The sequence below is a fragment of the Dipteris shenzhenensis genome, chromosome 33 (genome assembly GCF_047967505.1).
Source record: "Dipteris shenzhenensis isolate YYH24624 ecotype China chromosome 33, Dip_SZ_1.0, whole genome shotgun sequence".
Lineage (NCBI taxonomy): Eukaryota > Viridiplantae > Streptophyta > Polypodiopsida > Gleicheniales > Dipteridaceae > Dipteris > Dipteris shenzhenensis.
The window spans coordinates 14,567,234-14,711,412 of NC_141628.1; the positions used below are offsets into that span (position 1 = coordinate 14,567,234).

Here is a 144,179-nt window from a genome sequence, read left to right on the forward strand (position 1 = left end):
AATCCTTAGCTCTGACATGCCCGGCAAGAGATCTTGCTAGAGAGGAGAAAGCCTATGGCATCATTGCTCTTGCTTTAGGAGATGACTATATTCATCACATCTCCGACTTAGAGTCTCCTTCAGAAGCTTGACAGAAGCTTGACATTATTTTTGGTGCTAGCCCTCACATCTCAAAATTGTCACTTAAGATTGCTTTCTTTGAATTGAAGATGGTTAGTGGCACTCCTTTCGCTGCCCATGTCAATCATATGCGGAGTCTCATGACTCAACTTGCTTCTATCAACTCTCCAATCACTATAGATGATGCAATGGCAGTGTTGCTCAAGAGTATGCCTGAAGATTATGATCATGTTGTTACCACTTTGAAAAATCTTCCTAATCCTAATCTTGAAGGTCTTATTTCTGCTCTTCAAGAAGAAGAAAGGCACATGGAACTTCGGAGAGGCAATGACATATCCTATGCCATAAAAATCCAGAAGGGCAAGTTTTCACCTTGCAAACATTGTGTTTCATGGGTCTATTCAAGCCTGCAGTTGCCCGCACACAGAATTGCTACACTTTGGTAGCTACTGATTATTGCACCAAATTGGTGGAAGCTTGGGCCTTGTGGGACAACACCACAAAATCTGTCGCAAGGTGTCTATACGACGATGTGTTCACTCGGTTCGGGTGTCCAATTGAGATTGTGAGTGACAAGGGGATGCATTTTGTCAACAAAGTCATCAAGTGGATGAATGCTTTTAATATGGTGATTCACAAGAAGTCTTCCCCCTATTATCCGCAAGTGAATGGACTGGCCGAGTCTACCAATCATACGTTCAAGAGGATCATGTTACTACTACTAGTGAATGAGCACCGCACAGATTGGGATGAGAAGTTTTGCTAGAAGCACGATGGGCGTACTGCACATCATTCAAGGTGGCCACATGGTTGACTCCCTTTAAATTGGCATTTGGGCTAGAAGCAATCACGCCGATCGAGCATATTGTTCCGAGTCTAAGGATTGCGGTGGAGAATAGGCTTCTTCTGCAGGACTCTATGGTATTCCGGTTGGATGTTCTAGACCAATTGGATGATTTGTGGTTGGAGAGCTATTATCTCACCTTGGAGGTTCAAGCCAAGCACAAGCAGAGGGTGGATTTGGTGTCCAAGAAGAAATCTTTTGAGCACAGGAAACTGGTTCTCCTATTCAACACTCGCCTTGGAAAAATGCTAGGGAAGTTGAAGTTGCAATGGTCAGGTCCATTCTGGGTTTTTCATGATTGCGAATCGACTCGTTTTATCTTGCGAATTTGCAAGGGCACGTACTTCCACATCTAGTTAATGGGTTTCGGCTTCGTCCATACCATCATGACGGTAGTCTTCAATGCCCATTCCCCATCTCTAATGAGGCACATATTTCCTAGGTTGAGGTGGAGGCAGTCGAGCCATCACATGAGGACACGTGGCAAAAGGGTTCGCGGCATGATGACAGCAGTCTTCTGTGAGGTCCTAGCCTAGTTGCCATGCAACTCACTGTCGTCAGGGCGGGATATTGGAAATCTGAATTGCAACTCTTGAGCCATTGTTTGCATGTACTAGTTGCTTTCTACTTGCTCGTCATCGCACTTGCAGTTCTCTTGAGTGCATTTGCCTTCTAGCTCTCATCGGCGTTCATTGTTATCTCATTTCTTCTCCTTCGCCCCCCCATGGGGATGGCTCATGCTCAATTTCTTCCTCTTCTTCCGTTGGTGTATATAGATTCCCAGTCAATTGATGCTCGTCTCCAACGGCCGCGAATTTTTAGTTTCAGTAGTATTGATTGGCAGAGGGTGGCTGTTCCTCCATCAGCATCTACACTTTGCAGCAGTTGGCGGTAGGAACTATTGTGGAGTTTTTGGATGAGCATCAGAAGCTGACAGTGCAATTGATTCATCAACGTCTCTTTTTGCCTATGGATGGAGGAATGATCGTGCTGTTGAGATATCGAGCTCCACTCGTGATATGCCAGGGTGACCGTTGTGCATTTATGTGACTGACTTGTTAGCTGCAGATGCGATTGGTACACAGCCCATGAATAATAGCTAGATGACATCTATCCTTATGGACTCTAGTTAGTGGCTCGGTTAGTATGCCACCTTAGTTAGCTAAGTTTGGTTTGAGACCCACATATAGGGTTCACCTATTCCTTTTGTACTTAGAGAGTTTTTTTGGCTTTCACAACTAAGAAGAGGAAAACTGTTTTCAGCCTCCACCTTTGTCTGTATCCCCATTGTGTATGTGAGAAAGCCACAAGTGAGACTCCTTCCTTCTCTCCCACTCTCTTTACATGGTATCAGAGCTCGGTTCGTGGTAAGGAGCTCAAGAAAGCAAACCAAGTTCACTGTGTCTTGGTAAAAGGATCAGTATTGCTTTATTTTTTGAGTTTGGGAGCAAATCTCTACAGGTAGCATAGCCCAAAAATGCAAGAGTGCACTGTTTCAGATTGGGATGCCCTTTGCGGTGTGTCAAGAGGGTAGTATATGCTTTCGGGGCCCGTTTTGGTGGCAAAAGTTTTCCGCATGCACTCAAAAAAGTGCCCTCTTTTTGCTATGTGACCACTGTTCTGCAGGTCGGTGAAAAGTTGCCGCAAAAATTGCATCGTATGCATGTGCACAAAGGTATTGGGAGTGACAAAATCATTCTTATTGCCTGTTGATGCAAAATCGTCACTAGGAAGTGATTGTGTGGTCAAATACCACTTTCGTTAGTTTTGCAGATTTGCCCTTGTGAGGCCCGAAGTTGTGTTTTTTACAGTGACAAAATATTTTTGCAATGTTCTGTAATGGTGTCTAATGCTCTTTCACAGATTGTCACTGAAAAGCTTGATAAGAACGACTTCCAAGCATGGAAGTCTAGAATGACCAATTTCCTTAAGGAAAAAGGCTATTGGGAGTTCATTTGGAGTTGAACAAGAACCAGTTATTCCTAATGTTCCCAATCAATAGGAGTTGCAGGCATTTAAAGGCCGGCATGAGAGAGCCAGAGAAGTTATGTACTCGCTGTTCAAATTCTATGATTGTGCATATTCAGGATGCAAGCACACCGAAGGAGGCGTGGGATACTTTGACAAAAATGTATAGCACAAATACGCAAGCTAGGAAAATGCAGCTCAAGCAAGAGTTGCATAATGTGCAGAGAGAAAATATGAGCATCAATGACTACCACATGAAGGTGAAGAAGATTGCATATGCACTTGCTTCCATTGGGTTGCCAGTGGAAGATGATGATTTAGTTTCCGTGACCTTGAATGGTCTAGGAAGGGATAATGCACAGTTCCGGACATCCATTGCCGTCCGTGAGAATTTTCCTGATTTTGGGGAGTTGATTGCTCTTCTAATTTTTGAAGAGCAGATAAATGGTGGTGCATCTTCTTCAAGAGGAACTTCAAAAGAAACTGTCTTCTACTCAAATGCTGGAAGAGGTAGAGGCAGAGGTAGAGCAGGCCAATCTGGAGGCCGTGGCAGAAATCAAAATATGTAGCAAATGCAAGAAAACCAGTCCTATGGAGAAGGACATGGTAACCTTAGAGGCAGGGGGAGCCAAAGAGGTCATGGTGGATGGCAGAGAGGCCAAAATGTAAACAGCAATGTTGAATGCTACGACTGTGGTAAAATGGGTCATATGGTTAAAGACTGCTATAAAAAGTAGAATGACATCCTGACTAGAAAATCGCAGCAAGGAAATTATGCATCCTCTAGTAGATAGGGTGATGAAAGAAATGAGCATTTGTTTATGGTGCGACACATGACCAATTCTATGACAAGTGCAAAAGAAAGCAATGATGTGTGGTATGTTGACTCAAGTGCGTCAAACCACATGACAGGTCATGCAGAATGGATGCAAGATGCAAGGAAAATGGAAAGACTAGGATTTGTGGAGACTAGTGATGATACTATACATCCTATTGTGCAGATTGGTAAAATTCCTTTGTCTATGCAGGCTGGGAAAAAGAAATACCTATCTGATGTATTTCATGTCCCGAATATCTCCAAGAACCTAGTTTCTGTTGGTCAAATGGTTGAGCAGGGCTTGCAAGTGATATTTAATCCCCATGGATGCTTTGTTGAGGATATGAAAAATAAAGGTCGCTTGACAGCCAAAGGGAAGAAGAAGGGAAGGATGTTTACGTTGGATGCAAACATGCGTGAATTGAGTGCAACAATGTTTGCACATGGGACCGGTGTAGTTGCACATATTGATATCTAGCATAAACGCATTGGTCATGTTAATATACAGCGACTAAAATTAATGCAGGCCCAAAATATTGTTGCACGATTGCCTAAGTTCAAGGTTGCAGAAATGCATAAGGTATGTGAAGCCTGTCAATTTGGAAAACAGGCAAGGAAACCATTTCCTAGACATGTTCAAGAGAGTAAGAGGCCATTGGAATTAATTCATTCTGATGTGTGGACTACTAAAGCTGAATCTATTTGAGGCTATCATTATTTTGTCACTTTTATTGATGACTACAGCAAAAAAGTTTGGGTGTATTTTATGATAAAGAAAAGTGAAGTGTTTGGGCATTTCAAAGCTTTTAAAGCTATGGTTGAAAAAGAAACAGGCTTGCAAATAAAATGCCTAAGGTCAGATGGAGGGGAAGAGTACCTCTCAAATGAGTTTGTAAGGTTCCTACAGGAGCATGGCATAAAGCATAAATATTCATGCAGTCATACCCCACAACAAAATGGACTTGCAGAAAGGAAAAACAGGCATATTGGAGAGGTATCTTGTGCCATGATCAATGAAAAAGACCTGCCACATTATTATTGGGCTGAAGCAGTTGCTACAACAGTCTACATAATGAATAGGACTCCCATTGTAGCAATACATGGCATGACGCCAGAGGAGAGGTATACTGGTAGGAAACCATATATTTCTCATTTGAAATTTTTTGGTTGCATTGTCTATGTTCATGTGCCAGATGAGTTGAGATCCAAGTTGGATTCAAAAGCTGAGAAGTGCATCTTTATTGGTTATTCTCTACAGCATAAAGGGTATAGATGCTATAACCCTTCTACTCCTAAGTTTACAGTGAGCAGAGATGTTGTTTTTGATGAGATGAGTAGCTGGTATAAACCAGTAAATGTGATTGATGATGTAGATGCACAAAATGGTAATGCTGCACAAAATTCACAACAGCAATCACAAAATATTAGTGGACCTCTAGTGTCCTCTAGCAGTGGTTCACATACTTTGCCATGGACAGGCAGATTGAGATCAAGAGGATCTCCTCAAAGCAATGCAGATAGTTGTATGCAAGTATCACAAAAAGGAAAAGAGAAAGTAGATCAGCCCATGGTTGATGTGAATGCAGGTCACTCTTATGTGGATGGTGAATCCAGTGGCTCAAAACAGAGCCTTGATGATGAGTTGGGTATTCCTTCTATTGTTACACCTGGAGTAAGGAATACAAGGGATGTTTTGAGAGAACCTGGTACTGAGCCTATTTTGCGTAGGTCTACCAAAGCTAGGTATCCTATGGATAGGCTAAAATATGATGGATTCACAGCCATTCACTATGCCTATATGGTCAAAGTGATACATGAACCAGAACCCACTTCTTTTGAGCAATCCATGGGAAAAGAAAAATGGGAGAAAGCCATGGATGAAGAAATGGATGCCTTGGAATCAAATGCTACATGGGAATTGGTGCCTTTGCTTAAAGACAAGAATGGAATTGGCTGCAAGTGGGTTTATAAGGTGAAACACAATGCAGATGGTTCTGTGAACAGATACAAGGCAAGATTAGTTGTCAAGGGGTATGCACAGACATGTGGCATTGATTATGAAGAAACATTCAGTCCGGTTGCAAGGATGGAAACCGTAAGAGTAGTCACTGCTATGGCTACATCAAAGGGATGGTCTTTACATCAGATGGATGTAAAGAATGCTTTCTTGCATGGTGATTTGCAAGAAGAGGTCTATATGGAGCAGCCACCTGGTTATGTTCATGTTCTTCATCCTGAGTTTATTTGCAAGTTTAAGAAAGCCTTGTATGGCTTGAAGCAAGCACCCAGAGCATGGTCTGACAAGATAGGATAGTATCTTGTCACTATTGGCTGTCAGATTTCAAAGGTAGATTTCTCACTTTAGGTGAGAAAAACAGAGAAAGGTATTATGCTGCTTGTCATTTATGTTGATGATTTGATCATCACAGGTGATAGTGATGAAGATATCCTTCATGTGAAAATGCTATTAAAGCAGAAGTTTGAAATGAAGGATTTGGGAGAGCTGTGTTACTTCTTGGGCATTGAGGTGATTAGATCCACAAGTGGGATATGGCTCTTGCAGAGGCAGTATGGATTGGACACGCTGTCCAAATACGGGATGACAGGCTATAAGCCTATTTCAGTTCCTTTGGAGCAGAATGTGAAGTTGAGCGCAGATGCAGGTGAGCTTCTGGAAGACCCTACTATGTACAGAGAAGTTTGATTTATATGACTATTACCAGGCCAGACTTGAGCTATGCTATTGGTTTGGTAAGTCAGTTTATGCAGGCCCCAAGGAAACCACATTTGGATGCGGCTAGGCGCATACTAAGGTATGTGAAGTCCACGTTGCAGTATGGACTATTTTATGAGACTGGGGTTCACATACAGTTGCATGGATACACTGATGTTGATTGGGCTGGTAGTATTTTTGATAGGCAATCTACCAGTGGATATATATTCTCTTTTGGGAGTGCTGCACTCACTTGGAGCAGCAAGAAACAGCCTATAGTTGCCTTGTCAAGCACAGAGGCTGAGTACAAGGGTGCACAATGGCTGCATGTGAGGCTGCATGTGAGGTAGCCTGGTTGCATAAGCTACTTTATGATATGCATCAGTCTACAAATGGGCCAGTTGTCATTTATTGTGACAACATGAGCAGTATACACTTGGCAAATAACCGAGTCTATCATGCTAGAACAAAGCACATTGAGGTGCATTATCACTATGTGCAGGAGAAGGTTCTAGTAGGTTTTATTGATCTAGTTTATGTCAGCACAGAGAATCAGATAGCTGACATATTCACGAAAGCATTGGGCACAGAGAAGCTACGCAAGTTTAGAGACCTTCTTGGTGTGTAGGAATTGGGATTGAGCTCGAGGGGGAGTGTTGAGATATTGAGCTCCACTCGTGATATGCCAGGGTGACCGTTGTGCATTTATGTCACCGACTTGTTAGCTGCAGATGTGGTTGGTACACCGCCCATGAATAATAGCTAGATGACAGCTATCCTTATGTACTCTAGTTAGTGGCTCAGTTAGTATGCCACCTTAGTTAGCTGAGTTTGGTTTGAGACCCACATATAGGGTTCACCTACTACTTTTGTACTTAGAGAGTTTTTTTGGCTTTCACAACTAAGAAGAGGAAAACTATTTTCAGCCTCCACCTTTGTGTGTATTCCCCCATTGTGTATGTGAGAAAGCCGCAAGTGAGACTCCTTCCTTCTCTCCCACTCTCTTTACACGTGCAACCAACGTGTACACCAGCAGTGATGGAGGCAGAGTTTGGAGCTCCTACCAGGGGTGAATACAAAGTTGAGTGGGTGTTTGAATGCCCAAATGAGGGACTGTTGAAAGTTCACGCTCAACATCATGTGATCATGTGTGCATAGCACCACCACGTGATCATACGTGCATAGCACTAACCTTATAGAGTGCTATAAAGGAAAGGGTTAGAACCCCTAACTCTAACCCTAAATGGGTTTGTATATATTCTATTTTTTCAACTAAATCTATTGTACAGTTAGTCATTTGTGGTGTGCTCTCTAGCTGTGCCCTCTCTCCTCGTCTCCACTCTTCTCCTCTCCCCTCTTCATATTTTGTCATGGTATCAGAGCATGGTTCTACCTTCTGCTGAGGCGCCATCCTTCTTGTGAGAGTGATTGAGAGATTGAGAGATCGAGAGAGATTGAGTGTTCCATTCTCTTCCGTTGAGAGAAAATTCCGTCCATTGATTTCTTCCATTGCATTGAGGGAATTTCGTCCTTGAGAGGGTTTGAGAGATTCAGGCTATAGTGATCTTCACTTGAGAGAGTTTGAGAGAAAGTTTCTACCATTGTGAGATTTTCGTCCATTGAGATTCTGTGTGAGAGGTGTAAGAAAATAGTACGCAGCGGAAGATAACAACAAAACCCAAGTACACGATGGAAAGCTGGAGAGAATACAAAAATTCTGATATACCAAACTGCTGATACAACTGATGGTTGGCTGTCCACCCGTGCGCTCTACAGACAGAGCTTCGATGGTGATCTAGACAGATGCTGGACGGAGGACTATGAGCGTGAAGAACTGGTGATCTGATGATAGGGGGTGGCCACTTATATAGTGTAAGTGGTTGACGGTCGGCCCTGTAATAGGTAGTCGGCCTAATAGACAATCGGCCTGGAAGACCACCGACCCTTCAGAAAACATGCCGTCGGGCAGATGAAGGATCGCGCATAGGTCATACCGTCGGGCCTGGGGCTACCGGCAGCCCCCGGACCCTGCCGCTGGGGGCTTTGCCCCCAGACCCCCACCGGGGGCCTGCGCCCCCCGGACCCCCTGCTATCGGGGGGGCTATCGCCCCCCCCGAACCCCCCCTTTGTGCAGACGGGTATCTACTCTTGGCTCCTAAGCCGTCTCATAACCATCTGGTCTACTCTAAGACCCCTTCCAGTGTCTAAACTGGGGATCCCTCCCAATATCTGATACCCATCATGGCTTCTCCTCATATGGGGGCCTTACAACATTGGGTACACAGAATATTGGTGGGTTACATGAGAGGTGGACATTTGAGCTAACTCTAACAAGAGGTTCTCTATGAGAGGAGAGATTGTTCTTCTTCATGGGGAGTGTTTTCAATAGCAGCGGCACAACTACAATGAAGCATCCTACTCTATGCAGCCAGTAGCGCAACCTAAGCTAGGCTGACTCAAACGACAAGCAGCAGCACCTAAACGGCATCCTACAGCAACCAACAGCAAGAAGCACATGCAGCGGTTGAGCAATCAGCTACGACCTCAACCTAGCAACACAGCCATCGTCTCGCTGTCCAAAGCATCATCGATAGAAGGACTACAACAATGCTCGGCTGTTGCTCCAATAGAGAGACGACTGTGAACAAGCTCTGCCTATGACAAGCTTTCTCCCAGACCTGCAGACAAAAGATTCTCTAGCGCCACCATCCAATAGCACGCATCCAAGGTCTCCCATGTCAAGTTTTTAACCGAAGGTAGATGAGGCATGCTTTCCAAAGAAGGGAGTGTCTTGTCGAAGCTAAGTTCAGCTCCAGCCGCCATAACTTCCAGACCTGGGCAATAGTCGACCAAGCAACCAACGACTACTCAAACAATGACCTCTAGCGTCCGGTAGCATCAAGCTCTCAGTAGCAACCTGCAGCGCCCGCTCGTGCTCACCTGCAACAGACGACTTCACCAGAGGCTAGCTCCTCCATCAACGCAACTGGTAGCTTCCAACGCGACCGAAGCTATCCACCATCTCTGCTAGACTATGGATGCCATCCAGCAACAATGACTAACGAATCTCCAAATGACTTCAGCCACCATCATCGAGGAGCGGCTCTTCTGCAATAGGGAACAACGGCTCCCTCAAGCTGGTAGCTCTTGATAGGTCTTGTGCCCACGCCAGCTCTTGCGTGACCCTCTCGTCAAACGGGCAAGGTTCATCAACAAAACCTTTGAGAGATTCTATCAAAACCTCGAAGATTCTGACCTCCAATCTTCCTACACGTAAGGTTGTCTCACCTACTGACACATGGCCTTCTCCTTATCTTCAAGGAGTTCACTCAACCACACCACAGGGCTTAGTCAAGGACCAGCCACGTGGCGCTTGCCACATCAGCAATCTCTCACACTTGCCACATCATCATCTTATCCACAGTGCTACGTCAGTGCAGACATGTCATTTGCCACATCACCACCAACTGCCATGTCACCCTGCCAGCTCAGCAGCCACATCAACAACCACATCATCTAGCCACATCATCAGCCATGTCATCAGTGATGTCATCTACCACATCATCAACCACATCATCAATGCCATGTCATTTGCTGACATCATCATTTGTGCCACCTCAGTTGTCCAGTCAGCACTGACCTCTGCAGGCACACACAGTGCTCCACAGTCACTTCATGTGACCACTCCTACCACCTCAGCACAGGGCTCCACTGGCACACCTCTTGCTACGCACAGTGCCACATCATCATTGCATGTGACCCACAATGACACATCATCATTGAGCACCATTTGCACTCCTTTTGCCCCTCCATCTAGATCAAGTCATATCTCTTGATCCAGAAAGAATTTGAGGGCGCTCCAAAAAGGATTGTGCTCTACGTGCTCATCATATCACACGCACATTTCAGTGCAAGTTACACTCACATTTGAGCCTCACCGACAAAGCCACTTCCTTCATGCACATTTGCCTCTACATCGATGCATCTAACCTAGCACTTAAAAATAACAAAAGAAAAGGAATTATTTGCTGTTCTTTCATCGATCGATGGTTGGTATAGATCTAATCAGAGTAGACTAGATCACCATAGAAGGGACGCTTTGAATTTCCCCAAGTTGCCAATCTAAGCCATGCCCAAAATTCCCGACTAGTACCTACTCGGAGTCATTCCATACGCTCACATATGGTTTCACATCATTACATTACTTGAAACCTTATGTTCATCAGTTCAGTGAGCAGACTTCAGAGTTCAGAGGCATTGCAGATTGTTTCAATGGGCAGATAGCATTTGATTTCACACACATATGCCACCATTGTAAAGCCTATTCGGCTATCTCACGGCATCGTGCACATCATTTTAGCCTTGTAAAGCCTCTTGGCTCTTCCCAACATCATTGCCACAAGCCTTGTAATACAGATCAGATTTTATATATTGTAGTTCTATCTTCACCGACGGTACAGATATTTCACTTGGCATAGTCAGTGTATTTGCAATTGATTCATACAGAGACTTTCACGACACTTTTGAGTACATTTCTTGCACCATGTCTACGACTAGCAACCTCAATCTAGAGGCATCTGCTAAGTTAGACAACTCCAATTATGGTACACGGAAATACCGAATGGAGACCATTCTTGTACTTCAGGACAAATGGGAGTATGTCGATGGGTCTACACCTAGAACATTGGCCAACAGCCACCAGTAGCTCTACTCCATCTATTGTCACAGCACCAGCAACGGGATCTACATCTGGATCTACAGCTACACAAACAGTTTTTGCACCAGTAGCAGATCCTGCCATTGCCCGAGCTCAAGCAGAATGGGATAAGAAAGACAAGTATGCCTATCACCTGATCAAGCAGAATGTGCAAGATGTCATGCTAGGACAGCTCAACACAGTCAAGACATCGAAAGAAGCATGGGATATGTTTGCAGCTCTCTATGAGTCCAAGAACACATCTAGGATTCTCACACTAAGAAACCAGATCAACCAGAGTTTCCGCAACAGTAATGAAACCGGTCATGCTTATGTACTCCGCATAAAAGACCACAACAATCAACTTGCAGCAGTAGGAGAGACTATGAACCCTACAGAAATGGTTCAAGTCATTCTGAATGGACTAGGAGAGGGATACGAGAATCTAGTCTAGAGTATTGCCATCCAACGGCAAACTTTGATACTGGAGACAGTTCTACTTGGTGAAGAACTCAGAACTCAAGCTATTCAAGCACGTAAAGGTCATTCTAATGATCAAGCATTCACAGCTTTAGATAGAAGCAGAGGCAGAGGCAAAGGTAGAGGTAGATCATATCCAAAAAGTGGTCATCATCAGCAACAAAATCAAAGTCAACATCAACATCAGAATCAGCATCAGCATCAGCATCAGCATCATCCTCAGCAACATCAAAATCAGCAAAGAGGAAATCATTCCAATCGAGGAAGATTCCAAGGACGAGGGAATGCATCCACCAACGTGTCAAACATTCAGTGCCACTACTGTCATAAGTTTGGACACTATGAAAGAGATTGCCGCAAGAATCAGTATGACCAAGGTGGTCAATCCAGCAGCGAGGGAATTCCTGAGGCAGAGGAAATCATCGTGGTGGACATTCTAGTCACAGTCATTTTGCAATGGAAATATGTTTCTTGCAAGCAAGGAATTACATCAGACTGATACAGTAGTGTACCTAGACACTGATTTCAATCCCAAAGAGGATTTTATCTATCAAGTCGGCCAAGTGGAACAGGATCCTTGGTACATTGACATCGGTGCATCATCTCACATGATAAATCATTAGGAATGGTTCATAGAGATGAAACCATTAGAAGGTCAGAAAAATGTCATCTACACAGCAGACAATACACCGAATCCAGTTCAAGGGACAGGCATTATCCCTATGAACAATTTCACTGGTACAAAAGGATTAGTGAAAGATGAGCTCTGTGTTCCAAAGCTCAGCAAGAACCTCTTGTCAGTAGGTCAAGTGGCTGAACACAATTACAAAGTCATCTTCGACGGTGATGAATGCACTATCAGAGACAAATCCAAAAGATGTCAGCTAGTAGCAAAAGGTGTCAAGGAAGGACGCTTATACAAAATGCTAGCTACAGTACCAGATAAGCATGCCATGTCATCTCAATCGCAACAGATGCCACTATCTGCAAAATGGCACAAGAGATATGGTCATGTCAACTTCAAGTACTTGTTAGATCTCAAGAATCAGAATATGGCAATTGGGATTCTGAAGCTACAGTTTCTTGGAAAAGTTTGTGAAGCATGCTACTTCGGCAAACAAAAGCGAACCAACTTTGTCAGAAGTACCTCTCGTGCATGAGGTATTCTTAATTTGATACATACAGATGTATGGGGTTATGCCCAGACCCGCAACATCAATGGTTCACTTTACTACTTGACTTTCATGGACGACTACAACAGATATTGTTGGGTCTACTTTCTGAAAGAGAAATCTGAAGTGCTTTCCAGATTTCAAGAATTCAAAGCCATGGTAGAAAACCAGATAGGTAGAAAGATCAAGGTCATGAGATCAGATAGAGGAGGTGAATACATGTCTTCAGCATTCATGAACTTTTGCAAAAATCACGGCATTTGAAGACAATTCACATGTGCTGATACTCCTCAGTAGAATGCAAGAGCTGAAAGGAAGAATGGGACTTTCACAGACAGTGCTAGAGCAATGCTTAGTGAAAAGCATCTTCTGAATCAGTATTGGCTAGAAGCAATAGCTACAGCAAACTATTTGCTCAATCGGCTTCCTACCGAACCGATATGGGGTATGACTCCTTATGAAGCATTCACTGGACACAAGCCACACATTGGGCATCTCCGCATATTTGGTTGCATAGCATATGCCCACATACATGATGATCATCGCAGGAAATTGGATGCAAAGTCACACAAATGCATCATGGTTGGCTACAGTGAAGAAAGCAAAGCATACAAATTGTATGATCCCATCAACCACAAGGTCATTATCTCTAGAGATGCAATCTTTGATGAGGAATTAGAATGGAAAATCTCACCTACACAGGAGATAGAAGCATCGACTTCACAGTCATCTACTGAATAGGTTGATGAAGAAGAGCAAGAATTGCTAGCAACACCCCAAGCAGAGCCACAACAGCTCAGATGGTCTACTAGGGAAAGCAGACCACCAGTCAGATTGACATATGCTCAGAAAGGCAAAGCAATTCAGGTGGAAACCACCAATTATACTCTTATGACTACCATCATGGCTACAGAAGAGCCAGTGTACGAAGACACCGTAGACAAGCCAAAATGGCAAATTGCTATGAATGAAGAAATGGATGCTTTGTATAAGAATAATACTTGGGAATTATGCGACCTTCCACCAGGAAAGAAGGCCATAGCAAACAAATGGGTATACAAAGTGAAGTACAATCCAGATGGAAGTATTCAGAGATACAAAGCCACATTAGTTGCAAAAGGATTTGCACAACAATATGGTCAGGACTATGATGAGACTTATGCTCCAGCAGCGAAGATGGATTCCATACGGGTCTTGATATCACTAGCGACACTCAGCAAATGGAATCTGTATCAGCTTGATGTCAAGAATGCATTTCTCAATGGTTATCTAGACGAGGAACTCTACATGCAACAACCAGTAGGTTATGTTGAACCAGGAAAGGAGAATAAGGTTCGCCATCTCAAGAAAAGTCTCTACGGCTTAAAACAAGCACCCAGAAGTTGGTACAATAGAATCGACAAGTATTTTGCTAATTTGGGATACATGAAGTCTAATGCAGATCATACTCTCTACTACAAAGTTCGACGGGAAGACATTACTATTGCACTTTTGTACGTAGATGATTTGATTCTTATAGGAAGTAAGGATAGCTTCATCAGAAAACTGAAACAAGACTTACCTGTAGAGTTTGACATGAAAGATCTTGGACTTATGCACTATTGTCTTGGAATTGAATTCTGGAGAGATTCAGATAGCACATTCATGAGTCAGCTCAAGTATGTTGACAATCTCTTGAAGAAGTTTCATATGGCAGATTGCAAGATTGCAGCCACTCCCATGGAACAGAGTTTAAAACTTACTAAAGATTCAGAAAAGCCTACAGTCAATGACAGATACTACAGGTAGCTCATCGGATCTCTTATATATCTAACAATCACACGGCCATATATTTGTTATGCAATAAGCTCACTAGCACAGTTTATGGCAAATCCAAAACAGTCTCATTGGAATGCAGCCAAAAGAGTCTTGAGATACATCAGAGGTACAAGACAGTTTGGGATAGAATACAGAGGAAGTCATCCACGGTTGCATGGATACTGTGACAGTGACTATGTCGGAGATCATAAGACCAGGAGATCGACATAGGGATATGCATTTTTCCTTGGTCATGGTGCTATATCATGGTTGTCAAACAAACAACCAACTGTTTCTTTGTCTTCGACTGAAGAAGAATATAGAGCACTCACTACAGGTGCATGTGAGGCTATATGGCTCAGAAGACTATTGTCAGAAACAAATTACTTTGATGAGTCAAAGCCAGCAACAATATACTGTGATAATCAATCGGCTAAAGCATTGGGCAAAAATCTAGTATATCACTCTAGGACAAAGCACATTGATGTCAGAGAGCACTTCATCAGAGAAAGAGTGTTACTTGGTGACATCACACTGCAGCATTGTGATAGCAAAGAGAATGTTGCAAACATATTTACCAAACCACTCGGTAAAGAGCTTTTCGAGAAACACTGATTAGCTCTTGGTTTGATGCAGAGGAAGGACATTCCCATTAAAGGGGTGTGATGGAATGTAGTGCTCAGTCCTTCTTCGATTTCCCAGAATCATAAGGGAAGGCCTACTTTATGATGTTGATCTTGAGGGAAGGTGTTGAGAGTTCACGCTCAACATCATGTGATCATGTGTGCATAGCACCATCACGTGATCATATGTGCATAGCACTAACCTTATAGAGTGCTATAAAGGAAAGGGTTAGAACCCCTAACTCTAACCCTAAATGGGTTTGTATATATTCTATTTTTTCAACTAAATCTAGTGTACAGTTAGTCATTTGTGGTGTGCTCTCTAGCTGTGCCCTCTCTCCTCATCTCCACTCTTCTCCTCTCCCCTCTTCATATTTTGTCAAGACCTGTATCACTGGATTCTGAAGTCGATGTTCTTGCAGGCCAAAATGTATACCATCACTCTTTGGACTCAAGGGGGTGCCATTGGCTCGAATCCTGAAGGAGCGGATTCATGAAGAGGCTTTACGGGTGGCAATTCATGTGGATAAGAAATAGGTAGTGCATTCCAAGATTGGGTAGGTCTTGGAGGTTTTGTTTCCCATTCATCTGGAGTCTACAGCACCTCAATGGTCGACTGCCTTGGTGCTCACTCTCGCACCTGAGGGGCCTGCACAGGATGAGGTTGAGGGATCTTCTGGTGGAGTGGCTATGAAACAACAACGGAAGAAGCCTTTAGCCGGGGGTGGTATCTCCCCTTGCACGTTCAACTCCTGTACATACTGGTGGTGTGGGAGGCATTTCCACTAGTGGGGTGGCGACGATGCAAATTGTTGTGTCTGCACTGATGGCATTACCAGTCATGGCAAAGTAGTTGATGGTGACTTCAGTGTCTACTGCAGTGGTGATCCTAGGATGTACTCTGGTGGTGGGAGGTTCTCTTATGCAACAGTGGATGGAGCAGCTTCAGCAGAGTACAGCAACACTAACTACAGTGACTACTACAACATCAGCTGTGGTCTCTAGTGTGGCGAGGGTGTTGGCGGCCAAAGTGTTAACGGCAATCTCAGAGTCTGTGGGTGTATCTCCAGTGTCTTCTACCAGGTTCAATTTTTGGTCGCAACCTATGCATGTGTAGCTGTAGTTTTGTTTGCATTTGCTCACGCGAATCGCTTCACAAATTGGTGTGGGTGGTGAATCCACTAGAGTGCCCAGTTTGGAGGCGGAAGTCACACAGTTGTGCAAGGAAAATGAGTCTCTACAAGGTCAGCAGGAGCGGGTGCAGCAATTGGAAGACTGGATGACAGTCCTTGAAGCCAAAGTTCAAGTTTCGAAAGCACATTCAGAGGCCATGCAGTAGCTACATGTGGAGTATGTGTCGAGCATTGAGCACGAGTTGCTACATCGATGTACTTACTGATGTGCTAGTGGAGTATTTGCGGGCTTTTTCAAGGAATGTGAGTGTTAACATGGAGCACATGGGCTCGCTCCTAGAAGCTCTTTGGGGTGATGTGAGGGTCGAATGGGATAGGCAGGTGGCAAGATGGAGTGTGACTGTTGTTCCGCAGACCTATCGAGAGCTAGTTCCGCATGAACGATAACCCAAAATGGATGGAGATGCGAGAGCTGGTGTAGGTTTTGGTCAGCAAACAGGGTCCACAGGTGCCAACTAGTTCTGGACCAAAAGGGTCAAGCACTTCTCCTAGTGGCAGTGGTACAGATAAGGGAAAAGGAGTGGTTGCGAAGTCAGTACAGATTGAGGAGGATTGGCAAGCCAAATATGAAGAGCAAGCAGAAGGCATTGTGGAAGCCGTTTGCTGCAACAGCAAAGAATCGATGCGTTGAAGCGACAGAGGCGTTCACTTTGTTTGTGGTTGTTGTGCGCCCATTCTTTCAATCTAACACTACCTCCTCATCCTCCTTGGTGGAAAGAGGCAGATAAGTTTTTGGGGAAGTATTTTAGTAAGCACACACCTTTTCTGAGGTTACCAAATCCCCCTTCCTATGAGCCACTAGTGATTCAAAGACCTGCGATGGCATAGGAACGATGGCAGTAGCAATTACCACTGGGTGCATGGATAGATGAAGTATTACCCACAAAGCAGTGGCCTAAACAGCAGGTAGTGGCAGCAGGTAGTGGATAGATCCAAACCTCATCCGTTGCAATGGCTGATGGAGGATCGAAGATTGAAGATGTTCATGTGGATGCGGCAGTTAAAGATGACTATGGATGCTGGTTCGAGTGGAGCGACGATGCAGTTGCCGACAGAGTTGCCTGAGAGTAGTGATGCAGGACAGAGCAAGAGGGGTGGCATTGTTGCACCAATTCAGTACATTTCTAGTTCAAATGAAGAGTAGAACTACGGCAATGGCTATGGAAGGGCCTTGCAGAATAAAGTGTCATTGTGTAGCCAAGCGCATACGTCACTATAGTGGTTGCTTTTGGATAGGCAACATCGAAAATGTTCGAAATGTAGAGATGCTTTTGGATAGGCAGGAGATAAAAAAAGGATGTTCAGACAGGCATTGCGACTACAGAGAGTGTATGTTTTTTTTTAATGTTTTTTAGAATGAGATGCTTTGTATTCTTGTGTACTAAGTGAAGGGTGAGATTTAACTTACCACACCTGGTTCTCTATCGAGGCTATGCCTAAAATGATTGTTGCACATACACTTTGCACTGTGTAAGGCATCTGACTTTATTCCGGGGATGTGCATGTGTGGTTTGCACAGTCCACCATGAGTGCCATGTGTTATTGCATAATTATGTGGGTTAGCAGTAGTGACCTAGAGGGGTGTGCGAGGGTAAGTTAGCCGCATGGGTTGACGGTTCAGATCTCCAAGCGGTTGTAGTTTTCAATGACTGCTTCTCTAACCATTACACGATTCTGTATGCATATGTTATTACTAGCATTCTGAGATCATTGTGTACATAGATGTTGTGTGAGCTATTGCTTTAGAATACAGTGTTCTTCAGCATCTATCATTCTCTTGCATATATGTATTCTGCTCTCATGGATGTTACACGTATCGTTTGTCTATTGTTTCCTGTAGCGTCTACGCATATTTATGACACGACACCTACCTTCATAGTTTAAATTTTAGATTTCACTTACGTAAGAACATGGACATGTGAGATGAGCTTCATCTCTCTCTCTCTCTCTCTCTCTCTCTCTCTCTCTCTCTCTCTCTCTCTCTCTCTCTCTCTCTCTCTCTCTCTCTCTCTCTCTTACGAACTTACATCAAGGTCTCTGCAACCCCTTGCGCTTGTAGGAAACAAAGATTCCTCATCTAAGGAACTTTGTTGAGTAGCGCGCTCGTGTGCACGCATGTGTGTGTATACGCGTGTGCGTGCGTGCATGCATGCGTGCATGCATGCGTGCATGCGTGCGTGCATGTGTGTGTGTGTGTGTGTGTGTGTGTGTGTGTGTGTGTGTGTGTGTGTGTGTGTGTGTGTGTGTGTGTGTGTTTGTTTATGTATATGTATATGCATGTGCATATGGATATGCATATGTCTATGTATATGTATATGTATCGTGTTGTTATTTGAGACCATCTCTCGTTTCCTTCCTCTCGAATCCTCTCCCTATTCTTTCACTTTCTCCCTCTCTGTAGATATTAGAACAGCCTTGTATTGGCATTAGATTAGGCAAGTGTCATGGCAACATAGACAATGCATCCAATTGAGGTAAAAATATATAACCACTATTTGCATGAAGTCTCGGAGGGGTCACTCATCATATATAACCCTATCATGTGAGTTCAAAAGAAGGATATTTTTTATTCCTAAAATTTATAGAAATAAATATACATAAAGGACTATTTAAAATAGTTTTGGAAAAAATTTACAGATTTGTATAGAAAAGGGGTACATTTTACTAATGAAAAAATTTACAGATAAGGGATTTTAAATATAGGCCTTGAACGCACGTGATATAGAGGGTTTATACATAGTGACCCCCCCGAGCATGAAGTTATTCTTGATATCTTTTCTATTTCCCTTATTAAATACCATCGTATATGTATGCTCACATTCAACAATAGAAGACTGTTTAAGGGATCCATTACAAATGATGAATCCCAACTCAGACGACCCGTATAGTCTTACAATCATTTTAATCAATATGAGAACAAAAAAAAGGAAACAATGGAAGCAGAAGACATGCATGCAGTGTGATACTGCAATGCATTCTCTCAAGGACAAAGAGAGTAGGAAATCCTCTCTGAGGTTGTGAGATTTTTCAAGGAAAAGCTGATAGCATTGTCACAAAAGTGAGGCAACAAATATGGAATATAGTTGATCAATAGTGTGTCTATAAGCAATCCAAGAAGAATCTACATTGGAGGAGGTTGTTATTCAAATTGCTACCATTTCATTTGTCCTACATGTAACACACTAGCTCTTGTCAAGAACCAGGTTGTAAAGAGGCATTGTTCTTCAAAATATAGCATTGTCCATAATGTTGAATTCTAAGGGAAAATATCAAGAGTCCTTCAAGTGTGTTACAACCATTCTAGGCCAAGACAAGGTAGAGAACCTGTGCAAGAAGAAAAAAATTCCAAGTATTCTGGCAAACTCGATCAACCTTCCAGAGAAGAATAAATAGCACATGTATTGTGACTTGACCCCACTGTCCAAACCAGTGAGCATCAATTATCCTGCATCGCATGGCTTGAACAAGCACCCCCAAACTCCCTCTTGGAATCCCCACTTGGATCCCCAAGATAGTTAATGCCTTAACACATGGCATTGACAACTATCCCTTGATTAGAGGCCAAATTCATTCAAGTGTATTACAATAATTTTGGCCCAAGACAAGTGTATTACAATCATTTTGGGCCAAGACAACATAGAGAACCTGTGCAAGAAGAACAATTTCCAAGTATTCATCAAACTCGATCAACCTTAGGTGTGGCTGCATGCAGTCAACATAGCCCTTCTCTGACACTTCTCTCTTTCCATGTGCTCCACAATTATGGCTCCCAAGGGTAAATTCAACTCATTCCCTTACCATATTCAAGTGATGATACACCTACGGGAAATAAGGCAAGTAGTTCTTCCAATGGAGCAAAAGGGGTGTGATACTTGGAGGAGTTCTTGCTCACAAAACGACCCACTTCTTACCACTACGGTGGGCAAGGTGGCATATGCAATGCCACAAATGTGCACCTAATTCTTGCCAAAGACACACCCTCTAAAGATTATGCCACAATTGAAGAATGCATGTTGTTTGGATACTGAGAGTCTATGCAAAATCCACAGATAGAGCTTTATATTTTTCCTCCACCACCACACCTCCTTTTTCCTTGTACACATCACTACCGTTTGTGGCACCCAAACCCACAGTGCAGAGTACAAGAGCACCTAGCAAATCGAAGCCCGCATCTAATCCAAAACTTGATCAAATCCACCACCCGCACTTACATCTAGTTCTCAACGGCCCATGAGTGAACTGTGGCACGTCTCCAAAACGACAGTGCATAAGGTGGTTGTTCCACTCCTGCTGTACCTCCCCTTGTTGATGTGGGGGTTAAAGGTCACTGTGCCTTTACCCCGGTTATGTACAATACTCAAACACATATATAAATGAATGAAAAAGAAGATTAGGGTGGTTCTGCACCCACCAAAACTTGTGTGGCTCTCTGTCTCTCTCTCTCCTTCTTCCATTCTTGCTTCCGTTGAGAGCACTCTCAACTGGTATCAGAGCCCCGGTGATCTAGCTGAGCGTGCGTGAATGCTTGGAAGCTCAGCAGCTCTGTGGGAGGAAGGAGAAGCTTTGTGGGAAGCTTTGTGGGTGACTTTACTTGCATCCGAGTGTGCAGAGACCTTGGAGGAACCTTTGGAAAAGTCACTTTGGTTTTGCGAAGTGGTTTTGAGAGTCTGTTAAGTGTTTTCAAAGAAAAAGTCGTTTTTTGAGCTTTTCCCTATTCCGTTCGATGACAGAGACTCCGTATTGACTTGTAAAGGCAACTATTGCTTGCTTTTGGTATCCACTTCACTTCAAGAGCTTGGAAACACCTTCATTCTTGAATCTGGGATCATTTCATTGGATTTCTGACTCACTGTGTCAGTTTCTGCGTTTTTTGCCCGGGTGTTGGAACTCAAGTTTGGAGCAACCATTTGCAGATCTGTCAGTTCCAGTGGACTCGGGAGGTTCTAAAACTTCTATGTTGCTCATCATTCGCACTCCGGTGGAGTTTACAAACAGCTCTGTTTCCAAAAACGTTTTTCAGTCCGTGTGTTGGACCCAGTGATTGAGACCACGGTTTCCAAAACCGTCTGTCCCATTGTGTTTCGGACGCCCAAAAACCCCTACCTGTCAGTTGTTGTGTGATTCGGTGGAGGATTTTCAGAGTTATAGATCTCTGTGTATTCGATTTCGTCTCTCTCTTATGCATTTTTCATTCCAAGGTTTTGAAACCTTAGATTTATGCCACATGGCAATGGATAAGTGTTGACTCCCATTTCTCACTCATCGGTTGGGATTTTGGAGTTCTGGCAGAAGAGAGATATTTGCAGATTTTCTTGCTGAGTCCGATTATGCAATGGCGCCCATGTTTTGAGGCATCTCAGGTTCTATTTTCAGTAGCGGTCATTACCGTGGGACTATGATTTCTTGAGCATACCTTATGCAGATCACTCTGGTTGTAGTTTGAGCAGTGTGCGCTCATTCGTGGTATGCATTGGGTTATAGTGGATGATTTATACGCCATTTGGATGCATTGCGGTCCTTATTGGATGCGCTGATAGGCCCAAATTGCCTTGTGGGATGCTATTTTTATGGACACTTTGCACATGGATGCTATTTTATGCTGAGGGACAGCTTTGACACATTGCAGGTGATGCACTGATAGTGCTGTGCTCTCTTGGATGAGATATTATTGATGCATATGCCAGTGGATAGTGTTTATGCTTGAGTCATTTGGCACTTATTGGCATTTTCTTTTGGGCCAGATTTGCTCATATGGATGCATAGTATATGCACATGAGTTAAAAAGTTTGATGGGACAAACTTTTCTTTGTGGAAAGAACAAATAAGGGATGTGCTTATTCAAAAGAAGCAGATTAAACCCTTGGCAGGGATTGAAGCTAAGCCTGCAAATATGTCTGAGGATGATTGGAATGAGTTTGATGCATTAGCAAAGTCTACTATTAGACTTCATCTTGCAGAGTCAGTTTATTTCACAGTAGTAAATGAGCAGACTACAGAAGATTTGTGGAAGAAACTGTGTGCCACTTATGAGAAGGAAACTGCCTCTAATAAAGTTTACCTCATGAAGAGGTTGTTTGAGCTACAGATGAAGGAAGGGGTCTCCATTGCTTCTCACTTGAATGAATTCAATATTATTTTCAGCCAGCTTTAGGCTCAGAAGATGAATTTTGATGTGGAGACTAAGGCAATATTTCTCTTATGTTCATTGCCATCCTCATGGGATACCTTCCGTACAGCTGTCAGTAACTCTGCATCCGGTGGAGTACTGAAATTTGATGATGTTGTGGGTAGCTTGTTGGCCGAGGAGATTATACGAAAGTCTATGGATGGCAACAAGCAGGATGCAGCCTTAAATGTGCAAAGGGGCAGATCACAGTTCAGGGGGAAGTCCCAAGAAAGAGGGAAGTCTCATAGCAAATCTAGGGCATGGAACATTGAGTGTTACCACTGTGGCAAGAAGGGCCATATGAAAAAGGATTGCTACAAGCTGAAAAGAGAGCAAAAGGATAAGAAAAAGAATGCAAATTGGGGTGCAAATCAAAAGGAAGAGAGTCCAAGGGAGGACAAAGGAAAAGTGAAGATCGAGGAGATCAATGCAGTCACACATGATAGTGACAATGACGTTCTCTTCATGTCTAGTTTATCTGCAGAGTTGCTTACCACTTCAGATGATGCATATTCCCAGGATTGGATTTTGGATTATGGTGCTTCATTCCATGTTACTCCCCATAGGGAATGGTTCTCCACTTATGATAGTGGAAAGACAGGTTGTGTGCATCTTGGAAATGACTATGCATGTGACATAGTGGGAGCAAGTGACATAAAGTTTTCTTTTGAAAATGGGTCTGCATTTGTTTTGAAACATGTGAGACATGTGCCTAAGCTGACCAAGAGTCTTATTTCAGTGGGTCAGCTAGATGATGCTAGTTTTCACACCACTTTTGGCTTTCAGAGTTGGAAAATTCAGAAGGGCTCTATGCTTTTGGCCAAGGGTGCCAAGTGTGGGACTTTGTATCCCTTACATGTATCAGGGGTATTTGATCATGTTGTTGCAATAACTGAGCAGCCAAGCACTTCTTTGTGGCATTGCAAGTTGGGGCACATGAGCCAGAATGGAATGAAGCACTTATGCCATTTGGGTTATGTACCGCATTTGAGTTTCTCTGATTTTGAATTTTGTGAGCACTGTCTCTATGGGAAGCAGACTAAATCAGCCCATAAAAGAAGGGGAAAGAAAGAGTTTGAAAAGCTTGACTTGGTGCATTCAGACGTATGTGGTCCCATGCCTACACGATCATTAGGCGGGGCTGAATATTATGTGACATTCATTGATGATGCAACTAGGAAAGTGTGGGCTTATGCTATAGCTCGGAAGAGTGATGTGTTCCAGGTATTTCAGAAATGGCTGGCCTTGGTTGAGAATCAGTCAGGTAGAACACTTAAATGCCTATGGACTAACAATGGTGGAGAGTATCTCTCTCATGACTTTCAGCATTTCTATGATACACGTGGGATTAAGAGGGAGCTCACATCCCCTCGTACTCCAGAGCAAAATCCAGTTGCAGAAAAGATGAACCGTACCATTCAAGAAAGGTTACAATGCATGCTTTCCAATGCAAGTCTTTCTGGTGGTTTTTGGGCTGAGGCAATGAAGACTGCAGTGCATGTGATCAATAGATCACCTAGTAAGAGTTTGGATGGTGGTATTCCTGAAGAGGCATGGAGTGGCAAGAAGCCCTCTTACTCTCATTTGCGTATATTTGGATGTGAGGCATATGCACATGTGCCAAAAGAGCTTCGAAAGTGTTGGAACACTGAAAGGAAAGAGTTGAGTGGACACAAAATCAGAATACTTGCATATAGAATGAAGAAGAAAGAGGTCCTTAAGTAGGCACCTCATACAAGGTCACTGACATCACTGATGACCTCAAAGCTCCACAATCATCTCCTCAATCTGCTCCTAGATTCACTCAATCATCCTATGTGGCTTTTCCACCACCTAACTGTGCTTGTGGGCACCTAACTGTGCCTCTAGCACTCACACATAGAAACATAAGGTGTGCCTGAGGCATACACCTTGAGATATCCCAACAAACCCCCCCTCAAGGAAATGCCTCAGGCTATGTCATGGATACATCTAGTCTCATAGTTTCTCATGCCATCTCATGGTGGTCAAGGATAAGTCTATGGCTAGGTTCTCATGCTAGCAAGGGTTCCCTTGGGTGTAAGGTAAACAAAAGGGATAAAAAAGACCTTCCAATGGTTATCTCCCTTGCATGTACATGCACACAATGTCTGCAAGAGGTACCATGGAACAAAACATACACATGGCCTACATCATAAGGTGACCAGAGGTGTTTACAAAACACACAACATGAAGGGTACCAAGGAGATGTGCATCTGCTTTGGTAAAGGAGACATGCGTGTACTTGGGTACACAGATTCAGACTATGCAGGGCATGTGGATAGTAGGAGATCCACTTCTGGTTATGTGTTCATCTTTGCAGGTGGTGCAGTGTCGTGGATGTCTCATGCACAGAAGTGCGTTGCTTTGTCTACCACAGAGGCTGAGTATGTTGCAGCCACAAAGGGTTGCAAGGAGGCTATATGGCTTGATCGGCTAGTGGGAGATTTGGGGATTCATACAGGTGTACCGACATTGCATAGTGATTCCATGAGTGCTATTCAGCTCGCACGGAATCCGGTCTCTCATGCAAAGACCAAACACATTGAGGTCAGGTACCATTTCATCAGGGAGGTACTTGAGGACAAGCGCATAGAGCTTGTCAAGGTTCATACAGATGATAACCCTGCAGATATGCTGACGAAGAGTCTATCTAGTCAGCGGTTTGAGTATTGTCGTGTATTGATGGGCATTGGATAGTATGCTCACTGGTTGTTCTCCCTTAAAGGCACATTGTCCTTTAAGTGGGAGGTTGTGGGGGTTAAAGGTCACTGTGCCTTTACCCTGGTTATGTACAATACTCAAACACATATATAAATGAATGAAAAAGAAGATTAGGGTGGTTCTGCACCCACCAAAACTTGTGTGGCTCTCTGTCTCTCTCTCTCCTTCTTCCATTCTTGCTTCCGTTGAGAGCACTCTCAGTTGAGGACCTAGGAGATCTTCTAATTGATTCATATTACCTAACACGTTTCCCAAAACCACCATCACCATGAACTATGGCACAATATCTAATGTCCTTTGGCACAACAATTTTGCATCTCTGGACATAATCTTCATGGAGCAATTGTTATGCCTTCGTAGATGCCTCTTCTATAAGAAAACAATACAACATCTGTGCTCAACAGATAATAGGATCTCGTATGCAAGAGAGAAAAGCAGATAGTATGGAGAATCAAAAATTTGATTACTGTAAAACTGATACAATAGATGGCGCTGCCTCCCAACCGTGCAAGGTTTGCATCAGACAACAGACATAGCAGCGGGAGAGTGAGGCGCTGCGGCAGCTAGCTCCTGATCGACAGCTGAGCAAGCAAAAAAGATGGAGCATCTCAATTCTACAACTCCAGCGGATATATTGTTGTTGCAGAAATCTGTTGCAGGGTATGCAATGCTTCAAGCATCTTTACAATGCAAAGCCAACGGTTCGTGATAAAATTAAGCAATTACATGCAGCAGAGATGATAAGAAAAACTGAATTTTACTCCAGTGCAGTTGGTTTTGCAAAATTTATTGCAGGGTACAGTGCTTCGCGCATCTCAACTGGATGACATGCAACAATGCCGCGGGAAATACAAATGCAAAACCAACGATATTAAGCAATCGCATGCAGCTCCAAGAGATGAAGAAGATAGGATCCAGCAACGATGAAGGATCGATGAGCTCTGAATGATTTATACGCAAAAGCTGCAGTTGCAAGCTGTTGGGCGGTCAGTCATGGGATGCCTTCCCACACTTGCATGTAGCCTAGTTGGCAGTGTTCCAACTCTATCTGAAGCCGTCCAGCCATCAGGCCACACATGGCCCCCATTTGGTGTCCAAACCAGGACCTACCGGATAACCGAGCTACTCAAATGCATTCTCCTCATATGGGGGGCTTACAAGTAGAGTTAGCTGGTTCTCGCATAGTTACACGAGAGTGGAGCATTGATATCTAACACCCCCCCTCAATGTCCACCTGCAAGTGAACTTACTTTTTCGGCCCAATGCCAAGTCGATGAAGATGCCTCTCCAGCAAGTCTCTTCCAAGAGCCTTCGTGAAGATGTCCGCAGCATTCTCTGGAGTCGAACAGTACACCAAGTCGATCTCTCCATCCATGATGAGCTCGCGTACAAAGTGATATTGAATCTCAATGTGTTTTGTGCGAGAGTGGAACACAGGGTTCTTTGCAATTGCCATGCAACTCTGATTGTCACATGATAACTGCGTAGGCTTGTTCTGCACTCAACCCATGTCCCCTAAAATCCTCCTCAACCACACTACCTCACAAGAGGCAAAACATGCTGATTTGTACTCAGCCTCGGTAGAAGAAAGAGCAACTGTAGGTTGCTTCTTGCTGACCCATGACACAGCTCCAGATCCAAGTGAGAAATAGTAACATGTCACTGATCTCCTGCTATCCACGTCTCCTGCCCAATATGAGTCATAGAATCTAGTCAAGATGTTGCCCTTGGTATAGGTGATGCCATAATCAAGTGTGCCTTTGATGTATTTCAGCAGCTGCATCCCTGCCCTCCAATGGTTCTCTTGGGGCTTATTGGAAAACCTGCTTAGTACACCAGTCGCAAAGCCGATGTCCGGCCGCGTGTTGCACAAGTAAATCAAACTGCCCACAAGCCTTCTGTACTTCGCTTCGTCCACCAGTGGTGATGAATCCTCGTTTGAGAGCTTCACGTCAACCTCCATAGGGGGGCCAACTATCTTGCACTCAACCATGTCAAATGCCTTTAGTATCTCTCAAACATACTTCAGCTGTGAGATGAAGATCTGTTTTGGCTCTTGCCAAACTTCAATCCCCAAACAGAAATGCATCAGCTGTCATTTCAGACTCTCTTCCTAGCAACTGCTTTGTCTGTGATATCTTTTCTTCATGATTCCCTATTATGACAAGGTCGTCCACATAAAGGACCATGATCATACACCTACCTCCTTCTCTGTAGATATACAAATTTGCAATAGATGGGCTCCTCCTAAACCCGTTTTGCAGAAAGTAGGCATCAATCCATTGGTACCATGCTCATGGGGCCTGTTTCAGCCTGTAAAGTGCCTTCTTTAGTTTACAGACTTTACCTTCTGAACCAAGGATTACAAAACCTGGTGGTTGTTCCACGTATACCTTCTCCTTGAGATCTCCATTCAGAAAGGTGGATTTTACATCCATCTGAAACACGGGCCAACTTTCCTCTACTGCTAAAGCCAAAACACTACGAATTGTGGTTAGTCGAGCTATGGGAGCAAAAGTATCCTGATAATCAAAACCATGTACCTATGCGAATCCTTTTGCCATGAGTCGAGCCTTGTACTTATCCAACGTGTCATCGGACTTGTACTTGGTCTTGTACACCCACTTGGTGCTGATTACCTTGCATTTTGGTGGTCGATCCACAAGGTCCCAAGTGTTGTTCTTCGTTATGGATCCATACTCCGACTGCATAGCCTCCATCCACCTATCATCACCTTGTGTCTCTTCAAGACACTTGGGTTCTTCAACACGGATCACCTCTGTCATCAAAGCGTAGTTGACCAAGTGTTTCTGCGCCCTTCTTTGCTCTAATATCTTGGAACGGCGGTGTTCGGATGGTTCCTCCTCAATGGCTGGAGGTTCTCTGCCGTCCAAAAGCTGCTTTACCCACTTCGGGAATGGACGTTGCCTTTGTGGTTCTGCAAGCTCTTCTTCCTCTTCTTTATCTTGAATCCTCCCAAGCACCATTGGGGGAGTTCGGTCTGCTGTTGGTGGTTGCTGAAATGTGCAGCTAAAGGTTTCTTACCAAAAAAGGCCTGCAGTGGAGTCATTCCGTTCAGAGCCTTCATGTAGCTATGATTCAGAATATAAACTACCGTGCTACATGCTTCAGCCCACCAGAAAGTCTTTTGCAAATCTTTCCCTTTCATCATACTCCTGCCCATTTCGCAGATGACGTGCATCTTGTGCTCTCCTACTCCATTTTGTTGTGATGTATGTGGCGGGGGTTTCTGCCTCTTGATCCTGTGACTTTTGCAGTAACTTTCGAATTCACTTGATGTGGACTCACCACCTCTGTCTGATTTTAATTTCTTCACCTTCCTCCCCGTTTCTTTCTCGACCATTCCATGCCATTCTTTAAACTTTCTAAAAGCCTCATCTTTAGTCTTCAGGAAGTATATCCATATCCTTCTACTGTAGTCATCAATTAGTGTCATGAAGTAGTAGGACCCACCCAAAGCTTCTGTCTCCATCTTTCCGTAGAGGTCCATGTGAACGAGCTCTAGAGGAGCCTTTGCCCTGTTGGCCTCTTTAGGAAAGGGCTGCCGATGCTACTTGCCCATCGTGCTTCACATACATTGGGCAAATCTGTAATTTCTGGTAGGTCTGCAATCATTCCACTTTTATGCATCTCCTTTAAAGAACTAAGGTTTAGATGACCAAACCTCTCATGCCATAGCTTAGTGTTGCTCACATCGGCTCGAGCACTGAAAGCTGAGAGTTCATAGATGTTGTTGCGCCGTGTACCTTTACCAACGACCTTCCCTTGAAGATCCAAAATCTGTGTGCCATTCTTATCGAATTGATCTTTGAGGTCCCAATCCGTGATCGCAGGAACAGACAACAAGTTTCTCTTGATATCTGCTGGCACATAAAGAACATCGGAAAACTGTTTTACAACTCCATCTAACTTGAGAGCAATCATACCTTTTCCTTTTGCTGGACGTTTTGCATCATTGCCGACTGCTACCAAGATGTCATTCCCTACCAGATGTAGAGAGGTATACCAATCCTTCCGACTGGTCATGTGGCACGATGCACCACTGTCAATAATCCAAGGTTCATCTGCAAGTACATGAACTGCCTCCATGCAAATCTCCTCAATTGCTACGAACAGCTCTACTGGTACTGCCTGCGCGCTTTGCTGGACTCTTTCTTTACTCCGTTCTTCTCATCTGCAACCTTCTTTCGGCACTCATTTTGCTTGTGCCCTGCCTTGTTGCAATAGAAGCACTTGATCTTCTTCTTTCTCTTTTTATCATCAGAAGAAGATGGGTTACCAGAGTCCTTACCCTTACCTTTCTTTGATCCAGCCGAGAAAGCCGAATCTTCTCTAGTCCTCGTCTTTTGACGCATCTCCTCCTCCAGAAGCATCACGCTGAAATCCTCAAAGTTGAGGGGTGGAATTTTTGTTCTGCATATTCAATGCCATAACAAGACCATCGTACTTTGGTGGGAGAATCCGTATGCACCTTCATGCTAGATTCTCGCTGGTGATGGTGATGCCAATCGCAGTCATCTAATCGCGTAGATTCTTCACCCTGATGATGAACTTCTCTGCTATTTCAGACTCAGACAGTTTCTTGTTCGCGAGTTGAGTCTCTAGATTATGAATCCGCGTCTGATTCGTGGTCTCATACTAATTTTTCAAGACTGTCCTCCGTTGTGGTGACATGTTGAATTAACGCCATGACAGAATCACTTACACTGCAGACAATAGAACACAGCGCATCTGTATTTTCTTCTTGTCCACGCGAGAATCTGATCCACAGTTGGTACTATCTATTGTCTTGCATTGGCTGGGGATCCGGTCTCGCAATCGGCTTCACATCCACCCTAGTAGCAGTATCCCAAAGCTCGTATGCACTTAGGATGGTCTTCATCTTAAACTTCCAGAGTGGATAGTTAGTGTCGTCCAACTTTTCGCTTTCGCCGAACGGTGGGATTCGCAGTCTTGCGGGCTGGGCCATCTCTCACAATCTGCTTGCAAACAGAAACACACTACCAAATCTTCTTGCTAGAGCCCAAGCTCTGATACCATGTAAGAAAACAATACAACATCTGTGCTCAACATATAACAAGATCTCGTATGCAAGAGAGAAAAGAAGATAGTATGGAGAATCAAAAATTTGATTACTGTAAAACTGATACAATAGATGGCGCTGCCTCCTAGCCATGCGCTCCTATGTGAGAAGCTTCAATGGCATGCTAGAAACAGTAGAGGACGGAGGTTGGATGCTAAGGAATCAAGGTTGCTGTAGCCAGTGATGATGATGGGCTTCACGGGCTTGCTCTTATATAGCCACTAGTCATAGTCGGTTAGACCCAATTGGGAGACCGACCCAGTTGGCCCAAAATGGCTGACTGGAGGTCGGTCTTGAAATAGGCCACCAACCACACGTTAGAACTGTGGCATAGAATAGAGCCATCCGGGATCATCTGGGGCTCCAAACGGGCCCCGCAGCCTGAGAGTGGGCCACCTTAGGAAATGCTCCATCTACCCTCAGTGCGGTCAATCATGGGATGCCTTCCCGCACTTGCATGTAGCCTAATTGGTAGTGTGCCAACTCTATCTGAAGCCGTATAGCCATCAGGCCACACATGGCCCCCATCTGGTGTCCAAACCAGGACCTACCGGATAACCGAGCTACTCAAATGCCTTCTCCTCATATGGGGGGCTTACAAGTAGAGTTAGCTGGTTCCCGCGTAGTTACACGAGAGTGGAGCATTGATATCTAACAATAACTCCAACTCTCTCATGGACTTTTGAAGAACTTAGATAGTTTTGCTACTAAAACAAAGGATTTCTCGATCTATTATTGTTTTGTTTTGATTGTTTTTTTGGCTCGCTTGCTTTTTTTGGTTCGCTCGCTTTTTGGTAATCCTCCTCCTATAGTATTTAGTGTGCTGAAATGGCTTCCACATCCATTGTGAATCATGGAACCAAGTCTAGATTAGCCCTTGAAAATTCCTCTTCCCCGTCATTGCATAGGCCATCCGCCATGTTCATCGTTTCTGCCAACACGGTATACTTGAGAAAACCTTGACCCTGTGACTTTGCTATGATGATCAAATCCACATATCCATGAGTACAACTACCCAGCAATCCCACCTAGACTACCTCTACTTCTAGTAAATTTGAGGTCTCCATTGTTAAAGAGTGGACCAACTACTTATGGAATTGTAGCACTAGCTTTAACAATCACCCCAAAGAAAACTGAGTCAGTGCGTCCAAGATGGATTCCACTCTAGGCTTGTCACATTTTCTGGCTTTCATCCGGTCTCCCTTTCACAAATGCCTTACATGATTCAAGAGGCCTTGGACTGTCCTGTGGACATTGAGTCATGTTCCCAATCTAGACGATTTTGATTCATCTGACGTTGGGAGATCTACAAACTACAATTTGTGGAGTGGCTCCATAGTCTACTTTGGCTCCAATGCCACCATAGGTTGGGCTTCCTCTTTTACCCATTCCACCATCTACTAGAGCACTTCTTCTTGAAAATTCTATTAGAACAAAGTGCTCTATTTTGCAAAAGTACCGTGCACCTTCTTGCCCAATCTCATGACTACATTGACTTTCAATTCAATTGCTAGGTCATCATCCACAATTTGTAGCATTGAAATGCTTGGCATTTTCCTGGCACTTTGCCTTTTATCGATATTAGTCCTAAGCTTTTGGCATTAGGGGATAATTGTGTTCTCAAAAGGGCCTCATAAGGAATGGATTAAGAAATGGATTAGTCCTAATGCAAGCCCTATTGTGGGGTCTAATGGAGTCCTAACCCCCTACCTAGGTGGGTTAAGCCCTGTTGTTCAATACTATACCATTCAACATGGGGTCAAAGGCCACAAGGAGGTATTTTCTTTATCAATTTTGTTTAATATGACTTAGGGGGGAGCATAGGTGTGCTCCAAAGTTGGGTGTTATCTTACAAATTTTGTAGTCAACTCCCTTCCAATGCAACATGAGGTCAAGTGATTCAAGTAGTGCCGTGTTCATCAATGGTGTTCAATACTCTAATGACAGCATAGGTGTGCTCTAAAGTTGGGTGCTATCTTATACACTTCTTAGTCAACTCCCTTCCAATGCCACATGGGGCCAAGTTCCACAAGTAGGTGTTGTTTCATCATTCGTGCTCAACAATCAAATGACTAAGAGGGGAGCATAGGTGTGCTCTAGAGTTGGGTGCTATCTTACATATTTCTTAGTCAACTCCCTTATGGTACCACATGTCAAGTGCCATAAGTAGGTGCTGTGCTCATTGGTCGTGTTCAATCCTCCTAACTTAGAGGGGAGCATACATGTGCTCCAAATTGGGTGTTATCTTACAAATTTCTTAGTCAACTCTATTATGGTGCAACATGGGGTCAAAGTGCCACAAGCAAGTGCCATGTTCATCAATGGTGTTCAATACTTCAACGACTTAGTGGGGAGCATAGATGTACTCCAAAGTTGGGTACTATCTTACATATATCTTAGTTAACTCCCTTTTACATATATCTTAGTTAACTCCCTTTTGGTGAGGTGCCATGTTCATCAATTGAGTTCAACACTGTAACAACTTAGTGGGGAGCATAGGTGTGCTCTAGGTGCCCTCTTACATCTATCTATATCTATAACTATACCTATACTTCTATACTATTTCTTAAGGAGGATGGGAGGCACAAGAGTTGACCATGTGTCGGTAGCACAAGAGGTGGAGAGATGGAAGGCTTGGAGTGGAGGGAGGGGACTAGAGACCACGTTGCAGTGCTTGCTAGAGGAGGAGAGAAGCTGTGACGTGCCATGTGGCACTAGGGGAGAGCAAGCAGACAGGGGGCAGATGCCTTGCCCACCATGCTCCCTCTAGAATTTGAATTTGAGTTTGCCGCCCAAGTCTCAGCTTGCTGGGATGTCACTTTGAAGGACCTCCTCCACTCTGCAAGAAGTGTATGTGAAAGCCACAATCTTGGGTTCCATTCTTCCCCAACATAAGTCACTTCTCAACTCCATCGACCTCTGCTTTTCCCCACTCTATCCCACCATCAATTGGTCGACCTATTTTTTTGGTGCTCTCCAACGTGCCAATTCCACCCTCCACATCTGCATTCTAATCGTAATTGTGCAGGTCTTAAAAACTGGTGGAGAGGCTGGAGACAGACGAAGGGTGCAAGTTGCCATTGCTAGAGCTGCTGCTACAGAGGTAGGGCTCGAGATGTGGTATTAGCCTCTATCGAGCATGAGCGAGGTAAGGCAATGGTGGGCGAGAAAGGGTGTCATGCACTATGATGCAATAACGGTCACTTTGCATAGTGAGTTTATTTGCCCATTTCATCGCCTCCCCAATTTACGATCTGTGTTTTTCTAAAGGTTCCTTCAAGTCGATGCGAATCGCCATTTTGTGCTTGATGGTGGTAATTGCAGGCCCTATTACGAGGAATGTTCCAAGAGCCTCAAAAGGCTACAAAGTTATAGATTTTTTGAATGCTATCCTCCAATGCAAGCTCAAGAAGCATGAGGCCCTAGGGGCACAAGTTCACTAAAATCTCGGCTCTTCATCACAAGCCCGTGTTGCTCATTATGCCAGCCCTAAGAGAGAATAATTTTAAAGTAAGGTTCGTTCAACAACAATTAGAAAATTCAGCAGTCCTTAGAGAATAATTCTAAAATAAGGTTCGTTCAACAACAATTAGAAAATTCAGCATTCCTTAGCAATCCTTTATGTCCCCTGCATCGTATTTACTGGCTATTCTCCCAATAATCAAGGAGATAAAGCATTTGCGATTTCAATTATGGTAGTGCGGATCCAAGGCATGTGTGTTTTGCTATGAAGCTTTGGAGAAGGGACTTGAGAGAAAACCATGATGAAGCTTCCTGGGATGGTTTGGAGAGGCGATTGCTAACTCAAAAAAGACTATCAGCTCCACAAGAAAGCCCAATTTGTAGCAATTGCCCTTCTTCCCTTCAATCTTGCCATCTACTTCATCTCTCTATTCCTATCCCCCTTGTAGCTTTACATGAGAATTCTCCATTGCAGAATGATGCCAGGGATTTGCTCTACGCATAAGCCGTACCTTGCATCCTACTATAGGGACAAGGCTTCTCCAGCCCTGTTGAGTCAAAGCGGTAGCAACAAGGCATAAGATGAGGAGCATAGCATCGGAGACCACCAACAGCTTTGAAAGTTCGTATAATACCCATATTTACTTTTCTTTTTTTTCCTCGTTGGCCCATTATGATTTTGGTAAGAAATGTAAACCTATGTCTCGCTACATTGCATACTTCATTAGCACTGTGCTATAGAACAAGCTATTACTTTGCATCTTGCTGGTGATGCACGGTTGCAAGTTGCTATGCTCACACCTCTAGCTGCTACGGCTTAGTGTGTCTTAAAATGTGGCGAGTTGCACATTTTGGGAGATATTGGCATTAGTCCTAAGTGTTGCAATATGTATCATCGTCTCAAAGATGCTCCTAGTGTGATTCAGATCCAAGAAGTCAAGTTGCATGTTGGCGCAAGAAAACATCAGTTTTCAAGAGCTTGATGGCGTAGTGAAGCTAAGAGTACCGCAGCATAGGCAAGGTCTCCGAGGTCGAAAGTGTCATCTCTGATGTTGCACCTTGAGCCAAGTCTCCTTGCAGAGTAGCAGTAAGAAGCAATTGTTGCAGATGCACGCATTCAATCATTACCATCAGAGCAAAGAAAACGAGTTGTGATGTCATGATTGGTGGTAGCATTCGAGGAAACAACATCAGGCCATTCAGGTAAATACCATTTTCGAGTCTTCACAAGCTTAAGCCTGCACTCTAAAGTTCATAGAGTGACAACCCAACACCTTGTATTTTTGTGCCAAAATGTCACCACTATTGCAATGACTTCTGCACTTAGGCAGTCTCTCCTTTTCTTGCATTCTGTTGAAGCCCATAGACTACTCGGATCGAGATGATCAAGCATTACTTCCACTCTTCGTGCATCTCTTGAGAGTTTCTACAAATAACAAGGACATTTGTAGAAAGCAGACAGGATACAAGATGTTTGACGAGCACATCATACACATGCTTGATACAACATAGGTCAGTGGTTGCCTAAACCATCTCGGTGGTTGCTTGTGATTGAGCTTTGGAATAGTTTACTTGTTTCATTTCTTGATACAACGCAGGTCGGTAGTTGCCCAAACTAGCCCGATGGTTGTTTGTGATTGAGCTTTAGGATAGTTTACTAGGATGGCCTAGACTTAATGTGATTGTCCTAAACCAACCCGATGGTTGGAATATCATGCGACCGTGTGGCTAGTTCAGCTCAAACACCAGAACCAGGATGGCTTGGACTTATGTGATTGTCCTAAACCAGCTCGGTGGTTGGAACATCATGCAATCGTGGTTGGGTCATCTCAAACACCAGTTATGTGATTGTCCTAAACTAGCCCGGTGGTTGGAATATCATGCAACCGTGTGGTTGGTTCAGCTCAAACACCATAGCCATACTGGCTTGGATTTAATGTGATTGTCCTAAATCAACTCAGTGGTTGGAACATCATGCAATCGTGGTTGGGTCAGCTCAAACACCAGTTATGTGATTGTCCTAAACTAGCCCGGTGGTTGGAATATCATGCAACCGTGTGGCTGGTTCAGCTCAAACACCAGAGCTAGGTTGGCTTGGACTTAATGTGATTGTCCTAAACCAGCTCAGTGGTTAGAACATCATGCAATCGTGATTGGGTCAGCTCAAACACCAGTTAAGGCTAGAGGAGGTAGGCACCAGCCAGAGGAGGTAGGCACTGGCAATGAAATGCATTTTTGTTGGTTTATGATTACCTGCAACCCCCACAAAATATAACCTTTAGTAAATCCCAAACAACCACCGTGCTTGTTTCAGTAAATCCCAAACAAGGGAAAATGTAAATCCCAAATAGTATACTAATCCCAAACAACCACTGAGCTTGTTTTAGTGACAATGACTGTGCATGAGCGACCATCTAATTCATAGGTTCAGATTAGCATTTAGTCGGAATCTACTGATTGTAATAACAATGATTGTGCATGAGGGACCATCTAATTCACAGGCTCAGATTCGCATTGAGCCGGAATCAGACTGTAATAATAATGACTTTGCATCTAGTTTACAATCTTAGATTAGCATTCAGTCGGTTTGTCAGGGGTTAATAACAATAGTTTAGAATGAGAACTAGCATTAAGCTAAGATAGACTATAAGAACACATCACACAGTTAGAATTACCATCTAATCGCATGTCATGAGTGAAGCAGTCATCATAAGAAAATAGAACCTTCGAATCCAACTAAATGCAACATTTTCAAATTATAAGGTTCAGCTGAGTGAAGCAATCGTATCCAAGGAAGTATAAATGGCGAATTATTGCTTTAAAACTCAAGTTATATAGAAAAGCCAAATGTATAGTTAGTCCCTAAAGTTATATACCCAGGTAGTATACAACCAAGTTTTACTCTTCTACATTTTGAAAAGAGACCACCATCGTATCTAAGTATGAATAAATACAAAAACAATTTACGCTTTTTTTTTCAAAGAAGACAATTAGTACTTAACTCAAGTTCTATTGTAAAGCCGACTGTATTAGAGGGGTAGTCAACCCCTAAAAAAGACTCGGGTAATATATATCCAAGGTTACAAGAGATAAAGTCTAAGATCTTTGAAGGAATTTATATTTACGCAAGGATTCCAAGCAAGGATTCCAAGACGCAGGCTCGACGACACTTCACACAGTGGGAGCCTTCAGTAACATACTTCGCAAACTGTGGGTTCTTATAGTATTGAAGGCCTTCCCATAGTTCCTCATGCAATATGACCATCTTGTAAATGACACTCTTGGGAACTCTATGTTCCTCCTCCAAGTGATCAATCTCATCTATGACAATCTTGGGTTGTCGAGGGACCCCTTGTGAAATGGCTTCATCAAGCTCAGGACAAGAGGCAGGACTGTGGCTTTCCATCTCTGTTCCTCTACTATTCCTTCACTCGAGACCTATTGGGTTTTTAAACTAGTTTGCTCTCCTGCTATCCAAGATGTAAATGTTCACATCTTCTAATCTGTCAAATCAAGCCATCTTGACATGCTCAATGATGTAATCTAGTGAGATCTTTGCCATCTTTGAAGACCCATGTACCGATAGATTCCCCACACATTACATTGATGAATATGACAAGTTAGTTGTATGATAGTTAAGGCTAGAGGAGGTAGGCACTAGCAACAAAATGCATTTTTGTTGGTTTAGGATTAACTGCAACCCCCACAAAATATAATCTTTAGTAAATCCCAAACAACCACTACGCTTGTTTCAATAAATCCCAATCAATAAATCCCAAACAAGGAAAAATATAAATCCCAAACAGTATACTAATCCCAAACAACCACCGAGCTTGTTTTAGTGACAATGATCATGCATGAGGGACCGACTAATTCATAGGTTTAGATTAGGAATCAGACTGTAATAACAATGATTGTGAAAGAGAGACCATCTAATTCATAGGCTCATATTAGCATTGAGCCGGAATCAGACTATAAGAACAATGACTTTGCATGGGGGACCATCAAGTTTACAAGCTTAGATTAGCATTCAGTCGGTGTATCACGCTATGATAACAATAGTTTAGAATGTAATAACCAAGAACTATTGTTGTTATTACAGCCTGATGAACCAACTCAATGCTAATCTAATGTGTTGTTTTGATATTTCCTTTCTTCAGTTGACTGTAATAACAATGACTTTGCATGAGGGGCCATCTAGTTCACAGGCTACCTAGATTAGCATTTTTTGATGATCGAGAAATTCTCCCATGGCAACCATCTAATCACACATCATGGCTAGATGATGGTGTATATGATCACCTACGCTAGGCTGGGCTACCAGCAAAGCTGGGTGTATGTGCCACCGCTCCTCCCCCCTCATCCCATTGAATTATAATGATCTTGGCTCCGATGATCAAGAAATTCTCCCATGCCAACCATCTAATCGCATGTCATGGCTAGTCGATGATGTATATAACCGCCTACGCTAGGCTGGGCTACCAACAAAGCTGGGTCATGGATGTATGTGCCTGTTGAGATATCGAGCTCCACTCGTGATATGCCAAGGTGACCGTTGTGCATTTATGTCAGCGACTTGTTAGCTGTAGATGCGGTTGGTACACCGCCCATGAGTAATAACTGGATGACAGCTATCTTTATGCACTCTAGTTAGTGACTCACTTAGTATGCCACCTTAGCTAGCTGAGTTTGGTTTGAGACCCACATATAGAGTTCTTTTGGCTTTCACAACTAAGAAGAGGAAAACTATTTTCAGCCTCCACCTTTGTGTATATTCCCCCATTTCTATGTGAGAAAGCTGCAAGTGAGACTCCTTCCTTCTCTCCCACTCTCTTCACATGGTATCAAAGCTCGTTCGTGGTAAGGAGCTCAAAAAATCAAACCAAGTTCGCATTGTCCTAGTAAGAGGATCAGTATTGCTTTCCTTTTTTTTCGAGTTTGGGAGCAAATCTCTGTAGGTAGCACAGCCAGAAAGTGCAAGAGTGCACTGTGGGACGCCCTTTGCGGTGTGGCGAGAGGGCAGTATATGCTACGGGAAAAGGCCGAAGCCCTTGGTGAAATTATTTTTTTGATTCGAGGCCATTTTGGGGCCCGTTTTGGTGGCGGAAGTTTTCCGCATCCACTCAAGAAAGTGCCCTGTTTTTGCTATATGCGACCACTGTTCTGCAGGTCGGTGAAAAGTTATCGCATAACATTGTATGCCTGTGCGCAGACATATTGGGAGTGAAAGGATCATTCTTATTGCCTGTTGATGCATACTCGTCACTAGGAAGTGACTATGTGGTCAAATACCACTCTCGTTAGTTTTACAGATTTGCCCTTGTAAGGTAGAAGTTGTGTTTTTTTGCAGTGACAGAATATTTTGCAGTGTTCTGTAATGGCGTCTGATGCCCTTTCACAGATTGTCACTGAAAAGCTTGACAAGAACAACTTCCAAGCATGGAAGTTTGGAATGACGAATTTCCTTAAGGGAAAAGGCTATTGGGAGTTCATTATTGGAGCTGAACAAGAACCAGTTATTCCTAATGTTCCCAATCAACAGGAGTTGCAGGCATTTAAAGGCTGGCTTGAGAGAGACAAAAAAGTTATGTACTGGCTGTCTATCAGTATTTCAAATTCTATGATTGTGCATATTCAGGATGCAAGCACGCCAAAGGAGGCATGGGATACTTTGACAAAAATGTATAGCACAAATACGCAAGCCAGGAAAATGCGGCTCAAGCAGGAGTTGCATAATGTGCAGAGAGAAATATAAGCATCAATGACTACCACATGAAGGTGAAGAAGATGGCAGATGCACTTGCTTCTATTGGGTCGCGAGTGGAAGATGATGATTTAGCTTCTGTGACCTTGAATGGTCTAGGAAGGATTATGCACAATTCTGGACATCCATTGCCGTCCGTGAGAATTTTCCTGATTTTGAGGAGTTGAGTGCTCTTCTAATTTCTAAAGAGTAGAGAAATGGTGGTGCATCTTCTTCACGAGGAACTTCAAAAGAAGCTGTCTCCTACTCAAATGCTAGAAGAGGTAGAGGCAGAGGTAGAGCATGCCGATTTGGAGGCCGTGGCAGAAATCAGAATATGCAGCAAATTCAAGAAAACCACTCCTATGGAGAAGGACGTGGTAACTTTAGAGGCAGGGGGAGCCAAAGAGGTCGTGGTGGATGGCAAAGAGGCCGAAATGCAAACAATAATGTTGAATGCTACTAATGTGATAAAATGATGGGTCATATGGTTAAAGACTACTATAAAAAGCAGAATGACATCATGCTGGAAAATTGCAGCAAGGCAATTATGCATCCTCTAGTAGACAGGGTGATGACAGAAATGAGCATCTGTTTATGGTGCAGCACATGACCAATTCTGTGACAAGTGCAAAAGAAAGCAAGGATGCGTGGTATGTCAACTCAGGTGCATCAAACCACATGACAGGTCATGCGAAATGGATGCAGGATGCAAAGAAAATGGAAAGACAAAGATTTGTGGAGACTGGTGATGATATTGCACATCCTATTGTGCAGATTGGTAAAATTCCTTTGTCTATGCAGGATGGGAAAAAGAAATACCTGTCTGATGTATTTCATGTCCCAAATATCACCAAGAACTTGGTTTTTGTTGGTTAAATGGTTGAGCAGGGCTTGCAGGTTAGATTTAATCCTCATGGATGCTTTGTTGAGGATATGAAAAATACAGGCCGCTTCATAGCAAAAAAGAAGAAGAAGGGCAGGATGTTTACATTAGATGCGGACATGCCTGATTTGAGTGCAGCAATGTTTGCACATGGGACCGGTGTAGTTGCAAATATTGATATCTGGCATAAACGCGTTGGTCATGTTAATGTACAGCGACTTAAATTAATGCAGGCCCAAAAAATTGTTGTAGGATTGCCTAAGTTCAAGGTTGCAGAAATGCATAGGTTATGTGAAGCCTGTCAATTTGGAAAACAGGCAAGGAAACCATTTCCTAGACATGTTCAAGAGAGTAAGATGCCATTGGCATTAATCCACTATGATGTGTGGACTACTAAAGCTGCATCTATTGGAGGGTGTCATTATTTTATTGATGACAACAGCAGAAAAGTTTGGGTGTATTTTATGAAAAAGAAAAGTGAAGTGTTTGGGCATTTCAAAGATTTTAAAGCTATGGTTGAAAAAGAAACAGGCTTGCAAATAAAATGCCTAAGGTCAGATGGAGGGGGAGAGTACCTCTCAAATGAGTTTGCAAGTTTCTTGTAGGAGCATGGCATAAAGCAGCAATATTCATGCAATCATACCCCACAGCAAAATGGACTTGCAGAAAGGAAAAACAGGCATATTGGAGAGGTATCTCGTGCCATGCTCAACGAAAAAGACCTGCCAAATTATTATTGAGCTGATGCAGTTGCTACAGCAGTCTACATAATGAACAGGACTCCCACTACAGCAATACATGGCATCGTTGAGATATCAAGCTCCACTCGTGATATGCCAGAGTGACCGTTGTGCATTTATGTCACCGACTTGTTAGCTACAGATGCGGTTGGTACACCGCCCATGAATAATAGCTGGATGATAGCTATCCTTATGTACTCTAGTTCGTGGCTCAGTTAGTATGCCACCTTAGTTAGCTGAGTTTGGTTTGAGACCCACATATAGGGTTCTTCTATTTCTTTGTACTAGAGTTCTTTTGGCTTTCACAACTAAGAAGAGAAAACTGTTTTCAGCCTCCACCTTTGTGTGTATTCCCCCATTGTGTATGTGAGAAAGCCGCAAGTGAGACTCCTTCCTTCTCTCCCACTATCTTCACATGGTATCAGAGCCTGGTTCGTGGTAAGGAGCTCAAGAAAGAAAACCAAGTTCACGGTGTCTTGGTAAGAGGACCAGTGTTGCTTTCCTTTTTCGAGTTTGGGAGCAAATCTCTGCAGGTAGCACATCTGGAAAGTGCAAGAGTGCATTGTCTCAGATTGAGACACCCTTCGCAGTGTGGCGAGAGGGCAGTATATGCTGCGGGTTAGGGCAAAGCCCTGAGTGACTTTATTTTTCTGATTCGAGGCCATTTTGGGGCCCGTTTTGGAGGCAGAAGTTCTCCGCAAACTGCTCTGCAGGTCAATGAAAAGTTGCCACATAAATTGCATTGTATGCCTATGAACAGAGATATTGGGAGTTACAAAATCATCCTTATATCCTGTTCATGCAAAATCGTCACTAGGAAGTGACTGTGTGGTCAAAAACCACTTTCGTCAGTTTTGCAGATTTGCCCTTGTGAGGCAGAAGCTGTGTTTTTTGCAGTGACAGAATATTTTGTAGTGTTTTGTAATGGCGTTTGATTCTCTTTCATAGATTGTCACTGAAAAGCTTGACAAGAACAACTTCCAAGCATGGAAGTTTAGAATGACGAACTTCCTTATGGGAAAAGACTATTGGGAGTTCATTACAGGAAATGAAGAAGAACCATTTCTTCCTAATGTTCCCAATCAACAGGAAATGCAGGCATTTAAAGGATGGCATGAGAGAGCCAGAAACGTTATGTACTAGCTATCTATCAGTATTTCAGATTCTATCATTGTGCATATTAAGAATGCAAGTACGCCAAAGGAGGCATGGGATACTTTGGCAAAAATGTACAGCACAAATACGCAAGCCAGGAAAATGCAGCTCAAGCAGGAGTTGCACAATGTGCAGAGAGAAAATATGAGCATCAATGACTACCACATGAATGTGAAGAAAATTGCAAATGCACCTGCTTCCATTGGGTCGCCAGTGGAAGATGATGATTTAGCTTCTGTGACCTTGAATGGTCTAGGAAAGGATTATGCACAATTCCGGACATCCATTGCCATCCGTGAAAAATTTCCTGATTTTGAGGAGATGTTTGCTCTTCTAATTTTTGAAGAGTAGAGAAATGGTGGTGCATCTTCTTCAGGAGGAACTTCAAAAAAAACTGTCTTCTACTCAAATGCTGGAAGAGATAGAGGCAGAGGTAGAGCAGGCCGATCTGGAGGCCGTGGTAGAAATCAGAATATGCAGCAAACTCAAGAAAACCAGTCCTATGGAGGAGGACGTGCTAACTCTAAAGGCAGGGGGAGCCAAAGAGGACATGGTGGATGGCAGAGAGGCCAAAATGCAAACAACAATGTTGAATGCTACTATTGTGGTAAAATGGGACAGGCTAAAGACTGCTTTAAAAAGTAGAATGACATCATGAATGGAAAATTGCAGCAAGGGAATTATGCATCTTCTAGTAGACAGGGTGATGATAGAAATGAGCATCTATTTATGGTGCAGCACATGACCAATTTTGTGACAAGTGCAGAAGAAAGCAATGATGTGTGGTATGTCGACTCAGGTGCGTCAAACCACATGACAGGTCATACAGAATGGATGCAGGATGCAAGGAAAATGGAAAGACCAAGATTTGTGGAGAATGGTGATGATACTACACATCCTATTGTGTAGATTGTTAAAATTCCTTTGTCTATGCAGGATGGGAGAAACAAATACCTATCTGATGTATTTCATGTCCCGAATATCACCAAGAACCTGGTTTCTGTTGGTCAAATGGTTGAGCAGGGCTTGTAGGTCAGATTTAATCCTCATGGATGCTTTGTTGAGGATATGAAAAATAATGGTCGCTTGATAGCAAAAGGAAAGAAGAAGGGCAGGATGTTTATGTTGGATGCGGACATGCCTGAATTGAGTGCAGCAATGTTTGCACATGGGACCGGTGTAGTTGCAGATATTGATATCTGGCATAAACGCATTGGTCATGTTAATGTACAGCGACTTAAATTAATGCAGGCCCAAAATATTGTTGCAGGATTGCCTAAATTCAAGGTTGCAGAAATGCATAAGGTATGTGAAGCCTGTCAATTTGGAAAAGAAGCAAGGAAACCATTTCCTAGACATGTTCAAGAGAGTAAGAAGCCATTGGAATTAATCCACTCTGATGTGTGGACTACTAAAGCTGCATCTATTGGAGGCTATCATTATTTTGTCACTTTTATTGATGACTATAGCAGAAAAGTTTGGGTGTATTTTATGAAAAAGAAAAGTGAAGTGTTTGGGCATTTCAAAGATTTTAAAGCTATGGTTGAAAAAGAAACAGGCCTGCAAATAAAATGCCTAAGGTCAAATGGAGGGGGAGAGTACCTCTCAAATGAGTTTGCAAGGTTCCTGCAGGAGCATGGCATAAAGCAGCAATATTCATGCAGTCATACCCCACAACAAAATGGACTTGCAGAAAGGAAAAACAGGCATATTGGAGAGGTATCTCAGGCCATGCTAAATGAAAAAGACCTACCAGATTATTATTGGGCTGAAGCAGTTGCTACATCAGTTTACATAATGAACAGGACTCCCACTGCAACAATACATGGCATGACGCCAGAGGAGATGTATACTGGTAGCAAACCAGATATTTCTCATTTGAAAATTTTTGGTTGCATTGCCTATGTTCATGTGCCAGATGAGTTGAGGTCCAAGTTGGATCCAAAAGCTGAGAAGTCTTTATTGGTTATTCTCTGCAACAGAAAGGGTATAGATGCTATAACCCTTCTACTCGTAAGTTTACAGTGAGCACAGATGTTGTTTTCTATGCGATGAGCAGCTGGTATAAACCACTAATTGTGATTGATGATGTAGATGCACAAAATGGTAATGCTGCACAGAATTCACATCAGCAATCACAAAATATTAGTGGACCTGCAGTGTCCTCTAGCAGTGGTTCACATACTTCGCCATGGACTGGCAGATTGAGATCAAGAGAATCTCCTCAAAGCAATGCAGATAGTGGTATGCAGGTATCACGAAAAGAAAAAGAGAAGGTAGATCAGCCCATGTTTGATGTGAATGCAGGTCACTCTTATGTGGATGGTGGATCCAGTGGCTCAGAACAGAGCATTGATGATGAGTTGGGTATTCCTTCTGTTGTTACACCTGGAGTAAGGAAGACCAGGGATGTTTTGAGAGCACCTAGAAGTGAGCCTATTTTGCGTAGGTCTACCAGAGCTAGGTATCCTATGGATAGACTGAAATATGATGGATTTACAGCCATTCACTATGCCTATATGGTCAAAGTGATACAGGAACCAGAACCCACTTCTTTTGAGCAAGCCATGGGAAAAGAAAAATGGGAGAAAGGCATGGATGAAGAAATGGATGCCTTGGAAGCAAATGCTACATGGGAATTGGTGCCTTTGCCTAAAGACAAGAATCCAATTCGCTGTAAGTGGGTTTATAAGGTGAAGCACAATGCAGATGGTTCTGTGAATAGATACAAGGCAAGATTAGTTGTCAAGGGGTATGCACAGACATATGGCATTGATTATGAAGAAACATTCAGTCCGGTTACAAGGATGGCAATCGTAAGAGTAGTCATTGTTATGGCTGCATCAAAGGGATGGTTTTTTCATCAGATGGATGTAAAGAATGCCTTCTTACATGGTGATTTGCAAGAAGAGGTCTTTATGGAGCAACCACCAGGTTATGTTCATGCTGTTCATCCTGAGTTTGTTTGTAGGTTGAAGAAAGCCTTGTATGGCTTGAAGCAAGCACCTAGAGCATGGTCTGACAAGATAGGACAGTATTTTGTCACTATTGGCTTTCAGATTTCCAAGGCAGATTTCTCACTTTGTGAGAAAAACAGAGAAAGGTATTATGCTGCTTGTCATTTATGTTGATGATTTGATCATCACAGGTGATAGTGATGAAGATATCCTTCATGTGAAAATGCTATTGAAGCAGAAGTTTGAGATGAAGGATTTGGGAGAGCTGCGTTATTTCTTGGGCATTGAGGTGATTAGATCACCAAGTGGGATACGGCTCTTGCGGAGGCAGTATGGACTGGACATGCTATCCAAATATGGGATGACAGGCTGTAAGCCTATTTCAATTCCTTTGGAGCAGAATTTGAAGCTAAGCGCAGATGCAGGTGAGCTTCTGGAAGATGCTACTATGTACAGACGCATAGTACGAAGTTTGATTTATATGACTATTACCAGGCCAGATTTGAGCTATGTTGTTGGATTGGTAAGTCAGTTTATGCAGGCTCCAAGGAAACTGCATTTGGATGCGGCTAGATGCATACTCAGGTATGTGAAGTCCACATTGCAGTATGGACTATTTTATGAGGCTGGGGTTCAGATACAGGTGCATGGATACACTGATGCTGATTGGGCTGGTAGTTTTTCTGATAGAGGATCTACCAGTGGATATGTGTTCTCTTTTGGGAGTGCTGCAGTCACTTGGAGCAACAAGAAATAGCCCACAGTTGCCTTATCAAGCACAGAGGCTGAGTACAGGGGTGCAGCAATGGCTGCATGTGAGGTAGCTTTGTTGCATAAGCTACTTTATGATATGCATAAGTCTACAGATGGGCCAGTTGTCATTTATTGTGACAACATGAGTAGTATACACTTGGCAACTAACCCAATCTATCATGCTAGAACAAAGCACATTGAGGTGCATTATCACTATGTGCGGGAGAAGGTCTTACTAGGTCTTATTCATCTAGTTTATGTCAACACAGAGGATCAGGTAGCTGACATATTCACAAAGGCATTGGGCGCAAAGAAGCTGCGCAAGTTCAAAGACCTGCTTGGTGTGCAGGAATTGGGATTGAGCTCGAGGGGGAGTGTTGAGATATCGAGCTCCACTCGTGATATGCCAGGGTGACCGTTGTGCATTTATGTCACCGACTTGTTAGCTGCAAATGCGGTTGGTACACCACCCATGAATAATAGGTGTATGACAGCTATCCTAATGTACTCTATTTCGTGGCTCAGTTAGTATCCCACCTTAGTTAGCTGAGTTTGGTTTGAGACCCACATATAGGGTTCTTCTATTTCTTTGTACTAGAGTTCTTTTGGCTTTCACAACTAAGAAGAGGAAAACTGTTTTCAGCCTCCACCTTTGTGTGTATTTCCCCATTGTGTTTGTGAGAAGCCACAAGTGAGACTCCTTCCTTCTCTGCCACTATCTTCACAGGCATGACGCCAGAGGAGAGGTATACTCGTAGGAAACCAGATATTTTTCATTTGAAATTTTTTGGTTGCATTGCCTATGTTCATGTGCCAGATGATTTGAGATCCAAGTTGGATCCAAAAGCTGAGAAGTGCATCTTTATTGGTTATTCTCTACAGTAGAAAGGATACAGATGCTATAATCCTTCTACTCGTAATTTAAAGTGAGCAGATATGTTGTTTTTTATGAGATGAGCAGTTGGTATAAACCAGTAAATGTGATTGATGATGTAGATGCACAAAATGGTAATGCTGCACAGAATTCACAGCAGCAATCAAGAAATATTAGCGGACCTGTAGTGTCCTCTAGCAGTGGTTCACATACCTTGCCATGGACAGGCAGATTGAGATCAGGAGGATCTCCTCAAAGCAATGCAGATAGTGGTATGCAAGTATCACATGCAAGTATCACGAAAAGGAAAAGAGAAAGTAGATCAGCATCCCATGGTTTATGTGAATGCAGGTCACTCTTATGTGGATGGTGAATCCAGTGGCTTAGAATAGAGCCTTGATGATGAGTTGGGTATTCCTTCTGTTGTTACACCTAGAGTAAGGAAGACAAGGGATGTTTTGAGAGCACCTGATAGTGAGCCTATTTTGCGCAGGTCTACCAGAGCTAGGTATCCTATGGATAGGCTGAAATATGATGGATTTACAGCCATTCACTATGCCTATATGGTCAAAGTGATACATGAACCAGAACCCACTTCTTTTGAGCAAGCCATGGGAAAAGAAAAATGGGAGAAAGCCATGGATGAAGAAATGGATGCCTTGGAAGCGAATGTTACATGGGAATTGGTGCCTTTGCCTAAAGACAAGAATGCAATTGGCTGCAAGTGGGTTTATAAGTGAAGCATAATGTAGATGGTTCTGTGAATAGATACAAGGCAAGATTAGTTGTCAAGGGGTATGCATAGACATATGGCATTGACTATGAAGAAACATTCAGTCCAGTTGCAAGGATGGCAACCGTAAGAGCACTCATCGCTATGGCTGCATCAAAGGGATGGTCTTCAAATCAGATGGATGTAAAGAATGCTTTCTTGCATGGTGATTTGCAAGAAGAGGTCTATATGGAGCAGCCACCAGGTTATGTTCATGCTGTTCATCCTGAGTTTGTTTGCAGGTTGAAGAAAGCCTTGTATGGCTTGAAGCAAGCAACCAGAGCATGGTCTGACAAGATAGGACAGTATCTTGTCACTATTGGCTTTAAGATTTCCAAGGCAGATTTCTCACTTCATGTGAGAAAAACAGAGAAAGGCATTATGCTGCTTGTCATTTATGTTGATGATTTGATCATCACAGGTGATAGTGATGAAGATATCCTTCATGTGAAAATGCAATCGAAGCAAAATTTTGAGATGAAGGATTTGGGAGAGCTGCATTACTTCTTGGGCATTGAGGTGATTAGAGCCACAAGTGGAAATGGCTCTTGTAGAGGCAGTATGGATTGGACATGCTGTCCAAATATGGGATGACAAGCTGTAAGCCTATTTCATTTCCTTTGGAGCAGAATGTGAAGCTGAGCGCAGATGTAGGTGAGCATTTGGAAGACCCTACTATGTATAGATGCATAGTAGGAAGTTTGATTTATATGACTATTACCAGGCCAGATTTGAGCTATGCTATTGGGTTGGTAAGTCAGTTTATGTAGGCTCCAAGGAAACCACATTTGGATGCAGCTAGATGCATACTAAGGTATGTGAAGTCCACATTGCAGTATGGACTATTTTATGAGACTGGGGTTCACACTGGGGTTCAGATACAGTTGCATGGATACATTGATGCTGATTGGTCTGGTAGTATTTCTGATAGACGATCTACAAGTGGATATATGTTCTCTTTTGGGAGTGCTGCAGTCACTTGGAGTAGCAAGAAACAGCCTACAGTTGCCTTGTCTAGCATAGAGGCTGAGTATAGGGGTGCAGCAATGGCTGCATATGAGGTAGCTTGGTTGCATAAGCTACTTTGTGGTATGCATCAGTCTACAGATGGGCAAGTTGTCATTTATTGTGACAACATGAGCAGTATACACTTGGCAAATAACCCAGTCCATCCTGCTAGAACAAAGCACATTGAGGTGCATTATCACTATGTGCGGGAGAAGTAAAGTTGGACCTTGAATGTAAAGCCCCGTGAATCTGCTTTAGATATACCCTTGATTAATAGATTTGACTTTTGTGCAAGTTTTTAATCCCATCATGTTTGGAGACTACACATCGATCATGAAGTATTGATGGGAGATTGTATGCTTGCAAGAACAAACGTCAAATATTCAATAGATTTCTTGAATTTTGGGCTATTAACTGCAATGCTAGAGACCCATGACACATTTGTTCATATGGACAAAAGATTGCTATATCACTTAATGTTTTTCAAATCTCCAATGCACCAGACTGAGAACATTGAGGCACAACATGATAAATGCATTCCATAGTTGCTATGATTTGTCTCCCAACTCGGAAGTTGTGTTAATTCCATACTTGCTATGATTTTTCTCTCAACTTGGAAGTGGTGTGTCGAGATAAGACTTAATAGATTCCAAACAAAGATGCGTAAAAACAACAATTGGGATGCAATGCATTTCCAAGACAATGAGGTTTCCTACATCAACCTACTAAGAAAGCTTAACAAAAGGTCAGACAACTCTTACAGAACTCTTATTAGGTTTCTTCCCTCTTTTCCACCATGGCTCTGCCACAATTTATCACACTACCATTGAATTTAATGTTGGCTCAAAAAGTGGTTTCTTCATAGGAAAAGTGACCTCTCTTGCCTCACAAAATGGTAAATTTAACTTTCCCTTTTTAGGTAGTTTGAGTAGCTCCACACCACCATGTTTGGACAAAAAAATGGACATTTTTAAAGCAAGGGAATGCATTTCAATTACCATTCATTTAAACCACTAAGGTATGGATATGAATGCTATAGCAAGTTTTGGATCTAAATGCTCTACCAAAGAACTCACATTGTAAAGGCTTGATCTTTAATAGTGAAACATCATTTTAAACCACTAAGGTATGTATCTGAATGCTATACTAAGTTTTGGATCTAAAGTGCTCTACCAAAGCACTCAACATTGTATAGGCTTGATATCTAATATGAAACATCAAAAGGATGCTTTTTAAGTTTGATAGTTGCGAAGCCTAGTTGCAAAATAATAATCACCATTGATACTTTGTCAAAGTTCTTGGCACAATCAAATGTTTAAGAGATTACAATCCACATGTTCCATGGAAAATTATTAGCCCTTTTTAATATTAAGGGATTATCGATAGTAGATGTGATTAGATGCAATTGCGTTAGATTGGAACATTTGGTTGTTCCTCATGTAGTTTGCACGAGCTTCAAAAAGAGGATGAAGCAACATTGTATGTTGACATTAGCCAGAAGGAGAGGGGAGGGGAGGGGAGAGGGGAGGTCTGGGAGAAGCCATAAAGAGAGTGGAGGCGAGGGGGTTGAGGGGGTAGCTACATGGAGGGGGAGGGCAAGGTGGAGCAAAGGTGAGGGGGCTAAGAGAGCAGTTGTTGTAAGGAGGGGGTGAAGGTCATGAAGGGAGAAAGACTAGAGGGAGGGTAAGGGGATGTGATCCTATAAGGGGAATTGAAAGAGACGAGAGACGAGGTAGTGGTGAGATAGCTAGGAAGAGATGAGAGAAAGTGTAGAGGGGAAGAGACAAGCTTAAATACCATTGTGCCAAGAGAAAAACAAGAGAGTTTAAAGGTGGTGATGAGCTTTTAGAGTATTCATGAAGAGTATACATATCAAGAGTATACCTGCATCATCTTCATGAGATGAAATGTCTTTAGTATACTAGGAAAGATAATGCATGAGGCTATAGCTTTCTGGTCTATTTCTTAAGGAAGAGTTGCCATGTGGCAAGAGGAGCCAGAGTGGAGGTGATTGGGAGAGCGTGATGAGCAAATGGTGCCACATGGCAAGCAAGGAGGCACCCTCCCTAACAGTGAATCATGGGTTTTTGAAATTTAGGGAGGAACGGAGTGGTATTGATGTCACATGTGCATGTCTTCTCCCTCCACTTAGCCCCTTCTTTTCTCACACGGGCCTTGTTCCATTGTCCAAGAGACTTGCCCACCAACACACCTTTATGCCACCCATGTTTTTAAAAAACAAGAAACATAGCAAAGCACTATGAAGGATGTGAGGGAGGGATGGAAGGCACCATAGCCAGAGCTAGGGAGCTCATGTGAGAGAAAATGCCATCACCAAGGAGGAAGACATCCAAGGATTCTTTAAGGAGAGGCAATTCCATAGCCACAACGACCCGCAGTGAAGGTAAGTTTCTTAATGACACTCAAAGTTTTGGACTTCACGGGAGGAAGAGAAGCATGCACTTTATACACACAACCCAAAAAGATTGCATTCACAACACCATCCTTGGACATTCAAGGTCTACAATAGGTGCGATGATCTCATTTTAATACTTCGCCAGCTCGCAGACTTGGTGGAGAGCATGGTGAAAGCTGTTGGTGATGGAATCTTTATAGATGATGAAAGCGTTGCTGGAGCTAAATCCTTGGATGTGCCACTCAGTGTCAAAATAATCCGTTACTATGCAAGTATGCATGTCCAAAAGAAGATAAGCTTCAGTAGGATTCTCTCCCGTGATGGCTTTATAGAAGGATTAATGATTGAGAATTTTGCACAGTTCATCATTTGTTAGAATAGATCGACCATCAAGCCCTTCCTTTTTTGTTTTCTTTGGTCTCGCACTTGATTCTCACACTCATCACGAGTCACGTGCATGGATGAACATATTCATGATGTACATTCATAGGTGCACATGCATATGATGCGCATTCACACACACACACACACACACACATGTACATGAATACAATATTATATTCAATTGTACATAAACACACAAATGCATACCATGCACTTGCACTGGCCCATACATAGACACACGCACTCATCCATAATGCACACACAAAGCCCACACACACTCTTAAGCACATGTACAAACATTATCCTCATATACACACATTGATCACAATAATATTGTGAGCCATATTGATAAGACCTCAATACATGAGGTTGCATGCATTCACACACAACCCTTCTTGAAAATAAGGTTCTCCTCCAAAATTTTATTTCTTTAATTTTGAATTAAATGCATTTTAATTATTGTTCAAATTAAAATTCTTGAAACACACACACACACACACACAATTTATACCTTTAAATGTAAAATCAATTTAAGGTAATTAATGCGATAATTGATTATAGTGGATGAGTTTAATTCAATTAATTAAGATCACATTATGAATAAAGGCACTACTAGGACTTCATTGGGATTTGATTAGGAATCTATTAAGAAGCATACAAATGTTGAGATATTTACATACAGCCAGTTGCTTTCACACACACACACACAGGGGGGAGGGGGGTTGCAATGCTACAAAAAGCATTTTCCCCAACTAAATGCTCTTAGTTGAGATTCAATTAAAATTTTCATAAAAGTTTTCAAAGGTTGAGATTCATTAAAAAACCTTAAATTTTACTCCTTGCAATTTAAGGCAACCTATGATCCCAACTTTAAGACCTAGCGGAGCGGGTCTCTAACCCATCGTAGATGGGTCATGCTACTCATATCTTTTAAGACCTTATGACATTGTAGCAGTTTGGTGGGAAATGGGGCCAAGATAGCACCTGGCCTCCCATATTTTCTTCCAGATTTTCTCCCATAAATCTAGTGAGCACTTGAGTTGAGTGGTTTTGTGAGCAAAGGAAATTAGAGAAGTCAAATCCATAGAGAGTCAAAATCGAAGAACTAGAAAACGATTGGGCAAAAGCGATGAATCGATCGAGGCTTCTTCTCCAACATTACCACGATTGCCAAATCTCGTTCCGAGTCGAGATTTCGATGAAAGGAGACCGATCAACTGGCTGCACAAGCAATGTACCGAATTCCTCTGGATGCCGCGATTGCCCAAAATCTTCCCAAACCCGAAAGGCCTGTTGTGGATGCAGTCGCTCGACGATCTGCTACATGCCACAAAAGCTGGGCGAGATCTGCAGAGAACCAAAAATCGCTGTTGCTTGAAAGCTTCGAAGGATTGATGGATGGATGCAGGCCAAGCAATTGACAATTAATCGATTTAGGCCTAGGTTAATCGATTTTGACTCACTCTGCGATTTGACTTCTCTAATTTCCTTTCCTCACAAAACCACTCAACTCAAGTGCTCCCTAGATTTTGTTTAATCGATCAATTGTAAGTTGAAGCTAAAATAGTGGGCGGAGAAGTCAAATCGGAGAAGATGAACCATGGGGCTCAAGGGCCAGAGGACGTAGGCATTGAAGTCATAAGGCCTTTAGTCGGTGCAACGAGAAGGTGCCGTGTTCATCAATTGTGATAAATAAAAACTGTGTTCATCACTCGTGTTCAATACTGTAACGGCGTTGAAGGAAAGCATAGTTTTGTGGTCGTGAACATGGCTAGCGACGACTGCTCCTCTGAGAATGGTGCTCCCGTCTCTTTGCTTTGGCGTGCCGTCGGCAAAATCGGCAAACTCAATGCTAATCTAGTCCTTCGCAACGATGGATTCATCAATCGTAGCTTGGCAGATTTGCTTGAGCTCAAGACTGCTGCTAGTATCAAGCCAGTCCTTGGAGTATCGACTCACGACATCGTCATTGACCCGCATTCTGGCGTCTGGGTTCGCCTCTTCCTTCCCTCTCCCACGCCCAACAACCAGCCCAACCCATCCACGGAATCCAAGCTGCCCATCGTCTTCTTTTTCCATGGCGGTGGCTTCGCACTCCTCCGTGCAAACCACTCGCTCTACGACTCTTTCTGCAGGCGTGTGTGCCGGGAATTACAGGTCGTGGTCATTTCTGTGGATTACAGGCGCTCGCCGGAGTACCGCTATCCAACAGCCTACGAGGATTGCTTCTCGGCCCTTAAGTGGGTTCGAACAGAGGGCAAGAACCATCTCCCGGCCTTTGCAGATTCATCTCGATGCTTTCTGATGGGGGACAGTGCGGGGGGGAATATTGTGCATCATGTGGGGTGTATGGCAGCGGGTGAGGAGCTAGAGCCAGTGAGAGTGGTAGGGCAAATAGCGATGTTTCCATCGCTTGGAGGAGAGGTACGAACAGAATCGGAGATACGTTTAGCAGATGCACCACTGTCGTGTTTGAGCCATAGGGATTGGTATTGGAGGGCATTTCTTCCAGAGGGAGAGAGCAGGGACCATCCTGCAGCGAATGTGGATACGTCTGCGTTGAAAAATGTGGCATTACCTCCGTCTATGGTGCTTGTTGCCGAGCATGATGGGCTCAAAGACAGACAGATGAATTATGTTAAGGGATTGAAGAGCTCAGGGAAGGAGGTAAGGCTTGTTTATTACAAAGGTGGATTCCATTGTTTCCCACTGTTTCCTCTTTTCCACCTTTCGCCTATTTTGCTCAGTGATATCAAGGCTTTTGTTGAAGAGCATTCTGCAGCCCACACCTGAGCTATTCCATGATAGTGCTAGGATGATGAGCTTCTCATCATAGTCATCAACAGTGTAAGTTGGATTGGAATAGACCCAATAATATCTGCTCTAATTATTAATGAAAGTCATATTTATTATTTTGGTTGTACCATTTTAGTGCATTAAGAACTCGTGAAAAGTTTGCTCGAATTTCCATTGAGCTAGATTCATCTTATTTTGGTCATAAAATCACTTGAGATTAGTGGTTGAATAGTCACATATTTCTATCTTGGCAGTAGCTTTTAAGAAGACGTGCAGATGCATGCAATGGTGGTTTACAATGATAGTATGGAGACTTTGAGGTTTTAGCATTTGTCAAGGATTTAATTTGGAGTTCTATTTTTTCACGTTAGTCCTATGTTATATAAAGATGAGAAGGCTTGTTCTTAGAAGCATTTGGATTAGTTTGTATGCGTTTTTTTGTGGAATTAGTGCAATCATGATGTGTAATGAGAGTTCAACCGTGTAGTAGTGCAACTATGAGGTCTAATGAGATTTCAACTATGTGCAATGAGAAATAGTTTAATGCGCTTCATCACACAGTTTACTTATGGTTTATTAAGATTGAGAGCAACCGTTTACTTTTTATTTCACATCCTACACTAATAATAAGACTTTAGATGCCCTTAAAGTTGGCCACTCGTGTGCAACTTGCCATGCATTATAGATGGAGGTAAAGGAACAACAATAGTATAAAACTTTGATTTTACTTTATTTTTTCAATTGCATTCCTTAGATTAATGCCTACAAGCAGACTTTTGTAATACGACCTTGCATGTAACTTATTCCTTGTCTATTTGCTTTATTCCTTTCATGAATTTCATGAATCATGAGAGATAATCGAAAATGAATATTTAAGCATGAATTTTCTTTGCACTACTATTTCTAAACCAAAAATTAGAGCATGATTGATTGGTTACGTCACTTTGGGTTTGATAATGTGTTATTGGATTGTCATGGAGTGCTTTGGGAACTAAGTTTGTGTTACCATTACATTATATGTTGTGAATATGGATTATGTTAGCATGAAACGATTTGGCACTATGGAGCATGATAGGTTGAAAGACAAGAAGGTCAGGTTTGTGAAAGGTCTGAACAAAACAAAGGAGTTAGGCCCTATGTATTACAGATATTGAGTCAATTGCATCAGCTATTGTTAATACATAATCCTTAACACATATTTTCACTTTGTTGAGTCGATTGCATCAACTATTGTTAATGCATAATCCTTAACATATTTTCACTCATTGCTAGCATTAAACTTCCCAAAGCTGTCAAAAAAGCTTTACCAAAATAGTAGAAACTTGGAGGACTGATTTCTCACCAATATGAGAACCATTCAAGGGGCTTTTTATGCCAAAAGAAAGCCTTTCAGTAGAGAATAAGCACAATAAAGGAGAGGCAAAATTGCCTCGTTAGGTTGTCGTAGCCAAGCTCATGATGGGTGATTGCTTTTTTGTCAATTTCTCCTCAACTCGTGAACCATTTGAGCTGAAATTTGAATATAAGCTAGCTCGTAGTAAAATACATGCACGATTAAAGGAATTAGATTGATTCGTTACATACAACCTAAAATATTAAAAAAATCATCAGAGAGAGTGAGGCGGCACACACAGTAGAGAGAATAGATTCTCTAATTCCTCTGAGGCATAAAGTTGCCTATTAGAGGGTAAAATCCTGCCAAACTTTTGTGGGCAATGGAGCTTTGAGGCGAGAGAACTAGCTCAAGCAAGAAAGGGGTCCTTATTACATTAATTTGCCCAACAACACCATCACATTGAATGGGTTCATGTGACACCTTAGAATAGTTGAACTAGCTAGAGGATTATGGTCATAATGACTCAATTATTGCTTATCTTGGAATGCCCGGTTTGTGTGGAAGTACCCAATGTGAATTGGGTCTTAGAATTGAGAAAGACAAGTTTCCACTTGGTATGGCTTTACTCAGCTTCCATTAGAGAGATCAAGTACAACCTTGCCATAAAAATAAGATGGTTAGGCTGTCCCAATAGTGAAGACCTCAATAGGTAGGTAGCCTCCATTGTTACGAAGTTTAACTTGGTACAGCTTTACTCAGCTTCCATTAAAGAGATCAAGTACAACCTTGCCTTGCAAATCCGACAGTTAGACTGTCCCATTAGTGAAGGCCTCAATAAGTTGGTAGGATCCATTGTAACTGAGTTTGACATTCAACTTGAGAGGACCTAGCTCAAAACTATACAATAGGACAAGCATTGTTTCTCGAGTTGATCCTTACCTACTAGTTAAAGGCTTGGTACAAGGAATTCCAAAGGAATCATTGCCTCAAGCCCATAGGCCATCATGAATGCAGTCAAATTTGTATTTCCTTGTAGGCTACTCTATATGCATATAACGTTGCATGTAACTTGGTATCCCAATCTTGGAAATGCTTGCTGACTGTCTTCATGAGAATTGACTTGAGAACCTTATTGGTCAACTCGCTGTGGCCATTCTAGTGACGATAATACATATTCACCACTCGATCAATGAACATGAAGTCCGGTATCTAGAAAGTGAAGCCTCCATTCATAATAAAATGTGTTCCTTGGTCACTAACAACATGTATTAGGAAATCATACTACAGATGATACACTCATATATGAACTTGTCAATCCTCAAAGAAAAGTTCTCTCTCAATGCCTTGGCCTTTGCCCGCTTGATGGAAAAAAGAATGTACGTTGTACATGTTTCGTGTATAGTGAGATAAGTTCTTGAATGGACCTATGTAATTTCCAAGCCAAACATTAGAATGCTTCCCAAGGTTGACTTAATTAGAGGGGCATGTGATGTTATACTAGTAAGCTACCCATTTTGTGACATATGTCACATTCTAGGCAACAAGCATGAGCATCTCAACATAGGGTACTCCAACAAAAAATTATTTGCTCTCCACTGAAATGTCCTCTAGTGAGCTTGGTGTGTACCTCATTAAGCACAACTACTCATGCATTCATGAAAAAGAACACATCTATGCAGGACCCCATCTATTCCATGGCAATAGAGTTGGCCTACGACTAAGCTATACTTTTCCAAGTCTACAAGGAAAGCAATATGCACTTGCCTTGGGGCATATTCTTAGGAAATGTGGCCTATAAGAAGTACTAGAGAATCTCATCATAGTCGGCTTTAGAAATGTCAACTACAAATAGTTATGCATCCGAAAGCTTGGTGGTAACACCTTGAACTTGGTCCAGCCTAGGTAGACATGACAGGCAGTCTATAGTTGCATGCAACTTTCTCAATTTGTAGATAATCTTGAATGTGAATGCGTATAATAACAACATCTAATGCACCAAGTGTCTTTGGGTGGTATTTTTGTTAATCAAACATAATAGAGCTTGGTGATGAACACAGAAAATGAAAGGACTTCCATGAAAATAGTGTCAAATATTTTTAGCACTATAAACCATCCCAAGAGCTTCTCATTCGGTACCTACTAAATGAATTGATTTGTGTCAAATTATTGTGTTTTGGCATTTTCTATATTGCTCATATCTTTGAAGGCTTGATTTGTATGCCTTAATTGGAATTATTTTCCAAGCAAGATGCCTCCTTTGGCACAAAAGACACATTTTTCTAGGTTAAGAAATATTCTTGCCTAGTTGCATTTAGCAAAGGCTTTTAAAGGCAAGCTAGGTGATCAATGGTCAAGCAAACACAAAAATCATCAAAATAAATTTCTATGAACCCTTGGTCCCTATTGCCTTCCACTAGCCCTCCTCTTGTCCCCACCGTCGGTTGGGGCATTTACTCACTTGGGAAGAACCCACTTACTTTGTGGGTGGTCCCCCTACCCCCCCCCCCCCTGTCTCTTGGTGGGCAATAAATCTTTTCTTACATGAAAAGGGATCTTCTTTGTGGTGTAGAATCTCAATGAACCTCTTTGTCCTCTCAACCTCTTCATCCTCTCCAAGCCATCCCCATCCATCCTAGTCCTTTGTGTAATGAAACATGTTCTTTTTTCTTGGCATAAATTTTTTTTCTTCATTGCTTGCTCCCAATCTTTATAATATCATCAAGCACTCCCCTTTTCCTAGACCAAAGATATCACTTCAACCTTTTGTATTTCACAATTCGAAGGGACGCAATTATTTAAGATGTTAGGCTAATGTCTTGGGTTAGAATGCAGCCTTGTACAATTGGTCCACATAACGTTTCAAAAAAAGATTGAGCAAAGGAAGAGAAGTATTTGAACGGTTGCATGGTTGGGGTTTTTAAGCCAAAAAAAGATCTCAAGGTGAGGGCTCAATGCATGACGATATGAACTTGGATCCTATGAATCGATCTTGCATCCCTTCATATTGCATGTATACTTAGGCATCAGAACACTATAGTGTTCTTTACTTTTACGTTTTCATTTTTTCCTCCCCTCATATACCCCTCCCACCAATAACACCCTTCCATATTGTTTCCCCATGTCCCGAATTCTCTCCATGCATCGTCATCACCTCCGACACCAATTGAGATGCCCTCAATAGCAATGGACATGAACTTTGATTTTGAATATCAAGATCCATATGATACTAATTGTTCTCCCATGCACTTATCCTCATTACTTAATGATTTTAAGGTTTTTTTGAAGAGTAGTTAGCTACATTGAAACTTTTTCTTTAGCTTTTGAGAGAAACTTTCCCTTGAGCTTTAGAGAGGAGACATGGAGGTGTCATGGAAAGCATGTTAATTTCTACAAGTTGCAATAGTAAAAGCGATAATAGATGGAGGAGCTACCTAGAACTACTAATCCCCTTATTTGAAGTTCTAGATCACCTAGAAGAAGCATTCAAAAGGAAACTTGTTGCATCAAATGGTTCTTGATTCGCACATCTTCTTTGTAGGAAACTAAATTGAATCGTTCATGAGATTCTATCCTCTTTGTACTAGGTTTTCATGTATCATACCCTTTCTTTGGTAGTTGAGCTTCTTGTTTTCTATTATTTGTTATTTAAGGGTACATTTTGAATCTAATGAGTGTTTTTTAGTCATTAAGTTGGAGTGATTGCACATCATTGGTATCAAAGCTTGGTTTGAAAGAAATAGATGTTATAGTCTCATAGCCTTAAATTTTTCCACTCCCTTCCATCCCTTCCTCTCTCCCATTGATCTCCTACTCATCCAAAGCCTTTAGAAGCTCAAGTATATATTTCAAGAAGGAACAAATTAGCTAAAATTGAAGCTGAAGGTGGTTCAAGGATTGTTGCAACAACAACTTGAAGATGGTCATCTTTCCCTCAAGTAGTAACTCTCAAGGACAGAGGTTAGTGGACCACAAGGATAAAGGTGATATAAAAACCACTTTCTTAGAAATAATTTGCTAAAGGGATCCTTTTAATCACCCATTCCTTGCATGCAAGATTTTGGAACCTCTTGTAATATATATATACATGTGTGTGTGTGTGTGTGTGTGTGTGTGTGTGTGTGTGTGTGTGTGTCTCCAATACTTCACAGGAGGGAGGAAATGTTAATGCCTCAACTAGTTCACATGGAGGATTTAAACTCTTCATGTAAGCACAACCAAACTCTTCCCAAATGCTTCAAGATTTTCCAAGCCTTTGATGGGTCCCTTCAATTTGAAATACTAGACTAATAGAGAAAATCTTGTTGACTGCATTAAAGTCAAAGAATGTCGTAGCTAACCAAAGGGTCCCAAGTGCAACTAAAGGACCAAGGAGAAAATTTATTGACTGCCTTGAAGTCAAAGAATGTAGTAGCTAACCGAAGCATCCCAATAGCAACCAAAGGAAGAACTAGAATCCGAGGTTGAAGTAGATTAAAGATCCAAGGTCAACGTTTGAAGGTAGGTGGGAAGGCAATAAGTAATTGTCACATAGAAAAGCTGTTAGTGAAGGCTACGAAGACATGAAAACTAGACTCAGCAAACCAAAGGAACCAAGGGGTATTGTCAGTGTCTTCTCACCACGGGCAAGGTTCACTTGTTCAATCTAATAGAGACCTTCTTAGTAGCAAGAGATAAACATTCGGTTGCAGACCTACTTGTTCCTTTACAAGCCAACCACAAGTCAAACCCTCACTGGAAAAATGTTTTCTTTTGGCTACAATCCACTATTTCCACCATATCTAATCTATTTTTTGGTATCCAAGGATGGCCTTCCATCTATAAACGTCCTGTTAAAAGAAGAGAAGCCTCTATGATGCAAGATTTTGGCCTCACGCACAAGTATGTCATGTTTCCTGATGTCCAAGCCATGCTCAAACCGCACCGTCTTCTCAAAGGGGAATCACCCATAGTATGTGATTACAAGGAGGGACTCTCAATGTGCTTTCAAAAAGCTGAGGATGAGGAGGACATGGATGATGAAGACCTTCAATAAGGTCAAAACGTAAAAGGTGGAGGAGCAGAATAATATTCAGCCGAAGGTGAAGGAGCAAAGGAAAACACAAAGTAGCTTGGAAAGAAGCACTAATCTTTGGACCGATAAAATTTTGGAGGATGATGAGAATATGAAGGTACGCTGTCACTATTTTCTCTACTAGATCTGTTTTATCCATGACCTGTGTACATATTTCTCATTACTTCTTTTTTGATATTGTAGCTCTATATTGAAAATGACAATTTTTTGAGAAGGTCCATTCGGAGCCTAGAGAGGGGACTTAGACAGTTGTCTTCCCTTGCACGCTACATGAACAAGATGTCCTCTGCCAAGATTTTGATATACCATAGACAATTGAGTAACGCGATGGAGCGATGGTTGTCTACTTTTTTAATGTTTGTCAAAGTTTCTTGGTGGGTACCATGTAAATTGGCGAAACTACAAGGGTTATATTAATTAAGAAGTTATTTGCTTTGGACATTTTTGGGTATTTCCCAAGCGAACAGTGCTCAAGGGTAGGGTACTTTGTGACATACACTGCTTATGCTTTAGCACTTGAAATCAAAGATCCTAGACAATTAGATGGTTATGGAAAGCATCATTTGATTAGGTTTAGAGAGCCACTTCTACTAGATTCTAACACTAAACAGATCGAAGGAGAGCACCTTGATGTAAAAGAAGTACAAGAGTAAACTCAAATATATTGTATTGTCAAAAGCTACAAAGGACACAAAGTCCTACAAGAAAAGGTCTCAGATTTTGTAATAAATGTTTTGGAAAATATTACAAAGTCTTTGATTTATTGTTAATAAATCTCCATAAGGTTTCCACCTCTATCAATCCACTTGTGATTCACAAAGACCTTTGACTGCCTCCACTCTGAATGTTTGTTGAATTGTTAAGGATCTACCTTCTTCTTTTCTTTTGTGCAATACTATAGGCAAGTTTCACTTTTGATAATGAAACTTTTTTCCGGATTTGCAACTGTTGAAGTATACCTCTAAAGTGATTTATATGACTATTACCAGGCCAAATTTGAGCTATGTTGTTAGATTGGTAAGTCAGTTTATGCAGGCTCCAAGGAAACCGCATTTGGATGCGGCTAGACGCATACTTAGATATGTGAAGTCCACATTGCAGTATGGACTATTTTATGAGGCTGGGGTTCAGATACAGTTGCATGGATACAATGATGTTGATTGGGCTGGTAGTATTTCAGATAGACGATCTACCAGTGGATATGTGTTCTCTTTTGGGAGTGCTGCAGTCACTTGGAGCAGCAAGAAACAGCCTACAGTTGCCTTGTCGAGCACAGAGGCTGAGTACAGGGGTGCAGCAATGGCTGCATGTGAGGTAGCTTGGTTGCATAAGCTACTCTATGATATGCATCAGTCTACAGATGGGCCAGTTGTCATTTATTATGACAACATGAGCAGTATACACTTGGCAAATAACCCAGTCTATCATGCTAGAACAAAGCACATTGAGGTGCATTATCACTATGTGCAGGAGAAGGTTTTACTAGGTCTTATTGATCTAGTTTATGTCAGCATAGAGGATCAGGTAGCTGACATATTCACGAAGGCATTGGGCACAGAGAAGCTGCACAAGTTCAAAGACCTGCTTGGTGTGTAAGAATTGGGATTGAGCTCGAGGGGGAGTGTTGAGATATTGAGCTCCACTCATGACATGCCAGGGTGACCGTTGTGCATTTATGTCACCGACTTGTTAGCTGCAGATGCGGTTGGTACACCGCCCACGAATAATAGCTAGATGACAGCTATCCTTATGTACTCTAGTTCGTGGCTCAGTTAGTATGTCACCTTAGTTAGCTGAGTTTGGTTTGAGACCCACATATTGGGTTCTTCTATTTCTTTGTACTAGAGTTCTTTTGGCTTACACAACTAAGAAAATTGTTTTCAGCCTCCACCTTTGTGTGTATTCCCCCATTGTGTATGTGAGAAAGCCGCAAGTGAGACTCCTTCCCTCTCTCCCACTATCTTCACACAATGTGGAGATATAAATATGCAATTTGAGGGAGTACAAATCTTTCCAGATAGGTGAAAGTAGACCTTGAGGAGAAAAAGGTGGTAGCTCAAAGGAGGTTTGGAGAGGAATGCTATGGTAGAGACCCCTTCTTCGTGCCGTCAAAATTAGAAAATGTGTTTTCCTTCTCAGAAAGCAAGTTTGGAAGCTTGTATAGATTTTGAATGCCCTATTTGTCTTACCTTGCCTCTACAATGCATGCCTAAAGCATCGATTATGGAATTTGCTTCCTCCAAATGACATTCAGAAAACCTTTCTTACTCTATTTTCAATAGCAACAAGCACCTTTCACAAGCACAACCACAGCAAGGATGAGTGACTTGGATCTCTATAAGATATGCATTGCCTTGTAGAGGTTGTAGGTTCTACCAAGGTTGTAAAACCCAACAGAATAGTGCATGCTTTTTAGCGGAACCATTCTGAGACCTTTGAAGGATTCCTTGAGGACTATCCTCACGGAGTTAATGATATCAAGATAGGTGTAGGAGTAGACAGAGGTGGTAATGTAGGTTGGTATCTTAGTGTAGATCATAAAAAGGTAAATGTGTGTGTGTGTGTGTGTGTGTGTGTGTGTGTGTGTGTGTGTGTGTGTGTGAAAAAGTACTTTGAATAATTGAGCCATACAATTGATTCCATCAATTGGATAAAAGTTAAAAAAAGAGAAACATATAAGAAAAAAAGGTTTGAGATGTCTAAGTTGGGAAAAATGCAACAATTAGATTTTGTAAAAATTTCAACCAAAGTTAAGAATTTTTAATAATATTGAGTTTGGCAAACACAATATTGAAAAAAAATGACGAATCCTCAAGCAGTCTAGGTTCCGAGGTCAAGGTCCACTTACCTACCACCATCCAAACAAACTAGGTGTTAGAACATCATAGTTATGTTTGGGTAGACAGGTAATGCCTTTTTCCCCCAACTTGTTATCGCTTTACCTAGAAATACAGACAACTGTATGGATTCCTACCACCATTCCACATGTTTCTTTGCAGTTGTTGAGTTGTCTAGGGTTTTCCTTCTTCTTTTCTTGTGTGCCATGTTGAAGGCAAGTTTAACTTGTGATAATGCAACTTTTTTCTTTATCTGTGACCTTTGTTGTATACATCTACAGAACCTTTCAAATACTTCTTTGATACTATGTCTTCTATGCTCCTCCGAAATGTTGTGTGTGTCAAAAAAATGCATTTCTTGCAACGTAATGAGACTTCTCCATTCCTTGTGTGGACCAAATTATAGGGCATCCATAATTTTTGACAAAATACGGAAGGTGGTTATAGATAATATGCTCAATCACAGAAACGATTAAGTCATTATTTTTTCTAGCGAGTACCAAATAGATTTGCCTCACAAGACAAAATCGTTTTGTTTACCATATAGTGTGTTATGTTGCAACTTGTCCAAGCTTGTTTCATTGATTTTCCAAAAGTTTTAAGCTCCTCTTCTAATACATGGTGATTGCTCTTGGTCCATGTCTTTTTGTCTCACAAAAGTATGAATAGCTTGTCTAATGATTTCCATACTTCTACTTTAAGATTTCTAGCAACACCATCTGCCTCATCATCTTTGACAGCATTATGCACAAGCTTCCAAAGGCCATATCTCACCCTCGAAACATATTTTGATCGTCTACTAAGCTTCCCAAAAGATTGAAAGAGTGACCATCACGCTTATGAATAGAGCTCTTAATCCATCAATAGCAAAAGCAGACTCAAGATATTTCAATGTAACGTAAGGACGAACTTGGACTTTAAATGGTTTTTCATATGTATAATGTGTTGATGTCTAATTCTATTTATAATGTCTTTATTCTTTAATAGAGTTACAGTTTGTAATGGTAGGTTAAGACAGAGGGCCACTAAATTTTGGGTACTCCACCATACAAAAATACCAACAGTCACATCAGAAACCAAGTTCAAGGAGGGCAACTTCATGTCAAAGGAAAAGGTGATTTCCAAGTTGAGGGACCTCAAGACCCTCAAGTGCATGTTCAACATAAGCAAAGGAGGTAACTGAAAATCTTCATGCCTTTACTGCAAGAAGTCAGCCCATGTCATGGATCCTAAAAGGTGGGGAGCTTCTAATAGGAATAAGATTGATCCAGAATTCAAAGTAATCTTGGACATTCCGTTGTGCAACTTACGTATATACATGTTGCATGCTTTATGTAGAATCATCAAAAAGTTAATTTTGTAATATATTGGATTTGCTTGGAAGCTTCGATCAAAAAGGCATAGAAAAAAAGCAATTATTACATTAGAAAAAGTATTATCAGACATGGGTCTCCATGGAGGAGATACTCATATTTAGCAATCTACAAACCTTAAGAAGTCAACAAATGGAAAGAATGTTCCTATCAAACCGTCAAGTGGAGTCAAAGCTAGAAGGTTTTAATTAGAACCACAAATATAAGTCTTCCTCTGGCACTCTTCAAATGTAATTCCATAGAATTCAACCATCATTCTTCGTAATTGTTCAAGATCAACAAAAATATTTTTCCAAGAATTATACACAGTGCTACCCTTGTTACCTTTGTATACGCTCTCAATGTGTAACCAATGCCCAATAAAATCACCTACTTATTGGTTGAGTAAACCTCTTGACTTCTATACTTTGGTAGGGTTTGGATGGAGCACACGTTTGATCCTCTGATATTTTAAAGTTGACACTACTTTGAAAATAGAATAATACTCTTCCGTGCTAACTCCTGTCATCAAGAGCCTCTTGGATTAAGTTCACATCAACTTTGTTGCTTTCCACAAAATTGCATTTTCATGTTCGCCTCCTGCTCGTGTAAACACTTATACATATGCACAACTTCAAATTGAGCTGTGATGTATCCATGCATACCTTTATTTCCATCACCCACAAAGTTCAACAATGTAATCGGATTTGAAAATGGAGTAAAGATTCTGAGTAGACATCTTGGATAAATGTTTCCATCACACTAGTCGATATGTTGTAAGCCTTCTCTTCTCATGTTCCCTCTTTGCATGGCTCCTACGTACTGTCGCTTTGACAAAGACGCATATTCTTCTGCTAAATCAATATGAAGATGTTGCCGACTCTTGTTGGCTTGTTTTGTTGGATGCTGCCATTTTGAGAGCAATATTTTTCCATTGATGAGACTTTTCATAAAGCAAAGAGTTGATGATGGCAATAAGCTTTGAAAAGTCTAAAAAAACAGACTATGGCTAGATTAGTAATGATGTACTGACAGATGAGCTAAACGATCGCGAAGGTGGCTACAAAACGATTGAGAGAAAAAAGTGGCTTTTAGGAGCATTGAATGCAAAAGCTCGTGGCATACTAAGTATTGAATATAGAAGAATGTCGTTATTCTTCTATCCTCTGACATATTTACATTACTTGTGTATATTTTATTGAGTATTTTATTATTTTACATATTTCGAATGAACAAAAAAGAAAGAAATTATGAATTTCTCTTAGGGCCCCAAAATGAGCTCCCTTTTTTCCTAATTTGTGCCTTCTATGTCGAAATCCATTGTATTGCTCAGTCATACAATCTCCCAAGCAAAAATGACTAAGTGATCCAAGACCGAGGCAATCAAGAAGATGCCGAGCCAACCTTCACTAGCTGAAGTCATTTATCGATTTCATTAACTTCTATCAAAAGGACACCAAGGTTTTGTCCAAATAGCAAAAATAAGAGACTCATTTCGCATGGAATGAATCGATACTAAATGACGAGAAGACATTATGTAGTCACCCATACTACAATAATCAAGATAAAACATTAGCTTCCTTGCTCGTGTGGATGCCTCAAGATTTGCAATTAAAAAAACCACGACAAAATCCAAGACTTACGTGCAATGTTTTTGAAAGACATATGATTCAATCACATGAAGCATAAAGATACCAGAACACCACCACCATGATGCTTGAAATGATGTAATTCAATCACATGAAACATGAGAACAATCCAAGACTTCATCCTCATACATAGCATGCATGTAAGAGGTATAATTCGATCGCATGAAATATGCTTGGTTCTATCATATGAAACAAAAAACAATCCACAAGACATTCTAAGACACATCATGTATAACCTACTTGAACGATGAGTGTGATTTGACCACACAAAGCATGAAAAAGCCATAACACAATCCAAGGCTTTCACCATATGCAATATGCTTCAATAACAATCCAAGACTTCCCACCATATACAATGTGCGTGATGCAAGATGGATGTATGATTCAATCATGAAAGGCATGAGAAAACCACAACAGAATCCTAGCCTTGAGCTAGATGCGTTCTAAAAATTTAGCAACACGCATTCTTAATTATTTACGTAACATGAGACTAAAATTCAAACCAAAAATGCATTACATAAAAACTTCTGCTATAAATTTAAATTTATAATCCAATTTTTGAATACATAGTAATATTCAACTTAAAATATATACTAAAAAACAATATTCTAATTTGAAGGTTAAAAAATGTAGAACAAGGAAATACATTGATGTCATTGTTTAACTAACTTATCCGATTACCTACATGCATATTAAAAACATTTAAATGAATAATTTCAAATTCCTAAAGCTTTACACTATGTTTGTAGATGGTCCTCCCCCTTTGAAAATTCCTCACCTCAACCACACAAAAACCAACTCAAACAATAGTTTTTTTTTTAAGAAAAAGAGCTAAAGCATCCGAAAGTTTTTCCTAGATGGGCTATGGCTCACAAACCTATGGATCAGAGAAGAAAGCAAAGAGCTCATGTAGAAAAATTCATGGCATTTCAATTTAGAAATCTTTTCAGCTGCAATATTCAGCTGGAAAGTAAGTGGATCTGACATTTTCCTCCCAAAAAAACCATGACATGTCAAGCCACATCCCCACATTTTCCACTTATCACATATAAGAATAATGCAATTCAGCTATTTCCCTAGTTTCTCATCAAATTTTGATACGGATCATTCCTTTGTAACGCATGAAAAGTAAAAATTGTAACTTTCAATATCTTCCAATACAAAAAATATGACGACATATCCTAGTGCCAATGTGCTGCTCCTTTTGTGACAAAAGATACCTCCATGAACTAGTTAAATGTCTCAACATGAATGACATTCCCACTGGCAATGTGAATCTCTTTCCATGACTTTGGACAAGTCCTACCTGCTCTGAAGGCCTTTATAGCTATTTAGCAGGGAAGACTCCTCCAAAGTCATGGAATGCTGTGTGCAAAGAATTGGAATGGCCTCTTTGTTCTTTGGGCCAAGGGCAAGGGCACGTGGACTAACACACATGGACTTCCACACAATGCCATTGCACACACTAGGGTACGTAGGTACGCCTACATCTACATGTGCACACGCCTATGTGGAGGCACACAAATACATGCATGTACATGCAAACAAGCTACCTCTGAAAGTAGGCGTGTCGCACATGAGACTGCATTTAACTTCATCCCATCCTTTCTTGCTTCTGTTTTTATCTTATGAAAGTGCATGTAGAAAGGTGGTTGGAATGTTAGAAATCTAGAAGGATAACTGGAAGAAAAACAATGTCACGGAGTATTTCTGCAAAGGAATGTTCATGAATCATGGTGTGAACATATAAAAGCAATTGCTTGCATCTATATGCAATAACACAACAAACTTCAGGCATTGGTATGCAACCACACCCAAATATTTGGATACTTTTTCTCTGAAGTGACCATGTCACTCCAGCAACTTTACATATTAGATATTCATTGAATCATTCCCATGTACATTAGAACACGGCTGCACTTCTTGCCAAGCATCAGAGCCCGTGCTTTCTGACCTAAAACCAAATGAAGGTATATGCTCAAGTTGCAATTACAAGCAAAGAATTCTAATCCTCTGGCTATGAGATGAGGCTGCAAATAGCTGACATATGATACAGTCCATAGATCCTTCAGATTGGCAGAATATCCACAAGAAGCTCAGAGAGTCCGAAAAAGAGCCTCCTATATTTTTGGTTGTGGTGTGTTCTTTTTCAAAGAGAACTTACGGTAATCTGAATGTCAAAACCTTGGATACCAAAACATCCCCTTAATGCCTTCAGGGTCTGCTTCAAATCCTAGATTTCTGTAGAAGTCTACCACTGCAACAAAAATCAATGTCAGAGATTTAGAGCATCGATTAAATGACAAGGTTTTCAACACATGGCTGCTCTCTATCCTTCATCCAAATCTCATTTTATACAACAGGAACCAGAGCAATCAAGGCAGAATTCGTGAAAGAAACCCTATTTGGAAAATAGACTATTACAAAAAATACCACCACGCAACTTTATTTTGTTCATGTCAAGTATTAAGGCGCTACCTTTGGCATCTGCAAAAAGGGTAATGTTTCCTATCTCTCTCCTTAGCAATGCCCGTACCATCTGCTCTATCAGTGCTTTTCCAAGTCCTTGTCCCTGCATTGATACCATATAGAGAAACGATAGGGTTTGCAGTGGAGCGATCAAAAAATAGACAATACTCAGACACAACTGAAGAACGGAACTCAGAAAACATAGTGCCTGTCGGTAATATGAAAAACTGAATACAAGAACCTCAAGCCGTCGTGTCTCAAGGACCGTGGCTGAGGTGAATCAGAAAGATGATTCCATGTAGAGAAACTGTAGAAAAGATAGCAGCAGAGGGAGCGTAACGCAGTCCTCTGATGATGAAGATAAGGAGCAGATCTGGGGCAGAAGGGGCAGATCTGGAGCAGAGGAGCAGAAGAGACAGATCTGGAGCAAGGGGGGCAGATCTGGAGCAGAAGGGACAGAAGAGACAGATCTGGAGCAGGAGGGGACAGATCTGGAGCAGAGGAGCAGAAGAGACAGATCTGGAGCAATGGGGGCAGATCTGGAGCAGAAGGGACTGCAGCAAAGGATGGAGGAGATGAGGAGCAGTTGCAGGTCCTGTCCTGTCAGTGAGAGTGTGGGGGCTGGTGCCTTTATAGGCCTGACCTAGCTGGTGGGCCTGCCAGCTGGTCGGTGGGCTGGTCAGCCAGTTCTGGTCGGCCAGACCCCTGCTGGCTGCTGGTCGGCGCCAGTTCTGGTCAGCCATACCCCTGCTGGCTGACCTTTTGGCTGGCCTGCAGACTGGTATGTTTGCCCCAGAAATTGGGGATTGCTAGTTGCTTAACATTAGTTGTCAGAAAAGATATCAGAGACCATAGGAATAGTACTATCTTTATAGGATATGGAGCAGTATAAACAAGTATCCCACTGTTTGTGGAAATACCGCCAAGTGTGTTTAAAGAACCAATCCAATCATATTAATTCACTTAACAACTAAATAATTTCCTGAATATAATGCTCTGTAATAAGGATATTGCAGACATTCTCAGCTGTTCTGTTACCTGTAAACCATTCGATCAAGAGTGGACTCTATTGCATCTCCACAAGGCTCAGAACTTGCTCTTTATTAGTGGCACAAGTTAAGGTCGTACTTTTGACATGCATTACTGTTGCTGTATTTTATCTAGTTTCCTGCAAATTTTTTGGCTTTTGCTAAACTCTTCTGAGCAGACACCATGACCTCATATGACTTTGTCAAGGGGATCGTCAGATGAGGCAGTATCCCTAATGAATAAATGAGGTTGAGAACATGAGAGGACAGGCCCTAGATTGCACCTTAAGATCCAGCCATCCCTTTGGAAGAGACCATTGCTCAATGTTCCATTGAACAAAGTAAGATGACATCATATTGACATAGTGAAGATGTATATCATGCTTTATGTATATACCATGGCAGATGGCCTAATAAGAACCATACAGTTAGGTCTAAGACTTTGAAGGAGCTTAATTACAGTTAATACCTTTTTATTAAAGAAATCTACTGGTGGTCACAAGGTGCCTGTGGCAGTTAATGGGTGCTACACAGATAAGGCACTACCAGAGGATTGCTTCCATAGAGTATAACATGACGATTAAGGATGGTCCATTAGATGTAGGGTTGGTTCCCCTAACATGGACTTCAAGATGCCCCGATAGGAGCACAGTATTTCTGAAACTCCAAGGCCTTTTAGTTTCATCTTGTTTTCATCTAAAGTTTGTCTTGGCATTGCATCTATACGCATGATTTTGGGAATTTGACTTTGAGATTTCTAAAGATCATGGATCCAGGAATAGTTGCCAATACTGATGGCTATAAAGATCCTTCCTAGGCCATCTTGGATTTTTATTTTTAACTAAGAGTACCCAGCATATATAATAGACATCAATAATGGAAGTAAAAAGGTCTGATAAACTAGACATAAAGCCCCTCCTAAGACAATCACAAGTAACCACTGCGTTGCTAGGTACCTGAGAGTACATTTAAGCCCTTCAAGAGCTCAGCTTCAACTACTAAAGTAAGAATGTTAACAGCATAAACCTCCAGTCGTCGGACCCATAGGAAGAGATTACATCGATTGCCAACTACTACAAAAAGTATTGATCTTCAACACATCTCGAGCTGTCATTCGCCACAAGCAGTTCACGTTTGATGGGTCACCTGTTGAGATAGTTTCATCATACGCATATCTTGGGGTTGTCTTCTCCAGACCCATCTTCACTATGAGACCCGCGATGCATGCCCGTTTGGGCAGAGAATACGCATCATTAGCCAGACTAGAGAGGCAGTGCTTCCGCTCGCACTTTCAGGATCCACGGACCAAGGGGCTGCTTTTTGACTCCTTGGTCCGTCTAGTGGGGATGTATGGCAGCCCTTGCTGGGGACCAGACTTGCTGGATATAGAGTATCTGTACCAAGTCAAGGAGTATGGGGATTACACTTCTGGGTGCAGCAAGCTACCATGGTTAGCATTGTCCTCCTCTCGCTCTCTCAGCAGGAGATGACCAGAGATGCTGGTATGCACGCACACAGAGATGGTTTCAGCGACTGGGGCTCCACATGGATAGAGTCCCTCCCTTCCAGTACAGTATGGACGCTCCGTTTTCTCCCCTCCTGTCACACGAGGTCAACCAGGTCATCCGTGAGGATCTCTTACAGCTACACACATTCCGGACCTGGCTGGGATCGAGCGACTTGCATATCACAGAGGAGCAGTTCATTGACCCACCAGGATACACGCAAATCCACTTACCCCACTCACTGAGGATCTCTATTGGGCAGTTTCGGATCTCTTCACATAGACTTCGTATCGAGAGCGGCAGAGCTGAGGGCATACCCAGGGAGAGGCGCATATGCACATTATGTGACATACAGGAGATTGAGATGGAGGAGCACTTCATCTTTAGGTGTCTTGTTTACTATGAGATCCGAGGGCGTTTCTACTGCCTCTTCAGAGATAGCTTTGGGATTTTGTCCCGATTCCTCTCCTATCTAGACCAGAGATGCTTGGCGGCTTTTATTCATGAGGCAATCAGGCACCGCCAGAGGCTACTTCGATCACGGAGACAAGAGCAGACTTCATTCTTGGCAAATCCCTCTCAGAGCTCTATCACAAAGTTCTTCCTGCCAGATCACATGGACCCCCACGAGACGAGACCTCGACATGATCGTGACCCAGAGCCAGTGACTCAACAAAGGGTTCAGACACAGATTACACTTGGGGATATCCCCTCCTTGTTTAGAGTCGGAGCCCAGCCGACAGGGGTTACTGTAGCCCTTGTTAGACGCAGAGTTATGACCAGGAGATGTCACACGGCCACAGCCGTGAGCGGCCAACAGCACTCTATCGCCGCTTTCATGCCTCCACTCCCTCATCCACCTTGATGTCTTGATGATGAGATTGATATGTAGTTGACCACTGACATGACTAAGTTGTACCATTTTGCATTTTTTGCATTCTGCATTAGTGTGGATGCTCGTTTAGTAGCTCCACCCTCACTGCTCGTTTGTACCAGGATTTTCAGAGTCTCATAGACCCATCGGTCTTCCAAAGACTTTAATAAACTCTCTCTCTCTCTCTCTCTCTCTCTCTCTCTCATTTAAAACATAAAAAACTAAATGGACCCCTTACACTTATGTACCGTACCGCTTCCTACAAAGGTGCAAAGATACATTCCTAACTTAGAAAGCACATGCATACTCAATCAAACTCTCTTTTGAAACTAAAAGAAAAGCAGGCTATTCCGCAAGAGTTATAAGTTTAGAATCCAATATTTGCAGCAAACTCTTCCCTTTCTCACCTGCTTGAACAGCCATCTAGGCTAAGAGGCTCTCCAAACAATCAGAAATGGGAAACGACATGCAATCTTTATAAAGTAAAGACATTAAGTGAAGGATAGAACAGTGGTTTGCGGATGCACCAAGTAAACATTATCATTCTTTCTTTTTTGCAAAAAAAATATTCTTCATATTTTTACCGTCTCTCCTATAGATTTTGATAGGCTACTCTCTCTCTCTCTCTCTCTCTCTCTCTCTCTCTCTCTCATCAAAACTACACATGCATCGATACTCTTCATCACTTAGCACACAGCCTTCTCAACTATATGCTCATTGCTTCTGCTTTTAAGGCCTGACACACAAAGCAATTAAGAAACCAAAAGGAAAAGCAAAGACTGTTTCACATACAGCTTACAAAATCCCAGCAGAAACTTGTCTTAAGACCATAATACTTGTGGTACTGACCTGATAACAAGGATCTACTATAACATCCCAAATCGTTGCATTGAATACATGATCAGATGTTGCACGAGCCATGCCAATAAGCTCTCGCTTTACCTCCGGTACACTCCCATCTGTTCCACTCCACATAAAGCATGATTCAAGTTATATAGCTGCATCCAGTTACCACACAAAACAAGAATTGCACTTCACGAGATATGCCGAATACAGAGACAGGCTGGATCCATATAAATGAGTAAACCAGCAGTTCAATCCGACACAGATCAACTAGTCAAACACCCCCAATCTTAGCAAAAACAGGCCTGAAGCAGATCCAATAAAACAATTCTGCATAAAATTGGAATCTCACCTGTACTGCCCATTTTAAACTGTTTGCTAGATTTTATACTCTTCAATAGATAGATAAGCCCTTAGATTGTTGTGTATGCATGTGCATTTCATACATATGTCCATTCAAAATGACAGACACACACAAACACACACAGTTCATTCTAACCTCTTCAATATTTCAACTCCCATACCCACAATCACACTCAGATTCTATGGATATGTGGAGAAAGCATTTTCCATGTGCTAGAATGAATAGAAATAAGCAGCCTGGACAAGGAACCATACTGCTCTCCCCTAGCAAGATACCAATATTAGAGAAGTGCACACTGCCGAATGGCAAATGAAATGCCCTCATAGATTCAGGAGTCCCCTGCCTAGCACTCTTTTTTTACTTTTTCTTTTCTCATTTTAAAAAGAAAATACGGCCCGGGGGGGGGGGGGGCCACCATGGGGTTGTATCACGCCAAACACTCGATCCTCTGGGGTTCACATGAGATGTATTGTCCTCAACCTCCATCCCAAAATCATGATGTGATTTCTCCAGATTTGATTGGGTTTACCCATTGAAAGAAAGTTTCAAGTATTTAAGTGTTTTCAGCATTTTGTTGCAATGGCTGAAATGAATCAGGTTGCAAGGTGCACACCCTCCGTACAAAGAGAATACATGTCCAATGCATTCACAGCACTTACCAAAAGAGGGGCTAAATCATCAACGTACTATGCCATACACACCATTGATGAATAGCGTCGTTGAAAGGAAGAACAAGACCTTGATGGAGATGGCAAGATGCATGGTAAAGGGAAAACATCTAACTCACTCTAGAACAGAGAAGATGCATTGCGATGCACGGGAATTGTCTTTGATTGCACTATCCATGACGAGGTCAATTATATCTCACATTTGGTCTTGCCAGACTTTAAAGAACGCTTGGGACACTTTAGAAGAAATGTATCAGGCCGGTAATGAGGCAAGAGTCTCAATTTTTAAAAAGAGCCTGATTTGATACGGATGCATGAAGGAGACTCAATGGTAGAGCATGTCACAAAGGTTCAGGACTTGCATTAGCAACTTCGCAACATTGATTAAGTCATAACAGAATCCAGATACATTGCTTGTCTCTACCACACTAAATTCCCTACTGGAGTCTTAATTTGGACATTCTTCTTTGCTGCAAGGGGATCCGGCCTGGGTAGCCCCACCAAAATAAAGTCTGCTAGATCATATGACTGCAAGATGGACTCCATCATAACATGCCATACAACATAATTGTTCCCATCCAATTGGCAGTCCACTGGAAAGGTGGGTAATAGTGGACTTTTAACCCTATTCTCAGCCATCTCTGGCAGGGCAGCCATGTCAAAAGGAAGAAGAAGTAGAACAAAAAGGGGAGGGTGGATGGGAAGAATAGAGAAAGGGGACCGAAGGAAGAAGTGAAGAAAGGGCTGGAAAGACAATCTTGCAGCCAAAGATAACTTCAAGTCCTTGTAGTATGGACCTGGAAAACACCAAACGGCTCCGAACAGCAGCCTGAAACACCTCGTAGTTCATCTGGCTCCAAGCTCCCTCCACGTCTCACGTCTTTAGCCAACCTTTGCGAGGGATCTCAGGAAAAGGCCCTCTACTGTTGGGCAAAACCTCCACGACTGTCATGTGCACGGATTGGTATCTGACGTGTACTAGGTACACAGAACTAGCTCAGGTTAGCCTGGGGAGGCTTAGAGCTAGGCAGGCTTGATTCTCGGGTTGAGTGGCAAGGGTACGGACTATTTATAGGTCTTCGCTATTTTTGGCGCTCGGGGCCCGAGTCTATAAAAGGGGCCCAGGGGATCCAGTTCTCAGTGTGCAGTTGGGAGTGTGCAGTTGGGAGCAAGTCTAGTTCCTAGGTGCTAGGTCTGATCCTGGATTGAGTCACGGACGCGCGCCTGCATCTTAGCGTAGCCCAAGGCCCAGTGGCAAATCCAGGGCTTCACAGCGCCACCTGGTGGTATGGGACACCAGGCTGGTTTGGATCTGATTGGGAGTTCGTGCCAGTAGCTCAGCTCGTGGCTCGGAGGGGACATCTCCTGATTCGGGATCACATCCCGTAGATGTCATGGTTGGGTGGTGAGCAGCCTGCTCAGATCTGACGTAGTGTGTGGTTGTTTTGCAGATCAGGGGTTTCAGGAGTGCTGGGATGTGTCAGTTGGTATCAGAGCCAACTCCTGAGGTAGGAACTTCTGATGCGAGAACTTTTGACGAGTTTTTCCTCCAAGTATGCCCTAAATTTCGAAATCTGTTGCTGCGTTTTTGCTGGATACCTGGGATAGGAGGGGTGGAGAGATATCTGGGAAAAGGAAGAAGAAAAGGAGAGATCCCTGAAGGCCTGTGAGCGAAGGCTGTAGGAAGGGGAGAGAGAGCAGAAAGGTAGGAGAGAGTGGCGGAAAAAAAAAGCAGCAAGGGAGGCGTGGAAGAGACGCCTGGGATTGTACGGAACAGTCTGGGGGGCAAAGAGAGGCTCGTGGGGCGGCGAACAGGCCGTGTACAGCCTGCGCAGAAGGCTGATTACAGCCTGCGCATAGGGCTGCGTACAGCCTGCGCATAGGGCTGCGTGCAGCCTGCGCAGAGGGTGCTTTTTTCAAAAAAGCACCCCTCCAAAGCTAGGGGGGCTTGGCTTTTTTTGGAAGCACAGCTTCCAAATAAGGCTGCCCTGCACCCTATATAGGAGGGGGCAGGGTACCAGCCTACCCACAAGCCAGCCTAGAGCTACGAAGCAGCGCCTCGATTTGAGCGCCAGCCTGCGTCAGCCGTCCCTGCCTGCACCAGCGCTGCCCTGCACCGTGCAGTCTGCAGCATCCGTACCCTGCCAACGTCAGCCTGCGACAGCCATCGTAGGCTCTGCATCAGCACCGTATGGAACATATGGAATACCCTACGCCAGCCCACGCCACAGTCAGCGCCTCCCGCTGCAGCGAGCCCTGCGTCAGCCCGCCCTGCACCGAAACAGTACCCGCAGACTGTACGGACGCCGTACAGTCCACGTCAGCAGACCGTACAGCCACTTCAGCAGCGCGTGTATCCGGTTGCGGGTTCGGAAAGGTCTCGGGATTCGTGGGCTTCTGATTCGCCAGGTTCCAGCATCTCCTTCCGTCGGCATCTTTCGGGACGGTTTTCTTCTGCTCCATTTTCCTCTGTGCTTCGTTTCAGTCAGTTATTTCTCTCAGTTCGTATTCAATCGAATTTCAGCCATGTCTGATGCTGCAAATCCCGAGTTCACCATGGGAGAGCAGGATTTGGATTACACTCCTGTGGGAGAGGAGGATCAGGGTCTCTATGATGACCTGATAACAAAAAAGGCCTTCAGTGAATTTACGACTGCTCTTGATGGCAAATTCGAGCAGGTCAATGCTAATCAATCGGGGTTGACACAGCAACTCCAGCGAATACAAGCAACCCTCACCCTTCTGGCTAGCACTGTACAGGCACTCACGCATGTGGATGCCATGGCTTCAGTGCTAGGCCCGAATATAACTCCAGATCCTTTTCCGGGTGACCAAAAGTCAAGAACAAAGGAGGTAGTTAACACTTGGTTACACAAGTGGCAGGCACACTTCCAATTCCACCCCTATCCAAATGAGAAAAAGATCCAGCTTGCAACAGGGTTTATGTCAAGTAAAGCCAAAAATTTAGTATGCAATATCCCAGTTGAGCAAATTCATGCACAACCCAATGACTTCACATTGGCAGGCTGTGAAGCATGTTTTCAGATACCTACAAGGTACTTGGTCTCTTGGTTTGCTATTTCCCAAGGGGGCAAACTTGCATTTACATGCTCACAATGAGTCGGATTGGGCTGGTAATTTTGACACTAGGCAGACAACCAGTGGTACATATGGGAGAGATCAGCTTAGTCTTTTGCCCTACACATTAGAATGTGGTAGATATTTTCACCAAATCTCTACCTCGCAAAAACTTGGCTTTAATCTCTGAGGCAAAGGTCAATGTAATAAGGTTTGAAGGCACTTTTTTCCTTTTTAAGGTTTTTTCTCCTAACCATAGTTAATGGTTGAGATTGTGGTTGAGTGAGTCACCACACGTTCATTAATACTAGTTAGTATTCATTCTAGGGTTTTGTCTCTATGACTACCCCATGGTTGACACGTACGATCACGTTCGATGCGTACTGTTCGATATTAGTACGGTACTAAACGAACTAAAAAATCTTAGGCGTACATCCGATGGTACGTTCGATATCCCAAAAAAAAAGACCAATATTTTAGAGCTTCTACAAGCTTTAAAACTTGTACAAAACATGTAATATAGGTGCTTGATGGAGATAGAGGGAGAGAGATGAAGATGCTTGATGCAGCTTGAACCTTGTCACTTGTTGGAGATGGAGAAGGGAGAGTCAAGACTCAGAGTCGGAGGTAGATGCTTAGTGTGAGATCATAGTGAGGAGAGAGGGGGTTTATATGGAACCTTGCCATTTGGGAGGCCCAAAATCAGTTTGGCAGAACCACCACCAATAACAAAACCAGTCATCCAAAACAAACGAACGCAAAAAACAAAAACAAAAACAAACAAACAAACCAAAACAAAAACCAACCCCCCCCCCCCCCCCCACACACACACACACACACAAAACGTACGGATCGTACGGTACCGTGCCGAACGTACAGAATGATCCGTACGTTGAACGAGGGCAGCCATGGACCGTCACTACCCTAATGTAATCATTCATTGTGTTGTTAAGTTCTCAATGTAGCTTGCTCCCACTTTGTGTTATCCTCAACCCTCACTCCAATTTCCAAACATATAAGTAGATATATATATATAGTCATTTAGTCTTCACAAGCAGTAGAGATGCTAGCCTTTGCCACAGTTGAGTCTACCCTTGACCTACAGAGTGCTGAGAAACTCAGTACAAAGACCTCTATATAAATGCATGCTCAAGTATGTGTGGGTGTGTGGATATGAGTGTGTGAGAGCGTACGTTTATACTATGGTCTACACCCACAGTTGAGCATTGATGATGTCGATCGGGATGTCATAATAGCTAGTCCATACTATGCGTGATGGTTTTAATGAGATTGAAACTGCACTATGTGTTGTGTTTTTAGAGGATCAATTTGGACGTATTCCTAGATTCATCTAGATATATGTTCCCGCCATAATAGTAGACATGCAATTTCACCTTGTAAAGGTTGCGGCTTCTTGATATTGTGATAAGTTATTTCTACCTTAAGTGGTGTGTTGCCGTATCAACTAGATTGTCTAAGCATTTTTGCTAGACTTCCAAAAAAGCGTTCAACCTTCGCAATTGTAGCTTTAATGAGGAGAATGTGGACTACTTTTGTATTAGCCTTCTCCTTTAGTACTAACCTTTGTCACGCTAAGTTTGCCCTTCACCTCCAAGGTGTGACAAAAGCTCAGTACAAAGATCTTTGTATAAATGGATGCTCAAGTATGTGTGGGTGTGGATATGTATGTGTAAGGGCGTATGTTAATACTATAGTCTAAACCCAACGTTGGATGTTCATGATGTCGAAGGGATGTCATAATTGCTTGATGGAGTTAACGGTTTTCAACATTGTGAGTGATTGTCATGAGATTGAGATTGCACAATGCGTTATGTTTTTAAAGAATGAGTTTGATTCGTCTAGATATATGTTTGCCTACATACACACATACATGCATATGTATGTACACACACACACATAACTGAGAGAGATGGAGAAAGAGACACATACACATGCATTCATACATACATACGTACGTATTATACCTATATATACACATTTGTGGGAGGTATACATACATATACATAAGTATTTACACACACCCATACACAAGTACATACGGACGTGTGTGTGTGTGTGTGTGTGTGTGTGTGTGTGTGTGTGTGCACACGCACGTGCGTACACGCTTGTGTGTGTAGATAGATAGACAGATACATGAGATGAATCCAAGAACATGCCCAAAATCATAATCCTGAAACAAACAAATAATGTAGCCTCAGGACAGTCACAAGGTGAATGCATACCAGGGACTAGATACTATGACATCCCCACCAACACCATCAGCGACCCCGGGCCAATAGCCATAGACTGTAGTACAAACGTGTATGCTCTCACACAAATAGACATCTACACAACAACACGCACATGAGCATCCATTGATAGAAAAGTCTTCATATGCTCCAGAGACGCAAGGCATTGGCAGACTCAGCATTACAGGAGAAGGCTAGTACAAAATTAGTCCAACTTATCTCCATCCAAGCCACAACTATGTGAAAAGGAGTTTTTCATTTCAGTCTATCCCAAACGAGCATTCCTAAGCAAAAAGGCTTAGCAAAGATAGCTTGGCAGTTTAATCCAAAGAACCTAAATATCTTATGCTGACTATTTTCCAGCAAAATAGCAGTCCTTACAGACATAATCAATAGATATACCTCATACCTGATTGGCAAGCTAGCACATTGTTTAACTGTAAAGAGGAACATAACAAGAAGGCTATGGGGAGCTGAAGAAATTGAGTTGGACCTGTTGAAGGAATCTCTCTCTGCATATGCAGGGAGGCCACCATGAAACTGTTCTTCAGAGCCGTTTCCACTTTTGTCCTGGGCCTCCTTGGCCATCCTATCTGCCCTACGTGATCAAACAGTGCCAACATAGACACCAGTCAAGACCATAAAGTTAAAAGCATAAAGCCTTCTACAAAACACCAATTTCCTCTTGATGTTGAGTGCAATCAAAACAGTCACGAAATGAGATATTGTAAGTTCAGCAAGAACACACTCATTTTATTCTTATTATATGTTATTTCAACCCGTCCATACTTGTCCCCCACTAAGCAGCTTAATCCCCTAAAGCAACACAGTTTATTTTGTATGCTGAATATAGTAAAAATTGTGCTTGTATGTACATCAGAGCATGCTCTCATGTCCATCCTCAAGATATCTTGCACTGGAAAACAAGAAACTCCAGAGGTCTCTAATCCCATGTAATGTAACAAGTTTTCTTACCCAGCATCTCGACCGAACAACCTGACATTTTGAGCTTATACATGAAATAGATGCTCATACATGAACCACCAAATGCAATGAACATAACGTGTTAAAATCAGGTAACTCATGGCAGGAACAACACACGACTCAAAGGGACATAGTAGCCTACATAACCGTGACAATGAAGCAGGTCTGATGGGTGAAAAGATAGATGAGGCACCAACAATGATGAGCAAACCTGTGATATTGATCAAGATGCAGATGTTGACCAGCAAGATAAGGATGTGGATGCACTTACACTCAATCCTTCTAGGCATGAAAAGATAGATGAGGCACCAAGCAATGATGAGCAAATCTGTGATTTTGATCAAGATGCAGATGTTGACCAGCAAGACAAGGATGTGGATGCACTTACACTCTATCCTTCTAGGCATGCAAACTTTGAGGACAAGTTTTTGAGGAGGTGAGCATCCAGCATTGTATGGTCTCCATATGATAGCCAAGGATGCCAAAGTAAACTCACCCACAGTGACAAGGAGCAGCTTGTGCAGCGTGAAAATGATATGCAAGTCAGTTTTACTCTTGAAGCTGTGTCACAACACATTCAGGAGCATGATAGTGGGGAATATGGCCACAACTTAAGCATAACTGATGCCCTTCACTGCTGCTCACTAGGTGAGTATAGTTCGGAGTTTTGCTTGCTACAGTTAGCAGCCATTAGAGAACAATGGCATCTCATAGGATTGCTGTAAATGCGAGGGCAGAACTGTCCTCGTGCTTGGTACAACATGTGATAAATGCTGCCATGTATTGGCACTCGCAAAAGCAAATCCGTGTGCACATGACGAGGCTGAACAGACCCATGAGGGTGATGTCAGGACTATGCCTTATAGTTCATTGAAGTTGCCTACCAATAACTTGCAGATACCATTAGCCTATGAGCTAGAAATTCAGAAAATATGTAAAATTGTTCTTTGTCCAGCAAGTTGCAGACATAAGCCAGCAAGACAAGGCCCGAGATACATATGTTATGATTGTTCTCCTAATGCAGTGTGATGTTGATACTTTGGGCCACAAATTTTGGCTTATTTGTCAGCAGGGCATTATGTTTCTTTATGCTGCATGAAGTTATTACAGCTTACCAACAATGAAGGTCCATGGGTGTTGATATCGCACGGAGATCACCCATATGTTTGCCAGTTCCTTCATTGCCAGATACAAAATGTAATCATAGAAGGGAATCATGAAGTTGAAATGAATGGCTGTTCAATAGACAAGCTTTCAAGCCTGGACGGAAATGAAGCCATTGTACTTCCAGATTTGAGCATTGTGGCTATGGATCTAAAATTTTTGATGCAATCATCATCCGCATGATAACCAGCGCTTTTGCATCATACTCCTCCCAATCTGTCATCTCGTAATCATCTTCATCTTCAGAATTGAGGGTCTTATTTTTTGAAGTAATGGAAGTAGAGGCTGTTGGAAATATAGAGGTCACCTCCCCGTCTAAGAGCCCCCATATGAGGAGAGCATTGGGGGGGTGAACCTGGTTTGAGAAAAGCCACATGGGCAGCATCATGGCCTCTATGGGGGCAGGGATCAGACAAAGAAAAGAGAGGATACCCCACATGGACAGCAGTAAGGCTGTCATGTGGGCAGCACTTCTAGGTATATACCAGGAGGCACAAGAGCTATCTGGGAGCAAATCAGCGATTGGTGGAGCTCCAGTAGCAGACCGATCTATGGTGTCAGTATTTGGCAGCATGTCAGGGCAGAATCAAGGCCTTGGACAAGGACCAGTAGGCACTAGAAGATTGCTAGGCATTTAGTAGGAGAACCTTTTGGTATTGTATCTTGTCCAGTTTGTGGACGGACCGAAATATAAAGTGTGGCTTCTATATTTGACTTTGAACACAGTCTATTTGCTAGTCTGCACATACACATGAATTATGTGAAGTACACACACTTGATGAGGCATTGATTCCATAGTGAAACACTTCCATGTGTAGTTCCTGGGCTATCTATCAGTCTTCCGCTACGGGATACCATCTGGTGGGATTTCACTTTTCTAAAAGAGCCCAGAGGCTTCTCCTCACCGATCACCACCTTCCAAAGTTTCCAAGCTTTGAGCTGAGTCTTTGTCTTGAACTTCAACAATGGATAGTTCACTCTATCAAGCTTGCCTGCTTCTGCAACGTTTGGACCTACAAGCGATGATGAGATACCTCCACAACAAACATCCAGCTCTGGGATATTAGAAAAGAGAGGAGAGGAGCTGGCTTGAGAAAATGACTGACCTGAGTGCTATGTGAACACCTTGGGATTTTATATCATGTAGGAAAAAACACACACACACACACATTAACGTCCTCGGAAGGCCTCACGAGCCTATGGGACAAAGTACATCGAGAGAAGAAACTCATACAAGCCTCTGTGGGCTGAAATAAGGGCAGGCTAGGGCCCTTGCTGATTGCTATGCTAAGCTAAAGAGCTCAAAAGCTCAAACTCAAAACTCAAAAGCTGACAACTGAAACTCAGAAACCGAAACCTAGTGCCATGGTGACTCTTTGGTGGGCTGCAAAGATATCTCGGATCTGCGTCTGTCGAGCTGTCACTCGTGACGGATTTCAAGAGTGATGCCTTGTCTGTGGTGGTCTCCTCTAAAGAGACCTGAGATAGACCGAATCTCGATCGTGCGTGCTCTGGTCACTCTCCATGTCGTGTGTGGTCTCTGCGACTCTAGCTCAACGGTGCCGTGTCATCTCTCCCCATCGACCCATACTACCCTCTTGCAGCTGGAAGTTCCTCCTCCACTGCACTATGTCTTGGAGCTGACTCAAATGCATAGAAATCCGTGACATGTTGATGTGCTCAGTCTACCTCAGCCTCCTATGGTGCGGCTACCTCCTGCTGCTGTCTGATATGTCTCAATAGTCTACCTCAGCCTCCTATGGTGCGACTACCTCCTGCTGCTGCTGCTGTCTAATATGTCTCAATAGTCTCTCTTTGTGCCATCACATCTCAATCAAATAGAGCCCAACAGAGACCTGGTCATGGAAGTGGATCAACCGTGAGAGTGGGCCAAAGCCATGCCCCTCCTGAAAGACGCAGTGATATCACCCCCGGACCTCATAGTAGGCTAGGCAGGCAGACAGGAAGTGCTCCTCTATCTCAACCTTGTTAGAAATGGCCCAACAGAGGTACGCACAGTGGAAGACTTATAGTATTGCCTAGGAGCTCACACGGTGTGGTGTAGGGTGTGGAATCACAGACTTCTTAAACTTGTGTGCATAGATGTGCAAGCCAGTAAATAGACAATGCTCAGAGACAAATATAGAAGCAACACTTTTTATTTCCGTCCGTCCACAAAGTAGGACAAGATACAATACCAACACGTTCTCCTACTAGATGTCAAGCACTTCTAGACCTCTGAGCCCGCGTGCTCCACCTCGAGCGTATGTAGACTCTCCATCCAGAGTGTTCTTCTCTACCTTGCTGCCCTGAGTGTCAGCCTAGGTAGGCAGCCCTCCAAGCTCAGTCTGCAGCTCTTCCTTCTCTCTTGGTCCTCCAGGAATAGGCTCCAAGAGTAGGTCTCCTGCTGCTCCTGACTGCTGGTGTTTTGCTGCTCCGAAAGATATGAATGAGGGCCTAGAGGCCCTCCTTTTATAGGCCCCCAAGGGGGCTGGCAAAAACCGACCAGCTTGCCCCATTCTGGCCAACCAGTCTATGGCTGGTCCAACCCTATTAGGGCTCACAAACCGGGGCCTTTATGGCCCACTCTTCTAGGGCCTTGGCCCTCCAATCAAGGCAAGGGCCCAGCCCTATATAAAGGCAGGTCCCTGTCTCATAGCAGCCTCCTTTGCTGCTCCAACAGGCCTCATCCAGCCCCGTAAAGCCTTGTACCCTGCTGCGTACAGTTGCTGATGTCAGCGCCACCTGTCCCAAGTCTGCACAGCCTTGTACCCTGCTCCGTACGCTTGCTGATGTCAGTGCCATTTGTGCGACTATTCGGGGCCTGTTCCAGCCCGTACACATGTTCTGAAGTTCTGTCTTGCCAGGTCAGATACAGGGCTACATGCCCCCGCCATCTCTCCTGCACAAGGTCTCGTGTGCTGTCCACATGACAGCTCATGTGCTGCCCATGTGGCAGCCCCATTCTCTGCCCATGTGGCAGTCTATACATCCCTAGGTCGACCTCCCCCATGCTCTCCTCATATGGGAGCTTACAGATGGGGAGGTGACCATTCCAACAAACCTCCCCCAACGCACATAGCCTACAGACCCGCTGCTCTCTGGGTGCGCCTGTCGCAACCCACTAACTCAGCTATTGACCCTGGCAATGTGCCCTGGCAAAACCCCCAACTGCCTGCAGAATATGCAGTGAGGAAGGAAACAAATACTACACCTCTCTCTGGGCAGGCACACCTGCATATAAGCCTCACACCCTAATGTACAGACAGGAGCTGACCATCTTTAACAATTATTGACCAACACTCAATTCAGATCTTATTGGTATTATATAATTGTCAGTCACTTTTAACACTCTACAACAAAAAAGATAATAAAAGCACAACATGACAGTGTTGCAATTGTTCTTGATGGAAGGAATTGAATGGGACAGAATACTTCCTATCACTCACAAGTATGAATCACACAGAGTTAGAATATCAAAATTGGCATCACAAGTGTTCTTAGACTTTAAGAACGAAAAAGAAAAGCCATGTGCACTGCAACTAGAACCTAATTGCATATTTCAATCAGGAAGTACCTTTATGTAGAGGATTTCTAGTTGATAAACGTCTACCTCTTCACCAGATGCAAAAATGATCTTCTCTCGTGTACCATCTGGCTGAACCTTCTCAATCAATACAACCTTTTCATCTTTGTCAACTGGCAATTCAATGCCCACCTCTTCTTGACTAGGTTCTGCGACTGTTGTGGGTGAACTCTTAGCAAAGCTGCACAACTTTGGAATAGGCTCTCCATTAGATTTCACGTGCAATGAAGAAACAGAATTTTGAGGATTGCTTCACAAAATACCACAAACATTTCCTCTTATTTTTCTTTTTCTTTTTAAATACTACAAACATAGAATGGACTTCCCACGTTTTGACATGAAGGAAAGACCCTCTAATTTTCTTCAGAATCCACACAGGCTTAATAGCTATATCAAAAAACGCACACATCTAGAAACTCCTCAAAATCTCAAAGCTATACTTAAAAGAGAAAGCTTACGTACCCTGATCTTAAGGAGTCCCAAAAATGCACCTTTACTGTGAAGCCTCGTTTCCAACATTCTGCAAAGGTGACACATTCATAGACTTCCGTTAAAGACTTGATCCAACTCTTCCTAAACCATAAAATCACACAACAAATATGCCTTCCCTTTTCATGGTCCACAAACTCACACAACAGATGTACTCTATCCATCCTCATAGAACAAGAGTATAAGCTGCTCCAAATAAAGGGGCCAACTTGCTTTATATAAACATGGAGACACATTTTCTTCATAAGTATATCTAGATGGATCAGGAAAATGCCCAAAATCATCCTCTAAAAAACAACACATCGTGCAGTTTCAATATCATGAAAATAACTCACAAGGTTGAAAACCATAAACTCTGTCACTGTCACGATCTGTGACGTATTCCTTTCTCTATTTCTAGACTTATGGATGGTTTGATGAATGGACACATGTGGAAGGGTATGCCCTTTCGACGGGACACTTGCCCTTTTGACGGGACACTTCCTAATGAGGCACAACCCTTCACAAGAGACATCCTATTGAAGAGACATTTCTATTGTAATGTACCCTCTCATCAAGGGTCACACCCTTCACAAAGGGGTACACACCTCTTCATGCACATACCCTTTGGAGTACACACCTTTTCATGTGTGACTCTTCACTCTCTATATAAGAGAGGCCCAATTGTATGGATGACACACAACATCTACCCTACAGACATTCAAGCAATACAATTATTCCTTGTTCTCTGCTATCTCAGTCTCCTTTCTGTTCCTTAGCGCATCTCTAAATATAGTAAATCTAGGATTTCTTACAGTGGTATTAGAGCAAAATTCGCTCCTGCCTGTAGGAAATGCCCCCCACCTTCTAGTGCCGATCTGATACATCTTTTCCGCTAGAAGGATATCCGTGCAAATTGTGCATGGAAGAGATGGAGAGGATGAGCGTAAAAATTTTTCGCGCCAACGTTGCCTAAAGTCATCTATGGCCTCTCCATCTCCCACACATCACGAGTTGATGTGAATGGACACGACAAAAATCGTGTCTTTTCAGGTGCTTGGGCTGTCCCAAAACCAAGGGACGCACCTTTTCCACCATCGGACACACCTTTTGATGAAGAGTCTCACTCCTCACTCAAGGGAAACACCCCATCGTGGACAAAAGGACACACCTATTCATGTAGGGACACCCCTTTTAAAAACAGGGACACACCCCTTCATGAAAAGGTGCACCTATTCCAAGGGTCACACCCCTTCGAATAGGCACACCTTTTAGGCACCAAGCACCTATAAAAGGGTACCTAGAGGGGTAAAAAGGGAAAAAATTAAACCCATCCCCTACCCTTAGGTTTACCCTAGCTACCCTAGGGTTAACTAAACCCCCAAATTAATTTTTGGGCAACCACCCAACTATAGGCAGCCCCAACGAAAAGAGGCGAACCTCTTGGACGATTTCCGTACGTACGGATCTCCACGCAAGTGCGCAGTCATTTGCCTCGCCATATCGCAGCCCCCTGCGCAGCCCTAGCCTCGCCAGCACGCCAGCCTTCCTGCGCAGCCCTAGCCTCGCCAGCACGCCAGCCCCCTGCGCAGTCATTTGCCTCGCCAGCACGCAGCCCCCCCCTGCGCAGTCATTTGCCTTGCCAGCCACGCCAGCCTAACTGCGCAGCCCTGCATCGCCATTTCGCTGTTAGACCCCTCGCCATAGGCAGCCTAGCCTTGCCCATTTGCGGCCCTGGTTACCTGCTATTTCCCTGCCAGCCTGCAGCATGAAATCCGTGACAGCACTGCCTTATCTGCGAAATCCAGCCCTGGGAACTGCAACCAATTTTCGCCATTGACAGCCTGCAGCCCCCCCCCTTGTTTCGCCATCTTTTCCTGCCAAATCAACAACAGTTGCAGCCTCCTCTCGCGATGAAGACAGCCTGTTAACAGCCCGGACCAGACAAAGCCTCGATCCGCTCCTCGCAAACCACTGCAACATGGATCTCCGGACAGCGATTTGCAGGCCTCTTCTACGCAACAATTTGGCAGATTAAATTATTGCCAGGTGGAGTCTTTCCAGTCTGCTTTTAAGGATTCTCTTGTCATTATCAAATTACAGCAAATGAAAGAATCTCCCTTAAAGCATGGAAACCCCTGGTAATTCACCCGGCATTTCAAGAACACCTCAGGCATCATCTACCACACAATATCGTGTTCAGATTGCACAACCAGCCCATTTCGGAGCTTTTGCATCTTGGGCTTTCTGTGTCACGTGCCCTCCTAGTGATTTGGACCACATCCTCTACCTTCTGCGTGAGGCACCTCAGTTACATTACTTCCTCAGCACAGTACAGGTTGTGTTCCACGAGACACGAAGATACCTAGAACCCGATATTCCTCAAGAGTCTGCTGTCCATCTTTGGAGAGAATTTTACCCCTCACCTTCGGCGTCTCCAGGGTACTCTCCACCTCCTTCAGCTCCCAGATATCCTCCTCTACAGGTTGTACCTTCTCCAAGTCAATATTTACACTCTGAAGGCACTCCTTCTCCTGGATATCCTCCATTTCCGACAGCAGCTCCCTATCCCTTCTCAGATCCGTAGACTCTGCAACCTACTCCTGTCCTCTCGCGAGCAGTAACACCACTTTCGGCATCACCAGTGTTACCTCAGACAGGACCTCCTTTACCAGATTTCCACGGGTGGTTCCATCCTGCCTCGCTTGCCCCCTCCAACATGAGCAACCTCAAGGAGCAGCCCGAATCCTCTTCCAGGAATGGTACAAACTAGAGCGCAAGTTCGCGCTTTTCTCATAGGGATCTCCGATATGTCGCAACGCTCGCGTGAAGCCTCTCCAGAGATCAAAGAATCAAGTCCAAAAAAGACTCCTGAAGTCAACGTACAAGGCGAATCACTATTGCAACTTCAAATTTCCCAGCTTCAGGACAGCATCTCCGACTTGGTCTAGAAAGTTCAACTTCAAGATTCTCGCAGTACCACACATATAGAGGATGACGTGACGCAACCAGACGACTATGCGGATTCATTCCCACCAGAGGTAGAAAACACTGAACTACGTGCCCTCTACCGTTTACTTTAAGCTTCCAAAACAAAAAGAATTGACATCAAACTTCCGGAAGCCTACACTGGTCAATGCAATCGCCGAACAGTTGACCAATGGCTCGCAAAAATGCGCATGTATTTTGATACTGTTGACCTCACTGAAGGCAAAAAGATCGCCTTGGCAGCCTCCCTCCTCAAGGATACAGCTTTTCTATGGTGGCAAAGGCGCTTAAAGGACGACAAAAGTGTATTAACATGGGAACGTTTTGAACACGTGCTCCGTAAGCAGTTCATACCTGCCAATGCGGACTTCCAAGCACGTTCAAAACTCCGACAGTTGGAGCAAACGGGTTCCCTGTCTTCCTATATCTCTCAGTTCACCACATTGGTGGTGGAGATTGATGGTTTAACTGAGGATGATCGCCTTCATGCTTTCATCTCAGGCCTAAATCCCTCGTTACGCATTGATGTCCTTAAAGCAAACATCACCACCACAACTGGCGCTATTGCTTACGCAGAGCGCATTATAGATTTCCAAAACACAGGGAAGCAGAGTGCTAATCGCACACCGAACTCTCCTATGGCCAAAGGTGCTCACCCTCAAGATAACACCAGGTTTCGAAAAAACTTCGGTAATCAAGGTCAGCGACAGTCTCAAGATCCCCAGAAGCCTCAGAAATCATTTGCTCGATTCCAACAGAAGCACTCCTCCAAGGATCGCGCTTCTTCTTCTTCACAAAGTCATTACCGACATCCCCAACATAAAGGTGCGGCCACTGACAAGAAGAACAGCTCTAGCACAAAAGGACTTTGTACCATCTGTACAGGCGACCATAGATGGTTCGATTGTCCCAAGCGACCAAAGCAAAATTCCAATATGGAACCTAGCACTCCCCAAAGAGAAGATGCTACCCCAGCACAAGACAAGAAAGGCAAAGCTGTTCGAATGGCAAATACCATCCACCTGAGCCTTGCCAGCAACCATGAATCTTCCCTGGCCACTCAAGTACTTTGTGTTCAAGGATCGATTCGTGAAACAACGGTCACTATCCTCATCGACAGTGGCTGCTCTCATAACTTCCTAGCTAGTTCTATGGTCGACAAACTTCGATTGACCACCAGTCCTAGTCTCATGGACTATCAGATTGAACTCGCAAATGGAACTATCTTCTTATGCAACACCAGGATCAAAAACTTGTCTTTTCCCATCCAACATTATACGGACAAGTTGACCTTCGACATCATGCCTCTTTCTCGGTACGATGTCATACTTGGACAACAGTGGCTCTACGACTATGATCCATCAATCAGTTTTCGCAGCCATACTATCCAGTTTGTCCACCAGGGAAAACTTATTGAGCTAACTCGTTCTAGGGACTCTCCTTCAACCCCAGTTGCCTCTGCCCTACAAGTAAAGAAGTGGGTTCGTAAACGTCAAGTAAAGACTTCACTTCTGTTGGTTACGACAGTAGAGGAGACACCAACAAAGGATCCTCCTGAATACCTCAACCAACCTTTTTTCCAGCCCTACCTAGATATTTTTCCACAGGAATTGCCAAAGCAGTTACCACCTCGACGACCAGTGGATCACCCAATTGAACTTATTCCCGGCAGTAATCCACCGTCGAAACCTCCCTATCGGGTTTCTTACACTCAAAATGAAGAAATCCAAAGACAGGTCACCGAACTACTCGACAAAGGTCACATTCGGCCCAGTCGCAGCCCTTTCGGATCTCCTGTACTACTTGTGGAAAAAAAAAATAAGTCAATGCGCCTCTACATCGACTACCGAGCCCTCAACAAGCTCACTATAAAAAACAAGTATCCATTGCCTCGCATCGATGACCTCTTCGATCAACTTCTACACGCAACACAATTCTCGAAGATTGATCTTCGTTCAAGTTATCATCAAATTCGCATACGAGAAGGCGATGAGTACAAGACAGCTTTTCGAACAAAGTATGGACACTATGAATGTTTGGTCATGCCCTTTGGGTTAAACAATGCCCCGGCCACATTCATGACACTAATAAACGACATCTTCAGGCCTTTCCTCCATAAGTTCGTCATCGTTTACCTCGATGACATCCTCATTTTCAGCAGATCCCTACATGAGCACAAACAACATCTTCACCAAGTTTTTGAAGTTCTCCGCGCAAATTCTCTCTACATCAACATTGAGAAGAGTGAGTTCTTCAAAACCCAACTTGAATATTTGGGACATGTTATTTCAGCTCAAGGCATCTCTGTGGATCCCAAGAAGATCGAGGTAATCCAAAACTGGCCTACTCCTAAGAATGTTCATGATGTTCGCTCTTTTCTCGGATTGGCAAACTTCTACCATACAAAGGTCTATCAGTTTTCCAAAATCGCAGCTCCTATGTCCGAATTATTGAAAAGCACAGCAATTTTTCAATGGCTTCTCGAAACAGAGTATAGTTTCCAACAACTCAAGCAAGCACTCACTACCACACCAGTTATGGCTATTGCTGACCCAAACCTTCCATTTGAGGTCATGACCGACGCTTCCGACATCGCTAGAGGAGCAGTCTTGATGCAAGAAGGCAGAGTTATTGCTTTTGACAGCCATAAACATTCAGATATCCAAACCCGATACCTGGTTTATGATAAGGAGTTTCTTGCCGTTGTACATGCTTATCGCTCTTGGAAACATTATCTCATGGGAGCCGACTCGGTGGTCAAAACAGACCATCGCTCTTTAAAGTATATCTTTACTCAGCCAGTCATGAACGCTCGACAAGCACGCTGGGTTGAGTTTCTGGCCAACTTTCACATGACCATTGAGTACATTCCAAGACTACGCAATGTAGTTGCAGATGCTCTCAGCAGGTTACCTCTAGCATCAGCTATGGTAATCTCTACATTATCTGTGGATGTTCCGAATTCATTCAAAGGGAAGTATTTCAATGATAAAGACTTCGGCACAGCAGTACAAGTTCTTTCAAAAGATCAACCTTCGACTTCCGAACAGAAGACTGAAAGGTGGGAAAGTATTTCCATGGATTTCATTACAACACTACCACGATCCTCCACAGGTAACACTCAGATTATGGTAATTGTTGATCGATTATCCAAAATGGCACACTTTGTTGCTTGCAAAAGCAGTGCACAGGCTCCGGACATAGCCAAACTCTTCATACAACACATCTTCCGACACCATGGATTGCCCAAGAATATCATATCCGACAGAGATCCTAAGTTTACCAGTCACTTTTGGATTTCACTGTTCGTATCTTTGGGTACAACTCTACTGTTCAGTTCAGCCTACCACCCAGAATCAGATGGCCAGACTAAAAGAGTCAACCAAGTTCTGGAAGAAATGCTTCAACATTATATTCAGTCACGCCTAGCAGCTTGGGAAGAGTATCTACCACTCCTTGAGTTTGCTTATAATAACTCTTTCCATAGTGCCATTAGCATGACTCCATTCCAAGCAGCTTATGGACACACTCCGATTGTACCAATGAATTTTGTACTTCAACATCGAGTGGCCCTAGCTGATCAACTGGTTCAAGAAATGCAAGACATTCTACTCCAAGTCAGGGATCATATGCGAACAGCGCAAAAGCGGTATCAACGGTCTGCCAACAAACATAGACGTCACCTAGAACTTGACACTGGTGACATGGTGCTATTATTTGTAGCCCCACATCGCTATAAAACGGTTAAGTCTGTGTTTCCTAAGTTGCGACCAAGATACTATGGACCTTTCCGGATCGTCAACTTTAAGTTACAAATTGGAATTACCACCATCATGGGGTAAAATCCATCCAACATTTCATATTTCTTGGCTAAAGACGTACATTCCAGGCGATGAAGCAGTTCCTCCTGCAAGTGATTATGTCCCAGAAATCGAAGACGATATGTTCTCCTTATTCCTGAGCGTATTCTGGACCATCGACAGCGAGAGACTCAACATCGACTTATCACGGAATTCCTTGTTCTTTGGCGAGATCTGGACGACTCTGACGCTACTTGGCAATCTGATGAAGACTTACAGCAGTACCCTGACAATTTTACAGCAGTATTTTCAGAATTTACCGTGATATTTTCTACATCAGTTCATTATCTCCACCAAGGTCTTATTTTGAGTGGGAGGGGATGTCACGATCTGTGACGTATTCCTTTCTCTATTTCTAGACTTATGGATGGTTTGATGAATGGACACTTGTGGAAGGGTATGCCCTTTCGACGGGACACTTGCCCTTTCGACGGGACACTTCCTAATGAGGCACAACCCTTCACAAGAGACATCCTATTGAAGAGACATTTCTATTGTAATGTACCCTCTCATCAAGGGTCACACCCTTCACAAAGGAGTACACACCTCTTCATGCACGTACCCTTTGGAGTACACACCTTTTCATGTGTGTATATAAGAGAGGCCCAATTGTATGGATGACACACAACATCTACCCTACAGACATTCAAGCAATACAATTATTCCTTGTTCTCTGCTATCTCAGTCTCCTTTCTGTTCCTTAGCACATCTCTAAATATAGTAAATCTAGGATTTCTTACAGTCACACATAGCAGGGACTAGTTACCAGCACCCCCAACGGTGGGTGTAGACCATAGTATAAACATATGCTTTCACACATACATATTCACACATCCATGCATACTCGAGCATCCATTTATGCCTCATTTTTGTTACAAGAAGCCACACTAAGATGTCCAGTTTTCCATGGAAGCTGACAAGATGTGACTTGAATAGTCAGAGATTATAAACAAGGACTACCAATTTAGTGAAACAACCTAAAGCAATGCTCCTCCATACTCCTCATCTCAAGGGTGCAGCAAGATGCTTGATGGTTGGAACTTGTAACGTGAGTTACAGTGGAGCATGAACATGATTACGATTCATAGATTTGATGCACTATAGACCTGCCTGGCAATTTTTACAAGTATCTCGGTAAACAATGCTGGAACATGTCAATTGCACTTCGTAATGCATGTGTCCCAAGGGGACCTAACCTGAACGGGCTCATAAAAAATAAGACCTATTTCGAGCTAACCCAAATCTACTCAGCAGCTAGCTATCTTGTGCGTGCGTGCGTGTGTGTGTGTGTGTGGTCTCCCTCGAGTGTGTGAGAGAGGTGTGTTGCGTGAGAGATCCCAGGGTAGAGGCCCGGACATTGAGGTGGAAATGCAGACGTAGACAGCCCGTTAGTTGCTGTACATACCTGTCCCATAACTGTAAATATGCTTGATCATCTGAAGTGTGTTACTCTCAATGTACAGGGAATGTGTGATGGTCGCAAATGCAAACTGGTCTGGATGTATATTAGGCAATTGCAGCCTGATATAATTGCTTTGCAAAATTATGTTGATTTCACCAAAAAAAAGTGTGTGCGTCTCCCTCACTCACCTCTCTCCACTCTGAAGTCTCCCTACTAGACACATTTTTTCACTGTGTAATCAGAGAAGTGCATCAGGACGCACATCTTGCTTGCCATTTTTTCGTTTCTTTTTATTTCAGGAAAAACCAAAAACATTATAAAGTACCCCCTAGCTATCCTTAGTGCATGTGTCCCCATGAGCTCATGTATATAAGCTCTATATGACTCAATGCTAATCTAGTGTACACTTGGCTGTCGTGTGTGTCTCTTAATTGCAAATCCAACATGTAAGCAACGCTACTTGGCTTCTCCACATCTTTCCAACAGAACGAACGTTACCTCTCTCATGTCGATTTGCTCCCAGCATGGTATAATCTTGAAAGTATGTTTTAGTTTTGATTCTCTGACTAATGCATTGGTGCATGCATGCACCTACAGAGAACCACAATAAAAAACACCAATGTAGCATCTTGGCATCATTACAACACATAACTGAGTGGATAGACTCTGAAAATCATTATGCATATAAATGGACGATTTCAATGTCAGCAATCGTAAAAATCTTGCTCAAGTTTGTATTATAAAGTAACCAAAAAAAGCCATTGTTCTATCTATGTAATCTGCTACAGATAAGAATTATACCAGTTTAGAGCAAAAAATTACCACATAGCAAAGAGATCGGTACCTGACATCCGAAATGGGTTATCCAGACAGTAATATACAGGGTAAGTTTGACTTGCAATTTGTCGGACACAAGGATACTGACCTCTGCACAGTAGAAACCAGGACGAAAATCACATATGTGCAATTTTTTAATTAAAATGCCAGAAATTTGAACATGTTTTGAAAGTGAGCACATAAATTAGACATAGAATGAGAGACGAGAAACCAAAGCTCATGATATTATGGCAATTGAAATTGCATTGCAGTATAAATCTGCACAATCAAATTAGATGGTCGACTTTGGGTCCAAAGTTTGGCACCTAAAATAAAATAATTCATCACCACCCCAAAAACTCTAACGATGGAAGAATGGGCATGGCATTCAAAAGAGTTCTCAACTTGTGGAACATACAGACCATGAGCAAACCTATAAAATAAACAAGCATACTTTAATCCAACAAGCATGAAAAATCCTATACTTGTTGGGGTAAAGGCACATTGCCACCCTTTGTTAAAGTTATGACACCTATGACTGTCTTAAGACAGTCATAGGGTGAATCCCTAATCCTAATAAAACTCTATGAGTTTGTGGTGTGGCTCAACACTTTACACACCCACACTTCTTGTGTCTCCCTCTCTCTCTCTGTCTTCATCGTTCCACTCCCCCACTCTTTCCCCCACAACTGGTATCAGAGCCTCTACCTCTCCCTCTCCACTCCGGTCTACCCCTCCCTCTCCCCTCGGGCATCGCACCCTACAGCAGCGAGCAGCGGCAGCAGGAGCAGGCAGCGCGCGCGGGCAAAGCGGGGCAGCGTGTGCGAGCGGGCGCAGCAGCCGCGCGCAGGTCGCGCGCGAGCAGCCGCAACAGCTACCCGCTACCAAGCGGACGCAGCCAGCGCGCAGCACCGGCGCGCACCCAGGCTGCACACGGGCAGCCGTACCGGAGCGATCCGTACAGCCAGCCGTACCAGCTGTACGAAATCCGTACAGGCCGTCGTACCGGCTGTATGGTCGCGTGACCAACAGCAGCCAACGCCGCACAGGCAGCCGTACCGTACGGACGCTGCGACAGGAGGTTCAGGTCAAAAAAAAAATTTTGAATTTCGTGCCCTCGCAGGTACAGGGTACAGCAAGTACCCTGCGCAGGTACAGGAGGTACAGCAGGCACAGAAATTTTGTTTTGGGGAAGAAGAAAAAGAGAGAGCACTCTGCTCTTCATCCCCGGAATTTGTTCAGTTCTAAAACTATGTGTTTGAGGTACAGCAAGTACACTCGTGTCCCTCGTGCTTGAGGTGACTATTGCCACAGTGTGTAGTGGTTGCACAGTTATTTTGTTTCGGGGAGGTCAGATGCCTTGATTTTGCAGAGGGCTTTTATGCTTTTGCTGAGTGCAAATCTCAGTTTTCGGGTGACAATTTCATAGGGCTTTTGCCTGGAAGTGTATGCAGTGTATGCCTTGAGGCAGTGTGGAGCCAGGGTGCCCACATTGGTCTTATTTCCGCAGTGTATTCAGTGACATTTCTTGCAGGTCACATTCTGTGTACGACACTTTGAAAATCTCAGTTGAGCCACGCTTGGCCAGGGCGCATCGAGTTTACTCGGTCCCTAACTGTCCATCGTTGACAGTGCTCAAAAGGTTTTCTCTTCAGTGTTTGTACGTTGGGATCTGTGTTGTTACTGTGTACACAGGGCCGTTTATGCATTACATTGTCAAGTGAAAGTGCCAGGAGAGCGCTGTATTTTGTATGCTACCTCAGTGTTGAGGGTGTTTTTCACTTGGTACAGGTGTCAAATCAAGGGGCTTTTGCCCAGATTTTGCTTGTGAGCACTTGAGTTACTGTTTGAGAACTTCAGATGCCTTTTATCCCCTTGGCAGAAGGGTGATTGTTTGGGATTTGCCCCATTCTTTGTTGCAGGTTTGTGACAGGCTGAGGTGTTTGGAGCCTTTTTCAGTGGACAAAACACTGTATGACAAGTGGCTTATGCATATAAAATCAGTGCAATACCTCATCTGAGGTGGGAGAAGTGTCCAGGACAGCAGTGTTTTGTGCTTCGTCAGCTGATGATGCACTGATAAAGCACTTGTGGAACAGCTGCAGCATTCTGAAGTTACTGTTTTATGCCTATTTGAGCACGGTACAGTGTGTCAGAAGGTACAGTGACAGGAGGGAAAATTTTCTGTTTTGCTGCAGATTTTTTTGACAGTAAAAGCAGCACTATTGTGAGTGCTCCTGGCTCTTGATAGAGCAGGTTTTCTGAGAAATCAGAATTTTATTTAGTCTTTTTTTGACTTACAGGGAGTCAGTCACTTTCCTTATCTGATATGGCATCAGGGGGAAGTGAATTTTCAATTCTGAACATAAAGAAATTGGAAGGGGCACACAATTATGCATTATGGGCAGAACAGTGTTTGAATGTACTTCTGCTAAAGAAGATTTCTAAGCCCATAAGGGTGAAGGGTGTCAAGCCATCTGGGATGGCAGATGATGAGTGGGAGGAGCTTGATTTGTCTGCAAGGGCTGCTATTATGCTTACTCTCACTGATTCTCTTGTGTTCAATGTTCAGGCTGAAAAGACCTCTTATGGCCTATGGCAGAGGCTAGAAGAATTGTATGCCCAAAAGAGCTCAGCCAGTAAGGTTTATTGGTTGAAGAAGCTTGTCGACCTTCGCATGAAGGAAGGTACAGCTATGACCTCACACTTGAGTGAGTTTAATGCCATCTTTACACAGCTTATTGCACAGGGATTGAACCTTGATGAGGAGTTCAAGGCTACTTTCTTGTTGTGTACCCTCCCTGAGAGTTGGGACACTTTCAAGACCACTCTGTCAAATTCAAATGTCACTCTTATGTATGCTGATGTGGAGAGCTCTCTCCTTATGGAGGAGATGAGCAGGAAGAATAATATGGGCAGCAAGTCTTCCAATGCTTTGCAGGTACAGGAAAGAGGTAGGACTCAGCAGAAGGGGAGATCTGCTGGCAAGTCCAAATCCCGCAGTCAGTCCCGTGGCAAAAAGGATATTGAATGCTTTTACTGTGGCAAGAAGGGACATGTGAAGTCTAAGTGCTTCAAGTTTATACGGGATCAGAAAGCCAAGAAGACTGAGACAAAGGATGCAGGCAGTGGAAGCAAAGGCAAAGGCAAGGCCAAGGCAGATGACTTGGATACAGTGAATGTTGCAGCAGAGGACAGTGACAGTGACAGACATGATGTTTTATGCTCTTCTGCTGTAATTGCACATACATTGGTTATTGATGGCCATGACATGCACACCTGGCTCTTGGATTCAGGTGCTTCTTTTCATGTTACTCCTCATAGAGAGTGGTTTACTTCCTACACAGGTACTCATGGAGTTGTTCACCTTGGGAACAACTATGCATGTCAAATTGCAGGGATTGGCAGTATACAGATAGTATTCCCTGATGGACGCATATTTATGCTTGATGGTGTTCGCCATGTGCCGCAAATCAAGAAAAATCTGATTAGCACTGGCTTGTTGGATGACAGTGGTTACCACACCACATTTGGGGATTCCAAATGGGTGATTACTGATGGCCAGGTTGTAGTGGCTGAGGGTTATAAGAGTGATACCTTGTACCCTCTTTATGTTTCCAGTGTAGGTAATCATGTTGTTGCCATAACCGAGCTGCCGAAGGTTTCATTGTGGCATAGCCGGTTGGGACACATGTCCGTTAAAGGAATGCAAGAACTGTCACGTTTGGGTTATCTGCCGTCTCTTTCATTTTCAGATTTGCCTACTTGTGATCATTGCATTTTTGGAAAGCATTCTATGACTCCTCATAAGAGGAGAACTCCCCAGAATAGAGCACCGCTTGATCTAGTGCACACTGATTTGTGTGAGATGCCACAGCTATCACTAGGGGGTGCAAAGTATTTCATTACTTTTATTGATGATGCCACACGCAAAGTGTGGGTCTATTTCTTGAAGCATAAGAGCGATACCTTAGATGCTTTCAAGAAGTTTGTCGCTCAGGTTGAGAATCGGACAGGACGCAGGCTGAAATGCCTCAGATCCGACAATGGGGGTGAGTATGTGTCACATGCTTTTGTACAGTTTTGCGAAGCTAAGGGCATTAAACAGGAACTCACAGCCCCTCATAATGCATCTCATAATGGTGTGAGTGAGCGGATGAATCGAACTATTCAGGAGAAAGTTCGATGTATGTTGTCTTATGCTGCATTGCCCCATGGCTTTTGGGCACAAGCCGTGCAAACAGCAGTTCACCTAATTAACAGGTCGCCGAATAAGGCTTTGGAGTTGAAAGTGCCAGAGGAGGTGTGGTCTGGCAAGCCACCTTCATATAAGCACTTACGTGTGTTTGGCTGCGAGTGCTTTGCTCATATACGCAAAGAACTGCGCACCAAACTCGAGCCAAAGTCTTTCAGATGCATCTTCATGGGTTACGGTGACGAAGGTGAAATGGGGTACAGGTTATGGGATCCCGTCAAACGGAAGATTATACGCAGCAATGATGTCATCTTTAAAGAGGATAGTGTACACAAAGAACCCGTGCAACCTGTGGAATACAGTAGGGTTGTTTATGATGATGTCGGACAGCAAAGAATGCCCATTAATATGCAGCAGCAGGCTGCTGTAGATAACCCTGTTCAAGAGGGTATACAGGCTGAAAATCAGCCATACAATTTTGCCAATGATGCACCACTGGATATGCCAGCAAATGGGGCTGTAGAACAGCCAAATATGGTGGTACAGCCACCCGTCATGCATGACAAACAGGCTAGACAGCAGCCTAATTCGGAACATTTTGTTAGGAGGAGCACCCGTGTACAACGGCCTCCTGACAGGTTTGTTCCAGGAGCCAATAATGTGGCTGATTTTATCATGCTGACAGATTGTGGTGAGCCTTCCAGCTTCAAGGAAGCTATGGGAAGAACAGAGAAAAGGAAGTGGGAGAAAGCCATGCAGTCAGAAATGGACTCCCTACTTCAAAATGATACATGGGACTTGGTGCAACTACCTGCAGGCAGAAAGGTTTTGCCATGCAAGTGGGTTTACAAAGTCAAAGTGGATTCAAATGCTTTACCGAGGTATAAGGCCAGATTGGTTGCCAAGGGATTTAAGCAGGAGAAGGGCATTGACTTTGATGAGATCTTTTCCCCTGTAGTCAAGATGACTACTTTGAGAGCAGTGTTAGCTCTTGTTGCTCATGAGGACATGGATTTATGTCAGATGGATGTGAAGACTGCTTTTCTTCACGGAGATCTCCATGATGAGATCTACATGAGTCAGCCAGAGGGATATGCTGTTAAAGGGAAAGAGCAGCTTGTGTGTAAGCTCAAGAGAAGCTTGTATGGACTCAAGCAGGCGCCAAGAGAATGGTACAAAAAGTTTGATGCCTTCATGCAGTCCCAAGGGTATCATAGGTGTGAGACCAATCACTGCTTGTACACCAAATGGGCAAAGGATGGCAGTTTGATGCTACTCATTCTATATGTGGATGACATGCTGATTGCCAGCAAATCTCAGCAGGAGATTAGTGCTTTGAAGAAGCAACTGCATAAGTCTTTTGACATGAAAGACTTGGGTGATGCAAACCATATTCTTGGTATGCGGATTATTCGTGACAGGTCCAAGGGACTTTTGTTTCTGTCACAGAAGGAGTACATTGACAAAGTACTGCAGAGGTTTAAAATGGAGGGGGGGAAGTCTATTAGTACCCCGTTGCCTCCACATTTAAAACTCAGCAGTAAGGACAGCCCCAGATCAGATGATGATAAGGCTGAAATGGCCAAGGTTCCGTATGCATCTGCAGTTGGTTCTTTGATGTATGCCATGGTTGCCACTCGTCCGGATATTGCTTTTGCGGTTGGAGTCATCAGCAGGTATATGGCAAATCCAGGCAAGCGGCACTGGGAAGCAGTGAAAGGCGTCTTGAGGTATCTCAAGGGTACCAAAGACTTGTGCATATGCTATGGTAGGCAGGATGCATTGGTGCATGGTTTTACAGATTCAGACTATGCAGGGAATGCAGATAACCGGAAGTCTACTACCGGTTATATTTTCACATTTGCAGGAGGTGCTATATCATGGGTGTCTCGGTTGCAGAAATGCGTTGCACTGTCAACCACTGAAGCTGAATATGTTGCAGCCACTGAGGCTTGCAAGGAAGCAATATGGCTTACTCGGCTGGTGGGAGATTTGGGCATTACAGGAGATATGCCAGTTTTGCATTGTGATAATCAGAGTGCTATCATGTTGGCAAAGAATCCGGTCTTTCATCAGAAGACCAAGCACATAGATGTGAAATACCATTTCATCAGGGAGGTACTGGAAGACAAGCGACTTAAGCTTGTGAAGGTGCATACTGATGATAATCCTGCAGATTTGCTCACTAAGAGCTTGCCTACAGAGCGGTTTGCACATTGCCGCCACATCATGGGATTAGGATGAGACCACTCTTATTTTATGGTCTTGTATACAGTAACTGTATATTGCTGTAATTTTATTCTTTTCTCCCCTTTAGGCACATTGGCCTTTAGGTGGGAGGTTGTTGGGGTAAAGGCACATTGCCACCCTTTGTTAAAGTTATGACACCTATGACTGTCTTAAGACAGTCATAGGGTGAATCCCTAATCCTAATAAAACTCTATGAGTTTGTGGTGTGGCTCAACACTTTACACACCCACACTTCTTGTGTCTCCCTCTCTCTCTCTCTGTCTTCATCGTTCCACTCCCCCACTCTTTCCCCCACAATACTCAATCACACATTTGAAGGCTTTGTTAGTGCTCTATACAAAGCATAGACACAAACCTCTTAAAACATGAAAGAAACGGGAGGGAAAATAAGGACACTGCGTTGGAACTGACTAAACACCTTCCCATAAGGAGTATTTGCTCTATTTGTTGTGATGAACTAAAGTACAATATGTGCTGTCGGATCTCCTCTGTGTGAGGCTGAAAGGAGACTCTGTTATGATCCAAATACAGCACTAATGCTTGACCTCGCACAGACTACAGGAATCACAAAATCACAAAAACATTTTATTGGACTTCCAATGATGGACGATTGCCCTCATGAAGAATATTTTTGCTACCTTGATCCCTATGCACAGGAACGCAAGAGAAGGGGAGCGGTGTTCACGAGCATGCAAAAGTGAGAGAGAGCAAGAATAAACGTTGACAAATGAATAGGGATACCTGTTCATTTATGACCCTTGAGATAACTCAAGGACCACAGTCCCAGGTAACGCAAGGGCTACATCCATCTAACAGTACCCTCAGCCTAGGGCTCTTGATGTTTGGCCTAGCATTTCATCCACCCTGCAGTTTCCTATACCCGCTAAGGACCTAGACATATCAATGCATTGTCTTTATTATTATATATTGACCATTTCTACATGATTTGTCAGTACCATCAGAACCACATGGTCCCATCAAAGTCCTGAGGTTTCCATCAAAAACCCTGATTTCAGATCTAGGCCACTAAATAAGGTCGTCCCAATAATGATAATGTCTCCAAACAAATAGCAACAGCAACATTAATCAAAACAACACAGAAGATTGGCACCATTAATGCCCAAACTATATGCATGCCCATGTCAGTGAATGATGAGTGATAGTCATCGATCATAGCAGACCCTTTCTTCAGTATGCACCTGGCAGCATGTACACTCTTTGCTGGCTGTGTGGACCTAGCTGCTTGCAAAGATGGCACAAGTAGTTATGCAGCTGCTCCTACTCCAATGCAGAAGAAAAGGGCCCCCTTAAATGAGCCAATTCAGTTTGGGCTAGCCTTCAGCTGGCTTCTCTGTCCAAAGTGCGTTACTTTGCAAATTCGGGGCTACTGGCTGATCCTAGATGTTAGCTACAAAGAATTCTAAAATGGATATAATGATGGTGCTTCTCGCTTGGGGCTCGTTTAAGGCCTTACTAAGGCCAGACTCAAGGAGAAGGCTAATAAAAAAGTAAACAACAGTCTCTTCATCCACGTGATGCTTGTGGAGAAGAGAATGTTTCATCATGGTCTCTCCAAACCAGAAAAACTTTAAGCAGAAAAGCTTACATTGATAGCTGATAGGGCAATACTACATAAATTTATCGCAATATCAGCAGGCCACAACTTTACAATGTGCTGCACTTCCAGTCCCCTAATATGGTGAAAACATATGCCTAGATGACTCCAGGAACATGATTAACTCGTCCTGTTAAAAGAATGCATGCATCATGGCATGCTTAGGTCCATGCATGTTCTGAAAATGCAGCACCTACATATTCCAATACCTAAGAGCTTGCCTTTCATGAAGCCGTCAATTGCAGTAAGTTAGTTCAAACTTAAAAGTCCACTCCAGTCCTCACTTTCACCATCTAATAAAGTTTCACAGTGTATGGTATTTCTTAGCTGACTCACATCACCCATCTATCCACCCGTTACCTTCCCTTAATCTCCCATTAGCCAAGGCTGTTTCCAATATATGTGCTATGGTTTGTCAAGAGTACTAACCAAGGATGGATCTTGGATGCCATCTAATTTCCAAGTCCAGAGGTAGTTAGTGCCTATGGCCGGGAGGTGATGAATGTCAAAATCCATCACGATTGATCAGGTCACGTATGAAGATCATGGCAGAGGCCACCTTCAGACTAGCCTACAAAGAATGCCCCACAAAGCCATCCTTTTTATATACCTAGATGAATCCAGGAGCATTCCCAAACTCATCCTCTAAAAACACAACATAGTGCAGTTTCAATCTCACGAGAGTCACTCATAAGATTGAAAACCATAAACTCCATCACGCATAGCAGGGACTAGCTACTATGACATCCCCACTGACGTCATCAGCACCCAACAGTGGGTGTAGACCATAGTATAAAAGTATGCTCTCACACATACAAATCCACACACCCACACATACTTGAGCATCCATTTATACAAAGTCTTCGTACTGAGTTTCTGTCGGCACTCCAAAGGTGAAGGGCAAACTCAGCCATGACGAAGGCTAGCACTAAAGGAGAACGCTAATCAAAAAGTAGTCCAAATCTCTTCATTCAAGCTACAACTGCTTGTGAAGTCTAAACGATTTCATTTTAGTCTCTCCCAAACGAGCATCTAAATCTAAATCTAACATTACAGCAGCTCGTTTTTGTCTTCTCTCCCTCATTTCTTGAGCTTCCATTGCTTGCCATAGCCTACAGTGGTATCAGAGCAGGTTGGGGATCCATTCCCTCAGCCATTGGCAGCTTATTCAAGCTGTTTGGCAGCCCCTGGACCTCTCATTCTTGCTGGTTTGCTGGTTTTCTACACACCCATGAGCATTTGTGGCCTCTCCAAGCACTTCTGTCGCGGGAACTTTGCATATGGCGCGTGAAGATCGCATTTTGGAGCATCTACCGCGAAGGAATCCCTGTTTCGGATCATTTCCTGCTGCAACCGCCTCACACGTTGATAAGGAAAAATATGAAAAGACAACCAGGAATTATGTACTTCACCACGTCAGATAGGTGAGACTTCACAGGGATCAGCTGCAATGTGGGCTCGTAGATGATGAGCTTATGAACCAAGTTCCAAAGCAGATATCCAGAGCACACAAATAACAAGTCTATCTCCCACACAATCTGACTAGAACACATACAGACTCTTTGAAAAAGGGGAAAGACTGCATAGCCCAAAACAGACTGAACTTAGAACTGAACTTCCCCCCAACAAAAAACTCAGAAAACAGTCAGCCTCAGAATACTATGAACCCACAGCCCACTGCTCAATGGCCAGCAAGACCCCCAAGCATAACCTCTATGTGCATTCTTCTGTAATCATTGCTTTGCTCACTCCCAGGTAATTAGCATTTAACACTGCCCAACCATGAGTACACAACTTGAGGCAACGGCCAGCCTATGACCCTCGTGCCCACAAGCTGTTCAATAAAAGAACTAGCGGGTACAATCATCTGTAAACCTGCAGGTACGTTCACCGTACAAGCAGCCGTACAATCATACGTACGACAACAGGTACTTACACTCCGTACAACCATGCACAGTAGTCCGTACAGCCTGCATTTAATGACGACCATCCTCCGTACAGCTCGTAGAAGACATCTTTAATGACCCATACGTGCCCGTACAGCCTGCAATCAAGGCACCGTACTACCAGCCCGTACCAATCAGCAATTAAGGCCGGTACAACTTCGTACTGCAGCCCGTACAAGCGAACGCTTGAGATTCCGTACCAGCCCGTACCAATTTCATGTCCGTCTGTACGTCGCTGTATCAGCAACATTAACTGGCATTCAATTGCTCCTCCCGTACACGATCCCCAGCATCAGCCCGTACAAAACCCGTACGGCTCTTTCCAGCCCTCAACCCACGCACGTCACCCGATGCAAGGCTACCCATAGGCATCTTTCACACGACTAGGATACACCCCCCGGTGTAGTGTTTCTCCATGCCTGAGTGCTCCTGAGCCCATATACTCAAAGTTCAGGTTTCAGCTTCCCGCTCACATGACCTCCCATCAACTGCGAGCCTCTCCAACCTCTCTCGTCGTTCCACCACCTGTGCTCCTCCTCTTCTAGAACTCCCGAAGCTGGTCCTTTTTTGCGCGATCATCCTCCAGGTGCCCACGATCTCCTCCAATTCTCCTGCAAGCTGTCACCTTCATCTACGTCCAGCTCGTCGACTAGAAGCCTCCCTTCATCCATCACGTAGCCACCTTTGCATGAGCAGGATGCCTTCCTAATCAGTCCAGCCACCTCAGCCTAATCTGCCACCTCATCAGTGACATTTTACCACTCTCAAGACATTTCCCCCCAAATCACATTAAATGCACATTTTGGACCTTTAGTCACACAATTGCCCCACACATTAGCATGCACATTAAAGCTTGCATGCACCCCCGTACACACACATGAAAAGCCCCTTGACATGGGCACCAAAACATATCAAATTCCCGTAACATGCAAGTGCACATTAACTCAGGAAAATATAAAAAAAACCTTCATGACTTGACTTTACATGACCCTAAAAACATTCCATTTGACCACACACTGGACACCCTTGCTCTGGAAGTCTGGTACAACCACATTGCATTTCATCATTTCCCATGAAGTCCCTGCAAAACATACTTTATTATCTCAAAAAAATATACATCAGTCCATCATGCTTGTGAAAGAAAAATCCACAAATGCCAAAAGCCCACACCTACCTTCAGACCAGCATTTATTGCTGTGCAGAAATTTGCGCCAGCATTTAATGCACTTTGGAGGCTGTACGGAAGTTTGCGCCTGCAATTAATGCATTTCTGCAGCTATACGGACCCTTGTGCCAGCATTATTATCTGTACAGATTCCGTACAGCGCCTTTACGACTGAGCGGACCTGACCGGGAACTGTACCGACCTGCTACACCAGCATTTAAGGCTGTACTGTCTTCATTCGAAGCATTTGCAGCTGTTTTGACCTGCCTCGAGGTTCCTGCCAGCGTGTCAGAGGCGTTGCGTGCTTTCTCGTGCTGCGTGCCAGTGCTAGAAGACTTTTGGAGCTTGCTGCAGTTATCTAGAGGTCCCTCCTTGAGCCCATTCCTCTTCATTTGGCTTCCTTGGCCTCGGGCTGCAAGTTCCCCTCCATTGGATCACCCCTTTCATTTCGAAGTGTTCTCCTCCTCGTGGGAGCACTCTCTCTTGCTGTAAATCTCATTTCCAGCCCTCTCTTGGCATCACTCATTGCCATTTGCTGTCTTTTTCACCTCTCTCTCAAGGGTGAATCCCTCTGCTTGGAGCCTTTTCCCTGCTGTATTTTCGGGCTACACATTGGGTAAGCCTCTGTTGCATTAGTTCTTTCCAATTTCTGCAAAACAGCCCTTTCTTTGTTTCATTTGCATTTTGGAAAGGCCTCGTGTTGCCTTGGAAGGCCCCGTGTCGCCTCTTTGGGGAATTTTTGTAGCAGGTACACCTTGAGACAACAGAGTCTTTTGCAGTAAAAGGCTTTAAAGCTTAAGCAAAATTTTGCCACTTAATTTTGAGAGGTTATCCTCCTCTTATTTGCCTTGCCAGTTGGTGCATTTGCCTTGAACTTCAGCACCATGACTAGTAGCAAGGATGATTTGTTTGGGATGCTTGGGGCTGAGGACAAGCTTGATGGCAATAATTACCCCATGTGGGCATACATGATGGGACATGTATTGGTTGCCAAGAATTTGTGGAATATTGTTTCAGGCGCTGAGGTCAGGCATACACGTAATGCTACTTCTGGTGCTACAGCTCCTGCCTCTCGTACTACAAGTATTGCTTCAGGCTCATCTAATGATGGGTCTAATGCTATTTCTGGAGCAATTGCATCTTCTACTATAGGTACTTTGCCTCTACTCAAGAGCAGATTCGATGGGATGATCGTAAGCACATGCCTTGATTGCTCTTTCTGATAAAAGGGTAATTATGCCTCATATCCGGTCTTGCAAGGCAGCAAAGCAAGCATGGGATCAACTTGCATCCTTACATCAAGTGCAGAATGAGGCGAGGGTTGCCTATCTCCACAAGCAGTTGAAGGACTTGAAGCTTGAAGAGGGTGGTAATATGGAAGCCTATCTTACCAGTGTGAAGGATTTGAAAGAGCAATTGGCTAGCATTGACGAGGTGGTACCTGATTCTCAGCTTGTTTCTAATACCCTTGATGGGTTTCCTGACTCTTATCAGGGCTTTGCTACTAAATTGGATTGGATGCAAGTGGCAATGCCACCCATTATTCCTTTGACCGGCTGGTTGCCCTCTTACTTCAAGAGGAACAAAGCCGTGCAAACTGCAATGCTTCTATGGCTAGTGATCAAGCCTTTGCTGCCTAGCATAAAAACAAAGGCCTTTGCTACCCAGCATAAAAACAAAGGCAAAGGCAAGGTTTCAGTTGGTAAACCCCCTCATTCACATGCTGGTCACTCCCATGATGCTACTTCTTCAGGGGATAAGAAGAAGAAGAGATGAGACTATTGCAAGAGCCTGGGCATGACATTTATGAATGCAGGTAAAGACTTGCATCTGAGAAGAAGAAGAAAGAGTCTGGTCTTGCAATATCTGGTTCTCTTAGTTCAGATGATCGACATGAGTCACTTAACTTTGCACAAGACAGCATTGGGCTTTTCTTGTTACATCTCAGTATAATCCTAATGTTCATGATGCCTGCATGACAGTTTCTGCTGCATCTGGTTCTTTGATAGTGGTGCTAGCAAGCACATTACTTCCTGCAGGAAGTTATTCAGCTCACTTAAGCATGCAAATAAGGGGGGGACAGTTACATGTGCCAATAATGCATCATATACAATGAAAGGCATTTCTTACTTCTGTTTATGGTGGTCTAGTCACTCTAGGCACTGTGCTTTATGTTCCAGGCATTCGCAAGAACCTCATCCTATTTCAGCCATAGCTACTTATGGCTATCAGGTTCTCTTTGATGGTATTCGGTGTGCCGTTTATGATGCTGCACATGCTTTTACCATGGTGTTGACTGGGACACTGACTAGAGGGCTATCTAGACTTGATGCGTATGACAGATGCTTGGATGATGCTAGACTTGCAGATGCAGATGCTGTTGATTGTTCTACCATGGCAGATACCCATCTGTAGCATGAGAGGTTTTTCCATCTCAACTTTGGAGCTTTGGTGAAGTTACATAAGGATGGTATGGTTGTTGATCTTCCAAAAATGCATATGCCTTCAAAGCATGCTTGTGAACCTTGCTTGCTTGGTAAGATACACCGTCCTGCATTTCCCAAGGATGGGAGAGTTGGTGCCTCATGCAAGCTATATTTGGTTCATAGTGATATTTGTGGAACAATGTGGGTTGCAACTCTTTGGGGATTCTATTATTTTGTCACATTCATTGATGACTTCACTAGGTATACTTGGATTTTTGCTTTGAAATCCAAATTTGAAGTATCTGCATGCTTCTGACATTTTATTGCCTTGGTAGAGAATGAAAGCGGGCAGAAAATTGTCCACATTAATACAGACAGGGGGGGTGAATATATGTCAAACGAAGGCATACATCATCGATGCAGTGGCTTACACTCCTCAACAGAATCCCATGCCTGAGCGGAAGAATTGAACCACCATGGAGATGGCCGGGTGTATGTTGAAAGGCAAGCACTTGCCTCACAAGTTGTCGTTGGAGGCCATTATGTGTGCAAATTACATATTGAATAGATGTCCCACCAAGGCTTTGAAGACCATCACACCTTATGAGGCTTGGACAGGTCATAAACCCAAGATTTCTCACATGAGGACTTTTGGATGCTTGGCATATGCCTTTGCTGAACTATCAAAAATAGCCCGTTGTTGATGCCCCAGATCTCTTTGACAGCTTGATGCCTTTGTTTCCGTCAAATGCTCATGATGATGTCACATCTGAGGTTGCTCCTCCTCCATCTGTTGGTCATTTGCAGCCACATGTGCAGCATGAAATTCATGCATGATTTATAGCCTGATATGCCTTAGCTTGATCAGGATACTGTGCACATGGCGCTTGACCAGGAGAAAGCTGAAATACATGAGCCCAAAAAGGTCCCCCATTGGCTCGTTGACACATTAAAAGACAGCAAACAAGATACTCCTCTGCCAACCCGTACTAGAGCAGCTGCCCACAAAGAGCATGCTGATTCGGTTGATTGTGCATTGGTTGCTACAGCATGCAATGAAGAGCCATTATGCCATAAGGATGCCTTTTAGAATGAATGTTGGTTGAAGGCTATGCAAGCTGAATTGGTTTCTATCTATCAGAATAGCACTTGGGAGTTGTGTGACTTGCCTCCTGGCAAGAATGCCATTGGAACTACGTGGCTTTATATGATTAAACGGAAAGCTGATGGTTCAGTGGACGCCCATCTTGTTGCTAAGGGCTATGCTCAACAGCAAAGCATTCACTTGGAGGAGACTTTTGCCCCCAATTCTAGGATCACTACTATTCGCATTGTTATTGCTTTTGCTGCCCATTTTCATGGGGAGGTACATTAGGGCACTTTGCCCTGGGGTTTGTTATATTGGCTCTCTCTTGAGCCTCCACTCAAATTTGCAGCAATTCATAACAGTCGCTCGTTTTTGTCTTCTCTCCCTCATTTCTTGAGCTTCCATTGCTTGCCGTAGCCTACACACAAGTACATACACAAACTCTAGAAGAAAACGATACGACAGTGGGCAAATCGGCCCTATTTAGGTAGGGAGGAGGCCACCTGGTCGGTCTGTTTAACCAGGTCACTTGGCCTGGTTGTTGGTCGGCTGGCCAGTTGGCTTCCAACCTAGTGGCTGGCTACTTCCAGCCCCTACACCTTAGCAAAGCCCCCACCTCCCCTCCTAGCAAAAAAACAAGGAAAAAAACTACCATCCTGGAGGAGGCACACCCACAATGACAGCCCTTACTCCCTATGGTACAGACAAGAAATGCACAGAATTCTAAGAATCCTATAAGCTCCTGAATGTGGAACCAATCCCAATGGGCTGAAGTGTTGACGGAGCATCTTTGTGGAACAGGCTTCGTAAACCACATTGTCCTCCGCCGAACAAAAAGCTAGCAAGATACCACCATCCAAAATCTTCTCTCGAACAAGGTGATACTATATTTTATATGCTTGGTCGGGGAATGGAATATCAAATTCCGAGTAATAGTTATACAACTCTGATTGTCACACTCGCCAAGTAACCTCCTCAACCACACCATCTTGCAAGCAGCACCACAAGCAACCCGATACTCTGCCTTAGTAGAAGACAAGGCCACAGTTTGTTGCTCCAAAAAATCGCTCCCGAACCAAGTAAAGCCGTATCCTAAAGTAGATCTCCTTGTGTCTAGATGTCCTCCCCAATCAGAGTCACTCCAAACGTGGTCCTCGAAGCCTAACTCTATACTTCAATCCCCTCTAGTGTCATCGCACGATCCGCAATCCTGCGTCCCAATGAGTCTTCAAAGGCATTTGCACCTATCCCAAAGGCTCCAGCAACTCATGAACATACCGCTACTGAGAAACAAAGAACCCCCTCTAAGTTAGGTCTAAGTTTGCCAAATCTCAATCCCAAAACAAAATTGAATAAGCCTAAATTTGTGATCTCCAAATCCTTTGATAAAGCAACCTTCGTCATGGATAAGTGCTCCACATGACTGCCAATTAGTATGAGATCAACCACATAGAGCACAATCAGCGTGACCATACCTCGTTCCCAAAATAGATACAAGTTTGGAACTGCAACTGCTCTCTGGATATGAAAGAAGGCATCAATCTTCAAGTTCTAAGCCCTGGGAGCCTGGTTAAGACCATACGAGACCTTCCACAATTTGTAAATCATACCTTTTGGTCTTGCAACCTCAAAGCCTAGAGGTTGCTTAACATACACTCCTCCTACAAGTTACCATTTAGGAACGCACCCATCTGGTACCCCAGCCACTGCTGAGGAGAGGCAAGGGCAAGGACTATCCAAATCGTGGCCATTCTCGTAGTCACTGCAAAAGCGTTCCCATAGTCAATGCCTGGCCACTTAGCATAGCCCTTACCCACAATTCTCGACTTGTGCTTGTCCACGGTCCCATCTGACATATATTTGGTCTTGAGAACCACTTGACACCTATGACCGACCGTTTCGACAAGTCTGGACTTGTGCTTGTCCTCAATCCCATCTAACATATACTTGGCCTTGAGACCTACTTGACACCAATAACAGATGGTTTCGACGTCCTTAGAAACAACTCCCAAGTCCCATTCTTCTATCTCTCTTCCGTTTCCACTTGCATGGCTTTCCTCAAAGTCTCCTAGAAAAGAGCTTCCTTGAACTATGATAGGCTCCTTAGTTTACCTATAAAGGGTCCTCTACGAACTCTTAGTGATCTTCAAGGTCCATCCTCCATACTCCACTAGAAGGATACACTGCCACTCCCAAATCAGTGTCTGTTGGAGGTCAACATCCCCTGATATCACCTAGAGCGAGGGCCTTGCTTGTGGGTGTGCCCGCCCAATGAGCGAGGCTAGCGTAGAGAGTGAGGGCCTGTGTTGTGGGTGTGCCTGCCCCTCGTGAGGGCAGTCTAGGGTAGTAGCAGCCTGATCAATGCTGAGGAGAGGCTCCCTTTTAGGGCTGTCCTTGAGCCCCTTCTAGGGCTGTGTGGAGGTGCCTAGGGAGTCGGCTGCCTGATTTGCAGGTCGGCTGGAGGGCAGAGGGCGCAACCCCTTCATATAGGCTGGTGCAAATCCCGGTGGAGTACTAGGAGCAGTCGGCCATAGAGCCCTGCTTGTCGGCTGGCAGGCCCATTCATTAGGGCCTTGTGCAGCCCTATATAGTTTTTGGGTTGGCCCCATAGGGCTGTGGGTCGGCCCTATAGGCAGGCTGGTCGGCTCTGCCTTTGCTGGCCGACTAGGAGGCTGGGGGGCTATATATAGGGGCCCCCCACATGTGCTTTGATCACTTGTTTTCCGGTGCCTAGCAGGAGCAGAGCCAGCCCAGTTTAGCACCTGTGAAGCAGGGTATTGGAGCAGTTCTTCCACTCCCGTGTGCTCCCTTCCATTTGGTTGTTGAGCTGTTTGTTCTGAGCTCTCGAGCAGCCTGTTGATTCCGAGGTTTTCCCCCAGTTGTAGCGGGGTTTTCTCAAGAGATCACTTGCAGTTCTCATGTGCCTTTCTCTCCTTCTCAGTTTGGTGTGTGTGTGAGGCTTGCTCTCTCTCTCTCTCTTCCGTTCATTTCCGCTGCACTTCTCACAGTGTCTTCACCAACCACTTTGGTGCCCGAACAAAACACTGAGCCTCATCCCAACGGCTCATCTCCAAACTTGGAAGCATCCTCTGGTATTGGCTTAGGCTAGGTGTCATGAACAAGGGCCCGAGACTGATCCTTAGTCAATTGGTCTACCAAGAAGCAGTGACTGTTCTGCAATGGAAGCTGGAACATGCTCTTCCAGCACGACGTCTCTGCTGACAACAACCTCCCTCCTCTCCAGGTCATGTAACCTGTAGCCTTTGGGAAAAAAGTTGTATCCCACAAATACAAGCTTCATGGATTTGGAGTCAAGCTTCCCCCCCTGCTTCTTTGAAATGTATACAATCCTCCCCCCAAAATGGACGAGGAAGGTCGCGATGCTTCAAGACCGTCCTTGCCATCTCCACACATTCTACTTTCATCATTCGACTACTCCATTCTCTGAAGGAGACCATGTATTGGCCAGCTCCTGCTAGATGCCATTCTCTGCACAAAATCTCACCAAAGCATTGGAATAGAACTCCTCCTTTGTCAGCCCGAACAGTCTTCACCTACAATCCAGACTCCCCCACCAAAGCGCACCAATCCTTCAAATGAGCAAAGGCTTAGTCCTTATGAGGCAGAAAGTAAACCCATGTCAACCTGCTACAATCAGCATGAATTTCAAGGCTCTACCCAGGAAAGGGGTCTGCATAGGCCCACATAAGAACCAACTCTAGTGACTGCGAAGCCTGGCATAGTAGCCTGCTTAAGAAGGGACTCCCTATGCTGCTTTCCACAAATGCAAGAGCTGCAATGTCCCTGCTTGTTGGCAGTTGCCAACATTTGGCAAGCCATACACCATCTGGTTCCTAAAAGCCTACCGCAGCGCATCAATATTCAAGTAGCCATCACGGAAATGCAACAAATAGCCAAAGCTGAGAATCTGCAAGAGAAGAGACTGCAAAGAGTTTGTAAATCCCATTGTCCACTGCTCCTTCCAAAACAACCTAGCCTGTTACTTTGTCCCCGGTAGCAACTAAGCGTTCATCAAACTTCACCCACATGCTAGTCTTGTACATACTACACATCATGCATTGACAAAAGATGAAAGCCAAGAGATGGGGCATAAAGAATTTGGGAGGAATGCTTCCCCCCTCTGCCCAATGTGAATGATCTCCAACCTGCCTTCACCTCGAATTGTAATAGTGGCCTTCTCACCAATAAAGATATTAACGGTTTTCCACCTAAGGTCCTCGAACATCTCTCAGGAAGGAGTCATGTGCCTGGAAGCACCCTATTCAAAATCCACTCCCAAGTATCCCCAACATTGAGACCAACCACCTCCCGGTTATCAAAGCAAATGAAGCTCCACTGTCCATGATCTCCACGTGCACCAAAGCTGGAGTCTTCACAATGGCTGTAGCTGAGGAATCTGTACCCTTCTTGATGCTTCGCTGAGGACATTTCCTTCAGTAGTGACCCCTTTTTATAGTCCGACCGGCCTTCAGGGCATCGCGATCCGAGTCGGACTTCTTCTCGAAAGACTTCCATTTAGCCTTCTTGTTGTTGTTGTTGTAACGTCCTTTCGACTACGAGATGCTTAAAGTCTTCTTGAAGAGTTTTTAACTGGAAAGACTTCCATTTTCCCTTCTTCTTGTTGTTGTACAACCCTTTCGGCTGCGGTGTCAGAACCTCTGCCTTGTGGAGGATTCAAAAACTGCTCCTCCTTGTCCAGGACCATCAACACAAGCTCTTCCCAAGTAAGGATGCTCAGTATCCTACTGAAGAGAAGAGATGAGACAGCGTTGTAATGCACCATGTCGTCTGATGATAGCTTGTTGATGTGCTCCCACGTCGTTGAGGGCATTCCTCTTTAGATTCAGCACACGCAACTGCAATTCCAAGGCGGCTCTCTTTATTGGTGATACCCAGTTGTACAGAGAAGTCAAATCACTCTGGACAGCGTCATGTGTTTTATGTGATTGATCACTTGGGGCGTCCAGTTTAAGAAGATAAAGGAGCGTATACGGACAGTGACACGATCCCATAACTGTGCTAGGGTTTCCCGCTCCTTTTGGACTATCAACTCCTCCAGATTTGGCCTTGGAACTTCAACTAAGACGATGAGCCAAGTCATAAGACTGTAAAACATACTCCCTCCATCATTACCTTTCTAATGCCATAGTTGTTCCCATCCAACTCACGGTCCACCCAGAACATAGGACGGATGGGGATCATCCCAAGCAAATCTGCTATCTCAGGGGTCTAGTGAAGGGAGCATAGGTGGGAAAAATTTTGAAGAAGAGGCTTTCCATGGCCCATTTCTTCAAAACAAGTAGAAGTGCTTTGACCCCCTTCATCAATCGCCATATAGTTTGTGATTGAGGAGCTGTTCTTGCCCATTTCCACGATCCAAGTTCCACAATGCTGCATAAGTCAAGGTCTGAGCTCGTAATAGCCAGTTTTGTTCATGTAAAGCTCGAAGAAACGACATTTAATAATTGGAAAACGCCAGGTCATATTAACTATCATGAGCTAGAAGCCGTTGAGACAGCTCAACGCAACACAAAACGATATGGCAAAAGGTAAGATCGAGAAGCAACGGTACACAAGACAGCCGGAAGCAAAATCGCAATAAACTCACTAGCGTCTATTCCCAAAGATCCCATAAACTCTACTCCCACAAATTACAATGTATCTGTCTCGCCACTCTTCCAATCCGCTATCAAAAAATATTCTTAAGGACGAGAGAGGAAAAGGAACATTGATCAATTAGGAGGCGGTGCGTCAGGTGAGTCTTTACGAGGCCCATAACGTGTTGTGGCGAGCATAACAGGCAGAAAAGCAACGATCGAAACTGCCCAACAAGATTACTGATGGCCCACGACGAGTTCCTCGAGAACGAGGTTATGAAACCCTGCAGAAACGAGAAAGAGCAAGGAAGGGAAGTGACATACGAGGAAAGTGATAGGAAGGAGGAGGAGGAGGAAGGGGGGTGAGGGAGGCAATGGGCAGAGGGACTGAGGATGGATGCCATAGCCAAGACCCAGAAGCAGCAATCCCTGGAGTGGCCAAGCAACAATCTGGCTAGCGAGTCGCCACCCAACTCACGATCTTCCTTCCGCGAGCTTTGTGTGCACCCAAAAACATTCCTGTTGGTTCTCTGTCTTCGCACAGATCACTCTACATATTCTGCCCACCTCCACTTCATTTGCTGCAACTCTTTGATTACTTTCTACCACACCCCCACCACATCTAAACTATACCATTCCTTACTTGGCCAGCACTAGGACGTTTTTTCAAATTCTGAAATCCTGTCCTTCCACATGGCACAATATACACCCTTAGATTTTTTAAATTCTGAAAGCCCAAAAAAGCTGCGTAAAAAGCCAACTGCGTAAAAAGCCAAGGCAAAACCTTTAAATATAGGCGAAACGGACGAACGTAAGCCAAAAACAATGTAGATTGCTTTATGAAGGCTATTGGTTTGTGAAGAGACCCTCACGTATTGGCTTTCGAATGTTCACGTGCCGTCACCATCAAGTTTGCTCCTGCTTATACTGAAGCTTGTATCGAGCCACTGCCCATGAATCTCCTTCGTTATGCTTTCTGTGTCTTTGAGAGGTTCAACGAAGCTTATGGCTATAGATCGGTCTGTTTAAACTGTTGATGAACTTCAGCGAATTGGGAATCGATGGAAGGATCTAGGGACTTAATTTTGTAGTCGGAACGTGGGCTTGCAACGAGAGATCCTCTAGTTCTTTAGCTATAATTTCTACAATTGCTTCTAATTTTGATCTGCAATTCTCGGGCACTAATGATCATGTGCAACGTTTGGGTGGGTAGGAGTGTGACCTCTTGAGACTTTGAGTCATAGAAGAACAGCTTGCGAGAGTCAGACATCTCCATAGTTGCTTCCTCGCTTACGCTGCACACCACCTCTGTCTATCATCAACGCTTGTGCATATCCACCTTGAACATTTGCTTGCTGCAGATATATGACAAGTTCTAGTTGCCATTGGCCGTTGTTGCAACCCATGAACGTTCTTTCATCAACCATCTGGAGTTCATCGACGGACATTGTGCGCAATATTCAAGTCCATTCATAGTTACTTCATAGCTCTACATACTGAGGCAAAATCTTCGAGCTCTCTGCCGGTTCTAAAATTGTCCAGGATTCCATAATAGAGACGAAATTTCTAGACAACCTACGTTGATTCAGAATAGTGTTTAGTCGATTTTTTTGTAAGAACAGCTCGAAACTCTACAGCAACGTCATGAATCTAAGCCAAAAAAAGACAACCCGACCCTGTTGCCTAGACCTACACCATGGCCATCTCTTTGCGTCCACAATAGTGTTATACTCCTTCTGCCACTCATGTCAAACATAACTTCACGTTAATTGTGGAAATTGTATTGAATCTAGAGAATTAGTAGTAGGAAGTGCAACGACCAGCCGTGGTGTCTGTATAGGCAACAAAACATGCCTCCACCACATTCTTTGATAATGATGAAAATCATAGTTTGCTTTTTGGGTATGGGAGGCCTATTGCTGCATACATATACTCATGCATCTAGTCGTGCATACAGTCTATGTAGTTCTAAAATCCTTCGATCCAATCTCAGATTGAGCTTCCTAACTCTAATAAAAATATGAGGCTCAAAGTTGTGGAGCTAGCAGAGGTCTTAGTTCTATCTCATTGCAGAGACTCTTCACCGTGCGGCGTGGATATTACAAAATCCCTTGCAGTAAAAGTAATGCTTTTGAAGCCTTAGGCATAACTTTGAATTCTCATAATTGCAGGACTTTTTGTGATTGAAAGCCCTGCGTGATGCTTACATCCCTTGCGTGCATGGATATTACAGAATCCTTGCATCAAAAATTTTGCTCAAAGCCACACAAGACGAGAGCTAGGACTATTTACTCATGCCAAGAATGCTTATGGTTCTCAATCCCAACTAGGTAAGAGAACTACATTCTCTTGATGGACAACCCTGTTGATTACTCTCCCCCTAGCTGCCATATACTCTATCTTCCTAAGATAGAGGAGTCCAGCCCGACTCCGTGTTGCGCTGGCTTGCCACAGCCTTGTTTCGTTGTAGGTTGGGATGTGAACCCCCTTTTACAACTCAGAATTTCCAATCAATAGTGCATATAGGTCGATAGACAAAAGTACTAAAACGCTGATGAGAAATTTTGACATTCTCTAGCTCGCTACAAGCTCGCAGCATTGACAAATAATTACTAAAGGAACTAAGCCTCCGAGAGATAGATATCAGCACATGGACGATGTCTGACGATGTCTTCTCACTGCTGGTTTCCGGAATTGTGCCATCAAAACGTCCATCGTCGGGCGTCAGTCTTTGTCTTGGAACTGTCTCACGGTTCTTCTACCGGACGAAGTTGGGATTGAGCTCCGACTATTAGACGATGGCGTTGCCAGGGATATCTAGGCTCGCTGTATTTATTCCCAGATCTTGGGTCTTCTTTTGTAGAAGAAACAACCCACCTCGCGAAGACGCCCCTCAGGTTGTGTCGTTGAGGAAACGCCCAGTGGATACTCCAAGGTTGTCGTGGTTGAACTAGACTCCCTTAGTATCGCTTCTCTCTCTCGGATGTTCAATCGCAGCTGGAGATACTTGCCCTGGCAAGAGCGTTGCTCTGAAAGGCAAGCTATTTCCTAACTTCTCAAAGCTTCCTGCGCTGATAAATCCTAACTTGATGAGGGAATCAATCTTGCCAGTCTTGAGAGCCTCTCCAGCTTTGTTAAGCTCAGCGGGCTTTCTTCGCTTGTCGAATTTGTTGTTGACGGTATCGTGTTAATGATTGGCACTGTCTACAGATATAGGCCTCAATTAGTTATGTCCGTTTTTGTAATTCTCCTTCTCCTCAGGCTTGCGGGAATCCTTGTCTCTAGGAGCTTATGAAGCTCTTTGGATTTGGGGCGATCGGAGGTAGCATTGGAGGAAGCAGCCTGATGGGAGGGAGCAGACGGTGAAGGGGGCATTGCATAGCACCAGTGTCCTTCCACTGGGACGATTTCAATAAACTTAGGGGGACAGGCGCAAGCTCCTGGAGCTCCCGATGCTGCAGCACGTCTGGAGGGAGTAGCTAGGGCCATGGAAGCTCCAAGGTGGCGATGCGCCTTTTCTATAGATCTCTTCTTCCAAGAGGGTGTGTCTAGCTTTTGGTCTCTTTCTACTGAATTTTGTTGTCTGCTACTATGAGGCAATTGACACTATCACTTCATGTTAGCATTTTGAGATTATCCATGACTTAGCAGCACTCCTTGTGGCTTACGTAACATGGACACTTTGAGTTGCTACCATTGGTAGACTACACAATAAAATAGTTTGGAGGTGGATGGGATGCAAACATCAATAATTGTTGCGATCTGATCAAAGTTTGCAAAAGTCTCAATGATAACTATTGCCAACTCATAAGATCATGGACATAGTGAATCATTTTAGATATAATAAGATGTTATTTATACGCACTTTTATATTTCCATAGTCGTAATTTTTTGGAATCTTGCAAAGGCAAAAATTGTAACTACAACTGCTCGAAGATGTGTGAAGATGATTACCTTGATGGTTTGAACATCTTTGATCGTTGGATTGTGTATAGCTTTTGTGCTTGAATTTATCATCTTTAGGAAATTGCACATATGCTAACCAACATATCCAAACATGCAGAACATGAGGAATGCATATTGACTAATCATGATTGTTTTTCAGATTCCAACATTCTAGCAAAGAAATAGGCGACTTCTCGTCGAGCTGTGGACGTCACAAAGGATACTCCACGTAAGTAGAATGTACGGTCATTTCAATTCTGAAATGTTTCTGCACCGTCTGTTGCTCTGGTCCGCATTAATGCGCTACACCTCCAACACTGGAGGTGACTATTCGAAACGGGGGGATGGCACGTTCCCCTATGATATATAATTTTTGGAGAGACATGTGCCGGCTCTCCACCATACATTACGTATGGTTTTTTTTTTTTAACACCTCATCTTGAGCACGCACACTTCTTCGCACATTCTATTTCCGCAAGGGAACATTACATTTGCTTGGTTCGACCAACATACTAATCATGTCTGCAACACTTCTGTTTTCGAGATGTTTGCAGCCTCCAAACGAGTGTCTTCTCCTAAAGGTACGCACAACAAAATGTATTTGCTTGATTCAAGTTATTTTATCAATTCTTTCACGTTCTAAAGATAGAGGTTCAGTCCATTTTGTTTTTCCTGTTGTGTTTAGACAAAACCACGTGAGTGAAATTGTAGCAAAGTTTCGGATGGTTTTTATTATTAATCCCTGTAGGTGTTTAAACCCGAACATAAGACATCGATTCATGTCACGATGTAGAAATGACCACCGGAAACTCCTTCGAACATGACCATTCGTCAACGCTCAGAGCAGCCAGAGGTCGAGCTATTCAACTTGATATAACATCAAGAAAGATGTCCTTGAGGCCAGCTACATCATCGTGGTTGACCATCGCAGATAGATACAAGCAATGGGTTAGTAATTGCGCGGCTATTTTCTCTAGCCTTCAAATCTGCGGTGTCTGTGGCATAACCACGCTACTGTCTGCAAACCAAAGGATCGTTTCTTCGCAAGGCATAGGCATCTCGAGCCACAGCGCCGCACTCGGAAACATGATACTTTTGGATGCCTGCGAGAATATGGGCATGCAAGTGACTTACTGGAAATGCCAAAGTTGCACACGAGATGCCCAGCGGAGCAGATACATTGTGCGGTTGATGCCACAGTACTCTCGGCAGTTGCTTAAAACAAACCACCTCCACACGCAACTGCTAAGCATCATAGATATATCCATTTCAGTTACCACGACTGCAAATGCGATTGCTCGTGGCACACTCGATCGAAGGTCACTTCTAGACAATCCTCTGATATCTTGGCGAAATGTCCCACTAAGCTCGGCTCAAGAAATCGTGACGAACAAGCTGTCAGGTGTGCTCGCATACAACATCGAGAACAATCCAATATTGCGCAAGTACAATTCTTTAGCAGAGCGTGCGGACATCAAGATGGGTATGTGCATCTTGAGTCCTCAAACCATTGCAGGTATCTTGGAACTACACGATGAGACAGCTCCCTTCGAGTTAATGTCAATAGCGGAATCTCAACCTGAGCTCTTGCTTTTGCAAAACATGGTGGACCCCATGAACCGTCGCGCCTTTGATGCAAGGGACAAGCATGAGTTTGCCTCCATACAACTACGGGGTACAGAATTGCTTTCAAAGAGGGTCGCTTCATTCCACGTCGACGGAGTAGCAGCAGCTGGCAGTGCGTGCGTTGACATAACCATGGAGTCAGCAGTGTTCCCCTTCCTGTTCCCTTTCGGACGGGGCTACTATGATGGCTGCATACAGTTCAGCAACTATGTGAAAATGAGAATATGCACCTTATTCTCTATCTACATGCTCTACAAGCTGTACTTGTTGATCATGTTCCAGTTAAAACAGGCAGTGATGATTGCCAATTCAAGCAACTCTACATGCTTGCAATGAGACATCGACCAATATAGGAAAGCCAACCCTGCCACGACCGATGAAGACGCAATGAGACACGTGCTTCGCTACAGCATGCCATCAACAATGCCGGGGTCCCCATCGTGGCATCGACGGCAACTGAAGGACCTCATAACGATGGTCGATGCTTGGGGCCTCCCAGATTTCTTTCTGACATTCACTGCAGACGAGGTCACTGATACACGATGGCAAGAAATTAATGTGATAGAGAGCATCGCAACACATTATAATGCGCAATTCACTTGGAAGGACTGTCATGTTGAATGCATGGCACTTTTCCACGCACGCTTCCACATGTTCATGCGCAAGCATTTGCTTTCATCCGACGGTCTGCTTGGCCGAATACAACACCATGTCGTTCGTTATGAGATACAAAACAGGGGCTCCCTACACGCCCATGTCATATTGTGGGTCCACCATGATGACCGTCAGCGAATTGCAAATGAGATTGCGGCTTACGTCCCCAGGGACGAGGCCCTGGATCCTCGAAACACAAGGCTGCGAGAACTAGTTCTCAGGAAGCAGTTGCACGTATGCAGGAAAGCGTGCTACGTCGGACCGTCACACCACAATTGCAAGCACGGCTTCCCTTTCGCAACACAGCCAGAATATGAACCCATCCTCGACCCTCTGACGCAACGTTGGTTGTATTACCGGCCGGGACATGAGCACCGAAACGTCGTCCCTTACCACCCTTCCGTGTTACTGTTGTGGGGTGCACACATGAACATACAGCGGGTGACAAACTCTTCAATCTCTCACTACCTCCTCAAGTACGCGATGAAATCTGAACCAATGGGCAAACTGAACATCCGTTTAGAAGACGCCTCGCGTTTGGGGTTGCAACATCTCGACGAAGTAAAGCTGAAACTCATTGCCGCGAGCCTCCTATCAAAACCAACCTCTCCAACAGAGGCCGCGCTAAACTGCATGCAGATACCAACAATCACAAGGAGCGAGACCGTTCACTATGTCGACTCCTCGCCACCATCTCTAAGACAACGCATCATCTCGTGAAACAACAATGTCACCCTGCACCCGGTCGACATATACTGTGGGAGACCGAGCGTCATCGAGGATAGCACGTTCTACGATTACCATAGGCAATATGTGATCCGAAAGCCCAAGGAAACGCAACGTGGAACGGTCGGTCTTGACCTCTTAGGCAACAGGATCGCAAAATGTGAGCGAGTAGTCAGATTCACTGACTACCACCCTGGACATCAACCAGAGGGGTACTTCTAGAACGTGCTCTTGTGAAAACTCAGCTTCAGGAATGAAACGGAGCTCATATCACCTGCCAACACAGCTGGATCCTACTTTGTCGAATGCCAAATGCGCGGCCTCATATTGAGCAACGAGGACCTCGAGATGTATGTGACCGAATACACGCAAAGGAACTTGCTAGCGACTGACCACACAGACCAGTTGATCAATATGATATTGCAAAAGGTTGCGATCATCCGAGACTGCCTGATGGAAGCGCCTAACATCGACCAGCAAACCGTCGAAGGGCCAACACACACGAGGATGTTGGAAAAAATGGCCGAGTTTCGCACCGTCGCCAATGCCGCATTGACAGTAGAACAACAAAGAGTCTTCGAAAGCCTAGCTTCAACAAGCTCGGGGCTGCACGTTGTCTGTGGAACACCAGGTAGCGGCAAAAGCTTCTTGATACGGTACTATGTTTCGCATATGGTAGCGCAAAACAAAACGGCAATACTCTGTGCATCAACAGGGGCGGCTGCAACGCGGCTGAGCGGGATTGCAACGACTGTACACTACCAATTCAAGATCCCTGTGCGCAGCAGTCAGTACCCACTGAACATCCATGAGACGGATGAGCGACACCTCGCAATCAAGGAAGCCAACGCGATCATCATTGACGAGATGTCCATGCTAACAAGGATGACTTTCGATCTCGTGGTAAGACAAATCGTCAATGTGACTAATGGCACATTGCATGAGCCATTCAGACACAAAATGCTCATAATTTTTGGTGACCTGGCGCAATTACCGCCAGTCTGCAAACACCGCGAGGATCTCTGCGAGCCGTGCCACATCACGTCCTCCACGCACTGGGCTCAAGCGAAAATGTACCACATGCAATTCTTGGTGCGACATGCACGAGACATGCCGTTCCTGGCATTCTTGCATACCATAAGACTCAGGACGCCCACAACTGACGAGATTTCCGACTGTTTGGGGCAGTGCATTGTCGACAAGGAAGGTGCATGCCACTTCATCGATGCCGAAACAACCATCATTTGCACGCACAGAGTCGATGTCGCTACCTTCAACAATGAGCTTATGGAGAAATTCAACACTCCCGACATGATTGTGCATGTTCAAATACACAGTAACGCCGCGAGCGAACCAGCTCTCAAAGAATGGTTGGAGGACAAAAGCTTCAACGAGATAGGAAAAATTTGCGTGGGGGCGAAGGCAATGATAACGGAAAACATCGACCTTGCAATAGGTGCCGCAAATGGAGCAATGTGCAAAATCAAGAGCATCAATGCAACTAGCAGGGGAGAAATCAACGGTATCACTGTCGTCGTGGACACAACAGCGGCCGTGCTCACATTACGACGCTCGAAGCATGGCGAAAGGCAATAAATGGAAAATGGTTCCACAAGTCCACATTTCCACTAACCCTAGCATACGCTATCATGGGACACAAATCCCAAGGCGCAACCATATCCAACAAAGCGCTGCTCATATTTCGAGGAGTGTTTGCCCCTGGCCTAGCATACGTGATGTTGTCCAGAGTGACTGAGAGAACGAGGTTGCGCATACTACATTGCCCACATCCATACATATTCAGACCAATTCCACGAGAGTTCTCACAGCCGACAACACAACCACGCGCATAAAGGTATTCACTACCAGAGATTGAAAAAGGCAGAGACAAGTCATGAATATGTTACGTCAAACATGCGTGCAAGGAAAATGGTTTTAATATCTTGTCTGTTGTCGAGAACAGGTGCAGAGAATCAGAAAGCTCGGGACATTGCAGCATAAGACATGGACGCAGACAAGGTAAATTCCACCAGCATGAAAGAATCTTTTTTTCTTGAAGATTTAAAAAGACAGCTCATTTGAAAAGACGGTGTAATAAGTCGTGCCTGCAAGCAGCTATTTGAGCTATACAAAAGCAACGCGAAGGCAACAAAACCTCCACCAGCAAAGAGGAGGTTCTTCCTAACCACAAAGCAATTCCGGCTAGCAAACAATGCAGGAGAACGTCCGGGAGCTTACATCAACGGCTTCAACACGTATGCGGAACTACGCGACTTCATTGACAACTGCAATAGGCGTTTGCCAACTAAAAGAGAGCCGGGAGGCTTGAGATTCGCAAATGGTACGTAATACTTCCGAAAATTTAAAAAAACCGCAACAATTGAGAAAAAGAATGAACGAGTTGCAAGAACAACAAACTCATCATGGATTGCACTTCTCCTGCAGGACTCCTCAAAGAGATCCTTGTCGAGCTTGACATTGAGTTCGATGAGACCGATAGGATGATGGAAAGTTTGGAGGGGCAGAAGCTACTAGACACGAAGATGAAAGGGATCACAGCATATGCGTGCGAGATGCTGCATTACGGGTACAACGTATCCTTGGAGTTGCTGAGGGACACGACGCGCGATCAAGGAACGGCTATACTCGAACAATTCATGGAACAATTTGGAGGGACGCACGACGCAATGCACCCGATGATGACAATGGAGAAGCTTACGTATATTTTCGACAGGGACTTATACGAGGAGCGCTTCGGTATTGGAAACGATCCTTTAACGCCAACAGAGAAAAACCAGGGCAAGTAAATAAATGCATTCTATTATGGACGTCAAACGAAATAAAAAAGATCGAAAACCTCGATGACTAACATAATTGTCAATGTTTACGCAGGTACGACATTGAAAGACACGAGCCTCCAGATGAAGGAGGAGCCTCCACTGAAGCGCCCGCGCAAGGGAATCGTGCGAGCCTCGTCGTCTACTGCATCACGTGCAAGCCCAACAACAGAAAATACATAGGGAGCACGACGGACCTGCCGCGGAGGATCAAACAGCACAATAAAAAACCACCGGCGAAAATGAAAGAGGACTTGCAGCGTTACAAGCCCTTCAAAGAAAATTTCGAAATCAAAGTTTTGGAAACAACAGACACTGTAGACAAAGCACGAACTTTAGAGCAGTACTACATAAGGAGCCACAACACAGTAGGTCCATTAGGTTACAACATGCTCGAGGGCCATCCGGCTAGAGCGCGGAAGTACTATTTCCTAAAGCGTAGGAACATAATTTGACCCAAAAAATAAACATTTGTGCCTTCGAAAAAAGGGATCCAATGAAGTTGCAAATGGTGCTAGAACTTTTGTCGTACATGCAATGCAGCTTTGGGTTTGGATTATTCCTGTCATGGTTGCATGCTTCTGTCTCAATTTGGTTTTGATTTATTATTTATACATTTCTGAAATACATCTCCCCATCGTTCGCTCGAAGTGGAATGACAATAGATTTGCTTACAGTGCAAAGAATAGGAATTTGTCTTCCTCTGAAAAAAAGAAAAACTACGTTTTACTGTCGACATGAACAACATCAAGTGCAAGCAGGACTGGATGATAACGAAATCTCTACAAAAGGTTGCATGCAATTGAACATCAATCTTCTGCATCATTTCTGACAACGTGACTCATGTGAACCTCAACAAGATAGCAAAAGAGAGAAGTATTCATCAAGAGCCCAGTTGGCCAAGCAATCTAGTTCAGACCTCACCGGCAGCTCATCGAACTAGCCTCGATGTTTGCTCGTTGCCCGCTTTCGATTCCCTCGAGAAGACCCTGTCTCAAACCCTGTCTCAAGAGCACACCCGCACCTCGATGTTCACTTGCTGCCTGCGTTCAATTCCCTCGAGAAGACCCTTGCTACCTATCAGCTTAGGCCATGGGTTGTGTGCCCCTCGTAGATGGCTGTGTCTATGTGGGTGGGTGTGGGGTTTGTGAAGACTTCCCCAAATTTTCACAATCCAATCCAAGTATGCAGGGTGAATTGATTAGCAATTTAAGAATCGATCATTCTAATGGCTCGGGGGAGGGGGTGGCGAGGGAAGGGGGGAGCTATATAATTCCACCAGACGGGAGATCATTCACCACCATTACAACATCTATAATCACAACCTCTAGCAACCATGAGATTCTTCCTTCAGAGTCCACACACACAAGTGTGAGAGGGGTGAGGACTATCCAATTCCATCACACACAAGTTCTTGCACCACTGTTACAACACCTATAATCACAACCCATCGTAGGCTTACTTCAAAGTCCACACGCTCTAATTCATCTCTTCTCGAGTTTCAGTTTACCCCATCTTGCACCAAGGAAATATGGCTAGGGGGGGCACTTGCTCGATGCCAACAAAAGAATGAGCCCCCTCCCCTATCATAAGGTTTGCACACCAAAAGTAAACAAGTAGTGGCAACATCACATTTATTGAACATTTCCTTCCCTTCATGTTAAAGCATAGCTGGCACTTCCTAGTTTCCACTTCTAGATTTTATTCAATTACGTGGTTTTGGAATTTGTGTTCCCATACCCTCTTCAACACACTTGTGTCTCCCAATTTTAAAAGAAAAACCCACAATTTAGTTGCACTTAAAATTAGATTAGATAAAATAATATTGGAATCCAAGTTATCTTCTATGTGGAACCCTTATTTTTGCACCTTCAAACTTGAAGTTGCCACTTCTCAAAAGTTTAAAGCATAATCAAATAGGCCACCCAATCAAAAGTTGCACTCAATGGCTAGGCTCTAGTGTAGATTCCATAAGGAGGCCACCGTCGATTGAGCGACCAATAAAAGCATGCCAAGCAACTCCTTCGTGGCTTTGATGAACACTTCAATGAAGGTTCAATAAAGACTTTTGATGGAAGGATGCCTTTAAGGAAGGTCACATTTGCAACTCATGAACAAAAAGCCCAAATTTTCTAAAGCACAGGAACGTGCGCACTGACTCTTACCATATAAACACTTCCCTTTTAAAAGGTCATCAATGTTCATATAGGATGAGGTGGTTTGCAATTGCAAGGTCTATGTGCTAATGTATCATGAGATACATTACAGTGGATATCAGTGAGCTATTGGTTTCACGCTGGAGAAGATTGCTTCTAGACTCGGTAGAGTGCTTTATGTGCCGCCCATTCAAGTCAAGAAATCATATCCCAAGGTGTGCATTCTTTGGGATAGAAGAAAAGAACCACCTGAAGGTATGAAGCTGGTCCTTCCCGATAATTGGAATCTATTTGGTGAAGTCCATTTTGGTATTTTCCCTAATGCCTTCTATGTTTGCAAATGCAATGGCCATTTAACGAGACTATCCATCTAGAACAAAGGTTTATAATGCTGAATCGACTCCTTTAGAGGTGCATACAACTAAAAAGGAGGCTCAAGAAGTTGACGAACATGTGAAGAGGTACTCTAAGAACTTTATGGAGCAAATGGATGAAACTATTAAGAAAAAGGACTTAAGTGTTGGTTCTCAGGGGAACAACAACAAAACACAGCCTAACACTCCCAAGGTGGAAGTCCAACAGTCAGAATTTAAGGAGAATAGCATTGAGGTAGGTGGTGGTAGTGTCGCTGGCCTTAGCAAACACCCAGATGTTGCAACTTTGCAAAAGAGCTTTGAGACACAAAAGCATCTGGAGTTGGGGACATGCAAAATGGTGCTATCAAAGTGGCTTTCCAAAAGGGTGAACCACTTAGAGTGCTCAAGGGGAAAGCATGGAAGGGGAGATCATTTGTTTTTGAAAATGCGCCCCCTCCTTCCACCTATAGATCACAATTGCGATTTAGCAAGTTTTTCTTTCTTGAACATTGGAAAATCATCCCTGTTTGGAGGCCCATATCACCCAAACGGTTTGGAATCTAGGCATAATCAATAGTATGACTTTGGACCATCTTTTGATTTCCTATCACTTTGGTCATCATCACTTTGTGCCAAATTTTAGCATCTTGGGCCTCAAATCTATGTTTTAAAATCCTACATGTAAATTCGAGCACAAAAAGCAATCTAAAGTGCTTTTCCTTATCTTCGGGTCTCTATTTCCTCATCCAAATGATTGAATCATGGAAATTAAAAAGTATCCAAACTATAGCCTGTTAGAAAGTCTATAATTCTCTTGTACATACTTTTCTCAAAATAATTTATCTTCCCATACATGTTTCCCTCATAAAAAGGGTCACCATCAGTGTTTTGGTGCTAAAAGAAAATATCAAAAAATGTGGAATGTAATCACGAAGGCAAAAATTGAGTGTATCGAGTTGGGGCTTCACACTGTAATTGCAGAGCTTCACGAGGCATCACAAATGTTTGGAGATTGCCTAGAAATCCCTCCAACCATACTTTGCAATCTGTGCCTATTTGAGGCTTCTAACCAGCCACACTAGCCAAGTGATCAACATAAAGCTCTTGCCTTGATTTCCATTATTATCAATAATAATTGAAATATATTCCTTCAACCTTTTCTCTTCTACTATGTGAAAGAAGAAATTTAATGGTCAGTCACCTTCCAACCACATAAGTCCGGACTTGTACCCACGCAATCGCCAACTTGTTGTGCTCTTGAGCTCTGTGGAAGATCTCAGTTGACTTTAGCAACAATGCCAACTAAGGATCATCCAGAGATGCATGCAACGCATCTAATAGAAGCTGATTCAATCGGCAGAGCCCTCCATGCATCTGTTTCTCATCACTTTTGCCTTCCCAAACTCTTTGACAACATTAATCATAGCCTTCATGCATGATTTCCATCTTTGTATAGGACAAACTTGGTTACTCACAGCATCGCACTAAGCTACCAAATTCTTTGCATCCCATAAATGAGATATTGAACTTGAAGGGGATGGGACCCCTATTAGTGGAAGGAAGTGCAGGGAGGCCTAAATTCAACCATAAAGAAAAATGATCCAAAGTAAAATAATCAGAGATAACCTTTCCTTGCATGAATGGATTCAACCACCAGGTATTACTAGTGAAGTAGATCCTATCAAGCCTTGCAACTCTCCAAGAGTTATCACCATGCCTGTTGTGCCACATAAACTTTTTGGCATCCTTAAACTCGTCAAACCTCAACCAGTCAACTAAGAAATGGCCATGCGGAATTCATGCGAGGCATAGCATTCCTGCAAAGACATTTCGACCCTAGCATGAGAGCAATCTTCTATAGCACAAATAGTATTCCAATCAGCCGTGCATATGGCATGTTTTCCCATAAGTGCCAGCTTCTTCCTTCCCTAGAGGTGGGACCTTTGTGCAAAATGGCTAGAGGCTTACACAGAGATGAGGAAGAAACTAACTCCATGGAATGAAACTTGAAACTCTCCTTGATCACAAAACATCAAGCCAATATTGAAATCTAGCTTAATTAATAGGCCAGTTCCTCCTCTTCTGACAAAGGGACAATTACTGAGTAACCAAGACCATCAATCTGTAGACCAATCACTTTAGCATCTCCGGTTTTCATTTATTGAATTGTCAATGCACGTGGCATATTTCTTTACATCAATTTGCTTCCACTTCACACACGCACCCCTCACATTCCAAGTCGTCATCACCAGTACTAGGCACACTATCATGTCATTATTCTTCATCATCCCCAGTCTCTTGGTCCATAAGCAGGTTTGCAGCTCAAGCATAATCATTCCTCAGCTCAAACTTATGGCCTAGTAGAAATTGTCACCAATGTTTCAATGTATGAACCACGGCTACTAGCTCAAGATCATGGGTAGGATTTTTTTTTTTCATGGGGCTTAAATTAACGTGTCATATTCTATGAACCTCCCATCTTGGCATAAAACACAACCTCTTTGATCTCCACTCACATCACAAGTGACAGTGAAAGGGTTTCCAATATTTGGAATTTTCAAAAGAAAATTCTCAGCCACTTTATTCTTGATTGATTCAAAAGCTTACTGACATTTCTCATCCCAAAGAAATTTTGTTTCCTAAGAGGGAAAGCAATCTTAGAAAAGTCTTACACATAGACAATAAGTTTCATCTTTCTTCTTTTGAAACAATACAACAGCACACCAAGAAGATAAACTAGCTCTAATACGACCATTGTTGAGAAAGTCATCTAGTTGAAGCTTCAACGTAGCATATTCTTGCTGTGTTTATCTATATGGAGCCTTGACATAAGGAAGTATCCCTAGAACACACTCTATGGCATGATCAAGAGGTTGAGGGGAAGGCATGCCAAGAAGATCATCTAGAAAGACATGTGCATATTCCTTTAGCATATTCTTGATATACTTAGGTTTTTCATGTGCTTCTAGGGAGATGGGTTCTTTTGAGTTTTTAAAAATCACCATATACAATTGAGCGCCTTTTTGGGCTACCTTCTTAAGTTGGATGGCTGAAATATTTTGTGTAGCACAAGTAATTTCTTCCCTGCATATGTCTATCTCTATCTCCTCCCTATCCTTGACTTTAATGATGCAGTTTCTGTAATCAATTCTCAAGAAATAGTCAATCCCAAAAAGACATATGAAGACTTGCTAAACTGAGCTATTGCATTTGAAAAGAGTGTGCCCTCTAACAAGAAGCCCAACAAGAAGACAGAAGAAAGTGATGATGAGGATGCCTCAACTAAGCCTGACAAGCTGAGGTCCACTATGAAAAAATCCTTGAAGGAACGGGGTGATTCTGAAAAACTGAGTTAGGAAGAAAAACATCAACTAAGCCTGACAACCTGAAGTCCACTATGAAAAAGGCCTTGACGGAGATGCGTTACTGAGAAAAATCCAATTAGAAAGAGAAATGATGTAATAAGCGCTACAAGAAGGGAGATACATAGGACAACTGCAAGTCAAAATACTGTGGAATTTGTTCTAAATTTGGGCATGATGAATCTCCTTGTTGGTATGCTAAAAAGAAGTTAACAAAAGTGAATTATGTTGAGGTTGACGCCAAGAATAAGGAAGCATGACCACTGTGACATGAAGTTGGGGGTAATAAACTTCACGCACCTCTTCACTTCCTACTGCTTTTGAACTGAGTGACAAAGATATTTATCATTGAGGAAGGGACATTTAAAAGAAGCTTTTATGCCAAGATAGCAACCATACTTTCCTCCCTTAGATGAGAATGAAGATCGTAACATCCCAAGTGATGTTATACTCAAGCATAGGGAGAAGGAAAGGATCAGAACCACCAGAGGAACCATAAAGAAGAAAATGTAGCTACGACTGGGTCCAAAAAGGTGGATTAGAGGATACTAGAACCAAAGTTCTTAGAGTAGGCAAGGAGGATAGGACTTTGTTGTCAGTGTGGAGAGCAGGGTCACAAGATGTTCAAATGTATCGACAAAATGATGCATCCCAAGGTTTAGCTGAAGGTTTCATCAATCGAAGAGTATGTGAAAGGTACATCTCCATATTTATTTATGTATATTTATTGTTGTGATAGATTCATGTAAAGCTCATACACAAGCTTCCGTGATAAGGGTGAAAGGGATAATCTCTAGTATTATGAAATTTTGATTGATTTAAGAAGTAGCCATTGTTTCGTGTCCCCTTGACTAGTGAAATGAATTCGAATGTTGTTGCATCCCCTAAAAGACTTGTCGAGATAGCAAGTGGCAAGAGAAAGTTCATGAGTGGCATGATATAAAACCTTGGTGTCCAATTGGGAAGTCTCATGAGTGAAAACGAATTTCAAATTCTAGACATAAGTAAATACGATGTCATTATTGGCATGGATTAGCTTACCAAAGTCTGAACCGGTCAAAGTGAACCACAAATATGGAGTTGCAATAAGGCCTACGATTGAGAGAATTGGTGACTTTATTTTCCCTTCCCTGCAATTATTTTAATTTTAAAATCATACTCACAAAAAATCTTCATCCATTTGTGTTGGCTATTGTTCAATTGTGGTTGGGTTAAATATTCCAAGCTGGCATGATCATTCCTCAACTCAAACTTATGGCCTAGTAGAAATTGTCACCAATGTTTCAATGTATGAACCGCGGCTACTAGCTCAAGATCATGGGTAGGATATTTTTTTTTCATGGGGCTTAAATTAATGTGTCATATTCTATGAACCTCCTATCTTGGCATAAAACACAACCTCTTTGATCTCCACTCACATCACAAGTGACAGTGAAAGGGTTTCCAATATTTGGAATTTTCAAAAGAAAATTCTCAGCCACTTTATTCTTGATTGATTCAAAAGCTTACTTACATTTCTCATCCCAAAGAAATTTTGTTTCCTAAGAGGGAAAGAAATCTTAGAAAAGTCTTACACATAGACAATAAGTTTCATCTTTCTTCTTTTGAAACAATACAACAGCACACCAAGAAGATAAACTAGCTCTAATACAACCGTTGTTGAGAAAGTAATCTAGTTGAAGCTTCAACGTAGCATATTCTTGCTGTGTTTATCTATATGGAGCCTTGACATAAGGAAGTATCCCTGGAACACACTCTATGGCATGATCAAGAGGTTGAGAGGAAGGCATGCCAAGAAGATCATCTAGAAAGACGTGCATATTCCTTTAGCATATTCTTGATATACTTAGGTTTTTCATGTGCTTCTAGGGAGATGGGTTCTTTTGAGTTTTTAAAAATCACCATATACAATTGAGCGCCTTTTTGGGCTACCTTCTTAAGTTGGATGGCTGAAATCTTTTGTGTAGCGCAAGTAATTTCTTCCCTGCATATGTCTATCTCTATCTCCTCCCTATCCTTGACTTTAATGATGCAGTTTTTGTAATCAATTCTCAAGAAATAGTCAATCCCAAAAAGACATGTGAAGACTTGCTAAACTGAGCTATTGCATTTGAAAAGAGTGTGCCCTCTAACAAGAAGCCCAACAAGAAGGCGGAAGAAAGTGATGATGAGGATGCCTCAACTAAGCCTGACAAGCTAAGGTCCACTATGAAAAAATCCTTGAAGGAACGGGGTGATTCTGAAAAACTGAGTTAGGAAGAAAAACATCAACTAAGCCTGACAACCTGAAGTCCACTATGAAAAAGGCCTTAACGGAGATGCGTTACTGAGAAAAATCCAATTAGAAAGAGAAATGTTGTAATAAGTGCTACAACAAGGGAGATACATAGGACAACTGTAAGTCAAAATACTGTGGAATTTGTTCTAAATTTGGGCATGATGAATCTCCTTGTTGGTATGCTAAAAAGAAGTTGACAAAAGTGAATTATGTTGAGGTTGATGCCAAGAATAAGGAAGCATGACCACTGTGAGATGAAGTTGGGGGTAATAAACTTCACGCACCTCTTCACTTCCTACTGCTTTTGAACTGAGTGACAAAGATATTTATCATTGAGAAAGGGACATTAAAAAGAAGCTTTTATGCCAAGATACCACACCATACTTTCCTCCCTTAGATGAGAACGAAGATGGTAACATCCCAAGTGATGTTATACTCAAGCATAGGGAGAAGGAAAGGATCAGTAGAGGCCATAACCTCAGCAAGCCGATCTGCACCAAAGAGAAGAGCGATACGTTGTTGAAAGAAGATCTTGCGGCTCAACATGACATGAACTGATATATATCCAGGAGTTTAAAGGGGTTGATTAGGTCGGATGGGTAGGTTCCAAGGAAACATTGCACCTCCTTCATAGATACCTTTACACTTAGCTCAAAACACTCTGCAAACTATCATTAGACATAGAGGCATATAACTTTCAGTAGAGATATGATACTAGAGATTCAAACACATATAGAGATGCGCCTTGAGATGGGCTTCGTGCTGATATACATTTTGTAAAAAACAAAGAAGCAGACAGAAAGTTATGGGTGGTTTACTACACGGGGTAAAAACTATCATGAAAACAGACTGTCAAACATAGAGACTCATAACTTTTTACTGTATTATTTGATTCAAGGTCTAATAACACAAAGACATGCACTTGAATAGAGCTTCGCGCTGATATAAGTTTCATAAGAAACAAAGAAGCGGCCAGAAAGGTATGGGCAATTTACTAGACGGGGGTAAAAACTATCATGAAAACAGACTGTCAAACACAGAGACTCATAACTTTTTGCTGTAGTATTTGATTCAAGGTCTAATAACATAGAGACATGCGTCTTGAAGAGAGCTTCGCGCTGATATAAGTTTAATTAAAATTGGACTAATGAGCGGAAAGTTATGAGCAAAACACTAACATGGGGTCAAACTGTCATGCAAACTGCCCTACACCCATGCTAATTTCGCTTGAGCAAGATGCTCCCTCAAGACTCCATCTTCATCAACGATCCACCACTCATAGATTTTGCCTAGAAAAGAGTAATTAGCTCCCTTGGTGGCTCGAGAAATGGATGGACCATGTGTGTGCTGTGACATGACATTGGGGGTAATAAACTTCACGCACCTCTTCACTTCCTGCTGCTTTCAAACTGACTGACAAAGATATTTATCATTGAGAATGGGACATTAAAAGAGAAGCTTTTATGCCAAGATATCACACCATACTTACCTCCCTCATATGAGAATGAAGATGGTAACATCCCAAGTGATGTTGTAATCAAGCATGGGGAGAAGGAAATGTTCAGCAGAGGCCATAATCTCAGCAAGCCGGTCTGTGCCAAAGAGAAGAGTGATACGTTGTTGAAAGAAGATCTTGTGGCTCAACATGACATGAACTGATATATATCGAGGACTTTGAAGGGGCTGATTGGATCGGATGGGTAGATCCCGAGGAAACATTGCACCTCCTTCATAGACACCTTTACACTTAGCTCAAAACACTCTACAAACTGTCATTAGACACAGAGGCCTATAACTTTCAGCAAAGACATGATATCAGAGATTCAAACACACAAAGAGATGCGCCTTAAGATGGGCTTCGTGCTGATATAAGTTTCGTTGAAAACAGATAGACGGTTGAAGAGATATGGATAGTTTACTGGGACTAAGTAAAAACTATCATGAAAATAAACTGTCAGACACATAGATTCAAAACATTTTGGAGCAATATCCGATTCAAGATCTAAGCACATAGAGACATGCATCTTAAAGAGAGCTTCATGTTGATATATGTTTTGTAAGAAACAGAGAAGCGGCCAAAAAGTTATGGACAGTTTACTAGACAGGGGTAAAAACTATCATGAAAACAGACTGTCAGACACAGAGACTCATAACTTTTTACAGTAGTATCTAATTCAAGATCTGATCACATAAGAACATGTGCCTTACAAAGAGCTTTGCGCTAATATAAATTTGATTAAAATCGGACTACCGAGCAAAAAGTTATGAGCAAAACACTAATAGGGGTCAAATTGTCATGAAAACTGCCCTCCACCCATGCTAATTTCGCCTGAGCAGGATGCTCCCTCAAGACTCCACCTTCATCAACAATCCACCCCTCATAGATTTTGCCTAGAAGAGGGAAAGAAGTTTGCATGGTGGCTCAAGAAACCAATGGACCATGTGTGCACAGTGAAAGAACTTTTAAGGCTTTCAAAGAAAGAAAAGGGAAGAGACACTTAAGAGAGAGAGAACCTAAAGTGACCTTCATTACCAATAGAGTGAGAATCCACTCCAACACTATAAACAAAAGGGAGAAGAAGAGGTTTCATACATACAAGAGGGAGCGGAAGCTCCAAGACTACTCATAGAGAGAGAATAAACTAGAGAGAGATGGACTCAAGAGTCTACGTAAGAGAATATCTACAAGAGGGAGAGAAGGCTCATGGAAGAGGCTTGAGGAGACTAGAGCTACAGCAACATGAGGCCTAATGGTGGAAGAGATTGATGAACAAGGGAGAGGAGGGCTCCTTTTATAGAGATTTTGTTACCCTCCTTCACCCGTTTACAATTGCTGCCTGTACATTCCTTTCCCCATCAATCATATAAGCACGTATGTCACCATCCATGTCCTTTTTGGCTACTCTTGCCATGTGTCCCATCACAAGATGCTCAAGACTCTTAAAATATTGAGAAAGTCAAGAGTCTCCCCACATGGAGCCCATAGGGACCCTTTCTTTTCCACATGTCCACATCCTCCTTATTCCACATAGGAATTCTATAAGGATTCCTCTTGACTTCACACTCCTCCACATGCCTTCCACATGCTTGGCATGTGGCCTCTCTTATATTATTGGAACACATGGACATGAGCCCACCTCTTCATATGACTCACTCTTCCTATTTTCTAAAAACCCCATAATATTCCATACACAAATAACTCTCACCCCATACCAAGGTATTTAAAGTTCATACCTATGGTATTTACAATGATCCATTCCACTCATCCTCTCAATCCCATACAATATCTTAGAAAATAAAAATAAGTGAGAGCCGCTAGGCTATCACTTGGGCTATCACTTGATAGTCAAACTCTTATCAAACATAGAGAAAAACAATACTAATGCCAAATTAAAAATATCAGTTTTTGGCATCACATCTTTCCCCCCCAGCAGATCCTCTCTTGTAACAAAGAGGGTCTGCTGGCCCTCAAGGTGGTCGAGCATAGAAGAATTTAAGGCGATACTCATTGGTGCGTTCGGGTATCACTATGCCGTCAACATTCTCAAACTGATAGGTTCCATTGGTGACATTCATATACATCCTTATGGAGACATGGCCAAAAGTAACCAATCTCTACTTCTGTTGTGGAGTTAACCCTCGAGGAAACATGCCTTCTTCCATATATTGCTGAACATCTTGCAGTTCTGGCCATCTAGCGTCTACCAAAGAAACCACCCCTCGGTCTTGTACTACAATGGTTTGAGTAGCTAACTCGTCTGCCCTTTGAGTTTCTTTTCTGTTTATATGAACAGACTTGCAAAAATCAAATTGACTACATAGTGCCATAGCCTTTTGATTAAGCTCCTTCAAATGAGGACTTCTTGTCTTGTAATGTCCTTGCATTTGCTTTATAATAAGCTAAGAATCTCCTTTTACTGCCAATTCTTTAACTTGACTTTGAAGACAACCCTCCAGACCAAGAATCAAAGCATTATACTCAGCTGCATTGTTAGTTGTGATACCCGGAAGCTCTTGTCCTCTTGCCCATACTTCTTGACCTTTAGAATTCATCAAGACCATCCCCCTGGCTCCTTGTTGGCGTGAAGGACTAAAAGCCCCATCAAAATACAAAACAAAAGTTGTTGGTGGTATATCTCTTTCATCTTTAATGTTCTCCTTACATTTCTTTTCTTCTCCTAGATCCTCCCGTCGTTTGAGCAAATCTGCCATAGTGGACCTAGTGGTATTTTCAGTGACAAAAGAGAAAGAGAACTCTTGAAGCTCTGACAATCATTTTGCAAATCTCCCCCTAGTATTAGGCTTCTGAACTAGATATGCTAATATAGACTGAGAGGTAAGGAAGAAAAATGATCGAGGTAATAAATAGGAGCGAAACTTTCTGACTAAAAACACCTAAGAGAGAGCTTGCTGCTCCATTTCTTCATACCTTGTTTCCACATCTGTAAGCTGTTGGCTGGCATAATACATGGGTTGCATTCTACCTACCTCTCCTTTTTGTAGCAATACAACACCAACAGAATGCAAAGATACACTTGGATTTACATAAAAGTCTTGAGACCAATCAGGGGGCTTCAATATTGGGCCTTTACTCATGGCCTCCTTAAGTTGCTGGAAAGACTCTTGTTACTCCATACCCCATTGGAAAGAAACTCCTTTTCTTGTCAACAAGTTCATGGGATGTACTATCTCTGTGAAATCATCACAAAAGCATTGATAATACTTGCTCTTTCCTAGAATTTTGCGAACACGAGTGACACTCTCAAGACTTGGCAATGCCATGATTGATTGGACCTTGTCAGGATCCATTTGTAGGCCTTCTTTAGACACAATATGCCCCAAAAAGACTACTTTTATTTGAGCCAAATGGCACTTGCTAGGATTTAGGCACCCTTTTGCTTCATCAATCCTAGCTAACGCCATCTTTAACTTCTCCATGTGATCTATGCATCGAGAATAAATGCAAAAATCATCCAAAAACACCCTTATGAACTTTCCCAAGTAAGGCTCAAGGACTTGACTCATGAACCATTGAAATGTAGCTGGTGCATTGGTTAACCCAAAAGGCATCACTCTGTAAGCAAAAACTCCCCAAGGTGTGACAAATGATGTTTTCTTTTGATCTTCCTCCCAAATACGAATTTGAAAGTACCCAGAATACCCATCACATACAGAATACATCTCATGCCCTGCTACTTGGTCTAGTATTTCATCTTGGAATGGCAAAGGAAAATGATCCCTCTTAGTGCATGCATTCAAAGGACGAAAGTCCACAAAAACTCGCCACTTATTTCCTTTCTTTGGTGTGACAACTACAGGAGATATCCATTCTGAATCATCAACAAGAAAGATGAATCCCGCCTCAAGTAGTTGTGTTACCTCTTTCTTTAGTGCCTCAGCTTGGATCACCCCCAATCGCCTTAAGCGTTGCACAACTGGCTTGCTTTTTGGCTTCAACTCAATCTTGTGCTCCACAAGAGAGACTGGTCGAACCTGTGAATATCTTGTTGCAAAGAGACATGGAAAATCATCTAACATATCCAAGTACTGGAGCTTCTCACTACCTGATAGAGAATCACCAAGAAGCTCTTCATTGCATTAGCGTCGTTTAGTGTGCTCCACATCCTCCACATGACGTGTCTTTATAGGATCTTCTTGCACCACCACCTTGTTCCTTCCTGACTCATCCTGATCAGCACTAAGACAAAGACCAAAGGCCAATCCTTCCACCTCACCCTCTGAGTTGGACTCCTCGGAGCTACGCCCTGTCTCTTCTTCTTCATCCGTTAAGTCAGAGCTTGAACTCTCTGATGTTGAAGACTCCTCCTTGACAACTTCCTTTTTGCGGCTTCCGATGTTGTAGTGCACCTTCTTATCATTTCCCTGCAAAATCAATTCTCCAGTATCCCAATTTTGAACAGCCTTCACCTTGCATAGCCAAGGCCTTCCCAAAATCAATGGATAGGCACGTGCATCTGGCTTGGTAGGGATCACCTGAAAAGTAGTCGGCACAGAAATTCCACATACATCGACTTCTAGATTCTTCACAACTCCCAAGGTCTTAATCCTAGTGTTGTCAACCAATTTGATGAGATCAGGAGAGGTAGTGCTAGAGTATTTTAAATTAGCATTTATCATGGTCTTCTCACTCATGACATTAATCGATGCACCTCCATCAATCTACACATTAGAAATCACTTAACCATCAATGATCACATCAACCATAGGTACATCATCACCAACATCTATATCTACCTTTTGAACAACAGGAATGACACTTTTCTTCTTTTTCTTCTTTGACACTCTTGTGCTTGCTAGCTTTTCCCATTCCTTCCGTAGTTTTGGAGACAAAGGAAGTAATTGACCAAAGGTAATATGAGCTTCCTTTTCTTTAAGGTCGGACAACAAGTCATAGCTTCCAATTCCTTGTCCTAAAGGAAAGTCTGACTGGCTAATTCTCCTTCTAGATGCCTTCTTTTTCTTACTACGGTGTTCCTCTCCCTGATGTTCCTCATCTACTTCTTCCTTGCTTTCTTCTTCTTCTTTTGCTTTACCACGCCCCCGTTTAGCCATCAGTACCTCTCTTTCCTCATCCCCTGAAGAAGCTTCTAACAAGGATACTTGTTTTTCTTCTTTCTTTCTCAATCTAGGACACTCGGGCAATAGTGACCTTTTTCATTACATTCATAGCAAGTGACCCCACTCTTATCTCGAGGCTTATCTTCACTCTTTGGTGCTCTAGGTTGTCATGCATTAACCAAATGCGATTTCAAATCAGCAAACTGTGCCATCAATTGGGAGATATTATGATCTAACTCAAAGGACTTTGGTATTTGAGGAGTGCCCATTACCTCCACCTTAGAAGTTGAAGTTGTTTAAGACACAAAAGAGGATTCGATCTTTAGAGAAGCCTCTTTCTTGGTCGTAATGCGAAGTGCCTCCATGTATGTTGTTGGATCTTTACTCATTACTTTTGAGTGAAGATGAGGCTCCAAAGCCACAACAAATTTGCTCATCTTTAAGTGCTCCATCCCTGAGAGACTTTGAGGGGCCGATGATGCAGATGCCATAGCTTGCAAAGCTGCCCTTTCATATTTTGTCCATAAAGTTTCATATCGGATTGCCAACACAGAGACCATCTCACCCTCTCCTTGATAGAACCGGTTCAACTGCAACATCAAAGCATTTGGCGACTCCACTGCCCCAAATCTCTGCTTCATTACTGCCACCACTTGGTCCCAATTCTCCTTGGTAGAGTTTGGCAAGGTCTCATGCCAACTCAAGGCTACACCTTCAAGAAAATTAGGAAAAATCTCTACCCCGATCCTTCATGGACCATCCAGAAAGCCGGCATCCTCGAACAAAATCCCGAAGATAAGACTCCGGGTCTTTCCCTTGGGTCCTTCGAAACACTGGAATCTTCACCATGATGAAACACAAAAAGGAAACACCAAGATCTAAATAATATCCCAAACAAGATCCAAACAACATCCCACAGAGCCTTAGTATACCAAGACCAACTTATTATGCATAACCACTTGTTGAAAACCCTCCACAATGTGATCCTCAATAAAATCAGTGACCAACCAGCACCATGAAAACATTGTGTATACATGCATTCAAGAATCACCTTTCTCACAATTGGAGGTGCACATAACAACTTTAAGATATTGTACTCTTCATCATTTGCATAGCAAAAGAAGTTGAAAGCATTGAGAATCACCACTCCACTGTTATAGTCAAAAACTACCCAAAGACTCAACTCTTCTTCATACCAAGTTGCAAGTGCATGCAACAATCCCTAGTTTATCATTGTGCCTGCTGCTGATGTTGTCAATTCACCAACATATTCAATAGTGCAAACATAAAGGATATGATCATGGTGACTGTGCGAATAGCTTGAGCATCACCTTCACAATCTTCAAGTTCTATTAAATGGGTTGTAATATCTTCTAACGGAGTTCTTCTAGGCATCTTCTTTATCTCATCAAAACACATGCCTATACTAGGCATCACATGCAATCAAGTACACCCGAGACTGTTTAGTAAGGTGGGATGAATCCAATACCAAATGTACCCGGCGTTTCCACCAAAAGATGTGACATGAAGTTAGGGGTAATAAACTTCACGCACCTCTTCACTTCCTGCTGCTTTTGAACTGACTAACAAAGATATTTATCATTGAGAATGGGACATTAAAAGAGAAGCTTTTATGCCAAGATATCACACCATACTTTCCTCCCTCATATGAGAATGAAGATGGTAACATCCCAAGTGATGTTGTAATCAAGCATAGGGAGAAGGAAAGGATCAGCAGAGGCCATAATCTCAGCAAGCCAGTCTGTGCCAAAGAGAAGAGCGATACGTTGTTGAAAGAAGATCTTGTGGCTCAACATGACATGAACTGATATATATCGAGGAGTTTGAAGGGGCTGATTGGATCGGATGGGTAGATTTCGAGGAAACATTGCACCTCCTTCATAGACACCTTTACACTTAGCTCAAAACACTCTACAAACTATCATTAGACATAGAGGCCTATAACTTTCAGTAGAGACATGATATCAGAGATTCAAACACACAACAAGATGCACCTTAATATGGGCTTCGCGTTGATATAAGTTTCATTGAAAACAGATAGACGGTTGAAGAGACATGGACAATTTATAGGAAGGGAGTAAAAACTCTCATGAAAACAGACTGTCAGACATAGAGACTCATAACATTTGGTAGCAATATCTGATTCAAGATCGAAGCACATTAAAGAGAGATTCGTGCTGATATATGTTTCGTAAGAAACATAGAAGCGGCCAAAAAGTTATGGACAATTTACTAGACGTAGGTAAAAACTATCATGAAAATAGACTGTCAGACACAGAGACTCATAACTTTTTGCAGCAATATCTGATTCAAGATTTGATCACATATCAACATGCATCTTAAAGAGAGCTTCACGCTCATATAAATTTCAATAAACTCAGACTACCGAGCAGAAAGTTATGAGCAAAATACTAACGGGGGGTCAAACTATCATGAAAACTGCCCTCCACCCATGCTAATTTCGCCTGAGCAGGATGCTCCCTCAAGACTCCACCTTCATCAACGATCCACCCTTCATAGATTTTGCCTAAAAGAGGGGAAGAAGTTTGCATGGTGGCTTGGGAAACCAATGGACCATGTGTGCACAGTGAGCGGCCGAATAGAAAGAACTTTTAAGGCTTTGAAAGAAAGAAAAGGGAAGAGACACTCAAGAGAGAGAGAACCTAAAGTGACCTTCATTACCAATAGAGTGAGAATCCACTCCTACACTATAAACACAAGAAGGGAGAAGAAGAGGTTTCATACATACAAGAGGGAGCGGAAGCTCCAAGACTACTCATAGAGAGAGAATAAACTAGAGAGAGATGGACTCAAGAGTCTACATAAGAGAATATCTACAAGAGGGAGAGAAGGCTCATGGAAGAGGCTTGAGGAGACTAGAGCTACAGCAACATGAGGCCTAATGGTGGAAGAGATTGATGAACAAGGGAGAGGAGGGCTCCTTTTTTAGAGATTTTGTTACCCTCCTTCACCCCTTTACAATTGCTGCCTATAGATTCCTTTCCCCATTAATCACATAAGCACGTATATCACCATCCATGTCCTTTTTGGCTACTCTTGCCATGTGTCCCATCACAAGATGCTCAAGACTCTTAAAATATTGAGAAAGTCAAGAGTCTCCCCACATGGAGCCCATAGGGACCCTTTCTTTTCCACATGTCCACATCCTCCTTATTCCACATAGGAATTCTATAAGGATTCCTCTTGACTTCACACTCCTCCACATGCCTTCCACATGCTTGGCATGTGGCCTCTCTTATATTATTGGAACACATGGACATGAGCCCACCTCTTCATATGACTCACTCTTCCTATTTTCTAAAAACCCCATAATATTCCATACACAAATAACTCTCACCCCATACCAAGGTATTTAAAGTTCATACCTATGGTATTTACAACGATCCATTCCACTCATCCTCTCAATCCCATACAATATCTTAGAAAATAAAAATAAGTGAGAGCTGCTACGTTATCACTTGATACTCAAACTCTTATCAAACATAGAGAAGAACAATACCAATGCCAAATTAAATATATCAAATTTTGGTGTCACATCTATCCCCCCCCAACAGATCCTCTCTTGTAACAGAGAGGGTCTACTGGCCCTCAAGGTGGTCGAGCATAGAAGAATTTAAGGCGATACTCATTGGTGCATTCGGGTATCACTATGCCATCAACATCCTCAAACTGATAGGTTTCATTGGTGACATTCATATACATCCTTATGGAGGTGTGGCCAAAAGTAACCAATCTCTGCTTCTGTTGTGGAGTTAACCCTCGAGGAAACATGCCTTCTTCCACATATTGGTGAACATCTTGCAGTTCTGGCCATCTAGTGTCTACCAAAGAAACCACCCCCCGGTCTTGTACTACAATGGCTTGAGTAGCTAACTCATCTGCCCTTTGATTTTCTTTTCTGTTTATATGAACAGACTTGCAAAAATCAAATTGACTACATAGTGCCATAGCCTTTTGATTAAGCTCATTCAAATGAGGACTTCTTGTCTTGTGATGCCCTTGCATTTGCTTTATAATAAGCTGAGAATCTCCTCTTACTGCCAATTCTTTAACTTGACTTTGAAGACAACCCTCCAGACCAAGAATCAAAGCATTATACTCAGATGCATTGTTAGTTGTGATACCTGGAAGCTCTTGTCCTCTTGCCCATACTTCTTGACCTTTATAATTCATCAAGATCATCCCCTTGGCTCCTTGTTGGCGTGAAGGACTAAAAGCCCCATCAAAATACAAAACAAAAGTTGTTCTCCTTACATTTCTTTTCTTCTCCTAGATCCTCTCGTCCTGTGAGCAAATCTACCATAGTGGACCTAGTGCTATTTTCAGTGACAAAAGAGAAAGAGA

At 43.2% G+C, this 144,179-nt stretch overlaps 1 protein-coding gene and 1 pseudogene across 2 annotated transcripts; one reads left to right on the top strand and one right to left on the bottom strand.

The window, feature by feature from the left end:
* The first annotated feature begins 53,251 nt into the window (after positions 1–53,251).
* On the top strand, positions 53,252–54,478 carry LOC147879731 (gibberellin receptor GID1C pseudogene; annotated as a pseudogene).
* Positions 54,479–68,304: 13,826 nt separating this feature from the next.
* Positions 68,305–115,824, bottom strand: LOC147879732 (histone acetyltransferase TAP1-like). 2 transcript variants are annotated; one of them, XM_087371773.1, is made up of 9 exons: positions 115,599–115,824; positions 95,001–95,083; positions 94,655–94,747; positions 85,901–85,958; positions 85,430–85,619; positions 80,198–80,297; positions 73,352–73,461; positions 69,105–69,198; positions 68,305–68,883 (listed from the first exon to the last, which is right to left on the bottom strand). In XM_087371773.1, the coding sequence occupies exons 1-9, from the start codon at positions 115,676–115,678 to the stop codon at positions 68,804–68,806; spliced, it is 888 nt and encodes a 295-aa protein (XP_087227899.1). In that variant the 5' UTR covers positions 115,679–115,824; the 3' UTR covers positions 68,305–68,803. The 2 variants fall into 2 exon arrangements, with proteins under 2 accessions (XP_087227899.1, XP_087227900.1); XM_087371774.1 differs by lacking the exon at positions 94,655–94,747.
* Between the last annotated feature and the right edge of the window lie 28,355 nt (positions 115,825–144,179).

Excerpts from the sequence above, each read along its gene's own strand:
- LOC147879732 (XM_087371773.1), bottom strand. The coding sequence starts at position 115,678 with ATGGCATCCATCCTCAGTCCCTCTGCCCATTGCCTCCCTCACCCCCCT. Across the intron at positions 85,959-94,654 it reads AGCAAATCGACATGAGAGAG|AATGTTGGAAACGAGGCTTC; the intron begins GTAACGTTCGTT and ends TCACCTTTGCAG. Across the intron at positions 85,620-85,900 it reads TGGGACTCCTTAAGATCAGG|CTTTGCTAAGAGTTCACCCA; the intron begins GTACGTAAGCTT and ends AAAGTTGTGCAG.